This window comes from Anguilla anguilla, chromosome 7, assembly GCF_013347855.1.
Source record: "Anguilla anguilla isolate fAngAng1 chromosome 7, fAngAng1.pri, whole genome shotgun sequence".
Lineage (NCBI taxonomy): Eukaryota > Metazoa > Chordata > Actinopteri > Anguilliformes > Anguillidae > Anguilla > Anguilla anguilla.
The window spans coordinates 42,248,620-42,391,332 of NC_049207.1; the positions used below are offsets into that span (position 1 = coordinate 42,248,620).

At 44.2% G+C, this 142,713-nt stretch overlaps 8 protein-coding genes across 12 annotated transcripts; 5 read left to right on the top strand and 3 right to left on the bottom strand.

Moving 5' to 3' along the window:
* Positions 1-5,038: 5,038 nt before the first annotated feature.
* On the top strand, positions 5,039-29,160 carry adamtsl7 (ADAMTS-like 7). The gene is made up of 13 exons (XM_035427527.1): positions 5,039-5,172; positions 5,521-5,610; positions 14,903-15,092; positions 15,782-15,957; positions 16,814-16,916; positions 18,589-18,813; positions 21,163-21,289; positions 21,901-22,108; positions 23,198-23,371; positions 23,981-24,154; positions 24,714-24,893; positions 25,588-25,732; positions 26,381-29,160. Exons 1-13 carry the CDS (start codon positions 5,152-5,154, stop codon positions 26,518-26,520), a joined length of 1,953 nt encoding a protein of 650 aa, XP_035283418.1. The 5' UTR covers positions 5,039-5,151; the 3' UTR covers positions 26,521-29,160.
* A 1,865-nt stretch (positions 29,161-31,025) lies between these two features.
* ptpn9b (protein tyrosine phosphatase non-receptor type 9b) lies at positions 31,026-48,262 on the bottom strand. Its single transcript, XM_035424591.1, has 14 exons — positions 48,155-48,262; positions 43,660-43,800; positions 42,498-42,587; positions 42,092-42,216; positions 41,490-41,595; positions 40,882-40,992; positions 38,039-38,248; positions 37,299-37,450; positions 36,290-36,392; positions 35,549-35,624; positions 35,162-35,240; positions 34,243-34,393; positions 32,076-32,283; positions 31,026-31,387 (listed from the first exon to the last, which is right to left on the bottom strand). Exons 1-14 carry the CDS (start codon positions 48,185-48,187, stop codon positions 31,164-31,166), a joined length of 1,809 nt encoding a protein of 602 aa, XP_035280482.1. The 5' UTR covers positions 48,188-48,262; the 3' UTR covers positions 31,026-31,163.
* Positions 48,263-49,748: 1,486 nt separating this feature from the next.
* Positions 49,749-54,266, top strand: LOC118232198 (signal-transducing adaptor protein 1-like). 2 transcript variants are annotated; one of them, XM_035426947.1, is made up of 10 exons: positions 49,749-49,926; positions 50,539-50,610; positions 50,819-50,929; positions 51,285-51,341; positions 51,773-51,972; positions 52,350-52,481; positions 52,696-52,765; positions 53,084-53,186; positions 53,317-53,357; positions 53,526-53,626. In XM_035426947.1, exons 1-10 carry the CDS (start codon positions 49,816-49,818, stop codon positions 53,556-53,558), a joined length of 930 nt encoding a protein of 309 aa, XP_035282838.1. In that variant the 5' UTR covers positions 49,749-49,815; the 3' UTR covers positions 53,559-53,626. The 2 variants fall into 2 exon arrangements, with proteins under 2 accessions (XP_035282838.1, XP_035282837.1); XM_035426946.1 differs by lacking the exon at positions 53,317-53,357 and adding an exon at positions 53,861-54,266 and having other exon boundaries at positions 49,753-49,926; positions 53,526-53,690.
* Positions 54,267-54,954: 688 nt separating this feature from the next.
* LOC118231364 (glyoxylate reductase/hydroxypyruvate reductase-like) lies at positions 54,955-58,811 on the top strand. Of its 2 annotated transcripts, none has more exons than XM_035425091.1 (9): positions 54,955-55,175; positions 55,760-55,890; positions 56,078-56,150; positions 56,241-56,357; positions 56,585-56,673; positions 57,056-57,214; positions 57,506-57,641; positions 57,735-57,865; positions 58,434-58,811. In XM_035425091.1, the coding sequence occupies exons 1-9, from the start codon at positions 55,090-55,092 to the stop codon at positions 58,553-58,555; spliced, it is 1,044 nt and encodes a 347-aa protein (XP_035280982.1). In that variant the 5' UTR covers positions 54,955-55,089; the 3' UTR covers positions 58,556-58,811. The 2 variants fall into 2 exon arrangements, with proteins under 2 accessions (XP_035280982.1, XP_035280983.1); XM_035425092.1 differs by having other exon boundaries at positions 54,956-55,175; positions 57,056-57,157.
* Positions 58,812-63,621: 4,810 nt separating this feature from the next.
* Positions 63,622-68,757, bottom strand: LOC118232330 (zinc finger and BTB domain-containing protein 5-like). Of its 2 annotated transcripts, none has more exons than XM_035427237.1 (2): positions 67,942-68,757; positions 63,622-65,765 (listed from the first exon to the last, which is right to left on the bottom strand). In XM_035427237.1, the coding sequence occupies exon 2, from the start codon at positions 65,761-65,763 to the stop codon at positions 63,652-63,654; it is 2,112 nt and encodes a 703-aa protein (XP_035283128.1). In that variant the 5' UTR covers positions 65,764-65,765; positions 67,942-68,757; the 3' UTR covers positions 63,622-63,651. The 2 variants fall into 2 exon arrangements, with proteins under 2 accessions (XP_035283128.1, XP_035283127.1); XM_035427236.1 differs by lacking the exon at positions 67,942-68,757 and adding an exon at positions 66,076-67,862 and having other exon boundaries at positions 63,622-65,766.
* An 85-nt stretch (positions 68,758-68,842) lies between these two features.
* On the bottom strand, positions 68,843-82,170 carry LOC118230986 (F-box only protein 10-like). 2 transcript variants are annotated; one of them, XM_035424347.1, is made up of 11 exons: positions 81,370-82,170; positions 79,746-80,354; positions 78,285-79,157; positions 77,142-77,291; positions 75,873-76,009; positions 75,522-75,592; positions 74,597-74,749; positions 72,629-72,943; positions 71,648-71,955; positions 71,172-71,362; positions 68,843-70,727 (listed from the first exon to the last, which is right to left on the bottom strand). In XM_035424347.1, the coding sequence occupies exons 2-11, from the start codon at positions 80,328-80,330 to the stop codon at positions 70,541-70,543; spliced, it is 2,970 nt and encodes a 989-aa protein (XP_035280238.1). In that variant the 5' UTR covers positions 80,331-80,354; positions 81,370-82,170; the 3' UTR covers positions 68,843-70,540. The 2 variants fall into 2 exon arrangements, with proteins under 2 accessions (XP_035280238.1, XP_035280237.1); XM_035424346.1 differs by having other exon boundaries at positions 71,648-71,958; positions 81,370-82,168.
* A 1,901-nt stretch (positions 82,171-84,071) lies between these two features.
* LOC118232449 (FERM and PDZ domain-containing protein 1-like) lies at positions 84,072-120,240 on the top strand. The gene is made up of 18 exons (XM_035427440.1): positions 84,072-84,694; positions 85,451-85,649; positions 92,698-92,840; positions 98,181-98,282; positions 99,432-99,595; positions 101,751-101,853; positions 103,484-103,529; positions 104,198-104,302; positions 104,605-104,700; positions 105,089-105,214; positions 105,601-105,720; positions 106,414-106,550; positions 107,150-107,276; positions 108,219-108,311; positions 108,938-109,120; positions 110,254-110,398; positions 110,618-111,466; positions 114,480-120,240. Exons 4-18 carry the CDS (start codon positions 98,185-98,187, stop codon positions 116,957-116,959), a joined length of 4,872 nt encoding a protein of 1,623 aa, XP_035283331.1. The 5' UTR covers positions 84,072-84,694; positions 85,451-85,649; positions 92,698-92,840; positions 98,181-98,184; the 3' UTR covers positions 116,960-120,240.
* A 6,514-nt stretch (positions 120,241-126,754) lies between these two features.
* On the top strand, positions 126,755-127,821 carry LOC118231303 (thymosin beta-12-like). Its single transcript, XM_035424996.1, has 3 exons — positions 126,755-126,915; positions 127,282-127,397; positions 127,591-127,821. The coding sequence occupies exons 2-3, from the start codon at positions 127,295-127,297 to the stop codon at positions 127,614-127,616; spliced, it is 129 nt and encodes a 42-aa protein (XP_035280887.1). The 5' UTR covers positions 126,755-126,915; positions 127,282-127,294; the 3' UTR covers positions 127,617-127,821.
* Positions 127,822-142,713: the final 14,892 nt, after the last annotated feature.

Here is a 142,713-nt window from a genome sequence, read left to right on the forward strand (position 1 = left end):
ATTTTTTTTTTATTTCCGCGCGTTCCTTTTTTGCGAGGAAATGCTCCAAGCCTTGTCCTAAGACCCAATCACTGTCTTGATCCTTCAGCTTGACAGTGAGAGTGGAGAGGCAGCCTCAGCTTCGTGCATTCACCTTGTTCCGGATATCGACGTCCGAAGTGCAGTCAGTTGTACCCGTGTAGCATACACCACTGCGAATAGACAGAGCTGATTTGTTTGTTTGTTTGCAGGTTAACAGAAAGGATTAAGATGGGGACATCAGTTGGTTTGCCTCTCTAAACCACTGGTCCACAGAACAATTACAAGCCCAATATTCAGGTATAACCCAATAGGAGGAGAGGTAGAGTGTTGTCAAAAAATATTTGAAGTAAACTCCAGCCAGTGTGAACCAAGGTGCTCTTGAAGGCAGGGTGCTTACAGAGTTACAGGAGTAGCATCCGAAAAAAGATATAAAAATTAGACTTTCTTGAAACTTCAGGCACACTTACACAAAGGAAAATATATTAAAAAGCCTTTATTGTAATGGCATATCTGCTGACATTGAGTTTTTTAAAAATTGCCTGGTTTCGACCACACAGGGTCTTCATCAGGTTGTAAACGAAGAATGGCTCAAGAGGAAGTATGTGTGGATTCTGGGTAGGGCTGAGCAATCCAGATCTGACCGCAGTTGTCTCCCGTGGTCCGTCAAGCTCCTGCCAAAACACTCACACTCACAGGCCACACTTATTTCCCTCACCACAACAATGACTCCCAAGGCACCAAAGCTGCAAATAAGTAGATTTTAAAATTTGCATTCTATACATTAACACTAAATGTCATGTTGGTGGATAGGCTGTCAGGCTCTGAAGAAAAATATGTTTGTGGCTCACTAGGTAGTATGCAGTAAGATTTCCAATTATGGGTCATATCACTGCTTTAATGCTTCATTTGAAAGATGACAAAAAGAGCACAATGCCCTCTTTGAACAGAAGCATCGGTCTTCTGTTTGGTTTGGGAAGAAGACTGCCCCCTACTGGCTCGACCACACTCCGTCCAACAGCAATCTGGTTTTCTTGGGAGGTCTTTTAATACTATCCCAGCTCGGACCCAATTAGGTCCAACCTTTGGCCAGCAGAGCAACAGGGTGCTATGGCATCTGCCAGTATGAGTAACAACAAGATTGATGTTAGCTTGGTGGTGTCCCATTAAATACCTTTTTTTTTCAGGCAGAATGGGTCTGGGCAAGATACAGTATGGTGTGACTTACGGGAGCCAAATTGCTCTCATTGTGCACTGGTAGTGAGGAACCAAGGGAGCGTTTGTCCCAAGCCTTTGGCATCGAGCTACTGGACCTGGCGCATGCATGCCTTGGCACGACAAATCCAGTCTCCCGCAAAGGAAATACAGCTACTGGCCGGTGAATCCAGGTTTTTTGGACTCATGCAGTGCTGGCAAGTCAGAGTGTCTGGTTATAGTCCCAGGCAATTAATCTAGACCACCATTCCCTCATAACTGCGTCTATATCTTTAGTACAATTTATAACAAATGTGTAAAAGCATAAAGGAGCAGTAAATTATAAAATAAATTAACATTTGGATAGATTTACAAATGTACAAAACATATTTTAAAAAGTATGTTTTCATGTTGCAGACATAAAATGCAGAAGACAATAGAGGGATGGATGATATTGAGTTTGATGAGGAACTGCTGTGGTTTTTGCCAATAACCTCAGATGTTGGCAATGTAAATGAATAGAGGAGTTACATCTTAGCAGATGAAAAGATAATATATTAGCAGTGCGTTTCTGGCATGTTTCATAATTCCATATGGACATGGGTTTGATTTTCTCAAGAAACAGAAAGTAATTTTTCAAGTGAGGCAACTCCTTCATTTTCTCTCCCTCTAAATACATTTTTCAAGTGAGGAATCTCCTCTGTTCTCTCCTTGTCTATTATAATGTGTCACTCTCCCTGCCATTAGCTTTCATCCGGCAGCGAGAAATCATTTCTGAAAATGGTTATATCGCAAAAAGTGTTACAATACGTATGTGCATAGCTGAAATGGTAAGCTATCCCAAAATGTGAATATTTAGCAAGTTAAAAATATATATACACTGTATGTGTGTACATGCTTCCATGCAGTTGCTATTTTTTAATGTTTCCAAAATAGAAGCATGGGTTTTGAATGACACCAATTAAATGAGGTTATTTAAATTGTTAATCATATGTATTTAAATACCAGTTCAGGACATGTGAGTGTCCATGACTTGGCTAACACACTCAGTAGCCATACTGCTTTTATTAATTTACTGCATTAATGATTTATTTTAAAAGCAAAAAATGTCAAGTTTTCTTTTTTTTTTTTTACATTCTCTCAATTTCTTTATTTACTTATTTTATTTGTATTTTTTTTATTCGTCCTTTGCGTTTGACCAGGCTTCAGATTTTCAGGAACATCACAAATAATCCCCACCACCCCCGGCAACCGCCAGGCAATCCTGATAGTGATGCTATCACCATTTCCATGCTATAGATGATGGCGGCTTGCTCATGGCAAACACATACATTTTCCATCACCTTAAGGGAAAATACTCACCACTAACATTCAGAAACAGGATAGGAAAAAAAAAAACAGTCAGGCCCTCAAACCATCATGTATTTGTGTGTTATAAAATATTGTGCCTTTTGCACAAGCATGTCATTTCTGCATTTCTCAAGACTGTTTTGTGGTTAACACGCCTTCAGGAGATTTCCATTTTGTATGTGAACATAAAACTCAAAGTCTGCTTACTTTGCTGACCATTACTGTCTAATTTCCCTCCAGTGGAATTTGTTACATTATGCGGAGGTTATATTGTTGGGCGGTGATGTAGGCCTGAGGCATGATTAAGCAAGTGCAACAGTACTGTTGTGTTTTTTGTGAGGGATTCCTAAGAATTCTCATGGCTTCCATCCACAGGCTGCAAAATTGATTTAATATGGTAGAGCCAGAAATTCTGTAACAGGGATTTAAGAAAAAGTTCAATTAAACTCATATTTTAAACACTCTGGAATTATGACAGCTAATACATTATTATAAAAACCAAGGAGGATCATTAAACCCCCTGAAAAAACAAGGGAAATAGCCACACAGGTTTGACATTGAGTTTTTTTTTAAAGTTTCCGAAACTTCACGGTGGCCCGAGTGGTTCAATTGCTTGGACTAGGTCCAGGCAACCACTCTGGAGTCATGAGCTCGGAGAACGAGCCGTCTAACAAGCACCATTCCTCGCACATAATGGACACTTCTCCTTTGGCTCGCTTTATCATGACGAATACACCAATTAAAAATTCTGTTCAGTGGCTTTTTTTTCACGCGTGAGATATAATGAACTCCCTGTTTTCAGATTGGCTCAATGCGCTCATGTCAGCCTTGTATTGACTCTAGAGACTGACCGACTATGAAAAGCCTTAAAAAACTGAATCTTGGATAGCCGTTCTGGATAGGAACCACAATCCTTTGCGGTTCTGTGAAGGACTATTATTGTGCAACATTTTTTTCTGTTTGTTAGGCCACAGTGTTGTTAAACATCAGTTACATATCTTGCAGGAAAATGTTGCTATAATAACAAAGGCAATTTTAGGGAAAAATAGAGTAAATAAAAAAATGAATATACTTTTGAAATATTGCAAAAGTAATGCTTAAAATAATGCTTTTTGAAAATAGTTATTAGCAAGGATATTAACTGTATCGTATAGACATATGATACAATTAATAACTAGCAAATAGCTAGTATATAAGAGTGTCTTAAGACTGCAGTCAGTAACTGTCCAACTCTCATGATAGTAATCAGTTCATCAAAAAATAAAAAAAATATGAAGAACAAATATGATTGATCAAGTGATCATTGGTCAGTACCAGCGGTAGAAAACTAGGGTTCAGAACGTGAAAAGTTCTCCCTACTATTTTTTTTTTTTTTGCCAGGATTTGCTAATTTGCAGCCAGGAGGAAAAACTGTTTAGTGAAATCAGCTGGAAATCAGAGTGGAAGAAATATGGCTGGACCTTTACTTTTTGACCACTGGACTTTCCACCGCTGGTCAGAACAAGATTATATCAGTAGTAGAGGGAAAAAGTTTGGGGGGAAAATGATGGATTGAAAATGGTGTTGAGCATAACGGTTTACAGTGACGAGCAGTAAAGGAGCTGACACGGGAAACGCCGTCTTTTGCCATGCTAGCGGAGAACGCTGCGCTGATACCCGGGAGTCTGCCCTGAGGAACACGTCCGCTTGGTTAGTATGCACGCGGTGATCAGGCACGCAGGTGTTTGCAGTCATTTCCTGACCGGGGGGGACTACAGATGAACGCGCGAATAGCCAGAAACCGCAAATTGCCCCGCAATTACGGTGCGCCGCGTGTGACTCACACTCTCCCCGTCTCTCTCTTTCTGACTTTCCCTCTGCGGCCGGATTCCCATAGCTGGCTCGCTGGCCACTTTCACAGCGCTGGACTCCGAGGTTGTAGCCTGCTCGGTGGGTGAAATGGTCGGCTTCACTTTGGCAACATAATCACTTGTGGAAAATTCATAAGAGGAAAAACAAACGTAAAGGGTCTTGCCGATGGGGGGAGAGCGATAGGATGAAGGGTGAAAGGGGAGATGGGGAGAAGGCTGAGATGAATGCGTTTTAAGGAGCTCCCACTACGCTTCAGCTTTTCCTTGGCCGTTGTTGGGTCCCGGTTCCCAGCAGGACTTGCAAAGAGCTGCGATTATCTTTGGCACCGGGGTTCGGGGGCTGCGGGGGGGCGCGCATCAATGCTAATCCAGCGCGGGCTAAAATTAAAAAAACTCTCGGCCTTTCTGAGGACAGACAGCATAGCAGAAGGAAAACAGTGGGAACCTGGTAAAGAGGAGGCACATGTTTTTAACTTACCCCCACGGTTTCTTTTTTTCTGAAAAATATCTGGCAAGTTAAAAATATCTGGCTCTACACCTTGACGGAAAAGGGGGAGAAGGGCTTGGGAAAAAAGGAGGAGAGAGATGTAGAGGTATTGTGCGTGTGGATCTGATTGAGCGGAGGGGAAACTGAGAGGGATAAAGAGAGAGAGGGAGAGACTGAAGGAGAATGAGTGAGGACAGAGAAGGAGGTGTGTCAATGAGACTGAAATCCTTGTGAAGAATAGGAGGGGTGGGAATGGGCCAGTTAATCAGAAGTGTGAGTGTATTAGGACTGCAGCCACACTTCCAACATTTTGGGACCTACCCCTTCCCCAGGAGAGAAGCTCTCTCTCTCACACACAGACACTCTCTCTCTCCATCTCTCTCTCTCTTTCCCTCTCTTGGTCTCTTTCACTCTCTCTCTCTCCCTCCCTCCCTTTCTGTCTTTCTCTCTCCCTCTGTCTCTGTCTCACTCACATTCACACACACACACACACACACACATCCACACACGTGCCGTCACACTCATATACACACCGTTTCGCACTGTCACAGCCTCCTCTCTCTCTCTCTCTCTTTCTCACTCTCTTTCTCTTTCTGTCTCTCCATGGATTCCCCCTGGAAGAGGACAGTACGTGTTGCCCTCCTCCTCGCGCTCTTCTGCCTGCACGCTGCCGCACTCCCCAGGGACCTGGTCAGCAGCTCACCTGGACAGGTAGGAGACCAAACCCCCCCCACCTACTCATAGCTGGGGGGGTCTCCTGGGGGCTTTGTATAGCTTTCATGCTTATAGTCATAAAAATGTGCAAGGCTGTAGCTGAAGACCTACAAGACAAGTAAAACTCCTGTAAAAAGACTAATAAGTAGAGATTGTTTTATTGGTTATGATAAGATGGAGTTCTATGAAGACACGCTGAGCTCAGCTTTTTGTGGTACCTAAGTCTAATGCACAAACTGGCTTGTTCGTGAAAAATGCATGCATGGAAAATGGACACACTACAGTATATACCCAGCCACAATTTTAATGTTTTCCACAATTTGGCATGAGAACGGATTTAAGCTGAATCTCAGTAGTCAAGTTTAGGCATCTACCTGGTCCCTACAAAGACTGGCACCAAATAATGGATGGCATTGTGTCTAATTCCGCTAGCACATCTAAGCTCCATTATATTTTAGCACCCTCGGTTTAGAGTAAAGCAGTTGTATTCACTATAGTTTTATTTGGCAGTTTTCATCAGTCTGTATTACTGCTAAGTTTTTACAACTCCAGACTTGAGAGGAATGTTTTCTATCTACTTCCATATTGGAATATAATGTTAATTGGATTATAGATAAAAGAAGTGCTGTTAGGCCAGAGATGATTTATATTATTTTATGTCTCTATTTGAAGAAGAATATGACATATGCTTCTATGGTTTCCTGTTAACACTTTATAGTAAAGCCCAATAAATGAGTGGGTAAGTAGTACTTAGTAATTAATTAGTAATTAGATCCGTAATATCATTGGAATTCAGTCCTAAGAAATTGTTTTTTGGACAGGCTCTGGAAAAAAAGACTCCGTGGTTATGCTGGTGGTTTGTGGTAAACTGTGTTTTCTTTAGAACCCGGACTGCAAAGCAATTCATTAATGTTCATAACATTTCTGTGAATGGTATTTATTCATTATACACCGTCAGAAAAAAGATATGAAAAACTGCCTGTAAAGATATAGACAATTGGCACTGGGGTGATACCCTACAGATACATAAAATTGTACCCCATGCCAGAAATATATGATTCATTTGTAACTCTTGTAAAAGGTACTTATTAGTACCCAAGTGGAACAATATTGTACTTTGAGAGTACATTTGGGAAATTTGTTCCCTAAAGAATAAAAATGTACCTCCACTGTACCTTTATTTCTGAGAGTGTGAGTTAACATGAACTTAATATGAAGTGCTAGCGTTTTCTTTCTCACGACATACTAATGAATACAACTGGGAATGTGGATATGACTATGATTGGAATCATGGGTAAATTTGTAATGTGTGTCAGGTGGTCAGGATATTCAGAAGAGAGGGTTTGCAACGTGGGTGTCTGGAGAACCTCCAGTTAAGGACAAATTATATTTCATTCAGAAACAACAATTCTATTTTTTTTTTTTTTACAATCCTGTATCCATCTTTATTCAATTAATTTGTTTATTTTTTGTCAAGCTTTATCATTTTAAGACTGGAGGGAGATCACATCTGCTGCTTATAAGGTTAAAATATACACAATCAGCATGCTTCAGTTGAGTAATCCTGTGGTTTTTTTTTCAAATGACAAATAAATGTTGTTTGATATATGATATATACAGGCAAAAAGTCTTAACAATGTACACACCTCAGTAATATTAGTTGTTTTTTAGAAGCATGTGGGATATGTAATGAGGTTTCTGGAGAAATGTCTTTATGCGGTTTTGTTGTTTACAACATACTGACAGTGTGTAGGTGTGGGGCACTTCTAAAAAAGTATTGTACATGACTCAGCACTCAGCCAGAACAAATTAGCTGCCTATCATGACATTGTATTCACTGCGTCGCGATTCGCTGTGGTTGTCTTTCCCGTCATGACGAGTTACTGTTTTTAACCACAAGCCCATGACATAAGTGGCTGGGCTATGCTGTAGATCCCCATCCAAATCTCCTCGTCCACATTGACATGGAACAGTGAAGGATTCAAATCAACAGGGGATGAAACTTTATTATTAATGCTACACGGAGAAAATACCTAGCTAATTACTGCTGGAATCTGTTTGGTGGAAATCATGTCCTTGAGTTCAGTTCCATGCATACTTTGAGACAAATTGTATTGGTAATCGCTCTCTACAGAAATTCATGTTATTCCTAAAGTTTTGTTGATTGATTGATTGATTGATTGATATCAGTTTGAGTTTGTGTTGAGAGTTTTGCTGTTCTTGTGGGTAGAGGTCTGATGCATATTTAAACAGAAATTGATGAACAGGAGAGGAAAGAGTTGGTGACTTTGGGTAAGTGCAGTTTCCTGCTCTGAGTAACATCCTAGACCCAAACTGGCACAAGTTCCTCGTACCAAAAGAGTTTAATCAGCTGGGAGATGACAGATCAGGAATCTCCTGACTGGAGAACAAAAAAAGACCACTGCACACTCTCTGATACAGCTCTCACCATGTTCTCCTCCTGCATTCCTCTGCATTTTACTTTTGATGCTCATTTTAATTGGCTCTCATTGGATTTTTCAGATGTAAGAGATTCCAGTTGTCCAGAAGGATGTAGAACAGGACTGTTCATGGAGATGTACCATCCTGTAGGCTGGCACTCCAACTCTAACAAAGCACACCTAATTCAACGGCTAGAGATCTCATTGAGCTGCTAATTAGTAGAATCAGGTGTGCGGAATTAGGGTTGAAATGAAAACCTACAGGATGGTAGATCTTCAGGAACAGAGTTGGGCAGCCCTGATGTACAATATGAGGTAATTTATTCATATCAAACCTATTCTAAAAGGTACAGAAAGCTATGCTCATGCTGTCGGTAGGAATTAAGAATTAATTTAATAGAGGTAAGAATTACTTCCATAAAGCACTGGAGGAAAAATATTTTTTGGCTCTTTTTGGCTTTTGGCTCTTTGAGACCACAGGAATCAAGTAACAGAATGACCAAGCACAGACACAATGTCTAAGTCTTTTCCTCTGGTCTTACAAAAACGTATATTTTTAAGTCTACAAGGGATTGGTGGAAAGCAAAGGGGGAAAAAAATGGTGTAGACCACAGACATAAAATCATAACTGTACAGATTTGCATCAGTGAAAAGAAGAATTGCAAACAGCATAAGTGGAGTAATTATGACCCTTTTATAAAATCTGCAGTATAATACACCAGTATCACCACGGCACTGCAATCTTGGGTGCAAAGGGGTCATTCCCCTTCGTGACTCTCTTCCTTTAAAATAACTTATGTCATCAGTCCCAGAGCCAAGTCCTCAACATGGAACATTTGGTCAGGCCACCTCCCTTCCATTTCATATTTTGCCGCTGTAGAAATTGAGCGGACTTTCTGTGGTCACCAGGAGAGACAAGCAGCGTCCACAAGCGCAACTGAAGGCACATACAAATCATATCACCGGTCATGCCCAAGACGCTGATTCATGCCCCAAGAGCAAATGTGGTGTCTTTGGAGGTTTTGTAATTTCTTTCCAATATGAATTTAACTACCTCTGTGGCAACATAAGCACACAAAGCAACTTCCTGCAACTTACATAAAAATATGTCATAATACGTTGTATCATTCTACATAGTCAATGTTTTTCCTATGAACTATGATTAGAGAAATTAATCAATTATACCATTATTCTTTTCACGGTTTGCTGCTGGAGTAAAACAGTTTTGGCATAGCAGGCATGCACAGCACACTTACTGTAACACTCCAATTTTTAAGGTGCACGTCTTGGAGTTGAAGTATTTTGTACAATATCGGTAATCTTGATAAATTTATCCTTTAATGACAAATTTTATTATTTTTGTCATTTTGATTCATCATCCATTCCTACATGGTGAAATTACTTTCATACTTCAAGTTCAAGGCACCTTAAGATTCATAAGAGAAGTCCTGGCATTGCAGTCCCTCCACAAATATCCTCTGTTAATTTTCTTGTATTTCCTTTGTCTGACCTCGGAGTTACAGATCTTCAAATAAATTCAAGCGCTGCAAGTAAACGTACCACAAGCGAACTGGAAGGACCTGGGCTTAACTTGTCGGATACCAAGGGTCAGCACAGTATCTTTAGCCAGCATTCTTTCATAATTATTTCGTCCATTGTGAGACTGTCCAATTCTGGGTGTCAATTTTCCTTTTGTTTTCTTTTGTCTGCTCTTCATTTCTGAGTCGTTTCTGATCCCTGGGTGGCACTTGCATAGCTTTTGACTCCAGGGATATAGAGTCTTTCCTCAGGAAGGGCCTTTTGAACTACTCACCTGATGACTCCACGATTGCTAATGTGTTTTGAAGCCTGGGGATGTGAGCTACATTGAATGAATGCGTACACTGAACCGAACAAAGCATGACTCAGCTAGCTTAAGTAAGCAGTGTCGAACTGAGGTTTTTCCACAATGCAAAGAACGTGACCCAGTCACCCTTACTTTGATGCACTGTAAATGAGGGGGGTGATGTTTTTCTTGCACCTGCTTTTTTTTATTTCTCTTAACAGACTGCTTTAGTGAGGATTTTTTTACATTAAAAACAAATGACAGTGGAGGCATTTAAAAAAGAATTATTTTTATTACCAAAATAAATTATTAAAATGTTATTAAATAAGTCTGTGAGTATGAAGACAACTTGCTAACTGGAGTGTTTAATAATAAATAGTTATTAATACTAAACTACATTTCCCAAGAGGGATCTTCTCAGTCAGCAGTTGCCATTCTGAAGGTCCCAATCAATTTCTCAGCCAGTTGATTTTGACCTATTGCAGAGTCACATTGACCCTGTGTCAACTACCAATATCACCACACTGTTAATGGCATTCAATATGATCAAACGTAACTGTCAGTCAGCAGACAATATTCCATATTCTATTTCCAGAGAGAAAGCATGTCTCAAGTAATTCTTGGGCTGTCCTACACCGTTCCTGGAGATTTGTCCGTCCTGTAGGTTTTCACTGCAGTCCTAAGAAAGCACACCTCATTCGATAGCTAGAGTTCTCACTGAGCTGCTAATTAGTTGAGTCAGGTGTGCCAAATTACAGCTGAAAACAGAACCTCCAGGATGGTAAATGTTCAAGAACAAGGTTGGGTAGTTTTTTGTTTTTTAGGAGCCATTACTGGAGATAAATGCTGGAGCATTCATCTTGGAAGTTTAGATAGGTGATGAGTGAACCAAACATCTGTACATGGATAAAACTGACAAGAAATGAACATCGAGCCAACTGGTTGACATTTACTGGGTAACAGTGAATGGAAAATGTGGGTTGTTTCGTGCCAGTTTCACTGAAAGAAAGATAAGAGAAACTGCGGATGCAGGAGAATGCAATGAAGAAATGCAGTATAGCCATTACTTAACGGAAAAAATGCATTCATTACCTAATTTAGTCACAACTCATTCGTCACAAACGCACTGGCTATTTTTAAGACTCAGACATACTTACATCGTTCTTGAAAACATCAACATACCGTGGACTCAACTGTCTGTTTGGAGAGTTATTTGTGATACGTTTGGTTTGGCATCGTGATTGTTGCCAGTTTACGGCTCAAGAATGTAAACCTGTGGGGCACTCATGCTGTCAAAATGGCTGTTGTTTGTTTTCTGTAAATGTGTCAAACAAATGGACAATTAAACAAAAAGTTTTTTTTATTTTTTATTTCTTATTTATGAACTTATCAGTCATCTGGGTTTTTCTCAGTTTTGGGAAAACCAGAATTCTGCCCGGTGAAAAATAACATAATGAAATACAAATAAAGCAGGCCTTTAATTGAGAAAATGTCATTTCTTTGGCACGCACCAAACCAACTGAATTATTGTTGTATTTTGTGCTTTTGTTTGTTTTTGGAAGATTATGTCCTCGTTCCTTCAAGTTTTCCCACTTAAACTCATGAATAAATGCCAGTGTTTCCAATAACTGGATGAACTGCCTGGAATTATGGCCCACAGTGGTGACAAAAGTGAAACATTAAGTTAACTACCATCGTCCAGTGTTTGTTTTATAGGTATTTATTTTGTTTTGTTTTATTTTGTTTGCTAGTCCCACACAGAACCATCACATTATGCCACACTAAGTTTAAAAAGAATGTAGTTTATGGTTGTAATATGCAGAATTACATTGCACATTATTATTTAGTTATACTGCAGTTATTTATTGCAAAGCTTCTGAGACAGATTCACTGATTTATTGTGAATAAATTGCCACTGAGACAGGGAAAGTAGAGGTTCCTCCATGCCAAAGCTATCACTCTCGTAATGAAGAATCCGTTTACTTCCATACTTTTCCTGTGGTTAAGGGGCATAACATCAAGCTGGCTACTTACCCAGAAGTACAGTGATCCTCTAACATTCCAGATAGTATTATGGGAGAACTGTAGGAGCACTGATAGTAGCATAGCTCTCATTGACAACGGTGGCAGCTTCTGGGCACTTTGTGCATTGTTTGGATGAGCCAATGCTGTGGTATTGAGGAAATCTGGCCAAAATAAACCATTCAGGCCAATGTACCCTTGGGAGGATAAATCCATTGCTTCGGCAGCTGCAGACTAACAGTCATAGTTGGCTTAATGATGTAGCACCAAGCTCAAACAAGCGATGTCTAGACAGCAGGACCAATACTGCATTCGCGGAACATACTGCACGTGGTCTTTAAATGAGCAGTCAACTTTTAAACAAAAATTCAGGTTTAAACACAAATGTCTAGAAACATGTATACTTTTTTTTTTAATCAAAATATTTTTCTAAATATTCATTTTGATTATCACAACAGTCGTTTTGCAATGGCAAAAAAATAGTTTTTTCTAGAGCAGGTTATTATTTGTCTAAAGCTTTCTTTGGCATAGTTGAGTTTGCCATGAATGAAAAACCTTTCCTGGTTTCACTATGCTGTCCTTAGTGCCCTTTAGAAATCAACCAAAAGTTTTCCTTGAAGGCATTACCTTAGACCCTGTATATGACATGTAATGTAGCTTCAGCTCAGTTTTAGGTTGCAAGTCATTGGTTATGATTCAAGACTGGCATAAATAGAACGCACTTTTTTCAGATGTGATTGACAAAATGGTAGTCCTTAAATATATGGTAACAGTTAAGTTTATGAATGTGACTCACGTGAGGAATGTGAATTAAAAGCTATTTTGGCTGTGAATGTTATAGTTTTTTGTTGTTGTTTTTTTTTGTGTTCCACACATGAAAGAGAGGATTTATAATTGATTTCTTAGATTTTGTTTTTCATGACTATCCATTCTATGTCATCTGAATATCTCTATTGAGCTCTAGCAGAGTTTAAAAATTTAGTTTCACTTAAATTCATGTTCCATATATGCATGCATTGTTTGGGAAAGAACCCTGGCTGGTTTTCAGAAGAGACTTAAATTATACAGCAGTTCTCTCTGTGGGTCGGAACATTACACTTATATGAGTGGAATAATATGATCATATTACGACTATGCGCTGTTAATCTCCAGCATATTTCATTGCACACAGTTTTTTTTTTTACTATGTTCTGTTCATTGTGTGTGATATTTTGAGCCAGAGCCTGTTAGTAAACTCGTTATACTAGGCTGACCTCAAAAGAGAACCTTAAGACACATTCACTTCATCGACTTTCAAACCACACCTGCCTACAGTGGTCAAGCATTTCAACATTTATTTCAGTGTGATGATGAAACAAAAATGAGATGGAGGAAAACAGAAGTCCAACAACTTCCTGGAGGACCTTGATTTGATCTCTGGTACTTTCCAGATTTGTGATCTTGCGATCTTTGGTACTTTCCAGAAGCTTCCATTCCACTATGGAGTCAGAAAGAGTTTGAGGAGGGGGTGAGAGGTGGAGGGTGGCAGGGCCTCAAACACTTTTTAGAAACACATTAGTCAGTGCTATTCATGATTGTGGAATGGGATGTGGGAAGTTGAGTTCTGCCTTTCTGAAGATCAGTCATGTAACCAATCCCATTTACTTATATTGGATAATGCCCTTATCTACACAATTTTAATTTCCACCCCTCGCCCTGTCTGTGACTCGGATATGACACCATTTCTCTAATGAAGGGAATATGCTGAAAAGCTTGAGTCATATGCTTCTGTCATCGTATATTCCTAGTCACTGTTAAGCTTAAACTTTACCATTTCTCAATGTAGCACATGCCCTTATTGTCAATGCCTGTTATACTAGCTTCTTGTCACGCTAAGTATATCCATTAGGTATTGAACCACCACATCATAACATGCTCTCAGTTCTTCAACTGTACATGACCCCCGTGCTCCAGAGAGCACGCTGAGCTTCAGTCAGGTCTTATCCTGCAGCTAAAGACATTAAACAAAATGGAGGTTCAGCGGTAATCAGTGTGGCTCGACACATTAATCTCACACAGTTTATGTCGGACCTCTCAACACCAAGACGGCCCGAGAGCGCCTTGCTTTTTGTGTGTTTACATGCAGCTCACAATTTAAAAATCCTCATGTGGAATCAATAGTTTCGAGGACAGCAGTTCAAATGAAACAGGAAGTCTATAATCTTAAAAGGTCTTATCCGACTGTCTCCCTGCACATATTTTAATCTTAGGATGCTGCCTTATAATATCTTCAATATGTGCTTTGGTTTTGTTTATTTATATGGATGTGGGCAACAGCTTCTGCTCAGGATTCTTACATAATTAAAGTAGATCTGCAATTCTAATGCTCAGAAAATACATATTTGTTCTTAGTTACCCAGCAGTGACATATTTTCATATTCAGATCTCATTTTCTTTTGCTTTTATTAAAAGAACACTTCCTTTCCCTGCTAGAACAGCAGCGCTGGAGGATTGTGGGGTTTTCTGGCTCATAGCACAGGAATATTTTGGGGGACCACCAGAGGAAAACTTCCATTTGACAAGGAATAAACTTCCCCCTCAATAATATGTACCAATTTCTGGAGACTAATAGCAAAAATAGTACTTTTTCAGTGGAAAAAAAGATGCAGACATAGCAAATGCTTTTTTTTTTCTGAACTAAGCCAGAAAATTGAGGAGAGAATTGGAAGCGTCTACTCCTGGCTTTGTGTTCCAAAAGCATTGCACAAGTTTTGCACATGTGTGTTCTTCTCTCTGTAAAATCCCTCAGCAGAAGAATCATTGTAAAGGACAAGGGCACAGACCAATCATCACATGTATTCAATTTAGTAATGAGTAAATACGTCCAAATGAGGAGAAAAATGTAATTAAGAACAGTTGCCTTGTCAATGTAAATGGTAACATCCAGTATTCGTGAAATGTATCGTCGGTTCTTGTGCTGCTACCTGTTTTACACGTGCGTGTGTGTGTGCGTGTTCCTCAGGTCTCAGAATGTGAAGGGCATGAGGCGGACGCCTGTGGGGTGTGTGGGGGCGATGGCTCCTCCTGTGAGGTCATCAGCGGGACATTCTCGCGCTCCATCCTGTCGGTGGGGTACCACAAAATCCTGGAGATTCCCCCGGGGGCCCAGGACATCGAGATACAGGAGACCACCAAGAGCAGGAACTACCTGGGTAGGAGGAGCTTAGGAGATCTTATGTTTTTTGTCCTTCTTCTTCTCATTCTTCTTCTTTTACCAATAATGCTCCAGTGAATGCATTTTTATGTTAACACTCAAAGGCCCTCCTTATGCTTACAGTCAAAATTATGCTTGAGCATCAAACTGATATTGATAAAATTCACCTAGGTTTATTCATTGGATTCATTCATTGAAAAAAAAAGTTTAATTGGATTAACCAAAACTTTTGACTTTAATTTGTTACACCTATATTTCTTTTAGGTTTTCTCAGTTGAAAATTTTTAGGTTCATTTGAAGGAAACTTTTTTTTTCAGTGTATAGAACAAAAAATCTAGGGAAAGCATTTGATTGGGTGTACAACATACATTTATTTTTATAGTCAACCTTTATTTCACTAATTAAGTTTAACCGAGAACTTATTCTGTTCAATGTAGCCTTTACTAAACGACAGTGGAACCATCAATAACATAGCATAACATAACATAATGACGAGAACAGGCATTCAGCCCAGCAATGCTCGCCATAGATTGTATCTAACACCGTATCAAGCCAAGTCTTGAAAATCCCCAGAGTTTCTTCCTCTGCTACGTGACCTGGATTGACCTAGCAATAGAAGTGTTAAGAAGTATGTGCAGTCCCGCTCAATGACCCCGTGTGTATTCTGACGTGAAATGCATTTTTCAGCTCTCTTTACCGGAGATGGCACGCCCCTCATCAACGGGAACTGGGCCATCGACAGGCCCGGCGCCCTCAGCAGCGCCGGGACGCTGCTGACGTACCGCAGGCCCAACGAGATCCGCAGCAGGACAGGGGAGTCCATTACCGCCCCTGGACCCACCACCCAAGAGCTCCACGTCTATGTGAGTCTCACAGACAGCCTAAGGACTTCTCCTTATGTCCACTTGGCTATTAACCCTTTAAGGTGTAAGATCACAAATATGTGATCAGAATGTTCTTAACTGAACACTGTAATGCTGATGTAACAATCACTACTGGTAATTGAAAGCAATGGAGTTCCATAACACTGACTTACAGTAGAACTCTTCAAAGGGTTAATTGCACGAATTGTTGTACTACTCTCTGACTGTGACAGAGTCTTTACTTCCACCTGTGGGAAAGGTAAGAGGTGTGTGTTTAGTTCTTCTTTCCGGAGGGAAGCCTGAGTATGCTTTTCAACAAGCTCTGATGCGCAACCTCAGATCACAAGTATGCATTTCAGTTTTTAAAGCTTTAGTGTGGTGCATCATTTTTATATGTGCATTACTCAACACAGATTGTCACAGAAGATGTCATTCTCACACATGTGGTTTGGTCCACAGAGTCTCAGATCACTTTGATTGTGTCATCCTACGACAAATAAAACAATTGCATTTCTCTCTTTGCTAATACTCGTTCTCTCTGTGCGCAACGTATTTACAACTGTTGCTAGGGTTTGGTTGCTAGTATCAGATAAAAAAAAATGAAAAGATTCATATGCTTTTATTGAAAACAGCTGTAGCCCAAAAGCCCAAAGTAAATAGCCATCGTCAACATTTCAGCAATTTTGTCATTCACACTACTTTTGTTAAATGCAAATAATATAAATTACTTATATTTATAAAGCCATCACTTTCAATAAATGAATGTATTTTATTACTGAAACTTCGCGATCGTGTGCTTTCGTATACTGAATTTCTTCCCATACAAATGGATGTACTTCCTGTTCTCCCACACTAGGTGATCTACCAGCAACCTGACCCCAGCGTGCACTACCGCTACATCCTGCCCAGAGAAAACATCCCTAGCCCTCAGCCTGCCCCGCCCACCCATGATCACCTAGGTGAGCATGGCATCTGTCAATCAATCAGCATGTTTGAAAGGCCAGGAATAGACCATTTTGACTAATTCAAGTGTTCTGTTGGGAGCTAACAGACTGCAATGTCACTGTTTGCATTGGAGACACTGGGTGTCTGTTATGAACAAGAAGGGTGACTGCTCTTCATGCTGAACTAAGCAGATATATGTTTTTTTCCTGCTGTGGAACAACTTCCCAGAAACTGGTTTGAAGGTATCCTGTTACTGTTACCCATGCTGTGGCAGAATACACTACATGCAGAAAAGAACACGAGAACACATAATGACAAGAACAGACAGCACATTAACTCTCGCCTCATTTACCAAAGAAATAGAGAGTATCTGGTGATCACCATTTGCAGACAAAATAGAGAGTATCTAACACTACATCAGGTCTAGACATGAACACCCCTAGCATCTCTGCCTCTGCTATGTGACCTGGCAAGCTATTCCACATATTGAAAAGTCTGTATGCAAAGAAAGGTATACTGATATTTTTGCTAAATTGGCTTTTTGCTCATTTCCATATATGGTCTCATGTTCTACTAACAGACCTCAACCTGAAAAACCCAGTGTAGTTAATTTGTTAATCCCTTATTTGTTTTTTGTTTTTTTCTAAGAATGAAAATATTAGGACCTAGATTTAATCTATATTTGTCCTTATCTTTAACAACAAGACTTATTATTTTTCATAAACACAATTTGGCGAGTTTAATGATCACTAAAACTAACTCACCATCAACTTTGTGAAGAAACAGTGTAATGCGTGTGTTTATTCATAAATTAAAATGAAGGACACATGTTGATGGGATACAGATCTAAGTATCTTAAGTCTCTCATCATAACTTTTAAATTTCATATCAGGAACCAATTTTGTTGCTGTTCTTTGAACTTTTTCCATAGCTTTTTTTTTTTTTTTCTTGTAGTGCGATACCCAGAACTGCGTACAATACTTTAAATCAATACCTTTGTCAGACCGTACCTGTCTGTGTATATTTGCATGTGTGTATCGGTGTGTATGTGTCTGTGTGTGCGTGTGAGAGAGACATGTTCCACACATCTAATGCTTGAAACCTCTGGACAAAAGCATGCAACAAACTAAGATGAGAATTACAGACAAGGAGTTTAAAACTCTGATTTCTCACTGGAAATAATTATACTGTACTCTGTACTAGATCAACCGCATGCATGCTTATTTGCCAGAAAAGGCTTGAGAAGGACTGTGTTTCTCAGCACTGAGCTTTTTTGAGGTATTTTCCACCTCACATCTGCATAAGATTGAGGACTTCATTACGACAACTTTTCCTTTGCAGTGACCTAACCGTGACCTGACCAGAATCTGACCGTTACCCCACGGTCCTCACAGGACAACTGACCCGTTTGTCCAGATATCTGTTTTTCCTCTACAGCGGTGCAAAGTGACAGAGCTGGAGTCCCCCAGATGACCGTAATGAAAGAGCGAGGAAATGAAAGCAAAACATTTCTGAGACGAAGGATTAGCAGAGCGTTAGGGTTCATTTTTGAATGAGCGCCGCTTGGATTTCATAGAGAAAGGAAACCTGTTGCCTATGGTTGCCTGACTTCTCGTGAGTCCCCTCATGCACACCTCTCTTCCTCTCTCTGGTATTTCAGTACTGCGTCTTTGTGTTTCCGTTCAGGAGTGACCATGGGGCTCCACACGGTGGAAGGTAACGGCTTCACTCTGGACTCCAACGGGAATGGGAACTCTGTCGGCGGGGTCCACCCAAATCAGGTCCCGTCTGACCCCCTCCCCTCGCCTACAGCGGCAGACGCCGCAGGCACCCAGCTCCACCCAGAACTGCTCTCCCCCTATGGCTGGAGGCGAACCGGGAGCACGCTCTGCAGTGCCACCTGTGGGTCAGGTGAGGAACATGTTTTCTCCTTTCTAGCAGGAATCATGTTTACACTTATAAAGGAGCTCGAACACATGGCTTGAGGGCACAGTTATGCATTATAATGTATAATGTGTATATTAGCATTACTCAACGCACATTAAAAGAAGTATTCACAAAAAAATATGCCATTCCCCCTATTACTAACTTCTAATATATTTGGGTGGGTGAAAAACAAATGTTGAACGTCACAAGTGATTGGCATAGCACAGGTTACTGTTTCATGCCCATTGTCAACATTAAATTTGATAGATGGAGAACTTTTGGCTCAAAATGAGTCAGGATAATGAAGTTCAGGCATTGAGAATAATTTGAGGGCTTTAAATTGTTTTTGCTATTTCTTTAATCGTGAGACAACAGTGTAATGCAAACCTGCTGTCTGCCTTTGGATGTGGCTGTGCTGTGTGGATCACTGACAAACAGAGAGTGTGTGTGTGTGTGTGTGTGTGTGTGTGTGTGTGTGTGTGTGCGTGTGTGTGCGTGTGTGTGTGTGTGTGTGTGTGTGTGCGTGTGTGTGTTTAGCAGGTCGAGGGGGGGGGGGGGGGGGGAGAATTTGTAGATGAAAACTTTTATCTTGGTCCCATGTCAATACACCCCCCTGTAGTTGTCCTGTCTGAGAGAGCGTAATGGAAGCTTTCCAGACCTGTAAACCTGACACAGTACTCTCAAAGGCGCAGGCTTCTTTTTTTTTTACAGGAATATTATGAAAGATCCTGAGTTACAGTCTTAGGGACAGGAAGTCGAGAGTCTGGCAGAGTGCAATGCTTCTCTTGATTATGCTGTACTCAGACTGTTACAGGAAGCAGGGCTGTAGCCAGGCTGTAACCGTCGCTAGTGGGGTGAAAGGGGGTGATGATTCTAGGGGCCCTGTATTCCTGGCTATGCCCCTGGCTGTAACATTTACAAAAAGCACAAGTCTGTGGCTAATCTTTTATCCATTGTTTTGCTACTGTAACCATCTGTTCAATTCTAAAACATTCTATATCTGATCAAGTCCTTAGATATAGCGCACTATGGCTGAACGTTTTATTCTTGAGAAAAAATAACCAAAAACTATAACTGACAGCAGAACTAGAAAAACTAAGCCACGGGCTTCGGATTTGATGAATCTGATAGTTGATGGAAACAGATAAAGTTTGGACGGGATCGTTGCGTGCCCTCTCACATTTCTGAAAGGAATCCCTTCATTAAGTTTGAATTATAATCACAGCATAATCATAGAACACTTGTGGCTAGTTGATGATAAGCGAACCAACCCAGAACACATTATCAGTTCTGGAAGGGGGTTGCAGTTGCAACAACAAAAAAAAAGGAAAACGCAAAATCACAAAATCTATAACAAAAAATGTTTGTTGCATGGGGGAGAAGGTGATATGAATCTGATTCACTTATGATTCGCAGCAGGCGAAGTGATCCAGACTGCTATTGGTTGTCCAGAGTCATTTTTTTCTGGTGTATTTCTGCCTCCCATCCACCTCCTCCCCCTCCTCACCGACAAACTCAGCAAGGAACAAAGCTCTGGCTGAATTCCCAAATCCAAAAGTCCAAGACTGTCAATGACCTTGTTTCCCAGCACTGACAGGAAGTGGGATGGAGACAGCAAGCGCACTGTATTAAAATGCACCGAAAGTCTTTCCTCTGGAAGAATGAGCATGGGTTCACCCTGTCAACATTAATTTCGAGAAACATTTCAAAGGGAGATCTTGCACATTATCATTCGCACATGCAACACACTGTGCTGTGCTACTATCTGTACTGTTTGTCAATAAGCAATGGCTCTGCCAGCGACACAACTGTAGAATGTTACCCTGATCCCTGGGCAGTAGGATGGGGCTGGCATTCCAAACATACACGCAGTAAGCAATCTGTCTTAACCATTTAAGGTTCAAGACCACAAATATGGTCTTAACTAAACATTCTAATGGTGATGTAACAGTCACTACTGACAATTGAAAACAGTGGAGTTCTAGAAGAATGAAGTGAGTTCTGAATTTTAAAAAAAACATTCCAAAAAGTCTAATCTTCAAAGGGTTAAAGGAACAATATAAAAAAATTGGCTTTTACTTCAATTTAGTCACCTTACTGAATTAATTTTCATTTTATCCATAAGTGGTTTATAAGTCAAGGATGTCTTTGTGCATTGTAAGAAGTTACAATCGCTGCATTGTTGTGTGTGTTCAAATAAAATGCTCACAGCAATCTTGTGCGGCTGGTTTTCAATCAAAGGTTTCTGTCCTCTAAAAGACATCTCTGTCCATGCTTCACAGTTCAGCTAAAATATTTTCTTCGTCTCTCCTCTTCGTGTTCTGGGTGGCGTAGGCAGGCGTTGGGGGGTGTTCAGCTGCGTGGAGCAGGAGACCGCAGTTCTGGTCCCGGACGACCTGTGCGAGCACAGCCAGCCTCCCGTACAGGAAGAGAACTGCAATACCCAGCCCTGCCCTGGCTTGTAGGTGACCACACCCTCACACCCTCTCTCAGCAAACCACAGCTCAGTGCCAAGCGCACGCATGCTGCTGCCACGGCAACTAACATCTGGACTCCCTGTTTTTAGCACTAAGTAGGACAGCGGCAGGCCTATCTGCAAAGTGAATTGTTCCAAACCACATAAGAAGCATGTACTGTACACCAGCTGCTCGGTAAAGCCAGCTTTTTCCCAATTGGGATCAACTTTATGAAGCTGCAAACAATTATCAGCTTCCTACATAAAGATGTGAACACACACACACACACACACTCTCTCTCACACACACTCACACACGCTCTCTCTCACACACACTCACACACATACACACACACAGGCACACACATTCTCTCTCACACACACACACACGCACTCTCATATACACAGGCACATACTCTCTCTCACACACACACTCACACACACATGCACACACACACACAGACATTGCATCTATTTACAATGCATTCTACAACAAGTTTATAACACGTTATAGCATATTTCAAAAGAACAAAATATACATCCCCTTAGCTTATGGACTTGACCATATTTCATGGGGGTCATGTGACTGGAGCTCAGGGCGTCCCTCTCCCCCGCAGCTGGGACGTGGGCGAGTGGTCCGAGTGCAGCAAGTCGTGCGGCCCCGGGGCCCAGCACCGGCAGGTCCTGTGTCGCCGGCCCCTGGGTAACGGCAGCGTCGGCACGGCGAGCGCCTGGCACTGCCGCCACCTGGAGCAGCCCGAGACCGCGGCGTCCTGCCAGCTGAAGATCTGCAGCGAGTGGCAGATCCGCTCCGACTGGACCTCGGTTCGTGTTTCGCCGGTTCCTCCGAAACCAACCCCGGCACATATAAAATGGCGATATGCAGAAAACCGTGATCGTGAAAACCAAATACTTTTTTTATAAAGCCCACTTTGAGGTGGATGTGATCTTATCTCAACGTAAAGTTTGAACTAGACGTAAGTTCCAAGTTCTCGGGTTGTGTGGAGGTATTGAACGTTTGACGGCACGCAAATCTTACAAGCGGGCTACGTTCGTGACATAACAACATTTAATTAATGATGAATTTTAAGTATGAAAAATTCTAATACATTTTTAATGTAACACTATTTAGAGGAAAATGACTGGCCACATTCACAAGACCAGGCAATTATAAAGCATGTTCTCGCGAGTTCAAATTGAAGTTCATTTGAGATATATATATCACAGTTGTGTAAGATGTAGATACAGCGCTTTAAACCAAAATAAGCTTATTTTTGGTTTGCTATTTTAATCGAGGACAGTGCCATCAGACACCAAACGTTCAGAGACTGTCAAACACTGCTACATCCTGTGTACAGTATAACTTCTGATGTTATGACACATCATAACACTACAATACCTACATCACACTGTATCAAGGATACAGTGGTCTGTTGGGAGAAGTAAACATGTGGCATTGTGTGATAAGATTGATTGTATGGTTTGAGAGTTTACTACTTCCATCATCAGTTTGGTGATGGACACAGTAAACTATGTCAGGCACTGTTCCAGAATCCCATAAACACTCGATCCGGTTCAGGTCCGGTGAATGAGGAGGCCATGTGTGCAGCATCTGTATCACGCTCCTCAAACCACTGGCTGACTTCTCATGGACTCATACGGGTGTTACCATCTTGAAAGACAACCCCCTTTTGCAGTGAATAAACGCTTTAACACGGGATGAAGGTGATCACGCCCTAACCATTAAGCAATAACCTGCATCGGTTTAAAAGGTTATGAAATGCATCCATACTGTGCTAGGAAAATGTGTCCTATGACCAAAGCCAGCAGAAACCTTCTCTGTTGTTTTTTTTTGCTCGTACAAATCTTTATGCCTCTCTGAGCGTATGCGCGTCTGCTATACCCCTGCCCCAGTGCTCCGTGCCGTGTGGGCTGGGCCGGCGCACCCGGGACGTCAAATGCGTGGACAACCTGGGCGACGTGGTGGCGGACGAGGAGTGCAACATGAGGCTGCGCCCGGAGGACGCGCGCAACTGCGACATGGGGCCCTGCGCCCGCAGCTGGTTCCTCACCCGCTGGAGCGACAGGGTGAGGCGCTCGCCCCCGGCCCGGCGCAAAGCGTTCCTCGCGATGTACGGGAAACGCGATAACGCTGACCAAACGTTCCGCTGACGTTGTGAGAACATTTCGTGTTGGCCGGGTACACTCTGGAAGAGCGCCGCCCTCCTAATTTCTGATGATGCTGTTGTTGGTTTGGTGATTATTATCACTGTTGTGTTGTAAGATTGTTAGTGGCTGAGTACAGGTAATGTTGCAATTATAGTATGGAATGGATGTTGTAAATGTTAAATGGACTGCATTTATATAGCGCTTTTATCCGAAGCGCTTTACAATCACCCATTCACACACGCACTCGCATGCCAACGGTGAAAGGCTGCCATGTAAGGTACCAATCAGCTCGTTGGGAGCAATTAGGGGTTAGGTGTTTTGCTCAGGGATACTTCGACACACCCTGGCCGGGGGATCGACCCGGCAACCCTCCGACTGCCAGACAACCACTCTTACCTCCTGAGCTATGTTGCCCCTGTTGCCAGACCTTGGTGGAGTACGGGGACTGTGTGTGTAAATATTGTGTATTGTTCAGGGGTCGGTGGTTTGTGGGGACCGTGATTAAGGGTGTGCTTGCGCTGCCGGCAGTGCTCAGCCGAGTGCGGAGGGGGCAGTCGCAGCAGGGAGGTGGTGTGCCTGATGAACCACATCAGCAGCCTTCCTCTGGACAGCTGTGGGGACGAGAGGCCGGAGGACCTGACGCCCTGCGACCTCGGCCCGTGTCAGGACAAGCCCGACTGGTACACGGGGACCTGGGGGCAGGTCAGAGCAGGGCACCGGGCCTGTTAACTCAGCACCCTCCCCCTCACACACCATACATGTGTTTGTGACATTACACACTTTTTCTTTTCACTTCATTATAATTGCCTCCATGTACCCAGTCTTCACCCTACAGAACCTCATACTAGATGTCTAAATCCTAACCTGAGCCCAATGGGTGCCCAAAGATATGCAATCTTGTTGTGTATCTGTCCTTTTTTTCAGCTCTGTGCTGCTGGGTCAGATCGGGTACAGGCCTATTATCTGAGCCATGCGCTTATTACTACATTATGTTGTAGTTTACTCATACGATTTCTCATAAAGGCTATATGGAATCACAAAGCCACCCCCCCCCCCCAATCCCCCCGAACCCCAACGTCAACCCCACCACTGTACATTAGAAGATAAAATGCAAAGACACTGATTCAGATTTATAGAATGGCACAACAACTACAGATGAATGATAATAAACTGCTTCATGTTGTTCAATTTTAATGACGGTAAGCCAGATACTGAGGGGAAGTTCACCATTCCTGAGGTTAAGCTAATGCTTCTCTTTCAGTGTTCATCAGAGTGTGGGATTGGCACACAGAGTCGCAGTGTGGTCTGCCTGCTGCACACCAATGGCAGCTTCGAGGTGACCGAGCCCTCCGACTGCGCCCACCTCCCTCGCCCCCCCGAGACCCAGCCCTGCCAAATCAAGAGGTGTGGCGCCAAGTGGTACGTCACGGAGTGGAGCACGGTGAGTTCCCAACGCACGGACAAGGGTCACACAACTATTATGCACGTTTTAGCATAAGGTACCGAGTTCGAATCCCAACCAAAAGCCTTTCTGTGCAGAGTTTGCATGTTCTCCCTGCGTCCATGTGGGTTCCTGCCAGGTACTGCGGTTTCCTGCCACAGTCCAATGACATGCATTAGGCTCATTGGTGCCTCTAAATTGCCTGTAGCCTGTAGTTATGTGAGTGTATGAGTGAATTATGTGCAGGTCCTGCGACGGATTGGTGATATGTCCAGGGTGTATTCCTGCCTCTCGCCAACTGCATGCTGGGATAGGCTACAGCCCCCAACGCATCCCTGAGCAGGAATAAACGATTTAAGAAAATGGATGGATGGATGGGTTGGTGTTTAGCACACCCCACTACACCAATTGCACTGGCAACATGGATAGCTGATAGCCTTTCGGTTGGGATTCAGATTTGATTGAAGCACTGCCACATCCAATCGTATTTGTTGGTTGTAACTTTGAATGTTGGTATCTCCTTTATCTTCACGTCTTTTCCTTAGCCCCAGCGCCTGGGCAATATTTTTTTGGATGTGCTTGTGCTTCCTTTTCCTTTCCTACTTTTCATTAATGCACATTACGTGCACAGTTTAGCCTCTTTAAAGAAGATAAGACGGTCGAACAGAAAGAGCGCGTGGCCCTTTTGTTGCAGTGCTCGCGTTCCTGTGAAGGGGGGTACCAGGTGCGAGAGGTGCACTGCCTTGCCGACGACCTGACCAAGAGCAACGCCTGCGACCCCTTCCTCATGCCGGATGATCGCAACGAATGCAACACGCAGCCGTGTCTTCCAGAAACTGGTATTGCTACAACGTTTTGGAGCTAATCGTTAGCTTTGGCAAAATGATTAACGCTCATTCTTTTGTGTCGTTAAGCATTAACATTGTCCAAGCGTAACATTAAGGGCCTGATAGCCAAAGTGTTTATGGAGCGTTTGGCCGGAAATTTCCGAATTTACCGCCATGAAGTTGCGCTGGAACGGCCGACGAAGTCGTAAATACCAGTGGTAAATTCGGGCTAGTTCCATGATATCCGAGTTGACCAGCTGTGACGTGTCACTGACCTTACCCTGTTAACAGTAGCTGGACAATAACAATGTACCAGGTTAATGGTAAATCTAGTCAAGACACGGCAGAGTTCATGCCTGGGTTCCATTATTTACGTCTTCCAGTCAGCAATCTCATTGGTCCAGCTTCTTGACAACTCAGAAGGCATTTGTAGTGTTCACGCGTTAAACTTAAAAGTGGCTGATGACCACCCAAAAGCCATCACTTGTGTATATGACTTTCCAAGCTTACACATTAGCACGCAGTTTGTATATAGTTAGTTAACAAGTTACAAATGGTCAAAATCAATTGTAAATGAATAGTTCCATCTGAAATGGCCAGGTTTGTCTTGTTTTGCTTTAATTTATGCGTAACCCAGCCCTCTCTCCCCATCTTTCTCAGATGAGAATTGCAAGGACATGTACTTCAACTGCAACATGGTGGTTCAGGCAAGCCTTTGCGTGTACTCGTACTACAAAACCGCCTGCTGCGCTTCCTGTTTGCGGGTCAGTTGGAGAGAGGCGGGACTTTCCATCAGGTGACTCCGCCTCCCACACTCCAGGGAGAAAAAACACCTGCTTTTTTTTATAAAGACATTCTACCACAGCAAGTGAAGAAACCACAAGAAGCTTTGTTCTGTAATTATTTGCATTTACCTTTTTGTACATGCCTTTTGTAACACAAGCCTGTTTTAACTGAACAATCACACAACCTCATACCCTTCCTCCTGTGATTTTGTGAACGTTTTTGCAACTGCCCTCCAGGGAATGTCCATTCCAATCGCTTTGAAGTACAACCTGCTCTTTGTAAATGCTCCCCTTGACAACATTCTTCAGTATGTGGTTTCTTGGCCCTCATTCCTAAACCAGTGTCACCCTAAACTTTTTCTAAAAATCTATCTAGAGGATTCTCAAACTTAATCCTGGCGGATTCCTGTGTATGCTTGTTTTCCTTCCAGCCGAACGTTCAACCCTGAATTGAACCAGTTTTTAATTGTACTGAATGAGACACTTTCAATGTCAGCTTGGGATCATTAACCATGTTGAGCCACATTGTCATAAATGGCTATTTAAGCCACAAAAAATACATTTACCACATTCCCCTCCCAGACTATAATGCTTTATATTTCTGCCATATGTGGGAAATGATTCCTTTAGAAATTGGCTAGTTGATTAGTTAAAACACAGATGAAATGTTGGGTCCTAACTGCTGAAAGTGTGAACGCCTGGTCATTGAAACTAAACCTTTTTGTGGAAAATTAAGTTCAAAGACATGGGAATGAGCAAAATATCTTGAATCTATATATCTTGAATAAGACAGAAGGCAAATTTTATGAACATAATCATGTTTTCAATAGGCTTAATTGAGATTTAAAAGAGATTGGCAATCACAAAAAACAAGCATGCACCAGAGTTGGAGAACCTGACTGATATCAATTATGTTGAAAATATTACACGTACAATTGTCCGTGCACGTGTAAAAAACATACTAAATTTATCCTTGATAATGGACGTTACAATTTCAAGGATATTTATATTCAGTGAATGCACGTGTCTTCAAGCATCAAGTGTGATTGCTCTCGAAAGCATCTCGAAGCTTATGGGTAAACAGCATTGCGTTCACTGGTTACACAAGCCAAGTCAACGTGGACTGACGAGCACTGAGAAACAAGCTTTAACACATCTCTGTAACCGTTCATCACCAGCAAGCTGCTAAGGATGCAATGGCGGCAATCATCGAGGCCAAAACACGTTGGATAATTATGAGCAGAGATGGAAAGGTTTTCAGCTGTGTAGGCTAATTAGCATTTAATTTGACACATCTGCGCACATATAAATAACATGTCAAACAGAAGCACAGGAGTAAGGGGAATATATAGGCAGCTTAGATGGAACAGCTTATATGTGTTCCAGTTCTGGTCTGCTATTGATATCGGGGTGAATCTGTCAAAATATTGTTTCCCAGCTGTGTAGTGTGTGCCTAAAGAGCAAAATGGGTGTAACATCTTATATCTGCAAGACAATATCACCTTTACTTGTGAAAACAATGGGACAGAATCAGAGGTGGAAAATCCCGGTTCGGAAAGTTAGTCCTCCACAGTATTTTGTTCCAATCACCTGGATTTGCAAGTCGCCACTATTCTTCAACCAGGAGGTAGAACTAACTAGTGAAATCAGCTGGCTGAGTTCATGGGTGGCTGAAACGCATGGCAGGGCTTTTACCTTCTGACCTCTGGACTTTCCGCCTGTGGTCTAAATGCAAATTGTTGTAATTCACAAAAAAGCTGAATTGTGTGATGTTCTAAAGCACTCTAAATCTCATAATGTTGTGCTGTGCCAGCCCTCAACTATTGCAAAAATGCATTTCTGGTAAATTCACAAACATTTTCCAAAATAACACTGTGTTCTTGGCTTTAATCAGCTAGATCAGTGACCTTCATTCCCGGTCCTGGCTAGCCGCAGGGCCTGCTGGTTTTCATTTTTGCCTTAATAACAGCATCCAATTCAGACCCAAAAAAACTGGGCAAGGTACAGTAACTAATCGACTGCTTTAATTGATCAATTAAGTGCTGAGCAACTACAAAAACCAGCAGACCCTGCGGCCCGCCAGGACCAGGAATGAAGATAACAGAGCAAGACAATGTCAGAAATAGCTTCAGTTAATTAGACTGTATATATAATGGACAGGTAGCTAAGCTGTGTGCTGTCATAAAGCTTTTTTTGTCGTTGCTGAATTGGCAATTCACTCTGGGAGGTGGGCTATACAAGTCAAAAGTACAAAATCGTTTTACTTCTAGGTATTCACACAAGACAAAATCACACACACAAATAAATAATGAGGCCAAACATAAACGCTTCCACACATTTCTTCTGAATAATATTTCTTTTTACTGGCGTTGAAAGCAGACCAGTTGAGAAGGCCATTTTCAATCAACTCGAGCACGAAAATGGCCGACCGACAAAGACCATGGCTCAAGACCTACGCATTCCCAAGATGCAAATTACAAATGATTGGTTTCGGACTGCCTTTTTCATTTTTCTTAAATCAAGTAACACTGGGACTTTGTTTAAAACCCAACATCCCAACATGGTCTCGGCTGTGGTTTCCATAACATTCATTTCTCAGTGTGCTCTCTGAAACACTAAGCCGTCACATCACCAATAAATGAATACAAGCTGCTGCCTTTTTGTGTTTGTTATTCTTTTCTTACAGATATATATGTTATACGACAGCATTTTCGAGACAGGTTTGGAAGTCCATGAACCCACCACAAATATATGTTGCACAAGACACAAAGTTTGCAACAGGATTTAAAAAAACAAAACAAAATAAAATAAAAAATAATGTTCACTTTTCCATTGTCTGGAAACATTCAGTCTTCAGCTCCCAAAATGCAAGCATGTAATCTGAGAAAGAACTCCAAAATATCATCTTTTTGGGTTTTATAACTCTGTTTTTATCAAATTAAAATAAAATCTCTTCGTTTTACTTATCAAGTGTCGTACCGACAATCATTAATTATGAATACTGTCATAGTTTTACAAAGCCACATAAATAAAATAGGATACAATACAGTATATAAAATACAAAAAAAAACTATATACTTTTTTTAAAAATGATAATTGCCAGAGGTGAATCAAGAAAATGTTTTTTTTTTTTTTGTTTGTTTGTTTTTTTTGACACTAGCAACAATGAGGTTTACCCCTGAGATTACAAAAATTCAAATCCTGTACGCTAGGTTAGGACAACTGCTACAATGCCGTGCACGTACTGTACACTGCTGCCCAAAGCTTAAAGGCACATAGAATAGGAGGCAGTGCAACTGTGTAGGCCTCACGCCGCACCGTTGTAGTGTCAGAAAAAAAAAAAGTACGGATAAACAACTCAAAGGAAAATGAGAGAACGTCACACCGGTAGGGGACGGGGAGGAAATGAAAAAAAATAATCTTTCATATACAGCGAGGCAGTGAAACACGTCGACGTGAGTTGAGTTTAAGGCCGATTTTTGGACGTTTCGTCAAGAAAAAGAATAACGATTAAAGACGCTGGAGAAAAAAAATTCACGAGACCAGACCTGGCATGTGAGTCTGGCATGAATCTCTATCGTTTATATTCAGTTCCCCCCCCCCCCCCACCCCCCCCCGCCCCCAACAGAATACGCTGATTTGCTCATAGATGTATATATATATACATATGTAGTATATACACTGTTAAGTCTATTAAATTAAAACAAGCCTTTCTTAAAAGTTATACATAATATATAAATGTATGTTACAACAATATACACTGACTTTTCTGTCACACATGTTCAAGAGAAAATCCAAGCATTCAAGGCAAAACCTTTGGCTTTACGGTTAGTTTACATATGAACAAAAGAAAATGAAACAGTCATACAAAATATATAATACAAAAAAAAAACAAACAGCTAAAAATGACAGAAAAATGGAGCAACACTGGACCAACAGTCAAAATTACATTTTCTCTTTATAAAGCATGTTCAAGTTTTCTTTTCTATCGTTTTAACGCACATCTCCATAAAAAGGCGGGGTTTTAATGATGGGCGGGAGAGGAGATGCAGTGTTAAAAGAGGGTCGATTTTCAAGTTCGCCATTCCATGTGTGCAAGTCAACACAAAACACCGACACTCAAAAGATGCGTTTGCTTCCACCTAAAAACAAGTCGGAGAAGCTGGGGGACTAATCCACTTCTCCAGTCACCATTATCTGGGGAATGCAAATCAACTCCCCTTTTTCAATCCGACTTCCAGCAAATGAGATCCTAAAAGCCAAAGAGAATCCTTTCTATGGCTCCGCCCCCGCCCAGCCCCCAAGTCCTTCCTCTTTCAATGCTCCGCCCCCCGCCCCACCCCCAAGTTCTTCCTCATTTGATGCTCCGCCCCCCCTACAGCCGCCCCTCATTCGCCTTCCAGCAATCGGGATCCTGAAAGTCAAAGAGCCTTTTTTTAGTGCTCCGCCCCCGCCCCTGCCCCACCCCCGAGTCCTTCCTCTTTCAATGCTCCCCCCCTCCCCCCCCCCCCCCTCTGGCCGCCCGTCATTCGCCTTCCAGCAACCGGGATCCTGAAAGTCAAAGAGAACCTTTTCTAATGCTCCGCCCCCACCCAACTCCCCGAGTCCTTCCTCTTTCGATGCTCCGCCTCACCCCCCCCTCCCCCTCCGGCCGCTCGTCATTCGCTGTCCGTCTCCGGGTCGGTGTCGGACCACTCGACGGGCGCCAGGAGCCCGCGGCGCTGGGCGTACTCGATGACGGCCGTGTAGCAGAAGTAGTACTGGTCCCACGTCTGTATGCTGAAGGCGCGCTGCGTCCTCATGCGCCGCACCGTCTGCTTCACGTCCACCGTCCCGATGTCCTCCAGCCGCGACAGGCAGATGTCCAGAGTGCAAAAGGTGCCTGTCCAGGGAGAGGTAGCATTACATTCGTGTGTATTACATTACAGGCATTTAGTGGACGCTCACAGCGACACACACAACATTTTACACAGCATTTACATTGCATATATTTATACAGCTGGATATATACTGAAGCAATGCAGGTTAAGTACCTTGCTCAAGTGTACAACGGCAGTGTCCTACATGGGAATCGAACCTGTGACCTTTAGGTTATAAGACCAGTTCCTCAAAACAGAGCAAGACCAGTTCCTCAAAACTGTTTCTTTACACAAAGAAACTGTTGCTAATGAAGCTAGCTGAACGTAGGTTTAAACTCATTTGCACATTCACCATCCAATGAGCAAACGATTTCCAATAAAGTGAATCTCTCAGTACTTCACAGTGCAGATTTACCCAGTGGGATTATTCAAATCTCACTTGAGCAGGATTACTGAGTTAGCTGGATAACTGCACTGAGTAAAACCTGGAACCCTCCCAAACCTGGAACACGGACTGACGTAAGAAGAGCCATTCCGGGTTTTATTCAGCATAGTTATCCAGCTAACTCAGTAATCCCGTTTTGCGAAATACCCCTCTGGACTGCAGGGAAGCTCAAACACGAAGCTCGTTCTTATAAAACCACAATTTAAAAAAAAATATTTGGAACATAACAAAATTAAATTTCAATGGAGAAGGCGGTGGTCGAGTACCTGTCCTCCCGATGCCCGCGCTGCAGTGAACCACCACCGGGGGGCCCCCGGAGGGCCCGGCCCATTCGGCGCGGACGGCCCGGAAGGCCGCCTCCTGGTGCTGCTTCACCTGGGCCCTGAAGTCCAGCATGGCGGTGGCCGACTTGGGCACGCCGAAGTCGGGCCAGCTCATGTACAGGTAGTGCGCCACCTCCCGCCGCTCGCCCGTCTGCTCGCCGGGGGGGGGGGAAAACGGGTCATGAGTCGTGAGCCGGAAAAGGGGGGGCGCCGCCGGCCGGGCTGAGCCGGCGGATGGGTTTCAAACTGCGTACTCGTGTTCTAAATAGAGCGCACAGAAGGTGCTCCCTGGCAGAAGAGATATTGTATCTCAATGGGATCTTCCTGGTTAAATAAAGGATAATAATAAATAAAATAAATAAGGTACTGAAGTAAAAGGGTCATGTGATCAAAGTGCGTGCCTAACTCAAGAAGGCAAAAAAAGTATATGTATGCGGCCAGGTACACTTTTACATCCTTTCCCTTCCCAGTAGCCATTGCGTTTTCTGCTCTGTATTTAAGAGCAAATCATTTTTTTACACAGCCAAAAAAAAAATGGACGATAGAAAGCAGGAGTATTTTGTGTACAAGTGTAAGTATAATGATGATGTCCAAGTACATTTAAAATTGAATGGATTTTAAGCATTCTTACGCTTGGATAGAGCATTCTCGAAAGTGAACGTGGAAGTGTGTTCTTGCGAGAACACAAGTACACAGTTTGAAACACAGCCAGTGCTACGCCGGCGGTGATTAATAATGACTAGAGATTAAAGGACGGGGCGCCATCTTAAACGGTCTTGAACGACCGCCGATTTTAAAAAGCTAAAGAAACAAAACACAATAAACTATAAGCTGTTTCTCCAAAATTCTAACACAAATAATCCTTTATTACAATAATGACACAACAGTGCATTGCTTTCACAGTTAAAAAATATATTTTCCACTCAGTACCTCATAATAATGAGATCACTTTCTTGTATCTCTTGAGCAACGTGCATCTTGTTATAACAACAAAAGTATCTTGCTATAATAACATACCAACATCTTGTTATCATGACAAAAGGACCTTGTTATAATGACAAAAGGACCTTGTTATAATGACAAAATGATGTTGTTATAACAACATACCAGCATAGCTCATTACAGTACACCAACAAAAGGATTGTGTTCATACCAACATATCTCCTTATAATGACAAAATCTCACTGTAATTAGAAAAGTTCCTCGTTGTAGTGAGTAAAAATTCTGCTTACAATAAGACACAGAGTGGAAAAATATTTTCCCACTGAGGCAACGATGCGTATAATAAACGCAAGACAAGGCAAAACAGAAACGTATTTGCTTTATTTGAGCAGCGCGTTCCTGTTACGTGCATCATTTTCACTCTGGAGAAAAGGCTATTTCAGTCTGAGGAAACATTTAAACTAAAACCGACCCAGATAATAATGAATTGCCCGCGTCGCGCGGTCCAAACCCGGGACGTTAAAAAAGCCCGTTTCCCACGGCTGGAGAAACAAACACCGCGCGATTTTAATGTGGAAACCCTCCCGCGAAGCCAAAGAAGGGAGGGAGGGAGGGAGGGAGTTCTGAGGTGATTCCCTGGAAGTCTTTTCATAGGCTCCACGTGGGTCCCCGATTTCAGCAGAAAAACGTAACCTGCGCTGACATCCATGATGCGGATGGGCCCCGGAGGGCCAGGGTTCGCGATAATTTTCCGTCATCAAATCTCTGCCAGCGACTCGCTTCTACTGGGCTTCCCTGCACGGCTATACTGCTCTACAGCCCCATCTAGTGGTGAGGTGATGAGCCGCACCGCTAATTGGTTTTACTGCGCGTTTTCAAGTTCTGAGCTCAAGCAGCTAGAGATGAGACGCTACCTTAAAATCATACTTCAGAAGGCGCTGGAAAAGGCGCAATGCTAGCTCTTAGGAAATACTTTGAAAATCTTTTTATTACTTTTTTAAATTAACTTTTGGCTGCTATGGCCTTCCTCAGAGCTTCAGAATTGTACGCTTTCTGACATCACCATGTGCCCCGCCCACTCACTGTGAGAGACCTACGGGCAGTCAGCCTGGGTGTGGCTACCTTCCCTCGTTGCTAACGGCATGCGTCTCCTTGCACAGTCGCTCACCTCGCCGTTGCAGATCTCCAGGTGAGAGATCTTGAAGTCCTGGAACATCTCGATGCGGACGTTCCGGACCAGGAAGGGGGCGTGGTCCTCGGAGCGCCCCGCCTCCAGCGGCCAGTACTGACCGCACTTGACCCGGCCGCGCTCCACCACCCTGAAACCGAAAAGTTCGTCGCTCGTTTTTTTCCACTCGAGCCCCTCCTACGGATGCTGACCGCGTTGCCACGGCAACCGCGTGCTCCCCGCTAGTTTCCGGGGCGTACAGCGGGGCTGCCCGATCCTGTTCCCGGAACACCTACCGCTTTTTCATTCCAACCCAAAAAAAAGCACGCCTCGTTCAACGGCTAGACGTCTCACTGAGGTGCTAATCGGACTCGGGTGTGCCAAGTTTGGGTGGGAAAGAAAACCTACAGGACGGCAGATCTCCAGGAACAGGACTGGGCAGCCAGGGCAGATGGAATTTGTGCAGCTAATTCATCTTGGCTCATCTACCATCTCATTTACTGCACCTCATCCTTCCTCTGAATTTGGAAAGAGGGTTGCAGTTAATATCCTACAAAAAAAGCTGAGGTCCAGTACCCTTAATTTTTTATAGACTGTACAAGCTAAAATATGTTCTTATTGTGACAGATAAGGTGATGTTCATGTGGTTTCAGTTTTATGGATGTTTAAATATTAATTTATTATGTACTGTTCTGTGCTGTATTTTATGTAGTGGCCTGGAACCCCTTGAATTTTTTTTCCCTTGAAAAGGAGATTTGTTTACTTCACCGGTACTCCACTGGGTAATATTAAGGATGAATAAATATTGAAGTGCCCTTCTACATCTGCAGACCAGAGATTTGATTTGTCCTTGGGTCATTTAATTACACATTCACAAGCATTAATGCCATTCCAGGTCAGGGAGGGAGGGAGACTTTACCTTGTCGTCATGACGATGATCAAAACCCTTTGTTCCCACACCATGCGCCAGAAATCGGCAAACGTTTTCGGCAGAGGCCCTGAAACAGAAACCGCCACCGCCGACATGTTTCATGAAATGACAACATAGAGTGGATGGGATCTTCTAGCACATTCCTTGCCTCCTCTACAATATGCACCACTAACAGGGTTAATGGCAATGGAGTTGCCATTAACCAACACTGCCAAGATTAATGGCTATCTATAGCACATATACTGACAAGAATATTCACAGGAACAAATGATAAAACAGCACTGAAAATTTTATTTAACGCCAATGGGATTTAAGCCAACAACATTCTGGTGCAAGTCCGGGTACCCAACCACCGGTTGATGCAACGCTACTCACCCTGAGTGGCAATGTAGGCATTGCTTCTCCTGTACCCATCCATGAAGCTTGCATTGATGTAATCCGAGCTGGACGTCTGCAGTGATGCAACAACAACAGACCCATCAGTCAATCTGATATCAAAGGGGCAGACACGCACACCATGTGGCATTAGGAGGGAACGCTGAGGCTTTCATTCTTAAGAGACTGACTGCCCTCTAGTGACTCACTGCATAATTACACCCTTTAACGTCACCATTCTTAACACGACAAACGCGTCATCTCCCGTTTCTTTTGAAAACCATATGCTTCTGACAATAAGTAAAAAGGCAGCTGCTCTTAGTCCCGTGGGTCCACAATAACACATAGTCCGGTTCAGACTCCAGCCAGCTTAAAACATGTGATGTGCTACGCAATGGACCCGTTTCTGTTTTAAACAGAGCAAGCTGCGAGGGCTAAAGTGGACCTCTTTCCCCGCTAACGACACGGACCTCCGGCTGCTTTTTAAAAGCTCCGCTGCACGTTTCGAATGAAGCCCTGCGCGTAAAACATGTACATTTACATAATCCAGTCGCGTTGCAGTGCTTTACGTGTGGGCATATACTCTCTCTATACGCATTTCTGTCGGCTACGAAAATTTTCTTCACGCGAGGACGATAAATGAATTCCAAGAACAAACAACGCCCAGCCCCAGTTTATGTGCGATAAAAACTGACTGACATAACGTTGCGGGAAAAAAAAAAACCGCGTCCTTCGCCGTACCTCGTCGTCGTCGTCGTCGTCCTGCAGCGCGCTCAGCTTCACCCGGGACTGGTCCAGGCAGAGGACGTCGCTGTACCTGTTCTTAATCTGATTGTGAGGCTTCCTGGAAAAGATATGGGAGACGCCAGACGTCAGACCAGCAGGGGAAAAAAAAATACACGCGCTGGGCAGAGTGTGCATGATGAACTGTGACGGACAGGAAGTGGAGGCCATTAAGCTTTCAGACCGTAACCGGTCACCCAAACCCGGACCTGCTGAGGGTTTGGGGTGAGCTGCCCTCTCTGCTCCACTCGTGAGACCCAAACCTCAGAAACAGGCTAGTCCAGGCTAGAACCTCAAAAGCTAGGCCACGCAGTAGTGCAAGCAAAGGAAATGACAAAAAACATTATTATTATTGTTATTATTATTATTATTATTATTATTATTATTATTATATTTATTAACTACAGGTAGGTTTTCCCCTTTCCCTCAGGCAAGGGCCTGCAACCCATTCTGTAGAACTGAAAAGGGCAGTAGTGGATGCAAGTTTTTGTTTCAACCCAGCACTAAAGACACCTGATTCTACTTCACATGGTCTTGATTGACGACCATGATTAGTTAATCAGTAGAATCAGGTGTGGTAGTGTTGAGCTAAGACAAAGAATTCTGAAGAGCCACAGGGTCAGCTGGTTCTTAACTGAACATTCTAATGGTGATGTAACAAATCACTGCTGGTAATTGAAAGCAGTGGAGTTCTAGAATACGGACTTAGAATGCTGAAAAACATTCTAAAAAGCCTACACGTCAAAGGCTTAATAGATCAAATAAAGCAGCTGATTTTAAAGTTAGCTGCCTTCACCTAGTTTCCTGGTGATTTATTTTAAAGCATAAATGTAAAACCAGGACCAGGGTAGCAGAAGTATGCAGAGGCCCAGTAGCCATGTTGTGAATGCCCTAGTCCCAGGTCCATGAACACAGAACCTCAGGACCCCCCCCTGGTCCCCTCCCACCCGGGGTGAGGAGCTCTTACTTGGAGTGGTGGAAGGTGCCGCAGGGAGGCTCCTTGCGGATCTCCTCATACTCCTGGTAGATGCCCTTCTTCCTCCTCCTCTTCACGTGCTGCACCAGCTCCTTCACAGTCATGCCGCCGGGCTCGGGCATGTGCACCGACGGCTCCTCCCCCTCGCCGGGCGAGTCGGAGAGGGCGGAGCCTTGGGCGGCGCCCGGGCGCGCCGACTTCTGCGGCAACGGCGGCACCCCGCCCACCACGTCCTCCTCCTCCTCCTCCTCTTCCTCTTCCTCCTCCTCCGCAGCCTCCGCCTCCATCGCCTCCTCCTCCTCGGCCCCGCCCCCCCCGCCGCCCCGCCCCCCCGTGTCCGCGGCCCCTCCCACCTCCTCCCCCTCCTCCGCCCCCACTACCCCCACCCCCACCCCCACCCCCACGCCGCAGGGCTTGCGGTGCGGGGGCGTGTCCGGGGGCGTGTCCGACTGAGGCGGGGGCCGGCGGGCTGCCGGCCGGTTGCCGTTGGCGCCGGGGCTCCCGCCCGCCGTCCCGGCCCCCGCGGTCCGGGCCCCCCGGGCGGGCCCCGACCCGTTCCAGCTGCGGTGGAACCACCCGACCGCGTTGGGCTCGCCGCTAGTCCTGCCCGGGCGGACGGGGCGGCCGTGCCGCAGGTTGCCGTTGTCGGCGGGGCTGCAGTTGGAGGAGTTCGGCCCGTCTCCGGGCGTGGCGGTGGCGGTGACGGTGCCGGTGTTGGTGGTGTTGGTGGCGGGGGGCGGGTTCTGCTCCAGGGAGTAGGAGCGGAGCAGGTTGCCCATGCAGTCGCCCCCCTCCCCGTCCCTCTGCGGGACGGCCGGGCTGGAGTTGACGCAGGACTGGATCCAGGCCACGTGGCTGTACGGCGAGGAGCCGCCCAGGTGCTCCGGCAGGGACTCTGTGGGGATGTGGCAGGCCAGCTCAGGGGCTTTCACTGTGCACACCTGAGAGAGAACACACTCATAAATATACACACACACACACACACACACACACACACAGCTCAGGGGCTTTCACTGTGCACACCTGAGAGAGAACACACGTGTAAATACACACACACACACACACACACACACACACACACACACACAACTACACACACACACACACACACACACACAGCTCAGGGGCTTTCACCGTGCACACCTGAGAGAGAACACAGGCGTAAATACACACACACACACACACACACACACACACACACACACACACACACACACACACACACACACACACACAGCTCAGGGGCTTTCACCGTGCACACCTGAGAGAGAACACAGGCATAAATACACACACACACACAGCTCAGGGGCTTTCACTGTGCACACCTGAGAGAGAACACACTCATAAATACATACACACACACAGCTCAGGGGCTTTCACTGTGCACACCTGAGAGAGAACACACTCATAAATACACACACACACACAGCTCAGGGGCTTTCACTGTGCACACCTGAGAGAGAACACAGGCGTAAATACACACACACACACACACAGCTCAGGGGCTTTCACTGTGCACACCTGAGAGAGAACACAGGCGTAAATACACACACACACACACACAGCTCAGGGGCTTTCACTGTGCACACCTGAGAGAGAACACAGGCGTAAATACACACACACACACACACAGCTCAGGGGCTTTCACTGTGCACACCTGAGAGAGAACACAGGCGTAAATACACACACACACACACACACACACACACAGCTCAGGGGCTTTCACTGTGCACACCTGAGAGAGAACACACGCGTAAATACACACACACACACACACACACACACAGCTCAGGGGCTTTCACTGTGCACACCTGAGAGAGAACACACACGTAAATACACACACACACGCATAAATACACACACACACACACAGAGCTCAGGGGCTTTCACCGTGCACACCTGAGAGAGAACACAGGCGTAAATACACACACACACACACACACACACACATAAATACATACACACACACACACACACACACAGCTCAGGGGCTTTCACCGTGCACACCTGAGAGAGAACACACGCGTAAATACATACACATACACACACACACACACACACAGCTCAGGGGCTTTCACCGTGCACACCTGAGAGAGAACACACGCGTAAATACACACACACACACGCATAAATACACACACACACACACACACACAGCTCATGGGCTTTCACCGTGCACACCTGAGAGAGAACACACGCGTAAATACATACACACACACACACACACACACACACACACATAAATACATACACACACAGCTCAGGGGCTTTCACTGTGCACACCTGAGAGAGAACACAGGCATAAATACACACACACACACAGCTCAGGGGCTTTCACTGTGCACACCTGAGAGAGAACACACGCATAAATACACACACACACACAGCTCAGGGGCTTTCACCGTGCACACCTGAGAGAGAACACACGCGTAAATACACACACACACACAGCTCAGGGGCTTTCACCGTGCACACCTGAGAGAGAACACACACGTAAATACACACACACACACGCATAAATACACACACACACACACACACAGCTCAGGGGCTTTCACCGTGCACACCTGAGAGAACACACACACAGACACACAGACACACAGACACAGACACAGACACAGACACAGACACACACACACACAGCTCAGGGGCTTTCACCGTGCACACCTGAGAGAGAACACACACGTAAATACATACACATACACACACACACATAAATACACACGCACACACACAGATAAATAAATGCGCACGTACGTACGCACGCACACACAGATAGATAAGCGCTGGGCCGATCAGACCGGTTCCTCAGCTTTCACACCAGCGACAGAACGGGAACTTAATCAGGAGAAAAGGGGAACACGTGGGAAACGGCAGCTGAAGTAGCCGCGCCGCAGCGCAATGCCACCTGCTCTTAGCATGACACGCTAACTGCCTGCAGGGAAAAGGTCGGAGACAGCCAAGCTGCCCTACGGTCTACAGCTGACAGATTGGGCTGGGAAACGCTATGTCACCACGTACTGCTAAACCAGGGGACACAAAAACAAAAAAAAAACACTAAGGCTACCATCACCTGACTCTCACCGATTCTTGGTGCTAATGGCAGAGAGAGTGGGGGAGGGGATGGCATGGAGAGAAGAAAAACAGCTCTTTTAAATACTATAAATATACAGAACCTGCCCCCCCCACCCACTTACAAGAAAGGCAAATCAAAGTATGGGCCAGCAGAAGAATGAGTAATAATTGCAAAAATTATATAACTGAAACACTGTTGAGAGTTCAATCATTAAAACGATGACAAATCATAGACTTCAAGACTGTAATGAGACAGAAAGAGAGAGGGAGGGGGAGGGGGAGGGAGAGGGAGAGAGAGACAGGGTGCGGGAGAAGGAGAGAGAGAGGGTGAGAGAGGGAGGTAAAGAGAGAGAGAAGGAGGAGGGAGAGAGAGGGAGGTGCAGAGGGAGAGAGAGAGGCGAAAGTGGAGAGGGAGGGGGAGAGACAGCGAGATAAAGAGAAAGAGACAGGGAGTGGGAGCTACAGGGAAACCGGAGGTCGAGATTCACCGCTGGCGTACCCTTTCTCTCAGCTTCTCCCGAACGAAGAGGCGCAGGACGGCAAAGGGGGCGCGGAACCACAGCGGGGACGACACGATGAACACGCACTTGAGCCGCGCGGGAAACGCGCCCTTCGCCATGAGGAAGAGGAACACGCGGTCAGAACACAATCGCACACTTCCCAATGCTGAAAATAGTCACTTCACTTTAACAAAGCATTTCACAAAGGGACATGTCTGCTACCATGAGTGACCTTTTGTGACATCACAAAAAAAAAATTGTTATACAACTAAATATCTTTATACACCCAATGATCTTCGTACTAGTACTTGAAAGCTGTTATTTTGAACCTTTGGATTTGCGAATTTTGTGTTTGATGCTTCGTTCTGAATGTCCAATTGGGGTTCTGAATCCCTCTCCAACAGACCAATGACAACCAATTATGCGCTGCCCTGCTGGGTTGCGATCCACAGTTGGTGCTGGCACAGATTTAACACCGGATGGTGGAGGCCTTCCACACACTGAAACAGCCTGAACAGGCAACCCAGCAGGCCCCCACGTTGGAGCTTTCTCTACGAGCGGAGGACGCGGGCGGATCTGTTTCGAGAGACGGGCGCGAGCGCCGCACCTTGAGCAGGTTGAGGATCTTCACGCACAGCTCGTAGTCGAAGTTCCCGTACGAGGAGTTGGTCATGTCGTAGATGAAGACGAGGCCGTCCCGTTGCGTCTGAATGCTGGAAGAGAGAAGAGAAGCACGCGGGCGTCAATAAAGGGAGACCTGGGAACTTTGTTCAAACAGACAAACAACTTCAACTACAACTTCAACTGACCACACAAATGATGTTCAACCACCAAAACAACCCTCTTTAAGGTCTATGCCACAAATACAAAATGCCCAGTTCTCCAATCTAGGACACTTTCAACAGTGATTCCCAACTCTATTCCTGGACATCTATTACCCTGTAGGCTTTTGCTCCAACCCCAACAAAGTGCACTCATTTATCGGCACAAATTCTTGTTGAGCTGCAAATTAATAGAATTATGAGTGCCAAATTAGGGTTTAAATGAAAACCTACAGGATGGTAGGTTTCCAAGAACAGGATTTGGCAACCTCTAAATGCTTAAAGAAAATGAATGTAGACAGAAATAAATATGTTCTACCTTGCTTATGCTTTGTATTGTGTTTCACTGATACGACTGTTCTGAATCAGGCTCAGTCTCGAGGGTTACCTCTCGATGGCCTTGTCCAATTGGTAGATGATGGCCTGCAGCACGGACTTATGGGTAGTGAGTTCGGGCCTGTGGAGGCGGGCGGTGAACAGAGCCAGGGCGGCCCCCTTGGCGTCTCGGCGGGGCTGTAAGAGAGCGAAGCAGCCGTTTTAAAAAGACACACAGGAGCGAGGGACGCCACGACGGACAGATGGAACACCTTCAAGGTCTGCCAATAATAAAAAAAGCCCTACAGACCATTTCAAAGTGCTTTTAACGAACACGGGGGACCTCACTGTTCCTAGAAAGCTTCCGGCAGTTTGAGCGTTTTGTTTTGTGACACCTCATGGAGAATTTTACAGAGGCAGTGTTATGTATAAAAATGCCTTAATTGGGGACGTGCTGTTCAGTAGTAGAGGGCACCTACCAGGACCGTGAACTTCCCGCTCAATAACTCGGACCGCAGCGGTTCCTCGTCTGGGTTGATGTTGTAGATCCCCTCTTTTATCCTGGTGTTCTGACCGGGGAAGGACACAGAAAGATGTGACATCCTTAACATTTAAAAATTGCAGACAAATACGTGTTTTAATCAGCAGTCTACTTTAAATATATTACGACAGACTGATATCAGTAGAATGCTTATAATTGTGCAAGTACGCTCCTCAGTACAATTTAATCATTTAATCGCGCACATTGCTATCAATTCAAATGCACCTCAGCTTGACATCAGTGAAAATGAAGATATCAGTTACCGAGCCTGTGGTCAATGAGACATTCTAGTACTGTAACGATCTGACAGGACAAACGATAAGCTGTTGTTCCCCAGTGAAATACAGAATCCTACAGGCCTCTGGGTCTAGATGACCCCCAGACCACAGGACAGCGCAACATTACAGCCACACAGCTGATGCTGATTCCAGTCTGGTAGGCTATTTTTCCCTCTACATCACTGAGAATATTAAGGGCCACTCTGGAAACAGATCCTGCTGGGCCTGCAGGTTTTCAAATGAGGGCAGAATAATTGCCAAGATACTTATCCCGAGAGCGCTGGCGTAGCGTAAACTCTCGATCCACTTAATCTTCCCCGCAGGAAAAAATTCCGTTTGATCATAAATCAAAAGGCGAAAAAGCGACGCGTGAAACGCGCACCGATAAATTAACTGACTGCAGATTGGACGAAACGAGGAGGTCTACAGAAGCAGACTATGTACCCGCGGAGACGTGTTGAACCAGACTTGCTAAGGCACCACACTACAAGACCTCCGAGTGTGTGTGTGTGTGTGTGTGTGTGTGTGTGAGAGAGAAAGAGAGAGAGAGATAGGAGACTTGCACTTGCGGTATGCTAGATAAGAACTATACCAATAACTGAAAAGAACTAAGTGAATATGTACTGAGATTAGCCTTAAAACTATCGAGTCAGTGTGAGCAGCAGAGATAACTCGGATGCATTTCAATGGCTCGCCGCATGGTTTTTAATTAGAAACTGGAAAGCGTGCTATATCAACTGTACGTCTGTTTATTTTCCAGAACAGGTGTGAGATTTGAAAAGCTGTGTAAGAGAGGAAGGAAAAGAGGCAGGCCTGCTTTACCTTGTAAGCCTGGAAGAGGTCGATGGCTCTGGAGACGTCGAACTTGCGGGCCATGAGGAACTTGACCGCGGTGCTCTGGGTCACGAGCACCACGCCGCGCTGCTCCCTGTTCCTCAGTTCGACCAGGAACTCCTCCACAGCCTACCGCAACACAGAGACGCACGCGTTTAACAATGACGGCAATAACATTTCACCATTCATTCTGAGGAGAAAACAATACAAGGCATTAGTGTGTGCCAACCGCAACCTCTGCCTTCCCTGCGTTTTTCATAGCACGCCAATTTTTGAGGTAAAAAAAAAAGCTCTATCGTCAGCACTTCTGCTCAACACCTTGTGCTTTTGAATGCGATTCCATCAGAGATAACTCCTCCCAAGCCTGCACGGTTGCCACTGGAACAGGGACACCCTGAGTGACTTGGGAAGGGCGGAGCATCAGGCATGGTCAACAAAGGGAGATGGGAATTGTAGTCAAAGCGCGGAGCTTTGTCAGCTTTCCTTAGCACATGAAAAAGGGGAGGATGAAAACACAGCTGGATGCAGCAAGTGGGACTGGGCCTCACGTCGACATAAACCGAAAATGAAACCCTCATCACTTCATCACAGGAATCTGTGAAGCAGCAGCTTCACAAGCAGTCTGTCTGACTGTCACCCACATAATTATCGCCAAGTCCTTCCAACCAGAACGTATGACACTGAAGGGACGTTTCCACGGTAATAACCTGATATGCAGTTCCTTCAGTTTAAAATAGCAGGACGGCCTATACGTTACATGAGTGCTAAGGACACTTTGAGGGGGGGTAGGCGTGGCAGTCCGGCGTTGATGGAATAAACTGGAGACGTGAAAGAATTCAGCCCGGCTATTTAAAGACGGGGAACGCAATATTAAAAGATGCATTTCAATTTTTATTAAGCGCCACTCTTAAGTACGCCAAAAATTCAGTCGAGCTGACGTTAAGTTAAGGACGACGATTGTCTGCCGCCTATCGTTTCCACTCGATTAAGAAAGAAAAACTGAGAGGAATGCGCAGTACGCCCGGAGAATACCGAAGAGCTTCCCGAATTCGCGTCCGGGGGTCGCGGCAAGTCGGCGCACGCTGCTCTCACGCGAGTGAAAGGAGAGCCTTCAAGGCGATAAGCCGTCGCTTGTGGAGACAGGGCGACGACTCCGTGCTTTCCGCCCTCCGACAAGGAAACCTCACAGAGCGAGAGAGATTAGGCAGCTCAGAAGATGCCAAACCCCAATTTTTTTTAAATAAACAAATAGCCAGATAAAGCCATATTACATTAAGTAAACATTTGGCCCTTGCTAAAGTATAACCATTATCATCTGATGGGGCGGCAGTGTATTATAATGGGTAAGGAACTTAAAGGTCATAGGTTCGATTCTCAGGTAGGTTCACCGCCATTGTACCCTTGAGTACTTAACCTGCATTACTTCAGTATTCATCCAGTTGTATAAATGGACTCTTTGTAGGCTAAATGCTACATAAATTGTTGTGTAAGTCGCTCTGGATAAGAGTGTCTGCTAAATGCCTGTAATGATCTATACCAGCCCTGTTCCTGGAAGTTTTTATTCCAACCCTAATTTGGCACACCTGACTCTGCTAATTAGCAGCTCAACAAGATCTCACTGTTGAATGGTGCGCTTTGTTAGGGTTGGAATGAAAACCTACAGGACGGTAGACCTCGAGGAACAGGGCTGGTTACCACTGATCTACGCATCAAGTACAAGCCATACATCCTAATGGCTTAAATACACCCTATGCAAAGCAGTGTACCAGAATTTAACTGATAGCAGTGAAGTTAATATTCAGACCATAAATGCAATTGGCGAATATCATTTCAGACAATTTTCAGAATTCTCAAACACAAAGCAGGCTCTGATGACTCCTGTGCTCTTCAACAGCCACTCCGGTCGACTAAATCCAAACCGCTCACACCAAGACCCAATAGGCTCTGTGCTTTCTGTTACCATGACGTCTCTCACTGGTTGCCCAGGGCCCTGTACAATTAACTGCAGTGACCCTGTATCACAAAGGATTACAGAGTTAGCTGGATAACTGCACCGAGCAAAACCCGGAACCCTCCCAATTCTGGAACATGGACTGAAGTAAAAAAGCTGTTCCGGGTTTTACTCAGCGCAGTTATCCAGCTAGCTCAGTAATCCTGCTTCGTGACACAGGCCCCAGCACCCCTAATGTGACTGCCGCCCACCCAGCACAAAGGCTGTGACTCAGACATCTTTTCTAACTGCCACTTATTACATGCATTATTCTTCTTTAATCACCATTTGACTTTTAATGAACGTTCAGCATTTTATTCCCATCACATCTTGGTAAATTAATGCTATGATTTTAGTCTTCACCAATATGCATCCAATTCAGTTTAATGGCATTTTCCCCTAATTTTAGTGTAGTATAGTTCATGTTCTTTTTTTATTATCATCAACAACTCAATTCCAATTAGAGAACAGAATTCATAGACCATATTTCATATATTTCTACACACATATCTACATATGCACACATAATTAATGTATTGACTTAGTGGTACAAACCCTGTCATTGCAAAACAGTGAACAAGGAATCAACTCCAGGACAATTCTAGTCTTGCCAAGCTCCACAGGTACAGCCATGAATTAAAATCTTAAATTTCCAACAACCAGAAAGTATATTAATAAAGTATTTATGGGAAAGAAAATCTGAAAGATTTGTTTCAGAAGTTCAACCCTATTTTGTCTTGTCCTTGTCACACGTCGGCCACTTCAGTGCAATTAGAGTTAGGCTATTAGACAAATGTTTAACCTCTGACATTAAAATGTGCACATGCGCAGACACAAGGAAGTTTTATTTGCAAAGTCAGTCATATCACAAACCACGCACACAACAAATTACCTAACCAAACACCCTGTTTTCAAAGAGCAGCAACTTCTCTTTCCTCGCTTACAGATTTGATTTATGATCAGACCTCGAAGAAATTAACCTAGGAATAGCCATTTGATTGGAACCATCTCTGTAAAGGCAGTAGGATAAAATTAGTCTGCACAAGCTATATTAAGCCAGCCAGACATGTGTATGCATCTCATGGTTTCAAATGGAAGGTGTAAATGTTTTCGTCTGCCACTGTGGATGGGTGACAACAGCCACACGAAGTGAAGAGATGCCCATTTCTGATTTTGAAAAAAGTGACATCTCAAACTTAGAGGATTTTCCACAAATGCTTGAGTGAAAACTTAGATACTCACTCCTATATATATACATTAACAACATAACCAATATTACCAATAGTACCAGCTATAAGAAAATAGTTCATGAATAAATAAAAAATGGTGAACAGAAATGGTAGTTAAGGTTACCGGTCACTCTCTGGCTAGCCAGGAAGCAAAGGGTGGGAGCAACTAGCTGCCTAGCTATGCGTGGGAGCGATCTGGTTTTATTTATCCCATAACAGACTTCATTTAACGAGTCCAATTTTATCCTCATCTGTTATCTTCAGGCGGGCTGGGTAATTATGCACTCAATTTAGCTGGCTGGCCAGACAGCAAGCCACTGAGTGCTTTAACGTTGGAAAGCTACGGCACGTTCAACAATACAACCTGCGAACTAGCTTTCTTACTGCAACTCAGCTCCAGTTTAAAATATGATATTCACTTTACAGCTGTAAACTGTACAGTTAACCCCTAGCTATTACTATTAACACCGATCCAGGGAAGTAAGTAGTTGTCTATAAGACTAACGCTGACGCTATTAAAAAGCGTTTAACGTTAGCTATACCTGAGACATACCTAGCTATAACCAATCTCATACTCATAGGCAATAATTTAGGCAAGTCGCTAATCGATATTCTGAATAAAACGCATTAACTACCCAAACGCCTCTCTGTTGCTCATAATAAACCCCGTCGCCGCATTAACACGAAGTACACTGAGAAAGCATGTTCACTTGCAAAACAAAAATGATTAACCATAACGTAGGTGGGATCCGATTTCTAGTTGTGACAAAATAGTCTAACTTGCTAGCTAGCTAAGGTTAGCCGACATTCCACCGTATTGCGCATTGTCAAGTTACCCATTCTAGCTAGTTAACGTTAGCTATCAAGTTCAAATGTAACTAAATCAATAAGAACATATCAGCAGCTGTTTAAATAATGGAACTAAACAAATATTTAGTTAAGTCTTCAAACTACCCCTTTCCGTTCAATTGGCCATTGTAACGTATGGGAAAGCGTTAAGCATACTAGCTAGCTTGCTATCTACAACCCCGAAGCATTTCATTGCGCTCTGTGACACCGACGACAGAGATTCAGGCAATCAGAGGCAAGAGCACGGGCCTTGACACCATCCTTGTCCCTCCCTGACAAGATCTTGCTGTACAGAACAGCATAATCACACCTACCTACTGCCTGCAATATGAGAAAATGTGTACATTTAAACGTCCACAAAGCGCAAACGATTTGGTGAAGAAGATTATCAGTAATTCCATTACTCAGATCTTACCAGCTCCTCCTGAGTTGTCAGGGCTTCCGCCATCTTGAAGCCTCAGCAACGGTCGCTCCGGATGGAGCTGCCCACTAGCCTCGTTATCGACTACAGCGTCAGCGGATCTCCCTAGGAGCCCGTGCCCCATGTCCGGATACTGTATGCCCAAACCAACTGATCTGAGATCATTCAGATCAACCAGAATCTGGACCCAAACAAAACATGGTGTACACTGAGTTAGCGTAGGAGGACTGGCTAAAAGCATGACTATTTGAGAAGTGCATGTCTATTTATTGTATTTGGATGGAGTAACACATTTTGTGTCAAAAGAAGTGATAAGGGCAATTTGTTTTGATTAAAATCCAAGAAAAAAAGTGCTTCAAGGAGAACCCTATACCCACCCATACTGTTTTTTTTATTTACATCAATACACCAATAATGAGGTTAAAAAAATAAATAAATAAAAATTGCGCTTTTAATAAGCTGTCTTTTTCCAATGCTTCAAGAGCATCATTCAAGGATTCAGAGCCATCGCTCCCCCAAGTTGTCATCCTTCAGTAAGTCCACATTAATAAATGTGTGACAAATATTAGCGGTTCTTATAGGTATTTTTTCAGATTTCTGCTAATCTGACCACAGTACTGGGAGGATTATAGCAAACACAAAACAGCAATAGTTAATCTGGAACACAAAATTCTTTGTCCAACTTTTCCTGCTCCCTTTATGACATACACCTACACATGTGCACAAGCACACACACACACACACACACACACACACACAGTGCAAGAGTGCTTTGATTTAGCCTCATCCTCAAGAGTGCTGAGGACATTTCGTTTAGCCTCATCCTATCCTGCAGTCTGCATTCTGGAGCACAACCTAACATACATCTATAGTTGACCTATGAGTTAAGTTTAACACCATAACATTCTGAAACCTAATAGCATGTACCTTTTTAAATATTTTTTTGAGCTGCACTTTTCAAGATCATCTGGTCACATAAATCTGCAGGGGTTTAATGTGACAAAAAAATTCATTGAACTTACCTCATTTTTTTAAGTGGATTGATGTCATAGGTTTTTCATAGAAGTGCTAGGGTTTTGCCATATTGTGTACTGAAAGAGAATAACACCCAGATGGCCTATTACCCCAGGGGGCACTTGGTTTGGCATCATCCTACCCTGCAGTCTGTGTTCTGGAGCACAACCTAACATACATCCACAGTATTGGACCTCTGAGTTAAGTTTTACCCTCAGCTAGAAACACCACAGCATTTTGAAACTTAATATCATGTACCTTTTTAAATATTTTTTTGAACGGCACTCTTCAAGATCATATTGTGATTGTCCAATTATAGAACTCTAAATATCCTTGGGTTTACAAGTATGGCAGGACCTTTGTATTTTGTTTCCAAACACTCCTTTTGGAAACTTTATCAGATAGAATGCAATTAGTAAAGTCCAGGGGCAGTCCCAGTCACAAAAGGTACTTTCCCTCTTCATGATTATGAATTATTTCCTTATTTCCTTGAAGCTAAACTGCCCCATCAAATCACCGGCATCTACGGTCACACCCATAAATTATACAGGAACTCCAGAATGAGAACCTCTTGTTTTGGTCATAACACAGGTGATTTTGTTTAGGTAGGGCATTGCAGACAGGACCAGTAAAGAAGAACCATGGAAGCTATTAGCCCTGTTTCCAGATTTGTCATCAAGAGGAGAGAGAAAATCACTGCTTTGCCCCTTTACTATTCTGGATATTTACTGAAGAAGTACATTGGAGAGAAGGTAACTGAGGCTTGATGATGCATTTCATCCATTTATACAGTAGGATATATACAGAAGTAATGCAAGTTAAGTACCTTGCTCAAGGGAGGAACGGCACTGTCCTACCTAGGAATCAAACCTATGACCTTTAGGAGTGCTGCCACAGAATATTTTAAGTTGCTAAACTCCAGGTAGCACAAACCATTGTTTTACACCCTGATGAAGACCCTGTGAGGTCAAACCCGGTCAGACATGCCGAACAATAAAGGCTTTTAAAATATTTTATTTCGCGCAAGTGTGCCTGAGGTTTCTAGTAAGTTGGATTCTTTATATCTTTTCGGCTATTCCTCCAATGAACTTACAGTATTCCCAAGTATAAATTATGAAAAAGCATTTATATTTCAGTTCTCTTTGAAGAAGTGTCCATATTGAGTGACAAGTAATGATAAGTAGCAATAAGTGATAAGTAAATGGCTAAAGGATGTCTAATTCTGTTATTTGAGTTATAATTCAAATGTATTTGCATAATGTACTTCATACTTTATTTTGATATTGATTTACTAATGTGTTCTCTCTTTTGATGTTAGTACTTCATGTTATTGACGATGTTGTGTTCATTTTGGTCTTTTGTAGGATTTCAAAAGGTTCTTTGGAGAGATACGAGGATCCACAATTTTCCTTTACGCAGATGACACCCTTGACACAGTAAGGGCTGAGTGTCATTTGTCATAATGGATCAAGACCTCAAAAGTTCAGTTTTAAGCATTCATGCTCAATAATAGTCCATAACACTTTTCCAGAGATGACAAATAGCTTTGAATTTCCTGATGTATATATCAACTGTCCTTTAATACATCTGTGTCTATATCCTTCTTGATGCGTTCTGTATGGTTTCAATATTTTGTTACTTCAGTATTCTGAGAGGGTGGAACTGCAAAATCTGCTGGCAATGGACACAACGAAAACCAAGACTAACCTTACGATATTTACCCTAACACTGCTTCATGAAGAAATCCAACTGAAGGTCAGAAGCCATCTTAGTTCCTAAAAAACCCATCAATGTCTGCTGCTTATTGGGGAACCAGCTGTCGCAATGCGTAGTTTAAATCTTTTATTCTTTTGTGCACTTGCTTTTCTAAATAAGCATGCTTATCAATTACAAAGTCTTATAATTGATACAACTGATGTGCACTTTATTGAGGTTAAGTATTGGTCTGTGTTTTGTGGCTAAGACAATAGGAATATGTCAAGTATTTTTGATGTAATCACACAATTCCAAAAAGCACACACAAATAAGCAATGATAGCTGACTCACAGCTTATAGTAAAGGCTGTGATTTATTAACCCTTCCCTCTTGAACCACTTTTTCTTGTTCGTAGATTGATAACCCAGATACAGCAGAAGAGTGGCGAGGCTTCATAATGACTGTGGCAAAAGTATGTATGAAAAATTTTAACGTACACTGCTGTCTTAAAAAAGCATCCCTGTGTTGTGAATAGAACGTTCTAGAATATTTGCCACCTGCCAACCATTCCTGTATAACAACTACCATGGTTACTTTATAGAAGTGCTATCTTCTTATCAATCAACCCTAGTCACTGATTTTGATGCTTATCATGATAAGAAGACTAAAAACTCACCTAGTCTTTGAATTTGTGACCCAAAAACAGTTGAGTGTCAAGTTAATGGATAGCTCTGTGCCAGTTCCTGGTTATATATTTACTTGCACGATTACTTATAATCAGAACAGGAAATTCTGTTGGCTATGGTGCCATAAAACATGTACAGTTTGATTGTGAGAAAGAGGAAGAGGAGAAGATGGAGGGAAAGGAGGGAAAAAAAACTCTGACTAACTGTGGCCTTTCAGCTGGAGATCCCCCGCAGTTTGCAGCTGCTCCCGGGCCAGATGCTGAGACTGGAGGAGGTCCTGGAGAAAGAGCGCCAGAGGACCGCCCCGCCCCTCCAGCCAATCACAAGTGACCCGAGCTGCCTCCAGCACTGCCTGCGTCCCCACTCACCCTCCGGTTCCACTGAGACTTACGACGACGTCTTCACCGCTTTCCCCCCGTGAGTAGCGCAGAAACAGTTTTTTTCTATGCATGCACTTTTTATGTGAAGTTGCTCATCACGTGACCAGTGCACGCTGTGGGGGGGGGGTGGGGGGGGTGGGGGGAGTCGGAGGGGTGGCGGCTTCTCCTGCTGGCATTTCTGTCGTACTAAGGAGTTGTAACCCGTAACATCAGATACTAAAGGCTTGGTACTGTGTTGCTTGTGAAGCCATATAGAAAGAAGATTTTGAGCAATGTATTTTTAGTAATTACTTATTTGTGCCATAGTAATTGCCAATTGTGCTTGTTTTGCTGGCTGTTGAAAACTTGGTAAAAGTTACAAAAACGACAAAAAAGATTCTCTCTAACCCCCCCCCCCCCCCCCCCCCACCCCAGCTGTTTCTTCTCTGTGTCCCGTCATGAGGCAGAGGAGATGCTGGCACAGAATCCAAAGAATGGGAATATCATCCTACGTCCATCCAATGACAATGTAAACTACGCCATCACACTGATGCAGGCCTTCAACAGGTCAGAGTGCACCACACACACACACACACACGTGCACACACACGACTGACGCTGTGTTCTGGCTCCCTGCCAATTTTTAATGTCATTTGTTGTTGTAGACATATGCTGGTTTGTGATTTTTTTTGTTAAATGAAGTATTGATATTTCTCTTAATATGTATATTTTGCATACCAATTTGCCTTAATTAATGTTTTGTGCTCTTACTGTATTTTAGTGGCCCAGTTATGAAACACTACAAGGTGCGGTCAGAAAAGTCTGAATATGTAATCGAGTTGGATGAGCCGGTGTGTGCATCCTTCCATTCTACTCCTGACATATTTTTTCCACACTCATTCCAAAGACAGCTAGACATTTTGTACTAAATTATTCTGTTTGAAATACTGTGTAGAGCAGCTACTCAGAAATACATGCAATGAAACACAATTTTCAATTACCTATGGATTTGCTCCTAAAAACTCCAAGTCAATTTCAAATATATATTAAGCTCATGTTATTTAAATCACGGCTTAAAGGTAACCTGCCGCTATTGCTTTTAGAGAAAAACCCAACAGGAGTCTTCAGCTCACACAATAAGAGACTTATTATGTTGTCTGTCTGATCAGGTGACGGTGCCCAGTCTCAACGATGTTATTGACCACTTTGTGAAAATAGCTTCACTCTACCTCCGACCTTACAGCCAAGCTGAGGACTACGACACATGCATAGGTGAGAAAAGGTCCCACCTTTGATAAAAACCAATCCTCATATCATACGGAACCACTTCAGTAGTTCGCTAAACAAATTAAGCAAATTACTATGTTGAATGCTCGGAAAAGGTTTCATTTTTTTTCTTTAGATGGTGGCTCAGTTCCCACGTGCAGATTGATTCGCTCTGAGGCAAGGGTGTAACTTTTGTTTAAATTTTGGGGGGGGTTGAAATGCATAGATTCTGAGAACCGCAACATTTGACCTGTTTTATTACATTGGGGGTTGTAACCCTTCTTCCCCCCATAAATTACTCCCTTGGGATCAAACCACATGTGATGTCACGTGTGTATCTGACAGAGGTGCCATTTAACTCACCTGTTTCGCAACTGAGACCACCAATGGCCAGAGTGGCACCCAGGATCTGCACCGAACTGGCCCTACCCGCCACAACAAGCCGGCCCCTACCCAAAAAGCCCCTGGAGGAGGAGAATGAATACCTTGATCCAGACATCCTTGAGAAAGGTGAACAAGCTATAATATGCATAGGATGCAATGTACTTTATTTAGCAGTTGTCATTTCTGTTCAGCAAAAAACATGCAGATACAGAAAGCTGAAAATCTATACCACAGAATTGGGAAGCAACAGCAGGATGTTTTCTTACTGTCCCATTATCACCTGTTTCTGTCCCTAGACTCGGGCGTCTTGGATGAGAAACTCCCCCAGACCGGACAAAGGAACCATCGACAGGCAGCTGGATGGGAAGGGAAAGAGTTCATCAAAACAACCCATTTCTAACACAGCATACTCTTTGCACTGACCACAGGTCTCATGTTTATGACCTGGAATTGACAAGGGGAACGTTTCTACATACCTTGGTCTGAAACAAATACTACACTGCTACACATTTTGGGAAGCTGTAGGTAAATACCAACCTAACAAATGAAGGACAGAATGCAAACTGACAGACCACAGATCAGTATAATCTATGTGTATCACATCTTATGTGAAAGAAGGCCAGAAATCTTTGTTCTTATATGTACAGGGTCAACGATGCAGAACTGTACTGTTTGGGGTCAATAAAAGTGGACTGCAAAATCTTCCTGGTCAAATTATTTCACTATGACATTTAGCTGCTGATTTACATAAGAATCGCCATTTTGCTATGGAAACAGTGATATTGGAATGGTAGGTATGCCATCTGCCAAGGTACACATTCGTGAGGTATGGCCCATACCTATTAAGCACTGAGAGTTTGGCGCTTTTCAGGATTTCTTACAGAGATAACCACAATGACCACAGACTCTCAGCCCTTCAGAACTTTCACTTCTGTAGCTTCTGACCTAATGTAAACACAAAATTCACAAACAACTTTACACATCCACACAAAAAAGCCCCTGCTGGAAACCCCAGTTGCGACTAAGTTTTAACTTTCTAGCTGATGTCTTGATGTTGCTTCAGACTTTCTAGATAATTCTCCTTCCTCATGATGCCATCTATTTTGTGAAGTGCACCAGTCCCTTTTCCAGCAAAACACCGCCACAACATGATGCTGCCACCCCCATGCTTCACAGTTGGGATGGTGTTCTTCTGATTAAAAGCCTCACCCATTTCCTCCATACATAGTGCTGATTATTATGGCCAAACAGCTCCATTTTTTGTTTGATCAGAGAACACTCATCCAAAAGTCTAGGTCTGAAGCGTTCTGCTTTACTTACTATGAGAAGACTGTATAACACAAGGTGGCGCTCTGAAACCACCACGAAGAGGGCTCAACGGTCACCTGATTGCTTATTTCACTGCACACTGCCTTTTCGGGGGATATGTCAGTGTCTGTTGAGGTGAGATTCCTTTGGATCAAAGCTTGTTCCCTTTGTTTTATGGAACATTTTATATTGTATTTTGGATTTATTTAAAAACAAAATGCAGGGCGCCCCGCGACCTATGAAGGTATTTGTGACCAGAAGAATTCCACAGGAAGGCATACGAGTTCTGTCAAATGCTGGCGCGTAAGTACATTTGATCTTGATCTGGTCATTTGCGAAAATTGTATATGTTCATGTTCGTAGTGTTGCTGTTTTTGTCAGAGACAGTAATTCTGCCTTTGTTAGTTCTAGAGATTGACCTACCATGCCCACTTCTAAGAGGGAACGCTGTATATTTTTTCAGCAGAAACGAACTGGATGTTTCACGTGTAATCTACAGTATCGTAGAAGAAACTGCTAAAAAGTTTATTGCTGCGTACAGTGTTACGAGCAGAGACTGAGTAGGCTACTGTTACAGTTGACCTTCGCACTCTGCGGACGCGCATGAATGTTTCCCAGTGTAGGTTACTAAAAGTCAAAGTTGAGAGTTCAGAATCCCCATGGACATCTCCAAGTCACGTCTTTAAACTCAAGCAGAGTCAAAATCCCTGGAAAGGCAGCGGATCGTGCCTGCACAGACTACTCCGATTTTAAAATATGCTCATATTGCATTTGCCGTTGTAGCCTACCTTATTAAAGTGCAGCTCGCGTATAGTCGCTGAAAGTTATTGCTACACTTAAAAATAAAAATATAATTCAAGGGTTATCCTATTATCTCTGGTGACCAGGTTTGAGGTGTCAGTGTGGGAGTCTGACGAACCAGTGCCGCGCGCAGAGCTCCTGAAGGGCGTCGCTGGAGTCGATGGCATGTTGTGTTTGCTTACGGACCGTATTGACACCGAGGTGCTGAATGCTGCAGGTTGGTTGCTTTCTTGTAATGGTTTTAAATAGAGTTGCAACAGGCGCTTAAATTAGATCAAATATCAACTTTCCTACATTTTTAAATGTAAATTATTAGGTTTTTACTCACCTTATTGTGTTGCAGTTTGCAAAGCATTTTCTAGAAATGTTTAAAATGAAATGCTTAATGACTTTTTTTTGTCCAGGCACCGAACTGAAGGTGATCAGCACAATGTCTGTAGGATTTGACCACCTAGCCATAGAAGAAATCAAGAAGCGGTGAGAATTTCTCTTTCTCTTTCAGTTATAGAGACCTTCCATAGCCCTTTGCAATGTGTGTGTATACTCAAAACATTTTTCTCTGTCCAGTGGAATACGAGTGGGGTACACTCCAGACGTGCTGACCGATGCCACAGCTGAGCTCACCGTAGCGCTGCTGCTAGCCACTGCTCGACGACTGCTCGAGGGTGTGCAAGAGGTCAAGAGGTCAGGTCCTGAAACAGGTGTTCTCACAAGTATCCTACCCCCTCTTCCAACTCTGGGGCTGTAAGGCCATCAATGCCTTATTGTCTGCATCCCAGAGGAGTAGCCTGGAATTGTGGCCCCTGAAAGGATAATGCAGTGGGCCCCTAGAATTACTACCACCTTTCTCTGCACGTACGATGGCGCTGACGCCTCCTCGCTCAATATGCCTCCATCTCTGTTTCTCCCAGTGGTGGGTGGAGCAGTTGGAAACCACTATGGATGTGTGGCTATGGTCTGAATGGTAGCACCGTTGGCATTATTGGACTTGGACGCATAGGTAAAGTGCTGTCTCATCATGAGTAATTGACTACATTCAAAATTGCTCATAGCATTTCTCTAGAGAATGCACTGCACTAATGTTAATTAATTGGTGTGACGTATTCAGGATTTGTATATTGATTCCTCGTTTGCATTGTTAATGCGCATTAATCTCTTAATGGTGAGGGATATGTACTTTTGATTTTGGGAATGTTCTTAAATGGGTCTGTCATTATTGCTTATGAAGTTCAGATTAATATACTTATGTTCTACATTATACGTATCTCTGGGGAGTGCTAAATTAATGCAGTGCAAATATTCCTGGCAGTTTAGTTTGAAAAGTCACATGCATTTTATGCACTGATGTATTGATTACTGAAATGTGTGATGGCTCTCCTTAGGCATGGCCATTGCCCATAGATTGAAGCCATTTGGAGTTAATAAATTTCTCTACACTGGACGAGCTCCCAAGCCCCAGGCTGTGGAGGTGGATGGCGAGTATGGTGAGGAAGTGTGGAGGAGTGAAGTAGCGGACATGGGGGAGTTACTCTGTGACAGGAGAATTTCCAGTCTTGGAGGGAGCTAATTGGCTGTATACACTAACACTGCTTTGAAGAGATTACATCACAGTAAAATGTTTCATATAGGGACACAAGAACAGACTTTGACATCATTCGCTTATCAAGAAATATAGCTAAAATTCCAGGTGATGTAAATGTTAGGGCTATTTCAGTAATTAAGGACAGAGGCTGGCATCAAAACCAGAAACAGATAATGGCCCTCATTGCCCAGCCCTGCTCTGTGGTGAGTGGCATTTCGGCTGACTTGTGGTACTTTGTCCCGATGAGCAGTGATCCTGGACAAGCTGCTATCAGAGAGCGACTTTGTTGTGGTGGCCTGCTCCCTCACCCCCGAGACTCAGGGCTTGTGTGACAAGGCTTTCTTCGCCAAAATGAAGAGGACCGCCGTCTTTGTCAACACCAGCAGGTTTCCGATGAAGCTTTTTTCACTTCACATTGTGCCTAGTCCCTACGATAACTTCCCACCCAGTGCATTGATGCTGACATCTCCCAAATCCAGGGGGGCGTTGGTAAACCAGGAGGACCTGTACGAAGCTCTGTCCAGCGGTCAGATTGCAGCTGCTGGACTGGACGTCACCACACCCGAACCTCTGCCCACTGACCACCCACTGCTGACTCTCAAAAATTGCGGTAAGTTGTACTGGATGAAATAATGGTTAATATATTTTCTTCTTGTAATATCATTTTGCATTTTCAGTTCTTTAAAGGTCATGCAGGGATGTTTTGAGAAAACATATTTATAATTTACCTAATATTTATCAGGTCTATATAAAGTGAAAAACGTCCATATGTATTTGTGAACCAGGAGAAAAGTGCTTATTGGACATACTTTACATTGGGTCCTCTTCAGGCAGATGCATAAGAAGTGCATTTAACAAAGCATTTTTCTTGGATCCTCCCATTGTAGAAGCCCAGGGTGACTTTTTAAGTTAGCTTTCTAAGTGGCGACATAGCTCAGGAGGTAAGACCGATTGTCTGGCAGTCGGAGGGTTGCCGGTTCAAACCCCGCCCTGGGCGTGTCGAAGTGTCCTTGAGCAAGACACCTAATCCCTAACTGCTCTGGCGAATGAGAGGCATCAATTGTAAAGCACTTTGGATAAAAGTGCTATATAAATGCAGTCCACTTACCATTTAAGTGTCCCTGCCCGTCTGTGATGATGGCTGGTGCTGATTGGGTCTCTCCTGCCTTGTCTCCCAGTTGTCCTGCCCCACATTGGGAGCGCCACCTACTCCACACGCGGCACCATGGCAGAGCTGGCGGCCACCAACCTGCTAGCAGGGCTGACGGGCAAAGCCATGCCGAGTGAGCTCGCCCTCTAGTGTCCACCTCCAGCAACAGTACGGGAAAACACACCAGGGGTTACCCGATTGTACCTGCTCCACTCTAGTATTTTTTTCAAAATCGTAAGTTTGATATAAAAAATATCATACGGGAAGATGCTTGGTTGTGTCAAGTATACAGTGAGCTCCATAATGTTTGGGACAAAAAACATATTTTTTCTTGATTTGGCTCTGTACTCCACAATTTTATATTTGCAACCAAAAATAAAGTGTATTTTAATACATTTCGGTTTCACCAAGTAGAACTGCATTTTTTATACCTAGTCCCCCCCCCCCCCCCCCCCCCATAATGGATTTGTAGGTATTTCTGATTAGTCAAGTGTGTTCAATTGCTTCTTTAGTGCAAGTGTAAGAGAGCTTTCACTATCTAGTCTTGATTCTAGGCTTTTGATTGCCTTTGGAATCTGTTATTGGAGCTTGTCAGCATAAGGACCGGAGTTGTGCCAATGAAAGTCAGTGGAAGCAATTATGAGACTGAGAAAGCAGTCTCATAGACATAGGCAAAACCTTTGCTTTCCAAAATCAACCATTTGCAATGTCTTTAAGAAGAGGTCACCGTTGAGCTCAGTAATTCCAAAGGGCTTGATAGGCTAAGGAAGAACTCTACAGTTTATAACTGAATAATTCCCACCATAATAAAGAAACACTCTTCACGGATTAGGCGTGGATGTGTCAGTGACAACTATAGAGGTTACACTGCAAGATGCAAGCCACTGCCTTTAATAAAAGCTGAGAATCTGCACTTTAACCACAAATGAATTGTTTAATTACTAATCTAAAAGTATGGATTACACATATTTTCTAGTCACCTAATATAAAATCCATTTAAATGTATTTTAGATATGGTAATTGGAATCAAACAGGTCTATATTCTTCAGAGAACATCCCTCGGCTTCCTTTAAGATTTCAAAGTTAAAATAGGTCAAAAAGACTTTATTCCAGTGTGTGCTAAATATTTTATTGGTAATTTGTCTTTACTAAAGGGAGATGGCCTAAATTGCATGGACCATAAGGGAAGTCCATCACTGCACATCAGGACATCAGTATTCATCTGGTAGCACTGGAAGCCATGTCCTTTGAGGACAAAGGGGAAAAAAACAGCATCCTGGAAAGTCTTTGATATTTAATCATTACTGTGCAGCACTCCACATCCCTGTCTCATTCACATTATCCCAGACCACGCTGAATAACCCAGCAGACTGAGGCAGGTACAATGTCTGATACTGGGTCAGTCTGCAAGTTGTTCTTCCCTGAATGAACTCCTCTACTTCTTGATTCCTCACCTTCTACTAGATTTTCAACCAATCAGACTACTTTAACACAGGACACCTCCCACTCGCAGTCAATCACAGCAGGATGTGGAGGGTGCACTTTACATTTGTTCAATCTTCTTCGATGTTAGCAATAACAATCATGCAGCAGTTATAGCAGAAAAACCTGTGGTAAATGCCTTTTTTTTCTCCAGCTGAGCGATTACTCACCAATTACTTTATGTTCAGGAGTTTGCACTTGTAAGATCACATCTTTATAAATCAAATTGAACCTGCTGTCTTTGTTTTACCTGTCAAACCGCTCTGATATAGCCTAATTCCCACGGGGTGACACAGTGGTGGATTGGATAGAACCTCACAGCAAGAAGGTTGCAGGTTTGAATCCAGGCCAGGGCCTTTCTGTGTGGAGTTCTCTCTGTGTCCGCAGGGGCATTCTTCCGGTTTCCTCCCAGTCCAAAGACATGCAGGTTAGGCTAATTTAAGTTGCCCATAGGTGTGTGTGTGTGAGTGATTGGTGAGTGTGCCCTACGATGGGATTGGGGACCTGTCTGGGGTGTATTCTCGCCTCTCACCCGGCACATGCTGGAACAGGCTCCAGCCCCCCTGTGACCCTGACCAAGAATAAGCAGGTTAGATAATAGATGGATGGACGTGGGGTGGCTGGAGACTACAATCACTCGCTGAAAGAGAACTGTGCAATTTTGAAACTTTATTCCAATTTAGACAACAAATGAAATACATAGTTTGCATTATTTAGTTCCTTTTCTACAAAGAAGTAAACATGTAAATACTCTAAGAGTTAAACAACACTTACTGTATGCAGGAGACCGCATTCTGTTCTTCACTTTTGGCATTTCACACCTCTAAGCTTTAGAAGCCCAGAGATTTGTAAGGCAATAACTTTCCGTAAGCAGTGTCAAATCCATGTACCAACCTAATTTTCTTCCGTAAAACTTGAAGCCATATTTATAAGTGCTCGTATAAATACATCAGATAGTGCACTCCCATTCACAGAAGCTCGTATAGCAAAAAGAATAAAATAAAATCATAAAAAAATTACTGCCATTAACTGTTAAACACCGACTAATTTTTGTACTACGTGAGGGTTTTAAAACGGGAAAGTACGTTTCGGAAAGCTCCAGTATAGTTCCAATTCTCAAGCATAGACGTTCTTGAGAAATACATAGATTCCAATTATAAGAAGAATTAGCCTTTAAAGATGTAGCCCTAAAAGGTGGTGATCTGTAGGTAAACTCTTCTTTAATAGGAACTGCCAAGCGTATTTATTATGGGAGTAACACAACAATGCAACTTGGGAGAGGAAATCGGACAGCCAACGTTTTGGTTGGGTCACAGCAAAGACGGGAAAACCGAAAAATAAAAGCAACACGGTTTGCGATAAGTGAAGTTCTGGAACGAATTGAAACACTACCGGGCACGACAACAGTCACAGATCACAGTCCAGATTCATAAGCTGTGTGTTCCGTGTCGTTATTTCGCTTGCCTCAAACACGATTTGGTTTAGTGGCGGGTAAGACACAGACCTTCAATTGACAAACAGCAGTTAATAACGTAGCTTATCTCAGACACAATAATTATAGTAGTTCAAATACATTCTTTTTCTCAGATTTCCGCAAAGAACCTCCTCAGAACAACCCAATGTAAATGTACAGCAGCCACATTCGCCAGTGCCACAACACACAGTAATGAAGGCTTGAACTGACTGATGGTAAGGATATAAGGGATAAAATGAAGGAGATGGAAATTAAGCTTAATGATAATATCATTGTTTTGTAGGTACCGGCGAATAGCTTAAAATATACAAAAAATATGATTATGGCCGATATGCAAACGCAACATGCGATGCCTTCAAGGCGCGCCTTACGGTGTAAAATAAGTAACAAGCACGGAACCGTCCAGACCCGCGGCGCAACTCACTTCCGCAGACACATTTTAGCTGGCACCACCTGCGCATGCGTCCTACTAAACGACGCACCACCTGCGCGTGCGTCCGACTAAACGTCCGTGAGTGAGTGAGTGAGTGAGTGACCACAATTTGCCACGCATAGCCCACGGAGGCAGTCCTGCCTGTGCGTCGTGGGACAAATATCACGCTCGAAAAGTAGCCCGATCACAGTCATCAAAACCTCATTATTATTTGGGATTTATTTTTAATTGGCCAACGTATTGGTCGATGTCTGCAAAGATATACTTCGTTCATAAGTAAGAAACTTGGTTGCAGTTTGTATTTGCGTTACAATGTAAAACAGGGACATCGGCCAGATTGATATCGGTTATTGATATCGGCCAGAGAATGTCCAAGTCTTGCATTCCTTAAAATTAAATAAAAATAAACATTCTCTGGGCTGCCTGTCCTTGTTTTTTATTCAGACAACTATACAATGAGACGACTGGTCTTACTTCACCAGTCTCCACACCTTCACTCCAGTCCTGTGTTAACTAACTGAATCTTTCACATCCTCTTTTTGCTTCAGACTGAACCCGTTATAGCCGTAATTCAGTGACTTATGAATAATGGTTCCTTGTTCTCTGAAAGAGAATTATGTACAATTGTCAGTCAAGTAATGAATGAAACTAAAATGAGTTTAGAGGAAAATGCACAAGAACACAGAACAGTCCAACGCACTGAAAATGGAGAATTTTGGAAACGGCTGGGTGATATTTCCATATGTTCTGAACAGTCCTTATACGATCCTTACAAAATGATTAAAACTAGCATTAAATCACTGCTTAGAAAGTTATCCAGTACTGTGTTTTTTTGGTGTTAGGTTTAACAAAACGTTAAGCTCACGGTCTATTGACTACGACACTACAAAAATGTTCACAAATACAACGAAACAACTTTTTTTTTTTTTTTTCCAGGAACAAAACAGAGCATCCAGAAGACTTGTGCAGTACTTACACATCTAGATTTACAGGGGAAGTAGGTTGCACACTTGAGGCAAGATCGTTCACACTTACCCTTGCCATTACAGGCAAAATTTAATTCTCCTGTCAACAGTGACCTCATTGAGAAGGAAGAACAAGGTGATTAGAAACCCAAGGTTTGTAGTCTCTATCATGACTTAGGCGACCTCACAAAGTTCAAATTTACGTATCTCTCGCTTTCCAAAGTTATTTTGGATCACGTAACCGAAGACAAGTTTGTGGGTTTCAAAAAGGCATACAAATTCCTCCACGTGAAAGGCTGACTGTGCAAATGAGAACACTGCTACGTTCTTTTCTTTTCTCCTACCGTCCTGTTGCTCCGTCATATTTGGACAAATGGGCTTTAAAAAAATCAGAAACTGCTTTTTAAATTAATGAACAAGAGCCACAGACTGAAGCATATCCAGGGAGGATATATTTCAGGAAATGGGGGCCTCTGTCAGTTTTCTTTTTTGCCCACAATTTTAAAAAGTCCCCCGTTTATCTTGTAGGCCGTGATTCCGTGTGTACAAAAAATACATTTAGAATTCACAATTATGACTCAGCAACATCATTACAAAAACCATAAAGGCAAAGTGCCAATAGCTTGCAGTGTCGCCCTGTCTCCAGCAAAGACGTTTAAAAGGTGCTTCACATTGGACCTGCTACCATCTAACGGACCGTGTTTTTTTTTTTTTCCGCCATCTTGGATGGACGCCTCTTTTAAAGAACTCGGCGAATCGCGTAGGACTTCCGAGCCGTTTCTGACACGTTTACTCGCTGCTCGTCGTGCGAATGGACCCTGTGATCCAAAGGGGGGGAGACGTGCCCGTTTTTTTTTGGCGAGGGGAGGGGTTAGGGTGCGGTTGGGGCGGATCAGAGGATGGAGCTCTGCAGGTTGCTGTTCTGCCAGCGCAGGCAGGTGGTCTTCGAGTGCTTGTACAGGTGGCTGGACTGGCTGAAGCGCTTGCCGCACTTGAGGCAGGCGTAGGGCTTCTCGCCCGTGTGCACGCGGATGTGCTTCTTGCAGTCCGTCAGCGTCAGGAAGGTCTTGCAGCAGATCTTGCAGGCGTACTTGCGGGCGCCCTCCACCACCAGGACGTTGTGCTCCGACAGCGCCTTCTTGCACTTGGAGAGGACGTCGGCCGACGCCCTGGTCAGCTGAGGGGGCGCGGCCTGCGCCCCCCCCGCGCCCTCGTACCCGACCCCGTTCATGAGCATGGCGCCCCCCGCTGCTCCGGAGGAAGAAGAGGCGTCCGGGAGCTGGCCGCCGTCCGCGTGCAGGGGACCCCCTCCCCCGTTGGGGGGCATTTTGGGGGCGATTCGACGGTAGCCGGGGAACCCCAGGCTCGCCGCGCCCCCGCCCCCGCCCCCCCTGGAGGAACGGGCGAGCGAGTGCAAGCCCAGGCTGGAGCGCTGAAAGTCTAGGGCGAACTGGTCGGCCCCGCCCACCCGCCGGTAGCCGAGCCCGTCCTCGACGGGCCGCAGGAAGAGGGCGTCCGGGTGGACGTCGCCGAAAGGGTGCGGCTCGCCGGACAGGAAGTGCTGGTGGGCGTGGAGCGCGCCGGGGTGCGCCGCGGAGGACGACGGGCCGTTGAGCGACCCCGGGCTCCGGAGGAACCCGCGCGCCTCCCCGTCCAGGCGGCACTCCGCCGTGGTGGTGTTGGGCAGGCTGTCGTCCCCGGCCGACCCGGGGCCCGGCTCCCCGAAGCCCTGGGCGCACAGGAAGCCGGAGACGCTGAAGCCCTGCTTCCTGTCCGCGCCGCCGTCGCCTCCCGTCGCCGCCCCGCCCCCGGGGCCCCTGCGCCCGCCGTCCTCGCCGGGGCCCTCCCTGCCCGGGCCCCCGTCCCCGGCGCGGGGGTCCGTGCTGGACTGGGGGCCGGAGGAGCTGCGGCCGCTGCTCTCGGGGCTCAGCTCGATCTTGTCGGCGCCGGGCTCGGCGTGGTCGCTGCCCTCCGCCTGGGAGGCGGCGTCGCTGGCCTCGTCCGGCGGCTCCGGGGAGCTCAGGGGCTCGGCCTTCACCACCACCCGCACGTGCTGCGGCTCCTCCTCGTCCTCCGCGCCCTCCTTCACCTTGACGACGACCCCCTCGCCCGGCTCCTCCTTCCCCGGCCCGCCTTCCCGCCCGCCGTCCGATTGGCTGGGCATCTGCGCGTCCTCCTGAGCTCCGCCCCCGCCGTACTTCTCCTCCTCGCCGCCCGTCTCCGGCTTGGGCTCGTCGCCCGCCCTGAGGGAGTCCGGGGAGAGGAGCCCTCCGCCCCCCTCCCCCGCCCTCGCTAGGAGGGGGTCCTCCGGGTCCAGGAGGGGGCGGAGCCTCTGCCTCTGCCTGTCCTCGGGGGTCATCAGCGAGGAGGAGGAGGCCTTGCGCTTGTGGAACCTGCGGATGGGGAAGGAGGCGCGCTGCTCCACCGCCCCCCCGCCTCCGCCTCCCCCTCCCCCTCCCCCTCGCCCCGCCTCGTCCATCCCCCCCAGGGCGGAGCTGACTAGGCTGAGGCCCAGCTGCTGCAGCAGGAAGGAGCGCTGGAGCCGGGAGGCGGAGCCGGCCGGGGGGCCCTGCTGCTGGTCCGGTTGGTGGTGGTGGTGGGCGGTCCTGTCCCCAGTGGGCGGGGACATGGGCAGGGTGCGGGTGGTCAGGTAGTGCTTGCAGGCCTTGACCACGGCGTTGAGGTGCAGGTGGGAGGCGGCCAGCAGCACGTCCATCACGTTGCTCTCGCCCAGCATGAGCGTGGACGTGTACATCATGTCCACCAGGGCGGCGAAGGCCTCGGCCGTCACCACCTCGCTGTCCAGCTGGATCATGTTCATGCTGCCGTCGCCCTCGGCGACCGTGAAGAGCGCCCGGAAGTGCGTGCTGCAGGCGGCCAGCACCGAGCGGTGGGCCTTGAAGTGCCGGCTGCCCACCACGATCACGCAGTCGCACAGCTGGCCGTGCAGCCGCTGGGAGTTCAGCTGCTGGAAGATCTGGTCAAAGTGCCCGGGGAAATCCATGCCCTAAAAACGGCAGCAGACAGGAATAAAGCGATAAAAAATACAATAATTTAGCATGAATAAATGCATAAACACATCATATTATAACATAGGAAATATAGGAAATGAATACTGAAAATAAGCCGAGTAAATACAACCATGACAATATTCACAAATATACATGTTGCATCAAGCTTTGCTGCACATATATCTTACCAATAAATGGTATTCACAAATATATTAATTTTAGAGGTGGCATGAAAGTATTTATATTTATTATCTTGTTGCAGATTGGTAAAATTATTCAAATTGGTGTTTTTTTATCATACATACAGGTTTCCACACTGAGGATTTTGGAATTCAGCTGTAGGTGTACCAACTCGTCAAGGAAAGATGTAACCTCTCAAGGAATAATTTGCCAGAGCTCATAAGAGAAAACGAAGCAATAGTTGTAAGAGAACTCATCTGACTGATTAAAAGTCTTCAAATGAATAAGAAGTATTCATCCTTTTAAAAATGAATATCTGTACCGAACACAATGCGGCATTAAGACAGTAAATCATCCCTCATTAGACAAGTGTCCAATTAACAGCTCTAACACCTCAGTAATTAGTTAATGTTAGAATTAAACAACATATAAGGGGGTAGGCTAGACTACTCCATGAGGACCAGGAAGTACCAGGTTAGAAATTACACAGAAAAGAAAATGCGTCTCTTTGATATGATAAATTGCAGTAACGTTAGCTAACTATTTTTGCAAGCCTCATTATCAAACCAGGAGCAGTTATGAACGTGTCCTATACAAAACAAACAAATCACTGAAACAGGATCAATCAGCGTAGACGTGCAAGCAAATATCCCTTAATTTAATCGCATTCGCCGCCGTGACGTATTCTATCCATTCATTTCAGGCAATCACTCGCTCAAAACCACGCCTCATTTGGAAACCGTTACTCCAAATAAAATGCAGAATGAGATTGCTGTTGTTCGTACGTCCTACCGATAGCAAAGGTAGATAAAGTGGTCGCCCGAATTAATGCAAGCTAACCCAACAAAGGCGGTATAGACCGGGTAGTCTGTGTGTCTGCAGCCAGAATCGGTTCATTCAAGGTAACGTGTCTGAGTCTGGGCGCCGCCACCTCGCCCTCCAGACAACTCTCTGTGTAATGTTATGTTACGCTAGCTGCAAGTATCGAAGTCAATGGTACATCATGGCTGACGCTAACGTTACACAGCAAGAGAAAATGAGACAATATATGGAATGTGGACAGTAATCGTTTACAAAACGACATAGGGAAATAATGGTAAAATGCTGCGGATAGCACGCAATGCGGGATAGTCCAGCTGATTGTGTCTGTTGTTGACCATCCATTCTTTGTAGCCAGCTTGGACAGTTCAGATATATGATATAGACTGGTAACTTATAATAACCGCAACTAGATACGCTACGTTTAGGCTACATTTTGAATAAACAAGTCAAATTTATAATTTGTTCAACGCTTGGTAAATACAACTGTAGATGGCTGGCAAACGCCATGCGACATCCACCACAGGCATTGTCACACGTCAGTATTAGTAACTAGCTGGCTAGCTACCTAGCTAAAGTTAGCCAGCCAGTTCCAGCGGTTCCCATACCGCCAGCGACATTTTGTTTATGTATCAACCTAGCAAGAACAATTATGTTCTTGTTGGAAAGAAATAAAACGCATTTTTGTAAACCATCTTATAACTAAAATGCATAGACTATAGCTAACATAACATAAAATGCATGAACTGGCTAACTAGCTAGCCAACCCAAACGTTAGTTGGCTACCTTGAGCTAGCTAACGTCAAACCCACACAAAAGTCTCAACAAGGCCGAAAGAAATAAAGCTATATCCGACTGATAGTGGTTTGTATCCAGATTATGGTGGAATTGCATTAGAATAGCTTCCTAGCCAACGTCAGCTAACTGAACTGTGAAAACTGGCTACAAAACACTGAACTAGCTCCCTTGCCCTTTCTATTTGCTTACACTGTAGCTAGCTAGCAGCGAAGTTAGCTAACTAGCTGCCTGAATGCGATCTATTCATTCTGTCGTTGCATTGGAAAGCTTGTCTCTACGCAGGCGTGTTGTAGGTTACAGACAGTTGTTGGAGAGAAAAACACACAGACAGTGGGTCTGTAATTTGTAAGTCTCTCCTAGAATAACCCATTCACCTGTAACGTTCGTTTCCGCCGATTGACAGATTCTCGTCTTTCTCGTTTTCGGCGCTCAGAAGGCCGCGTGGTGGTCAGACTCGGCGCATTGTCCAGATATTCTCAGTAGGCTAAACGGAGGATCACCCAGTTTCCATAACCTCCGGATGAACAGGGTTGCGAGTCAAAACAGAATATCCAACGAAGGAAGCCCCCTCCCCTTTCCTGCAAAACCTGGACAAACGGAACGGGAAACAGACTGCCTAAGCAGCCCCACTCTAACTACGGACGGGAAAACAAATCCCTTTTGAGTCACTGGATTCATTCAACTTCCTAATGTAGAACCGTTACATTTTCTGGGGAGCACTAGCTGCTTCAGTGGGTATAAAGAAAGTTTTTGCTAATAGCTGAACATTGTTAACTTGCCAGTAATTAATTTAATTTGGTTTTGGACTATATAGAAATTAATGGAATAGAATAGAAATAAAAATGTAGGCCAATTTTAAGAATTTTGATGGCAAGATATGTTTGCAAGATGTTTTACAGAATAGTATATGCTCTGATGAAACATACCTGGACCAGTCTGAAACACTTAGTAAACCAGTAAATTGCAGAAATTATTACAGGACTTGAATTTAGTGGAATTGTGTCACTGGACTGAACCTGTTTCAATGAGGCTTTCTGAGGGCATGGGGTCACAAGCAAGTTTTCCTGCTTCTGTCTTGAATGCCTTTCCAGTTGACATACACAGCAGAGTCTACTCTAAAAGGCTGAACAAAAGAAAAACCAATAGGTGATAGAGATGTTGATTGTTTGGATGCACACGCAAAGGTTTGTGCGATTCTCATCAGATGGTAAGAGGAAAAAACACAGGGCCAAGTTACATGAAATAATTTAGGAAACATTGTGCAGCATTTAGCACTTAGGAATAGAGCTTGTTTATTTTGAGCTAGGACAGCCAATGTTGTTTGTTGTAACTTGGCCTCATTTTAATATTAATACTTTTAATGGAAGGCCTTTGCAAGTTTTGAATGGCCTATAGACAGTTCTTTGTATGCATGAGTAACTTGGCATTTTACATTAAAAACTTGTTTTTGTTGAGATTATATACCAAATGAAAGAGCAAGCTACTGCATCAGGGTTCATCTCCATGTAGCCTAATACCATAATATGTTGTAATGCCAAGTATTTACATATCAATCCTGGCTTACTTGATGCCTTACAATTAAGTTGTCAGGCCACTAGAAATTTAGATATTGAAGATTTAAGTCCAGTTTTCAATTGTACATGCAAATATGTGAGGGTTTCATAAAGTGATAATTATTAAAATCTTTATCATTCATAGCTGGGAGATGGTGGTGAATGAATAAGTTTAGTTAAGAAATGGGCAAACACAAGCAATATCAGTGACCACGTACACTGATAATATCGCAAATCTCAGAATCAGCATGGCAGCCCAGCTCTGGTTATCACACGGAATATTTTTTTGAAAAAATATCAAACGTGGGAACATGAAAGCTAGCTTCGTCTAACAAACCAATGCATTTTCAAATCTCTATATCAAACATCAAAGTGCTTTAATGAGTTCATGTACTAAAGTAAATAAATTGTGTAAATTATTTCATTATGTAACACACTGCATCAGATCTGTATTTAGCTGAAAAACTACAGCAGACAAACTACAGGAGACAATTAAAACAAAGGATTGCCCTTTGTATTGGCATATGCCCTTCAGTCTCAAATGTCTTGTGAAATAAAGTGTATAATGGTGATAACAAAGTCAACAGAAATATAGCATTGGGATCTGCTAATACTGATAAAGGATATTGAAGAGGAAATGTAAAATTAAATGGTCTCAAAGCTTTATAAGGGCTCATGATAAGGGGTAATAACCGAAACTGAAATTCTAAAAAAGGAACATAAAGTTGATGTTGGTTAAGATCACAGACAAGGAATAGCAATGCTAAATACATATAAGTACAGTTATTGCAGAGCATTAAAGCAGTTTTTTTTTCCTTCTTTTTTTAACCCCTTAAGTACAATAAGGCCAACTATTACCAGATCAATATGAAACAAAGTCTCACCTCTTGGTTATAAAATGCGTACCAGCTTTTATGAGTCAACTGGATCTTCAAAGCATAGCCCACAGTGGCAAACCTCTGATGGCTGTATCAGTGGTTTATGATATCTACTTAGGTCTGACAGTGTATAATTAACTTTACTTATAACTTGGGCAGGCTCAGAGAGTTGCGTCATGGGTACTGAGAAGAGTGAGGCGAGAAGGACATGTGACATAACTGCACCGGAACTGTGTGAAGCAGTCATAGACAGGCACTTCTGGCACCCTAGGCACCACCCCCTCATCAGTACAGGGACTCTTACTGGGCACAGGGGGGCTTTCCTGGTCAGATTTGGCAGTGACCCAGACAGTCGGGCCTCACGCAAACACCCAAGGTCTGGATGGCCCAGATTTGTTCTGGAATTTTCAGAGGACTGGTGAGTTCAAAGGTGTTTGTGAGGTCACAGAAGCCTACTGTAGCTCCACATCAGTGCACAAGGACTGCAGCGGGGCTCTATTCCTCCTTGGGAGTGCGACCGTACTGGGAAGGGACAGCAGAACTCAAAGGATGGTGCAGAAGATGCTGCCGTTGTTATGGCAGCCGCTCTCCACCCTGGCTGTGATCCTGGTCGCGATGGCGATGCTACGTTGGGCGGGGGGGCCAGAGGGGGCACTGGTGGGCTGGCCTTCTGGTTGGGGGCGTGGAGGAGGGTTCTCCAAGGCCCAAGGGGGGTCTGTCTGCCTGTTACTGAAAGAGACGAGGGAAAGAGGAGGATAAAAGGAGAAAGATGGTTGCAGACTCTTCTACGGTCCCAAGTAGTTTAGTACAAAAAGATTTCGACACAGTGTCTTCTTCACGCTGAGGAGTGTGCGAATATCATTCCTCTTTTATGTAAAACCTTACACCCTAAAGAAGATATTGTGTCAAACTTGGGGGGTTTTTTTGTAATAAATTACTAGCTGGGAGCACAGTAGAGTGTGCAACTATCTTTCTCCTTTTATGATTGCTTTGTTAGTCAGTACCCAGCCATATTTTTGTGTGTACGTTCTCCCTGTGAGTTGAAATGTCATGGATACTAATAATTTAATGACTTTGTTAGTGGTCTCAGGGAAAGTCAGACAATACAAATACATTAACTACACTACAACGGTAAAGCATCCACTGCGATATGGCAGTAGTGTGTATGCTTGCCTTTTTCTGCCACGCGCTAGCAAGGTGTTGTTGAGCAGCACACAGGTGTTGTTGCCAGGATCTCGATGGAGCAGAGGTTTGGTGCAGTCGGCCCAACCTTGGAACACCAGGTTCTCCTGCACCACCCCTTTCACCTGCTCCAACACCACGATGCCACACCCGCGCGCGGACTGAACGCGGTTCCTCAACACCTGGGGGAAGGACGGAGAGCAACGGACTCAGGTTTCACCACTGCGCCCGAGAGGTGAAAAGTCCAGCTGTTCAGAAAGTAAAAGTCCTTCCACGTGTTTCTTCCACCCGTGAACTCAGCCAGCTGATTTCACTAAGTGGTTCCACCTGCTGGCTGAACAATTGTGCTAATTAGCCCTAGCGATTGGAACAAATTTCTGGGATGGACTTTTACTTTCTGAACCTGGATTTTACACCTTTGCCGTGCCCAAAAAAACGACCGAATAGAACTCGCGTCGCCCGCCCACCTTGATGTCGGCGGACTCCCTCAGCCGTAGCCCGCAGCCCCGGTTCCCCACCACGTCGTTCTCCACGATTTGCCCGTCGCCGCGGGAGCTGACGCCGGGGCCCCGGTTGTCGTAGATGCCGTTGCCGCGCAGCTCGGCGCGGCAGCCGGCCGCCACGGTGACGCCCGCGCGCCCGTTGCCGCAGATGCAGTTGGCGACGAGCCGGGAGAGCTGGGCGCTCTGGAGCAAGGCCACGCCCGCGCCTCCGTTGCCGCGCAACACGTTGCCCACGGCGTTCAGGGCTTCGCTGCTCTTCACGTACAGCCCCACTGCTGAGGGTGGGGGGAGATTGGCACAGGCAGAAACATAATGACACTACACTCCTAGCCCAACACCCTCTCCCAACACCTCACCTGCCAATATTTTCTTCCTTTCATTCCATTTGTCCATTTTATAAACTGCTTATTCCTAGTCAGGGTCGCGGGGGTAGCTAAAGCCTATCCCAGCATGCAGTGGGTGAGGGGCAGGAATACACCTTGGACAGGCTGTAAATCCATCACAGGGCCCACACACCATTCACTCACACACTCATACCTATGGGCAATTTAGAGCCTCCAGTTAGCCCACCGTATGTCTTTGGACTGTGGAAACCAGAGTACCAGGTGGAAAGAGAACATATAAACACACAGGGAGAACATACAAACTCCACACAGAAAGGGATTTGAACTTGGTACCTTCTTGCAGTAAGGCAACAGTGCTATTCACTGCACCACTGTCACCCCCTCCTTTTATTTTCCTAACATAATAATAATAATACAAATAATAATAATGCATATTTAATCCTGTCACCATACAGTGAAACTATTTGCCTCAGGGTAGCTCTGTCCTAAATCGTTTGTGCATTTCCTAATCTGAGGAATGGAAATATTCTAGTTTTCAGTCTGTCTGTCTGCAGATCTTCCAAATTCCTCTTTTCAAAATGGCCGCTCCCCAAGCTCTCACCTCCGTTGTTGCTGATGCTGTTGCCCTCCACGAGCGCCACGGTGACGGGTCGCCGCGACGAGAAGCGCTCGTCCTCGCTGTCCAGGTCGCTCTCCCAGGCCAGCAGCTCCCCTTCCTCGTTGAAGTTCTCGTTCGCCCCTCCTCCCGCCCCTCCCCCGGCCCCCTGCCCGGACGGGTACCCGTCGCCACGCCCGCCACCCTGGCTGTCCTTGCGGCAGAAGACGGCCACGCCGTAGATGCGGTTGTGCGAGATGCTGTTCCTGGAGAGCTGGGGGAGGCTGGATGACATCACCCACACGCCGCAGCCCCTGTTACCTGTGGCGACAGAGAGGGCGGCCTGTCACTCAACTCCTCTCCTCCCCTTCCCGTCCAGGATTTTACAGAGGCACACAAACAAATACAAAGTTCAAAAAAGAGACAGCGGCATTACAGTACAGCGTTTCCTTTAGTAAATTTGTTAGGTAAAGTGGTGGTGCGGAGCTGAGCAGTGGCTGGGTACTGCAATTACTTCACTTTCACTGCGCTGTTACCTTGAAAGCAATATTCAATGAATGTGCGATTTGATTGTTTAAAAAGGTTTATGGCATGAGATAACTTTACATGGCTGAAAAAATCGCTACGTTGGGAGGGCTGCAGTCAAATAAGTAGGGCCACCAGTTTTATCTCCCCTTGTTCAAAAACTTTATTGACAGTGGCCACAAGTTTTTTTCAACTTCAGGGAAATTAATTGACAAGCACTACTCACTAGTGCCATAATGTGAGCATTGCAAGTTAAATGCAGTGAATATGGCAACAAACTTTTCAAGATGTCTTTATATGCTTTTAATATATTACTTGATTTATGTCAGTTACAATTAGGTACACTGTCAACAAGGAAAACTTTCAGAACGATTGTGAGAGATTTCTCTTGAACAAATAATATATGTAAAACAGAATTCTCTGTTCCATCTGTTGGTTCGTCCGTGACCACAGATATGCTATCAGTTGTTTCAATCACTTCTTGAATTTTTATTTTATGCAAAGTAGCGGTCTGCTGTACATATTTCTGTTGAAGCTGTCGAGCTGACAGAATTTGTCATTACGAATGCATCTGTTAAATCTTGAATGACATTATCACCGCTCAAGTCTTTTCCAATGCTGACAGATGTAGTCTGACTCTGTGTTGAGCTTAGGCCTTAATTCATGTTTCTTCTTTTTCAAATGGTGGTCTATTGTTGGCTCCTTGGGATTTATTGATAAATTTCAAGTCGTGCAAAACAAATTCAGTTCATCGTTATGCAGTGTACCGGGTGGATACAGCTTCACTTGTTCGCTCAGACATGATTCTCGTATCATTTAAACGTCCATCCATGTTTGCTTTTGCTTTCCATTGATAAAAACAATTAGTTGATCCCATACATAAACAAATTGTTTTTATAAATGGCTCAATTAAAAACGAAATTGTACGATCAGTCACTTGACTGTGTGGTTGAAGTGCCTGTGGGGACCCCTAGAGGATAACCATTGAAATACAAGTTTAAATCCCTGAAGATCAGGTGGTGGAGATAAACTGTTGGCTCTACAAATAACTTGATGGATTTTTTCAGATTTCCCACCTATTCAGTTAAAGTGAAACCATTGTTTTTTTTTTTTTTAAGGTGGCCCACCTTAAATATAAAGCACCAAAGGACACACTGCAGTGATGAATATCCCCATTACACTAGACAGACAGACATTAAAGCACTCACAGATGCAGGAGCTTATTGTGAGCTCCTATGGGACAGACAGATGGACAGACAGGTGGTGCACTCACAGTAGCTGCCCTTGATGAACACATCTCTCCCTAGGCAGACAAGCAGACAGGTGGACAGACAAACAGACAGAAAGACAGGGCACATACATGAGCACAACCAAGCAGGCTGGTTGAAAGACAGACAGATAGACAGACAGAAAGACAAGTGGGCAGGCACAGTCAGGTGGCAGACTCACAGTAGATGTGGTTGCCCTCAATGACGCCCCGCCCCCTCTCTCCCACCACCACTCCGTCAGAGTAGCCGTGGCAAATGAAGTTGTTCTTCAGAATCGGGTCGCCGCCCCTCCTGATGTCAACACCTCCCCATTGGTTTTCCCGGATCACGTTTTCTGACAGAGGATCAAAAATGCAGTAAAGTACATGAATCCATGTAATATGGCCATTAACCCTTTTGTTCTGTTTAATTATTAGCACTGGTGAAACTGCTAGCCTGGGTCAAATATACCCAGGTTATCACTGGGAATTGAGAAGCCTGTATAAAACTGTGCTGTATAATGTTGAGTTGTCCATGCGGTCATGGTAATAATGTAAACCAAGCTCTTTGACCACACTTTGTACTAAATTTTCACTTTGAAAATGTATAAAGTAAAACAACGCTCAGGTCTGGTTTTGGAGAGCCAAAGCACGGAAAACTTGACTCAGTTTACAATCTGCATCCTTTCCCAGCTCTGAAGGTATTAGCAGTTAAAAGAGCTGTAAATTGGGATGAACTGCAGGCCTCCGGGGACAAGGTATTACAGCTCAGCATTACAATGGGAGTTTCTGAATAATTGCCAAGAGTGCTGAGACTATGAGGTGGACTGTTGAGGAAAATAGATACCTAAACAATGCGGTAAATGCCCTCAAACGCTTTTAAAGGCACAGCCAACCTGCAACAATCTGCATCAAGATAAGCTATAAAACCGTTTGGGAGCATTTTATATGGCGTGTGGGTTTTCATGTTTCCATCAATGAAATTAAACAACTTTGGAAAAGGAATGAGATTAATGGTGATGCAGCATTCATTATTCAGCATTCATTCAGTTTCATCATGTTTATTAGAGGAGAGGGTTGAGGCACAGGGACCGGTATCTAGTACTGCCATTAAAGAATAATGCGTACCGATGATCAGGCCCCTCCCATTCTCGTTCACGGCAATACCAGCTGCTTGGCCCTGGAAGATGTGATTCCCACTGAAAAGCACAAAAAAAGAAATATAAATATTAAAATAAATATTTTGGGCTGCTCGTGATATTATGCAACATGCCCAGGCCAAACCAAATTAAGTCTGTATCAGAATTTCATTTTAACTCATATTAAGGTTAGAACCCAATTCAATTTCGATATCAAACGTAACAGTCCATTTCTTTACGACACGACAGAAAAGTTTCCCTTTTCCAGGTTGACAGCCCTATAATTAGGCATTTGCACAGAAATACACGCACGCACTCATGCGCAGACACACACACACACCTCACCACCGGATTCCCATTGTACAAGATGTAGATGCCCGCTTCCTTGTTTCCATAGATCTGGTTGCTGCGGATGGAACCTTTCCCGTTTCCCAGGACGACGATTCCGGAACGCAAGCCACTGTGTATTCTGTTACACTGTGGGAACAGAGAGAGGCAGCACTGAGGTGGAGCGTTTTCAAAGATTTCTAAAGCAAATAAAAATAAAATTGAAGGCCAAAAGCACACTGTTCCTTACAAATACAGAACTGAACTGAAGTAATTTATTAAAGAAACAAAGCAGTTCAAAATGGACATTAGCCAATCCCGAGTGGAGCGTTACTTTGGCACTAATTATTCCGTTCTGTTATTACAGTGCTCTTGCTTGACTGATTTCCTATTCACTCTCACCGGCTGCTTGGAGGACTTTTGAGTTTGAGGTCAAGTTTGTCTTTGTTGTTTCTTGTGTGTAATTCAAATGAGTTAGGGCACTGAACTCTGAGACATTTTAAGTTCAGACTAATTTGCTCTGTGAAAACTCTGCGGCCAAAAGCAGACAGAGAAAACTTTTACTTTTTGCTGAGGTTAAATAAAAAAGAAAGGGCAGCTGAAAGGAACATGGAAGTGCAAATCGCCCAAAATTCAAAAAGTTATCCTAAGTGCGTTTCAAATTATTTAAGTAGTAAAAGAACAAATAAAGAAAGAGGCTAAGTGCATAAAAAATACTGAGCTTTGCTTTATAATAATGGTATAGGATCTTGCTGATACCCTAATCAGTTATGCTGTAGGGCGCTCTACCAAAAAAGAAGTTGCAAATATGCCTACAAGCATTTTCATAAAACTGTGTGTACATTTACACGTAATTGGAAACAAATGAACAAATTCCGCCAGATTTATCAAACACAAGTTGACACAGCTTTTTTTTTGTATCCATGCGCGTATGCTGACAAATGCCATCCATCATCTATAATATTATTACTCCTGGTCGTGCTGGAGCCTATCCCAGCCTGCACTGGGGGGGGGAGGCAGGAATACACCGTGGACAGGTCGCCAATCTATCACAGGGCGCACACACACCATTCATTCACACGCTCATACCTATGGACAATTTAGAGTCTCCAATTAGCCGACATGTACGTATTTGGACTTAAGCACAATAATACAATACATCCATGTGAGCCCTTTTCAGATAGGATTGGACACCCTTGCCCCAGAACTTCCCCACCTCACACTTGAAAATATACTAGCATCCGCTGTTCGACAGCGAAGCCTAGCCTCGGGGATACGCTACCAGGATGATTGGGTTGGCCCCCTTGCGGACATCCAGCCCGGCCTCTGCGTTGGAGTGGATGTTGTTCTCGGCAATGAGGCCCTGGGCGGAGAGGCGGAGAAACACGCCGGACCCCTTGCACCCAGACACCTCGTTCCGCAGCATGACAATCTGACAGGAAGGAAGACAGCGCGGCGATCAGGCAAGAGCAGACAAGAAAATAAAAGTCCCCAAAAAGCATAAATTACAGTAGGGTAAAAAAAAAATCCATTGTAAGATCCAAGACACATTCTTGTCTCTGTGGTACAGAAGCTCCCACCCACAGCGCAAACTGCCCAAAATTATTCAGGTATTATTTTATATAAGATGCTGGGTGGGTGGGTATACTGCAACATCAACTAACAAGATACATTCTGGTTCTTACTGTCCGGTTTTCATTTGATCGATGTGCAAATGATTTAATGAGTCATATTTTCATTCTATACGTGAGGTGAACACTTATCAGGCATTCAAAGGACTCATAGCTTTCTTTGAATAAAGAATCTTAGCAAATTCACCTTAAAATGTTCATTGAACAAGCAAACCATATTTAAACCAGGTTCATGAACCTGCAAACAAGTATGTACGAGTACAAAGCAAGCCAGTAGGCAAAACGAGGCAGATCAATATATTCTCAAAGCACTGATTCAAACACTTTCCCTAGGTGTATTTTTCCACAGTACCATACGTTTCAAGTTGGACTGTGAGGTTTTGTACAAGGTCATTTTTAAAAATAATATATCTACCTACCTATCTACCTGCCTATCTATCTATCTATCTATTGATCTATCTATCTATCTGTGTGTCTATGTATTTATTTATTGTCAGACAAGAAAATGGAATAATATGGATGTCAGTGAGCGATGTCTGTCCTTGTAGCCAGACGCTGCTCTCTGGCAGACAGTAACATGATTAAAGACATCTCAGACAGCTCAGACGGAAGAGGTGCCTGGATGTAGGTCATTATTATTGCCTTTTGATGTCAAGATCATTACAGCGCACTTTATCTCTGCCAAGCCCATTACAAGAAAGGCGCAAGAGTGTCCTTTCATCTGCTCCGCGCGACAGGCACTATCATCCCATTACGTCTCCATTATCACAGGGACGTACGGACGGAGGGGGCACCTTGGCGTTCTGGATGCAGCGCACGGCGTAGGTCAGGCCGCGGAAGACGTTGCCCTCCAGCCAGGCCTGGCCGTGGTTGCAGACCAGCACGCCCCCCTTCCCGTCCCGAAACAGGCAGCGTCGCAGCAGGCAGCCCTGGACCGAGCCGGCCAGCGCCTGGGCCTCCCGGTCCCTCTGGAGCTCCTGCTGGAGGGAGCACGGCTCGGGGGGCGCGGAGGAGGAGTCGCGGGACGGCCCCAGGAGGTGGGACAGGCCGTGGCGGCTGTAGGAGAGCTTGTACGCCTCCGGTCCGGAGGCTTCCCGGCCCTCCTCTTGGTCAACATCCTCCTCCTCCCCCTCTCCTTCGTCTTCCTCTTCGCTGGGCTCGCTCTCGCTGCAGCCGTCCTCGATCACGGTCCCCTCCCCGCAGTCCTCCGCCGCCCCCCCTCCGTCCCTGCACCAGCGCCCCCCCTTCCTCCACGGGTCCTCCGGAGTCGAGGCCACGCCCAGGGGCAGGGCGCCGGGGAGCCCGTCCGCCCTCTCGGGGCGGGCGGCGTCCGAGTCGGCCGCGGCGGGCCCCGCCCCCAAAGCAGCAGGCCCCGCCCCCGAGGCGGCGGCCGTGGCAAACGGAGCGGCGGACGACTTGGCCAAGGCGGCCAGGTGCCGGCAGGCCCAGTTGCGGTCGGAGACGGGCGGGCCCTCCACGGTGACGGAGGCCGTCTCGCTCCCGGAGAAGTCGCAGCTCTCCAGCAGGCTGAGGGCCACGCCCTGGAAGTGGGCCCCGCTGGCCTGGCCGAAGGAGCAGTACCGGGCCTGGCAGGTCCCAGGGCCCCGGACCTGAAGCTGGCCCCCTTCCAGGTTGCAGTTGTCCAATTGAACGTGACCCGATGATGTCTGAGAGGAGGCAGAGAGACATAAAATAAAAAAGTTTTAAGTCACTTTCTTCACTCAAGAGACTTAAAACTATGACATAAGCTTAGAGACTTGACAATTTTGGGCATATAAATCCATTCCGCAGAGCACCAGGGACAACAACAGATAAGCATTCATTACATTACATTACAGGCATTTAGCAGACGCTCTTATCCAGAGCGACTTACACAACTTTTACATAGCATTTTACATTGTATCCATTTATACAGCTGGATATATACTGAAGCAATTTCGGTTAAGTACCTTGCTCAAGGGTACAACGGCAGTGTCCTACCCGGGAATCGAACCTGCGACCTTTCGGTTACAAGCCCAGTTCCTTACCCACTGTGCTACACGCCGTCCATTCAACATTAAAAAACTTTACTCATCTATATGGGGGGGTATACAGAAAACCCAAGGTTAAAGCTTAAGTTAGCTCGCTAACCCTGTAATCATTCTCTGAACTCACATAAGATGACATGGCAGCATTCTCATTGAACACACTGACAGAAACACACACACACGTACACACACACACACACACACGACCCTCCCAGTACCAACTCTGACCTTGTACACCACAGGGGAGAACCAGGCCGGCATGAACACCAGGTTGCAGAGCCGGGCGGTGGGGCACTGCTGATCGATGCTAACCAGCAGCGCCACCTCGCCCAGCTTCCCCTTGCCCACGATCTCCACGGGCACCTTCAGCGCCACCTCCGTCTGCTCCTCGTACACGCCGGGGTGGAGGACCACCCGGTCGTAGGCCCCCGCCGCCGAGAGGGCCCCGCGCAGGGTCTCGTGCTCCAGCCCGGGCCCCACGCGCCACGTCCGCCGGTCCTTCTTGCGGCGGAACAGGTAGAGGCAGGCGGCCGAGTCCGGCTCGGGCCCGTTCCGGGTCCAGGTGCGGCTGGCCAGGGCCTGCTGCCGCAGGGCCTCCCTCCAGGACGGGGGCTCCAGGTGCGGGCGGTTGGGCCAGTTTGGGTGGCGGCACTCGGGGCAGCCCAGGCAGAGCTGGCGCCAGCGCGTCTTGTCCAGGCTGAGGATGAGCTCCCGCCACGCCCGGCACACCAGGCTGCAGCGGCCCAGGTCCGGCAGGGGCAGGTAGGCCAGAATCACCCGCCACAGCTCCACCGGCAGACCGGCCACCTCCATATCACGCCCGTCCTGCCCCAGACACTGAAAACGGGGATTTGGGTTTAGGAGTCAGATTTAGGAATGCAGTTGCAATATCTCACGAGAATGAGAATTACTGAGTTGACGAAACACACCATTTTGTGGTAAAATACAAGTACTGAGTCACAACACGCACACATACATGCACACACATACAAACGTACACACACACAATGTATATTGTTATGCAACTGTTGCACTGTGTTTCTGTGCCTGGTACCTTTGTCTGTGGAAATGTGTTGTAGTCAATCACGCTAATGAAAGTAGACTGTGCACTGACAAATTATTTTAGAATTATAATCACCAGCACCGCAATCAGTAAGATACTTTTATTTTATTTTTTATTGCACACAAGGGTGTGTGTGTGTAAACACACAATCATGAAAGACGTTTTAACAACAAATGCTTTGAGTTCCTCAGAAGGCAGTGCATTAAAATAAGCAAGAGATAAATAAATCATTAGGCTACTTCATTCAGTGGCACTTCAGGCTATATATATATTTGGTTCGATACAAAAATGTCACTGTATTTCCCTTTTGACGCAGGTCAACAATTATACTTACAGCGTGTACGGGAAGAGCAACATTCAACTATATTTGTAAATTCGGCAAAGAAATGATGGTCCACATCACATTTATTTACAAATTCACTTGATATTTGGTTCGTGGTTTTGCTACACATAAACAAACCTGGTCATGGGACTTATTCGATGCGCAGTATCTCTATGACACGTGCTGATGAGAGAAACTTTGTTCCAGAAACAATTCTGAAGTAATTGCTTGTGAATTTATAGTCAGCTACACCAAAAATACAAAAATGACATTGTAGGCCGGTCGTCATCAATACACTACTTCGGCTTCGATGCTTGCTGAGCCAAAGCATTTGCGCTTCGCATGCCTTCGTAACCTTGGAATTGATGGCACCGATGTCGTTCTCAAATATTTGCAGATGTGCCAAGTTTCCAACCAGCCTCGAAAGACTAAAAGACTAGTGAATATGAACAGAAAATATATCTTACCTTTTAATAGTGACAAATGCATTCTCATATTTTCCTGATTCCTTTCTATTCTCGGAACCCAAACACAATACTCCCCGAACATAAAAACGTCAGGATAAAGAAGTCAAGACCATGTCCTCTGCTCCAGCGCCATCCCCTTTCCTTTACCACAAAAGCGTGGAAATACGTGTTCGGTTGGGTTATGCAGGGTGGGGGATGCCCTATAGAAGGAGGCAGCCTGTGGTTTCGGTATCTTATTCTGTTCTGTAAAGCTAACTGGATATCAGCAGCCATCTAATTTGTTTTCCAAACGGGCAAACTCTTCACATCGCTGCTACGTATCTTCCCGTGGTGTTGTTGACAGTTATATTGTTGATTTTGGTGTCGGCAGATGTCGTCGTTGGTCCTTTGTTGTAGTCCAGCATAACGTTTCACAAAGAACCGCCGTCCTATTTTCATGCCGCTGTTTGACATATAAATGCACGGCGGCTGCAGCTTTGTATCCTAGTTTTAAAGAAGCCGACAATGAAGGTTTTCTTTTTTTTTTTCTTTTTTTTGTAAAGCATAAACCGCTGCGTCAACGTCAGATGAAACCTTTTTATAGTCTCTGGATGAAACCCAACAGGTTTTCTTTTCCACTTCGGTGTCTTTCCGGTTCAGGCTCCTGGCAACAGTATAGATGATTTTAGATAAAAAATACCCATTTACTAAAAAATACGCGGTACTGTATGTTGCTGCACGCATAAGTCGGTCCTACCAACACTAAGCATGGATGACTGTGTTTGAGTGTAGAATGACGGAGGGAGGAGTTTATGGATTGATTAGCCAATATATTTATGCAGTTTTATTCAACCTCTTCCCCACCCCCCAATACCCCCAAATACAGGCATTGCACAAAATAGCCTACATTTGGGACCTATAGGGTGCCAATGTAATTTAATATACTGGACCACAGTTAATCATGCTCATTAATATTATACATTATCAATAGGCTACGGGTAGGCCTACAAAGGTTTTTTTTTTTTTTTTTTTTTCAAACGTGGAAAATACTGGACTTAATAAATATATTAATAATAAAGTGGAATCAAGTTTAAAAAGACTTTTCTCAAAATTATGCATTAATGGGGGTGGCATCTGATGATAGTTTGGGAGACTCCATGTCCCAAAGATGGAATCAGGTTTTGTACATTTCCAACTGTTGCCTTGGAATAAATTCCTTTTTGTGACAGTCAACAACCGTTTATGTTGTTTCTTCTGAAAGTCCTTTGCATTGCTCCATGCTAACGGACGGCAGAATATGCACAATGGAACACAGCCATGAATAGGCTATCATTTTGCATCCCAGTGAAACATATTAATGCACATTGTCTTTGCTGGGATTTATTTTGAATAATCATTTAGGGCTGTGAATATGTGTGACATAAATCCTTTTGGCAAAGTATTTTGTCTCAATGCAACTGTTTTACTATAAAATAATACATTTTCCCATTGTATGTGCATACAATATAACTAATTGCCTTTACAAAGTAAAAAAGGAAAAAAGCTCAAGAAAATGTGTTCCTAAACTATTCCACAAATACTGAAAAAAGTATATATATTACCAATAGAAACTGTTCAAAAATAGAAATCAAATAAAACATAACACTGTCAAGATTAATAAACCACATCCATACAAAAGTACGTTCAATTGTTTGGTTTATTTGAAATAAATAAAAGCCAAAATGATGCACCATTTAATAAATGTCATCCATAACTATCCCTAACTGTAGGCTAGCTATACTTCAGCCTATGAATACTCTCGTGTGCATAGGTTTGTCTGCGGCATCGGTATGCTGCGCCGACGAGGACGCATATTTTTGCGTCATCGAAAATGGATGACATCCAGCTCTGTACAGAACGTCAAGAGGCACAAACTGCACGGACTGAGACCAGGCGAGATGACTGTAATTGGATACTACTCAAGCCACGGCCAGTCTAGTGGAGGATAAAAGCACGCGTGTGAATTATGGACCACTCATATATTTATTTGTGATATCATATGCAGAATTACATTGACTACTTCCATTTTACTGGTGGTAAAGACATCAGTGTAGGTATATTATTTTGCATATTTTCTACTAAAACGTCCCGTTATTTTGTAACACCAGACGTAAAAACAAGCGCGATATAAAAATAACTGCAACTTTGTAAATGTTGCTATTATTCTGTTCCAGGTTAAAACACTCTAACTTTAAACAAATTCATTTTACTGTATCACTCAAAAATAAACTCAACTAAAATAGAGGCAATGTTGCAAGCAAAGGCGTCATCCAAATAAAAAAAAAAGTATCCCATTGTTCACGTGGCTAGAATACAGGCTCATATTTTATCTGGTTTTGTCGCTTATTCTGTATATGCCACATGTGTTAAACTGACCCAGATTTCAGTGGTAAATCAATTTGATATGAGTTGACGTCTAAAAAGGCTATCTAAATTTACATACTACGTTGCGTCAGCAGATGGCGATACTTTCTCATCATTTGCCTATTTGCCTAAATTTCGTGTAGGGCGTTTAAACAATTTGTTGTTGCTGTCGTTATTGCTGTTGTTGATGTTTTAGCCTATAATTCTTCTCGTTTGTCTTCCTCCTCCTCGTAATAATAATAATAATAATAATAATAATAATAATAATACAATATTATTAAAACAAAGCCTTGATCGACGTGCAATAGTCTACGACATGCACATTTCTGCAATGTCTGAGCTGCCAGTTACTGTTACAATATATGAATTGCCTGCATTTTGAGAATATCGGCATTGGCACATTTTGTAAATAAATGTCATGTAATGCAGAGTGGTTCATAACTAGGCTTAGAATCGTAACACTGGATTTTTAAAACATTTTAATTTGCATACTGGTTACACTTAGAACAACTCACAATGAATCAATTTTAAGCAGAGCAGGCTTGCCTATTAAACTGAGCTGTATCTTTAAATTTCTTAAAACGGGGCATTTACGATATGCTGACCAATCGGATTTATGCTGACCTCACTACTTTCTTCAAGATTACCGAAATATTATATACATTTTGATTTTTAATGAACGTGAATGAGAAAATAACAATACCCGTTTCGAACACACGTGCTGTTGATCGTTTGCATCCGTAGTAGCCTGCGTACGGCATTGTTAGTCTCGTTCTGGCATGGATCTGAAGCTTGAATAAGTTGTCTGCACTCATTGCCATCAACCCTCCCCGTCCCGGTTTGTGCTTCTACAGATTTGGCAATGTAGGATCTATCCTTCCCCTCTTTTGCCTCTACTACACTGGCTGGCTGTTATAGGATCCGATTCCTTCAGCAACACGAGGTGAGTTCGTTTTAAGATTATATGTTTGTTTTATTTTAAACGGAGTTTAACGTCATTTACCAAATGAGCGAAGGCTGGTGCAGCCCTTCCTAATCGAATTAGGGAACCGGTTATCTAGATAGACTGATTTATAATATTAACCTACCTCAGATACTTTTTGTATTGCGGATCTCTCGGACGGAACAGACTCGTCTGTCCATTTTGTCCATGTCGAAGAGGGTTTTGATTATTTATTTATTTATTTTTAAATAACGGAATAAGATAATCGGTGATAGACAAAGGATGACCATTTCCTTTGTCTGTGTCAAGACTAATTTGGTATAAATTGTCCTGTATATCGCGGACGAACATCCACGAGTAGTGAAAAACTGAAGAAAGTGTAAGGTTTCTTTTTTATTATTATTACTATTATTGTTATGATTTCAGCTTGTTTTAAAATAAAATATGTGTGTTGGTAAATCGATGCCTGTTCAAAATAAATTGTCAGAATGTCTCAAACTGATGTAGATATTGATATTAAAAATGTGTTCTTATAGGCAGATACACTACAGATGCAATGTGGATGTATGCGCAATTAATGATTTAAGTACGTCTTGTTTATCGCTTACACTATGTCTGGAACTGGGACAGCACGCGATCTGTCAGCAGCTCTACTTTTAATAATAGCCTACTTGCTACTTGCAATCTTAGTGAAAATAGCATAGGCTACGGTAGCCTACATAAAAAAAAATGTTTGACATATTTTGTCCATCACAGAACGGTAACTGTTCAGGATACAGTCATCTTTTCCCATATTCAAGAAAACAACAAAGGACCCCGTGCTTTGACATGACATCGAATTAGAAGTTGGGATCTTCAGACCATGTGACACATGTCTCCGGGGTGGCTCAGTGTGACGTGCCATGATTTAACGAAGTGGATGACGAATTGACTCTATCTGTACCGATACAGTCAGGTAGGATACTGTATTACATTGTTCTGAGTACAGAAATTGTGACTAATATAAATAATTCCGGGTTTTTTTTATTTTCTTCTTCATCTGGCCCGCTACAGTAAATATTCAGTGCAACAACATAGCAATATGAGGGGCTATTCCCTTGTGTTAACAACCATGTCAAGTTCATGTGCTGTGTTTTTTTATTAGAATTATTTTGTTAGACCTAGCATATACCATTTTATAGGCTATGTTCAGAGATACACAACGTAAAACATACATGCACCAATTAAGTGAGTTTGGGACCATGCACATATGCACACCCCCAGAAACATGCACAGGCGCACACACTTGGTGCCCTGAGGGTTTGATTAGCTCGGTCACAGGGAAAAGCTGCAGGCGGGAGCCTGCTTGGTGAGCGACATATGGGCCTTTGTGGCGACAGCCCTGTTTGCTCCACGGGGTCAGAGGAGAACTACAACAGGCAGTACTGGCACTTCAAGAAAGACGTGCCCACCCCCCACAACCCCCAACCCTCTCCTCCCCCCTTCGCTGTATTACCACCTCTCACAGTGAAGCTGCGTGTGATCACCCATGTCTGAATGGCTGGGAACCCTGGGACTGAATTACTTTAGTAGCTTGGATTCAACCGCAACCTTTCCCTCTCTATTCCAGTAGGAAAAATCTTTACTCACAGTGGTGTGGAATCTATAGAGCATCTTGCTGGACTGCTCAGTCTCATGCAGCCCAGACCCAGATGGCGTTTCTCTGGGAAATTCCCTCGAGTCACTGGATAAAACCCTTTGCAGGTATTTAATCTCCAAATGGTGGCCGTGTGTAATGCTGCAGTGAGAACACATCCCCCGGAGTTGTTCGCCGAGACGAAAAGAACGGCGCCGTCATTACGCTGATTGCTTCGGCAGACGAACTGGCAGTAGCGGAGAAGATTTAATTACGTTTAGGGGAAATGCGGCAGCGGGGTAGCTGAGCGGTTTTGACAGCCGTTGATGGAGAGCCGGCCCGCGCTGAACTCAACTGTCCGGTTTTCCCCGGAGGGCCTTTGGTGGGAGGAGGAATTTCTGGATCATCGGAGAACAAGAATGGATTCGTGAATGGCGTTAAATGGATGGATGTGATTACGGGGGCAAAACGAGTGGCGTGTGAGCGTTGAGAGTTCAGCGAAAGTTTGTGGAGTTGCGGTGGATGGGCTTGGACCCCAAAGGTTAAGGATTTACAGGTGGAGCATTGGTGCTGTCACCTCGGTCAGTGCTGTCAATTCCCAGCTGTCTGGATGTATAATATATTTGCAGTAAGATTATGCGCTGTCAAAATCACCATTTATAAAAGCTGTGTTATGTAACAACAACAAAATAAAACAAATACCATTAGCTTATGTTATTAGGCAGACATTTAGCATGAGTTATTTTGTCCTGAAAGCACAAAGTTGCTATACTGGCCACTACAGGAAGATTTGGTATGGTCATTTTGAGTAAGTATTGTACAACATACTTGGCTTTTTACATTTTTAAACACAAGGGGGAAAGTGGAGGCACGTTTGCGACTATGTCAGTTGCATACGTGGTAAATGGGTGAAAAGGGAAGTTTCTTTTCTTTTTAAAAAAAAATCATAATGATGTCCTGTTGGCTGATTTATATAATTAGTGATTCTCCTTGTCCAGTCCTCCACATTGTTGTCAGGCATCAAACCATCATTGCTCCTTTCTTAATAATGATGGTGTGATGAATAGATTGGACTGGATCAGTTACTCCTGCCAACGAGAACTGTTCTGCAACTGCGTGAAATTAATGTGCCCATTAATGTGCAGCGATGGGCCTTAGGAACAGAAACGTTGCTACCCCTGGCCAAGTGTGGGTGGTGCCAGGAGGCCATTCTGCTGAGCCCATAGGTTGGCATCGCTGGCTCCCGAAATGGAGTGCGAGGTGACGGACGGTTTAAAGGATTAACTCATCGTGACTGTGGTTTTAATCTAGGTCTGATGACATGCACCACAGGAGTCTGCATAGGCAGGTTTTTTTCATTCAGAACGATTTTGATCGGAGAGAAACAGGATTGTGCCGATGTGCTACAGAGGTATTCCGTTAACATCTGAAGCCGGGTGTTGCCGTGTTGTTTATTCATAGCTTATGCTTGTCGCTTGTGATGGGATGCTACAAAAATGATGCTGATATTAATAACCAATCATTAGGTTCATTAGCCCAGAATGTCTACATTTTAAGTCCTGTTATTCTTTTCATTTCTGATTCGGAACCTTATGGATGTACTGCTGTAATAAATCATTGCTGCCCTGGTAGAACATATTTTTTTATGAGGGCACGCACAGCAGTCAGCCACAAAGACCATTCCATGCAGATTGTTTCAGAATATAAGAGGATAAATACCAAAAAACAGTTTTCAGTTAATCCTCATTAAGTAATTGTGCATTCTGTTAATGAAGCCTTCTCTCACAGTTGACTCCACATTTTGGCTTCAAGGCTTCATAGTATACACTTTCCATTGAACACTACATGTTGAAGCAAAATTTAATGGTGAAATTACTTAATGAAATTACTTCATTTGGTTGGACATTTTTAGAAACAATCTTATTTAGTTTGTTGGTTAATGTGGCCACTGTTTCATTTCTAATCTATTACTGCTACGATATTTCTGCTACAATTGCATCTAACTATTCAGTACTTCTTGCATTTTTTTTCCATCCAGTAGAATCACTGCTCTGTATGCTGTCATGCAGTTATGACTGACTAAAGGTTTTGCTATTGAGTTCACGGTCCAGTCTTTTCTGCACTCTTAAGAGACGTGAGCCAAATCTGAGCAGGGAGAAATCCTACTGACGGTGTACTGCAGGGCAGCGATCAGACAGTACACGGATTTGCCTCGTTTTGACTGACAAATCCCCCACAGCTTCGGCAAAGCCGCCCGTCTAACATCCTCCTCTCTGTGCCGATTACCGCCCCTGACCGTCTCCTGACTGACCAGTGCTGGGGCCGAACAGAGGAGCATGTTGGGTAATACCCAATGTCTACGTTCAGTCGTCAGTTCTGATCTGACGCTATGCCGTTGTACCGGTTCCACCCCCGGCCACTTCCTGCTTGGCATGGCCATCTTTTTGCCTGGTGCTTTGAATGTGACCACTAGTGACTTGTTGAATTTATTTTGCCATAGAAGGAAAGCATTAGTCATAGAAAATGCCACAAGGTAAAAAATCACATCAACAAATACTGTGTTTTATGTACCTAATTATCAGTGAGCAGTGCGCCTGATGGATGGGGGTTACTTTGGAGTGTAGTGTCCTGCCATGTCCAGAACTGTGCCTGTCAGGTTCCTAAGTTTCAGTGCACATTCTTTTTGCTGATAGGAAAGCTATGTGTAGAAACAGGACATGGCAGTATTGATTAGATCTGTGGGACAAAGGACTCCAGACATGGATGCAGTGGACACAAGATTTTTTTTTTTTTTTTTTTTTTTTTTTTGCTTCTGGGCATAGTGTAGGCTATATTACACCAGAAATCTGACAGGTCTGTTGATTATGAGTTTCCAACGTATGGGAAGAGCTTGCGCGTAGCAGAACATGTGATGTGGTGGCTACAGATGTGAGGGCCTTTGGTTTGAACCTCTTGTGGGACATCCTTAATAGTGCTGTTGTGCCCTTTAGCACAGTGCCTAACCCCAGTTACATTTACGGTCGAGTAGCAAATCTTGTCTGTTCTGTCAGTCAAATTCAGCTCTAAAAGTGCTAGCGAATGTAGAATGAATGAAAGGGACATTTGTAAGTCATTCTGAATAAGGTTTTAAGCAGTGTCAAGTATTTCAAATAGGGTTTAAAAATGCATAATTATGTAACGCTGACCCCTATGATCCAGATAATCATGTGTACTTTGAAAATGACTCACTGCACTTTCTTAGAATTTTTAATTAACACAAGGGCCTGCTTCCTCTCCTGCAATTTTGAAAAAGAACACCGTAATGCTTCATGAAAAAATAGAAGAATATGCAGCATCTATTATGCAATACTTAAAAGGGAAAATGTATTAATCACTGCCACTGTCACACACTTTATTATGTTTTATTCATCCCGTTTACTTTGGATTTTACATTTGAAAATATAATGTATGACTTTTTTTGGCTTAAGGGTGGCTTCACTGTTAGCTGCTGTTTACCTGAGGAGGTAAAATGCTTTCCATATCAGCACAGCCTTTGAGGCCCTTCTGGTTTCTTCCTATGCCCTTCTACTGGCTACTGTGCTAAACATTTTTATTCATCTGTTCATTTCTACCTTGTTCACTCTTCCTGCTTGTACCCGCACATTCTCTAATTCACTTACGAGGCAGCTGTGTGGATATGGCAAGGTTGCGGAGGCACAGAGCTTTGTCTCTTCTTTTGAATTCACAACGAGGCGTAAATTAATCAGCTTCTGGTTTGCCACCCCCCCCCCCCCCCAATGTCCTTCTTTCCTTCCTCCATCTGCTTTCTTCTTTCTTTACTCCTTTCTCCCTTCCCTGAATAAGGCCTTTCTCTTTCTCTGTCCTTTCTCTCTCTCTCTCTCTCTCTCTCTGGGTGCACACTGTTCTTCCTCCGACTTCCCCACCCCCCCTTTGTTGGCCCGGGATATTGGGAAACTGTGGGAGGTGTAGCTGCATCAGCTGCATGCATTATTGATGCACCCTGCCTTCTGCGGGTCAGCCCCGCCTGCTCGGCTGCTGGCTTTGCAGGGACCTATGGGAGCACGGATTGGGCCTGATAAATGAGGCTCACTTCACCCCAACATCTGCCGGGATTGGTCACATTTGGCCCTCTGGAGTTCTGTCCCTCAGGGCCCTCTCGCCTCTAGCCTCTAGCCTCTAGCCTCCCTCTTAGATCTCTATATTTTGTTTTCATATTTGTGTATGTGTGTGTGTGTGTGTGTGTGGGTGTGTGTGTATATATATATATATATATATATATATATATATATGCATCTTCTAGAAAAAGGCTGTGACAATTACATTGAACCTAAAGGATGTTATTTTGCTTACTTACACAAAGTGACTGGCTTTGCAAGTGGTGCTTGGGTGCCGATTTATAGAGCCTGCCAGCAGGCAAGATCCCAGTTTAGAATCATTAGGCCTGCTAAAAGCAATGTATCTATGTGTGTGTGTGTGTGTGTGTGTGTATGTATATATGTATGTACGTATAGTATGTATATATATGTATGTATATATGTATATATATATATATAAAAGACGAAGCTATGCTTAAGCAGTTTTTTTGGAATATGTTGTCAATAGAGATTGGCATTCAGTAATTAATTTCGCAGGCTTTCCATATATGCCTGATACGGCTTGCAGTAGGACAGCAAGGACAGAGAAATCTGAAATCATTGAAACAGCATTTATGGCTGCTTCAGTGGAGCAAATAATTTCATTCAGCAATAGAATTATTCTAACAGCATTGTAATTTATAATCATCTGCTGGTGCTGGTAGCACTCGAGACATGGAGCAAAATATTTGAAAATATCAGTAACATTTTAAGGAAGTACTTTAAAATTCTTTAAAATACAAGTGTTTGTTTTGTGAGGTATATGGAATGTACATGTGGCCATGTATTTGTATATACTGTATGCATTGCATTTAAAAATACAGATATTTAAGTAATGTATTTGGGTTTGCTGATAACTGGGTGTGACTAGCCACTTGCTGGTTTGTTAAATGTTTGAAAACCTCTTTTAATCACTTTAAAATCTCATCTTTAAAATGTGTCCTTGGAGTTCTGTTTAGAACAACCATGGACAATTGCAGATCTGAATGGCCTGGGTCCTTTTAGATTGGCCTGTATATGCTGACCTTACAATTGGTTAAGACCTTTAAAGAGCTAGCTTCCTCTCCAGATGATCATTTTAAAATAAACTAAAAAGACATTAAGCAAAATGATAAGGAGCTGGCTGTGGTAGTGTGTGTAGAGGGCGGTCACTCTAGAACATAGATCAGTGATTTTAGCCTGGGGTTTTCTTAGAGTACTGCAGGGCTTATAGAAGGCTATAGTGACACATGTCAATATAAGACACAAACCGGTGACAGGCACGCAAGTGAAGCGCCATTAGTGAGACCTGGGGGGTGTTTCACGAAGCAGGATTACCTAGTTAGGTGGGTAATTGTGATTAGTTAAACCCGGAGAAGGTCTTTTTACTGTTAGTCAGCGCAGTTATCCAGCTAACTTCATAGTCCTGCTTCATGAAACTGGGTCTTGAGCTCAAGTGTTGTTCTTTCTGTTAATAATAAAGCATTTGCCTGTAGCCCCACAATAGTGTTGTTCATGGCTGTGGGTATAAATAGATAATTTTATGAATGTGCTTTAATAAGCCAAGTTTATTTCTTTGGCACTAACCGGAAAACCCAGAACAGTCTCGAGCACAAGAAGCCGGATCGTCCTGTGAAAAAAATCTGCTTCGGTTTCGAAGGTTCTCTTTGAGGAAGCAAACGGTGAAGACAGGGGGGGAAAAAAAGGGTCTCGCTTCTCTCCACCAGCTCGTAATGTTTTTAAGAGACGGCATCAAGTATTCATGGCGGTAGAGCCGGAGAGCCGGAGGGTATTGCTCTGCGGAGCGCGACGAGCGGTTTTGAGTGCTCTTGCACGCTCTCGCACCGCTCTCTCATCATTCGCTCCTTCCTCCAATCAAGGACCAGACCCACGGTAGGATGTGGACGCGGCAGAGGAGGAAGTCTCATTTGCTCTTCCGTGTTGAATGACAATCGTATTAAGTCGGAGCTTTTGTTGTACAGGGGTAAAGACTCTCTTGGGGAAACTTTGAGCGTTAGTCTCAGATTAATGTGAATGATATCTGAGCGATCGTCACTTGTCTTGGGTTTAGTGCTGACATACCACGTGTTAAACTCCTTCGAATGGCAGGGTATTCCCTCGTGCTGACCAAGTCACCTTTATATCCATTTATATCTATTTAGTCCAAAAGCCAGTTATTTTCATAATCATATTGTTTTATGTTGATTTCCATCTGATGTCGTCTGGACCTGGGGTTGGACACTGCTGTTGTTGACTGTGGGATTTTTCTTCTGCAGGGGCCGTCCTGATTGGTCTGAATGAGCGCGAGGGCCAACCCCCAACACTCCCTGGCCAATCCTCATGGGTGCACACAGCTGACATATGACGCAGCAAGGCGGTGCTTATGTTGGGGCGACCTGCACTGGCAGGCTGTGCTGAGGTGAGCAAATGCCGTCAACAGCATTTCTTGGTCTGTAGTACTGGGCTTCAAGCAGTCGGTGCTCACAAGGCCCCAGATAAAGGTCTAGAGTGTATTCTTCTACAACTGACTCGCAAGCCAAACAGCTCATTTCTTATATTTTCCAAAGCTTCAGAGCTGCATCCATTGCTGACTGATTGATTTAAAGTGAGCTGTGATAAAATAGCTCCGTTTACCAATTACTTTTCGGATTAGTTTTTATAGAATCTGCACCTGCGCATGCTAAACTCCTTGTCACCTTGATTTAGCACCGACCTTCACTGTTTCCAGAGAGGGCGGAGCCAGAGGAAAAGGGACAGTTCCAATGAAGAAAATAAATGCATTCTGACAAAAAAACAAATTGAAGAATGAGTAATATCCAGTTAAGGATCTGCTGCAGAATATATTTAATACAAAAATGTAACACTAAGCCACTTCAACTTATGAGCCAGTTATTAATACGCAAGATAGTGTAAAAAAAAGCAAGATAATTTAAGAGGCTCCATCTTCATGGATATCATTGTGACCATATAGCTTCTATTTGACTAGGTATCTCACATGAAGACACTGTTTTTCATTGCTTTTGGTATTTTGAAGGGAATTTAAATGAGAACCTTAACTGGATCTTCCTTTCCCATGGACTTCCATTCATTTAAAAATTACATCTTGTGAAGTCTTTTGCAGACAAATCTGCAGGAAGACAATGTGGAGGCCTGTCACTAATGGGTCCAAAGAAATCTATGTGGAAAAAAAAGGAATCAGTAGCATTCATTTTGTAGTGTGCTGTCCCTTTAACTTGCATAAAACCTGGTGATGTCTGGATCTCATGATGTGACAACATTGGTCAGTACATAGCCCTGTTCTTTTGTAGGGACTATGAGCTACACCATTTAGACCTTCACACCGTTTAAGAGTTAAAATCTACAGACAAAGGCAAGAGCCGCCTCTCCAGAAGGTTCTTTTTGGTGAAAGGAGCACATTCAGTCTGTTGCAAAAAAAAAAAAAAAAGAATCTTTATTAATCCTGTCTCTCCATTTAGGAAATTAAAAATGGATTAATTGCCACCACATTTCATCTCTCTCCTGAATTTTGGTCGACACAAAAGGAAAAAGCTTTTGACAGTAAAAGCAAATGTTTTATTTGTGACAGGTCCATGTTATTTAGTGCACATACACAGATTTTATAATAGCATATTTTCCTTTTCCCCCTCAATTTTGAATTGGCAATGGTACATCTGGATCTCCACCAGCACTTACAGAACTGTGACTGAAGTGAGTGCAATCCCCTCATGCACTCAGATATGAGCCAGTGACAATTTTTCACATAAGGCCACACTGTTCTACAAGAGAGATGTAGTGTTGCCTGGAGGAGATGAGTACTGTATCACCGACTAGTGATGTCACATCTTTGGGACTTAGCTGACTTAAAGCCATCCTGGCTCTGATAGGTAAAACTAAGTTGTGTCCCTCCTCAATACAACTGTGAATACAGCGTACATACATCGTAAACACTGTGCATACACCGCTTAATTATATCGCACAGTGCATGTTGGGTAGCGAGTGTGTGAAAATACGTTTTGTGTCTGAATCAGATGGGAGTAGAAGTCAGATCCAGCAGGATTGAAACTTGAGCTCGTTGCGGTCCTCAGTTCTTAATAACACACGCAGATAGCCGAGTCTCTCGAAGCAGCGTGCAGAGTTCATAAATTAGCAGAGATGATGGAGCAGTCTTCTTGTTGTCGTAAGAGTGCGGTCAGGCTCTCAGTCCTTCGCCGAGCCTCTTCGCTCGTTCGCGCGCCACGCCGCGATTAATAGAGCTCTCTTTTTTTTCTGGAGAGCTGAAAAACGCGCTAATGCTTTCCGGCGGCTCGATCGTCGAGCGGCGCTTCCTGAGCGCGCGCGCGCGCGCCTCGCGTGCTAAATCACATAGCCGTCGGGGCCCCCCCCCCCGAGCTCAGCAGAAACGCGTGCTCCGCTTCGGGCCCCGCCCCGCTTCGGGCCCCGCGCGCGGCTCATGCATTAATGCATAGGCGATCGGCGGCCGCGGCGTCTAAGTGTCACTCCGCCCGGTTTTTTAATGAGTCGGCAGGGGCGGCGGGTGCCAAACCGGCGAGCAGCCGGCCCTCCTGACTCAGCATTGCGGCACGGCCCGCGTCTCCGAACCCCCCCCGCCCCCCCATAACCGTGGCGAAACCGCACTAGTTCGCCGCGTCCCGCGGGATCTCGTGTGTTACCGGGCGTTCGCACCGATTCCGTCGCTCGGCGCTTTATATTCGATTTCTACAGAGAGGCCGCGCTCTGCGAGGCTGATGCAGTCTGCCGAGCGGTGTGGTACTTTCGCTGGTTCTGAATTTGCGTAGAACATGCTCTGCCCTTATTCTATGCAAATGAATGCGTCCAATGCAGCTCACTCTGCCTCCTGCAGCTTGGATCAAACTAGGCTTTGCACATTAAATATGAATCAAGTAACTGCATTGTCTGTTGCTCGCCTCGCATATTTTCAGGTGTTTTAGTGGACTCTTTAGTTGAAATAAGATCAAGTTTATCACTTTTAAAAAGCACTTTAAAGCATCTATCCAATCAGGTGCCGGCAATGTTCCATAGTATTCTATGTCACCTGTTCGTATGGATCCCGTAGAGGCATTTATCCTATGGATTTATTTACATAGGACCGCCCATAATACGGACAGTTTGGGGGTCCCGCCCGTCCCCATGCGTCCTCCCAGAAATTGGTGAGAACGCAGCTTTAGGCCCGAAACATACCCTACGTAAGTGCGCAAGCGCAAATGACAAAGCCAGGCCGATGCACTGAAAAGCATGTCCTGGTTGTACATGACGTGTGTTCTTATTCCTCTGTGGAGCTACTGTAATAAAACCGACACCTCAAGAAGGCGATTCAGGACAGTTGTGAAAGTCTGACCAGGACAAAAGCACATATTAAGACAGCTTCATCCTGTTGTTCCCTGCTATAGTGCCCCTCGCTGCAATGCTTGACATTGCAGTTCATGCTTGCCTTGTTAAGAATTTCAGGTGACCCAATGACGCGTGAAACCAACTTTACGTAGCTGGAAACGTCTTTGTTTGTGTACTTACATAGTGTATGTTTCGGGCCTTACACCACTGCCTTCGTCTAATCCGGTCACAACTCAAAGTGACGACGATGGGGCATGGCATGCATTTTATTTTAGACCAATCAGAACTGGACTTATTCGAAGCAGGACACTGAACAGGCATTTAATGTGAGGGCTTACGAGAAAATGAAATTTTACGAAAGTGTTGGATGTACCCATCTTTCACTGACAAACAGGCACCTTTCCCTGGGGTTTATTTGGAAATTCCTAACATTTCCCAGAAAACCCAGGATAAATTTCATGCTCTAATTCTGTTTTAAGTGGAATGCTGACATTTATTTATATATTTTGAGAATGGTGCTTGAAATAACTAAAACCATGAAAAATGCTCAAGCACACCGAAATCGTTGTAAACCGTATGAATCATAACCGAAAAACAAAGATAATCCCAAAATAGAAATAGCCGTCCTGTAATCTGCTCCCATTTCATGGCTCTTGAGGTGCTTTGCGCTAAGTCACAGAAAGGCACAGATTATTATTCGCCGTGCGGCGCTTCAGTTAGAATATTTTTGGATTAAACCGCTCTTGGTTTTAAATCCACTGGAGTGGATGCCCCTCCGGTGCGATGCAAAGCAAATCAGGGAGAGCTTCAGCCACAAGGGGAGAATATCTTCATAATGAGAATTTTCAAGATAAAGAGACTCTGAGGCATTTATGCCCTGAACTGCATAGCTGTAACTAGATAAGACAAAGCTCCGGTAACGTTGAGCATCCCTCAGATTAGTCGCAGTAAGTAATGGCTTTACCTCGCGAGGTTGGTTCTCATCAGCGGTGTGTCACTCGAGGCCAAAAGGGGCGGGCGGCGAGGTTGGAAAGGGCGGGGCCGTGGCACGGGTGCTCGGACTTCCTCCTCGTTCGAGGGCTGCGCCGAGGTGAGCCGCCCTGATCCGGATCAGCTGGGGGTGACGCAGTAAAGCCCTTCGAGAGGCGACCGCATGTCCAGCTTTATCCCATTTAGCCCACAGAGCTTGATTAGTGTGGCTGAGTGCATTCGCGAGCATTTTGTTTGTGTTTTGTGTGTGTCTGTGTGTGTGTGTGTGTGTGTGAGTGCGCGTGTGCGCGTGTGTTTGTGTGTGTGTCTGTGTGAGAGAGTGAGAGAATTTGTCTGTGTACATCCATGAATATATCTCTGAGAGTGCATTTCCATGTGCAGGTTTGCATGTTTGCGTGCATTTGCATGTCTCCAAAGTGCATGCAAGCAAATCGTTATATTAAAGCTAGAAGGGGTCTTCAGAAATATCTCTGTATCTTCATTCATGCCGCAAGAATAAGATTAATGAGCGCTTGCTGAAAATCCTGCTGGTCTGCGTGACTCTTAGCCTCTCCCTGTTTCATTAAAGTTGATTCCTGTCCTCAAGCGGAGACAGGAGGTGAATTGCATTGTGGGAAATTGGTTTAAAAACCTCCTCGTTTTCAGTAATCCAATACTTTCAACCAAAACAAAAATGACAATACATATTTCTTCTGTACCGTCACTCCAGGGTTTATGCAGGTATTTGATGATGTCTAATGCTGGTCCAGACAGACTGTGGGACACAGGGGAAGCACTGCCTTACAATTAATCAATTTTTATTAATAACAAAGTTCAGTCCCAGTGAAAACAAATGTGGTAGTTTGCTGCACATCTCTCTTTTCTTACTTTTAGTTTGTAGTTTCACATGGCAGTATTGGGAATTATTAATATTGAAATGCAGTTCTTTATTTTTTACAACAGTATCAGGTCAAAACACGCATTGGTAGGTGTTGAACCAAGTCAGCCTTAATTGAATAGCACAAAGCCAGGCAAGCCCAAGTTTGGGAAAGAGATCTTCTGTGGGTTGGTCAACAGGAAGACCCAAAACACACTATGAGAAAAGCCACCGACAAAACAGCAGGGATAGCGCTTAATAAATGATACAAGTCCCCCATTATGTATGACTTGTTGGAGCAGAGGATAATGTGCCTGTTAATTTTATGAGGGTTGCTTTCAAGGACTGCTGACCACCCCGTCTGAGATCTAATTAAACCTAACGACCTTTCCGTGTCCTGTCTCGTCCGGGCGGTGTTAAAAAAACACACGTGTGGCGAATGCCTGGAGAAATGAGAACTGACAGGAAGGACTTTGCTTTGTCATCCTTCCTTGCCTCTCCTGTGCCCCACCCCCAATCCCTTCTCCTCCCCCCCTCCCCGACCTCCGGTCCCTGGCTGTGCAGTTAAATGGAGGAGCAGGAGAGGAGCCGGTCCCCATCCCGAGCCAAGCGGGTGGAGCAGGTGGTGGGCCGGTGGCTTCGCCGCTCTCGGGACTCCATCAGCAGGTGAGGTCCCGCTCCGCCCGCCCGTCACAGGCACGTGGGCGTGGTTAAATCCCGAGCCTCGGTGTGGGCGTCGGCCTGTGCCGTTCAGGTCTGTGAGCACAATTAATTGCTAGCGCAATTAGAGCTCTCCTGCCTGGTTCTGCTGAAAAGAAAGCTATTTTCAGGCATAGGGGATGCTTTCCTCGCTGCACACTGTCTTGACACCCCATGTGACGTGTCTGGACCAATCATATGCGAGTGCCTACTGCATGTTAAAAAGGCAATGTGCTAACATCAGACCTGTGGCACAGGAACGTGTGATTGGAAGGTTCACACATCTCTGTATGAATAGGCATCCATGTTCCTTCAGTGTAAAATCTACAAGCTGCTTACAAAATCACATCTTGTTAACGTTACAGACTCTCTAAAGCACGTAGTTTAGTATGTAACCTTTTTTATTGTTTAAAATGACTGACAAATCAACATATTGTACCCTGACATTTTTTCAATAAGACATTTATTACATGTTTCCATGTAAAAGTATCCCTATTCATATCAGTACCAAGATGCTATCCATACAGAATCCATTTTCACAACAATGGGGATATATAAATACTTGCATAGTCACCATGATTTAACTTTAAAATAAATCATTTATTTATTTATTTATTTAAATCTAATTTTAGATTGTGATATTTGATCACATCTGGCACGTATTTCAGGCAGTTCAGGAAAACGGTGTCAGTTAATCGATGTAATGGCTATGATAGCGATCAGCTCCTCGCCCTTGGCGCGTGTTTCGTGTTGGTTGGGCTCCTTCCACCAAATGAAAGGCAGAGGGCAGTGGCAAATTTATCAGTTTTTGGGCTCCAGTCGAATCAAGGCTCCATTTTAGGGCACAGAAAACTCCTCCCGACATTATGCCCACGAAGCTGTTTGCTTTAAAAGCAACGGTACACAAAGCAAAAATTTTGCCATGTTGCCCAAAGGCATAATTTGTAGAACTGATATATTTACCGATATTTAAGGTTAATATATTAGCTGCCGCTTGTGGCCAGCAGGGGGCGCCCCCCAAGTCTCTGGGGCCCCAAGCAATCGCGTGGTTTGTATGTGGCGGAGGGCACACGTGACCGCGAAGTGACCTCCTCCGTCGTCGCCACCGACCCGCAGGGAGAGGAAGTCGGCGGACGGGAAGTCGGGCGGGGCCGGCTGCTGCGGGCAGCAGAGCGTCGCCGTGCGGGTGACGGTGCAGATCCTGCGCGACCCGCTTCTGGAGTCTCACGGGTTCAGCGTCTCCGACCGGCCCCCCCTGCAAGTGAGGGACGTGACTTCAGGTACTCACCCCCCCCCCCCCCTCCCCCATTCTCCACTGAACATTACATTACATTACAGTCACTTATCCAGAGCGACTTACACAACATTTTAAATAGCATTTTTACATTGCAACCATTTATACATGGATATGTGCATGTATGGTTGCAAGACCAGCTCCTTACCAATTATACTACACTGCCACCCTATATGAACAAGTACGCGCTCCCACCCTTGTTTTCTCAGAAGTGGTTCACCTTGTGTGAAACATACTTGTCTTTCTGCATTTTATGTGTAATTTGCTCTCTTACATACCTGTGCTGACTTGGGGATGCGCTGAGGTTCTCTTTATTAAAATGCTTTTGTGTGCCAGCGCTGGCCTGTAAGCATACTGTGCGTCACAAGCTGCTGGGTGAAAAATGACCTTTTGGGCGAGTTAAAGGAGACGCATCAGAAACCGGACCACTTCCGACTGGAAGTCACAAAACACATGATTTAGTCGTTTTGAGTGCCTGGGCCAGCAGTCAGAATCGTGAAACCCTTCTTGCTCAGAAGACAATACTATTTTCAAGCATTAAGAGATCAGAAAACCCAAGGATCACACCGATATTGATTGCTTCCCCTCCTGGTTCTCAGGCTGTTACTGTCGCACGGAGCATGGGAAACCTGCTGAATTGTAGTCATCTGTGCCCTTGGGTTACAGACCCTGATTTAAGGAGATCTGGACTGTTAGGTTAAGGATTAAGTAGGTTAAGGATCAGCCGTACCTCGAAAAAGCCTTCCGTTCGAGCGTTTTGAAAACCTAATTGATTCTGAGAACTGTAATCCGGCCGTGTCTTTTGTTTATTAAGTCAGGCAGTTAAAATCAATTAGATAGTGTCCGTGATCACCACCAGCAATGAATAACCAAAGGCACTAACGCGCTTTAGCAAAAATCAATATTTTGTACAAATGGCTCGCCATTAGCTACTGTATCTGACGAGCAACGGTCAAGGGGGGGGCTGCTGTTGAAAGCGTCGTTCGCTCGCTTAATGGTAATATGGGGAGGAGATGAACCACTGGGACGAGATGAACCATGGGGCTGTCTTAAAACAGAGGGCGGGGCTCTTGTTATTAGGGTGGTTAGAATACGAAGCAGTTGTCGCGAGAAAAGCAGGTGTTATTGAGTATGTGAAATGGAGTCGTTTAAAAAAAATTGCACCAGTAATTCCAAAGTATATTGACGTTGCGCATTAAAACCCTGTTGTGCAAATGTTTTGGTTTGAATTTCTGGACCACTGGCCACTCTCTGTGTGTGCAATTGTGTGCACGGGCATAGCTTCGTGGCTTGTGAACTGTGGGGGCTGTAAATCCATTGTGTTCCATTGAGTACACTGCTGGCAAGAGTCGGGGGGTCGTCCCCGGGGGGACAGAGCCCAAACAGAGAGGATATTCTCCCTGCGACAGGGGCGCTAATTGGGGAGAGGCTGCGGCGGCCTCTCCCATCTGCTCCCCCATAAATCCGCCATCGAGCAGGTTGTAAGGGCGCGGCGAACGAGCGCCCTTTTTGGCACCCTCTGCCTCCGGTGTGTCGAAAGGAGGGGGAGGGGGGGGGAGGAATGACCAAACGAAACAAACAAAAATGTCCTTTTGTCATCGCTTTTTTTCTCGCGGGTGCTCTTGGTCCCGCGTCGTCTCGAGAGTTCGGCTTGCGCCGTCTTAGCCCCGTCGCTCTCTCCCAGCGAATCGGCACGCGGGCGCCCTGTTGGGAGCTCTTGGCGCTCCGCTGTCTGATAATTAAGATTCTCCCTGCCGGTGAGGCGCATCGGGGAGGCCTTGGCAAGGCAGGGCCTCGTGGTGTCTGCGTCTTGGCCCGTAGACAAGCGGTTATAAATAGGCAATGCGCGCGGACGCCTGAAACGGCTCCAAGCGAGAGCCCTCTCCGCACAGCTCGACACTTTTATCTCTTATTCTATATTGTGTTTCCGGAAACTGGACGAGGACATGATTTAAGGGCCGCGGTGAATTGTCGCAATCCCGCAAAACCGCGATAAATCTCAAAAGTGTATGAGGAGGCGGTTGGCTTAATGCAGTGCATATTGCTGTTCTGTCAGTAGTCTTGCATCAGAGGCCGCGTAGCATGTCTGCGCATGGGTGAATGTGCAGGCCAATCGTTTGTGTGCTCTGTGTGTGCGTTAGGCGGCCCGGCAGATGGGATACTGGTCCCTGGCGATCAGCTGCTGAAGATTAACAATATCGCAACAGACGACCTGTCCCCTGAGCAAGCGGCAGTGATTATCAGGTGAGCCACTCCCACTTCCCGCTCCCCTTTGTTTGATCATCAGGTGAGCCACTCCCACTTACTGCACTTCTTTGTGTGATCATGAGGTGAGCCACTCCCATCTTCCCCACACCCCTCTGTGAGATCATCAGGTAAGCCACTCCCATTTTCCCATGCTCCTCTGTGTGATCATCAGGTGAGCCACACCCCTCTGTGAGCTTGTCAGGTTAGCCAGCCTTGCAAATTGTGAGGTCATTCAGTAGACTCCTCTGTTGTCCATACTCCTGCTTTGCATTGGTGTCATTTCTCAAGTCAATGGGGGACTGACGGATTCTACAATGTAATGAGTTCTTGCTGCCTGAATTCAGAATATATTCATGACTTAAAGATGAATTCTTTGGATTTTCATTTCCTGAGAAGCACTAAAATTTGTTTTGTGCTATTAGTGCAGTGTGGTACATTTAGGGGTGGATTTTTCCTGTAATTATGGCCATTCATTTAAATAATAAACAGATTTTACATAATTGAACTGTTTTGTCAGCTAGCAACCTTCTCTAAATTCGGAAGGAAGTACAATATGGTAAGACAACCAGAGAAACATTAGGATTATTTTTGGGGGTATCATTCAGTTCAGTTGACATATTTTTAATCAAGCAAAATAAACTAAAATTCTTGTCATTACACGCCCCACATCGACGGTGCTCTCACGGCACGAGCAGTTTTGTTGCTGAAGTGGCGTGGGATGGGTTACCATCGCCGCATTACAATTTATAATAAAAGTGGAGAGAACTGCAGAATGTGTCTTTCAGTGAAGGTAGATCCCTCCAGCTTTCAGTGCCTGCCTTCCTCTCTTATAATAATCACGACAGTGCCTTGTAATACTGGACCTAAAGCGACTGAAGACAGGCATGTCAGCCATAGGGTTAATTGAGTCCTCTTCGCTTCTTGAAAATAAACAAATTGACTGTCGGAAAATACCGGTCATAATTTCCTTGGTGGGCAGTTGGCTGTGGGACCTGTCCATTTTAAAAATGAGTTCCAGGAATTCAAGGAAGCTGGCTTGGCAGACCTTGCTTCATTACTGCTTCATCTCATTTGTTCATATACTATAGTCATGTCCTCGCAGGGTTGACAGGTTGACTTAGGACATTTCCAACCTGATTGGATTTTTTGTCACTCTTGCTCTAAGTTAACAAAATGTATGAGGAAACGTAGACTTTTCGAGCACTGATAAATGCTCTGTTATAGTAATGAGTTTCTGTGTGCATATGCTTTGCTGCCTTAAACAGTTCACCACGACCCAGGAATTTTTCCTGCCATATTTTCCAGCTATATCTCCCTGCATCCTCGAGACTGCATTCTGAATCCCTGCTGACTCTGTAAAAAACAGTTGATTCATTTAGTAGTTTGCTGCAGCGACGCTGCTGGGACGGTCTGCTGGGACACTGCTGTTTCATGCTTATGTGGCCTTTCTGGAACAATGAAAAAATGAAGAGAAACTTTCTCATATGCGGCTACTCGCCCGTGTTCCTGTGGAGTTATGTGCAGCCCCCCAGTCCAATAACAGTGTTCCTGCAGCTCAGGAGACTGATGGCGCCATCCTTAGTGGAAATTGTCCAATTACATCTCTCCCTTTTGTGTGTCTTTCCAGTGAGGTGCCGGACTCGGTGACCATGACCATCCTCAGACAATCTTCGGTAAGTGTCGGTGCTCTGACCGAGGCAGACGGAGGGGTCTGCTTTGGTATTTTATTTGGTGCACAGTTGCTTTTGGGGTCTCTGAGAGATGGTGCTGATGTTCACATGTACATTTCAAAGTTACCTGTAGTTACACATCTGCTCTGAGGTATATGTCATTGCCTGCAAATATAACAACATAAATGGCTGTTCACAGTAAAAACAAAACAAACTAAGCAGTTTAAAATGAAACTGATTGTTAACTATGTCTGAAGTTTTTACATGCACATATGAGCCACCATTTGTGATTTTACAAGTATTTTTGCTTAAAAGTATGGATTCAGGCTTTTATACCACAAAGAGTGTGGTATATTTGTCCCTCTTTGGCCTTTGGGGTATATTATTGCCCCTGCTTTCTGGCAATGTAATACACAGTGAAGTCCACAACTCTTCTGAACTCATAGCTGTTGAAGCTTTTGGAAAACCTCAAAGAAAAGTGGTGTGGGCGTGTGTGTGTTTACATGTGTGAGCATGTGTGCATGTATGTATGTGCATGTGTATACAGTATGTGCTTGTGTGTATTTCCGTGCATGCGTGTGCATGCGTGTCTGGGATTACATATGTTGACGATATATACAGTCAGTCTGGGATTATATGCAGTTGACGGTGTGTGCTGTGTTGTCCCGTAGGGCCCGAAGTCTTCCTTCATGACCGCGGAAAAGAGGGCACGTTTGAGGTCCAATCCGGTGAAGGTGCGCTTTGCAGAGGAAGTGGTGGTCAACGGTCACGCTCAGGTATGACTGTAAAACAGCACTTTTCCATCTCTCATCTCTCACATTTTTTCCCCTTCATCACACACGCACCAGCACATGCAGTTCACACCAATGCATATGTGCACCTTCACACACGTACATGAGAGTCCACATTTAAAATAAATACATGCGCAATTAAATGTAAAATTATGCTGTGGAAACGAACACTACATTTCCCAGTGTGTGTACCCATGTGTCTATAAATATCTGTCACTCAACTGCTGTATATATTTTAAATAGCTCCTGAAAAACCCATCATTGTGATTGCATCTTGTCTCTTCTAGGGAAACTCTCTTCTCTTCCTCCCTAATGTATTGAAGGTGTACCTGGAAAATGGCCAAACAAAGGCCTTCAAGTTTGGGGCCACGACCACAGTGAAGGTATTAATCCATTAAGCATTCTGTCCTTCCCTCTACGTCTTTGGCGAACATGTTAAGACATAGCCATGTCAGCACCTGGGGCCTCTGATTGTATTGGAATGATGTCATATTGTGGTATTGACTGGACAGCTGGCTCTGCACCAGAAAGGATTTGCCCACTTGACAGTGTATAGAATCTTCCACCTGGGGTGTATTGAATAAGCAGGAGAATCACAAATCATTTAATTGATACAATACTCTAATTAGTGGTAAAATCCAGACTTTTAATTTGAAGTGCGGGACCCGGGGACCCTGCTACGGGTGTTTGAATTGAAATAAGTGAGGTTGTGTGTATAATTCCCTTGAGCTGCTACCTTGTTGTGACTGTGACTGTCGTTCCATGTCTCAGGACATCCTCGACACGCTGAAGGAGAAGCTGTCCATTCGCTGCATTGGGTACTTTGCCCTGGTCCTGGAGCAGCAGTACACTACTACCAGGCTACTGCTGCTGCACGAGGAGGAGATAATCCAGAAGGTTCTATCACACACACGCAAAGTACTTTTGACATCCTCATACAGAAATTCATGCATGCACTCACAAATAAACATACGATATGAGATAATCCCGAAGGCTCTGTCGCACACAGTATTGTTGGAATATTCATACACAAATGCACACATGCACTTGCAAATAAACATCCGGTATGCGATAATCCAGAAGTTTTGTCATATGCACAAAGTATTGTCTACACACACACACTCGCACACAAAAATACAGTATCTGCACACAAATAGATACACATGCACGCTTTGACTAATGCACACAAAACAGGTTTAGAGACTTGCATCTGGTACAATCTGATATGAGGCCAAGAAAGCAGGAATTAAGCCACTGACTGCCCTCCTTCCCCCCCCACCCAGGTTGTGCAGAAGAAGGATTCCCATGACTACCGCTGTCTGTTTCGAGTGAGCTTCCTGCCCCGCGATCCGCTGGAACTGCTTCAGTGCGACCCTGTAGCCTTCGAGTACCTATATCTGCAGGTGAGAGTGTGGTTGGTATTAACCGGCAAAGACAAGTATGGCTGAGTACATTACCCTGCAAAGACGGCATGGTTGAATATATTAGCGCATTAACAAGGGCACAGTCAGGCACCTCTGTCTGCAGTTGAGAGCATAGTTGAGTACCTCTAGCAGCATTTGTGAGTATATTGTAGTACCTCTACCTCCAGGAGAGAGTAGAGTGATGTACCTCTGCCTGCAGGTGAAAGTATGGTGGACTGTGTCTACCTGCACATGTGAGTATAGCAGAGAACCTCTGTCTGCAAGTGAGAGTATAGTAGAGTACCTCTGTCTGCAGGTGTGAGTATAGTGGAGTACCTCTGTTTGCAAGGGAGAGTATAGTAGAGTGCTCCTGTCTGCAAGTGAGAGTATAGTGGAGTACCTCTACCTGCAGGTGAGTGTATTGCAGAGTACCTCTGTCTGCAGGTGAGTGTATTGCGGAGTTCCTCTGTCTGCAGGTGAGAGTATGGTGGAGTGTATCGGAGAATATCTGCAGCTGAGAGTATGACCAGCTAGCCAGAGGAATACGGTTAGTATGGATCACAGAGAATTCTACTGGTATAGCCAAACCCTACAGACGGTTTCAGCCTAGGAGATGGTGTCCAATCGGAGACAGGAATAACAGGAAGTGGGGCGCGACCGAGGCTGACGCGCGCGCTCTCTTTGCGTCCGCAGAGCGTCAGCGACGTGCTGCGGGAGCGCTTCGCCGTGGAGATGAAGTGCAACACGGCCCTGTGCCTGGCGGCGCTGCACATGCAGGAGAGGGTGCACAGCTGCGGCCACACGCACAAGACGTCCGTCAAGAGCATCACGTGAGCGCCCCCCCCCCCCCCGTCTGCGTGTGCACCGACGCGCGTGACACGCGGTCAGGAAAGGATTCAGGCAGTTTTGTTCTGCTTCCAGAAAGGCTGTGTCTCACTGAAAGCGTTCAGTTCATCTCTGACCATATTTATTGTCGACATGTATTCTCAGAGACATAATAAAAACATTGGGTCAATTGCCGCGTGCTCAGCTGGAGTTTAATCTCCTAGACCACAGAACTGTATTACAACCGGAACAGCTAATTCGTATTTCACAGATTTGAATAGCTGTTCCAGTTTTAATGCAGTTTTGTGGTCTCGGGATTTAAACCTGAGGTTTAAACTCCAGCTGAAGCACACTGAAAACGATTCTTTATGTTTTTTATTTACAAATGCAACGTAATGGTTCAATTACGTGTTTTGATCCAATTGAATTAGCTGTTGAATTGTGAGCTTGATAGGAACTGTTTAAAAAGGCAAGAAGTGGGCATCTTAGATTTCTACACGAAACTGTAATACGCAACCACAGCTGTTCACTACAACAATTAAGATCTCAGTGTACTGTTTGTCCGTAGTTTACTAAGTATGATTGGAATCCTGTCCTCTGGTAGGAAAGAATGGGGCATTGAGAACTTCATCTCTCCAACCCTGCTGAGGAACATGAAGGAGAAGGACCTCAGGAAAGCCATCAGCTATCACATGAAGAAGACTCAGAGTCTTATGGAGCCGAGGCAGAAGGTAACAGACACAGAAGAGAGCTTGCGTTTTCCCTGCATTACCACCGTCCTCCCCAGAGCCCTGCCCTCCCCTTTCACCCTAATGAATAGAATGGAATGTTTAATAGAAGATAAAGTGGAAGAACAAGCCGTTTTGGCAGAGAATCCTGATCCCAAGCCATACATTGTGCTCCTCTCTGGTCTGGCTAGAGTGCTTTCTTCTGCTTAGAGAGTTTTGCCTACAGTGGTTACATGAGTAATATCGGAGAAGGAGGGCCTGGACCATTTAATTGCGCCCGCAACACCTTCTCTTTGTTACACGATAGTGATCGGTTAAAATTTGTAACCCCTCCCCCACGTATCTGTCCCACCACTTTCCCCTTTAGCATCCTCAATGTTACTCAATCCTTTTAACTGATCCAGATCAAGTAAGACACCCGAAGATTTTCTAGTTGGGTTCATATATGCTGCAATACATATACCGTAAGAATAATGTCAAATCATTGATTTTGTTAGGGGGAAGGAAAGTCCGTTTTATGTCAAAAACTGAATTTTATGTCTTTTCCTGAGGTGTTTTGACACACATTCTAACCTCAGTTCTTCTAACCCTGACCGTAGAGTTGTTAGCGTGGTTTTTAGTGTGAACTCTCAGTTGTCACAGAGATTCTGTGCATATCCATGGTGATTCAAATCAGAAAGTACGGCTCTAAAGAATAAATATTCATAAGAATCCGCCTTCACCAGATCTATTTTAAGCAAATGAATGCAGATGCAGTATTCTGTGTGAGGCACAGGAAGTCTGACAACTTGTAGTTTAAAATATTAAAAAGTTGCACTAATGTGGTGCCTACCTAGTACATACTTTCTACTTAACCTGAAAACATGCTGTTGAGGGCCATGCCTTGTCGCAGCCACTGTAACATAGGTTCTCACCTGGAGCTTTTCCCTGCTTTGTTCCGCACAGGTGCTGTCCGTAGTCCAGGCCCGACTGAACTACCTGAAGCAGCTGGGGGATCTCATGTCATATGGGGGGAAGTTCTTCACAGCCACCATGATGGTAGGGGAGTGGCTTAGGCAGATTCACTGAGGACAGTTCTCTTGACTAGCAGGCCAAGTCTGTGACTGCAGAAGGATGTCTGACATTAAAATGAGATGTGGCCTGTTCAGGCACTTTTAGAGTAGCCTTTCATTTAGCTACCGTTTTCTGCACATTGTGGCTCCAGTAGAGCTATTAAGAGTGGATTGAACAGAATTAAATGTATATTTATGCAGCTTTCCTACACCTAAGCTGCTTATCCCTGTCAGAAGTCACTGTTAAAATGCATTAGTGGTAATATTCAACAATTTCCGTGAAATTGTAAAAGAATATAGCAATACGTTTGCATTTATCCAATTTATTAATCTCGCATTATCTCAATTGCGAGCAAGAAAATGGCTGCCAGTTTTCATTTTCTTCAAGCCACCATTTTAATATGACCGGCCTTGCTCTTCCTCCATGTGCCTGACAAAACTATTATCCAATTTTGAATTAAAAGCAGTCTCCGGCCCAAAGTGCTCGGTAATTCTCAATGGAGTGACTAAGTGAAATAGCAGGATTGTAGTGGTGTATTTCACTAATGTTATACCCTTTTCTGTGAACATACCCCCCCCCCCCCTCCCCTCACCCTGCCCGCACACCATCAGTACCAGGAGAGAGAGACTCTGGTGAACCTGCTGGTGGGGGCCAGGTACGGAATCAGTCAGGTGGTCAACCACAAGCTGAACCTCCTGTCCCCCCTGATGGAGTTCTGTAGCATCAGCCGCGTGGAGCTGATGCCTGAGTCCGAGAAGGTCAGCCTGGTCAGGATCTATATACCGGACCTCAAGGTAAAGTGGAGTCACAGTACCGTTCATCTGCAATCATAGTACCATTCACCACTAATCACAATACAGTTTACCTGCAATCAGTATATGGTTCACCTGCTATCACAGTACCATTCACCTGCACTATTCACCACTAATCACAATACGGTTTACTTGCAACCGCGATACGGTTTACCTTCAATCACAATATAGCTCACCTGCTATCACAGTACCATTCACCTGCAGTTACAATACCATTCTCCTGTAATCACAATATTTTTCACCTGCTATCACAATGTGGTCTACCTGCAATCACAGTACCACACACCTGTAATCTCAATGTGCCGTATCTGCAATCACAGTACCCCACACCTGCAATCACAATGTGGTTCACCCGCAATCACAGTACCCGCAATCACAATAGAGCTACCCTGGAATCACATTACCATTCACTTGCAGCCGTGATACTGATCACCACAATGAAGGTACTGTTCACCTGTAATCATAATGCATTTCACCTGCAAGTACTATTCATGTGCAATCAAGGTACCGTTCACTTCGAACCAATGTACTGTTCATCTGGAATCACTGTGTTGTCCACCTGCAATCATGGTACTACTCTTGTTGTCATGGTACTTACTTTCAGCACGTAGCTGTTCTAAAAGCAATCCATATTTTCAAAAGAACCGCAGGGAAAGCATTTAGCTGAACAAGCCAGCAATTAATCAATTGTTCTTTGAAGGATAATGAATCATTTTTTTCATGCGCCCAGTCTCCCTGACCTTTATTTTTCTCACACAGATATTGTAGGCGTCGACTAAAGATATGCAGTTATAAAAATAAGCTGCAGATTATACAGTGGAGAATTGAAAGTGTGGGCTGCAGAGAAAATGGACACAGATCATGGGTGAAATTCAGAAACTGTACAGTTAAGAATTACAATAATATATTGTGAAGAGGCAGTTGAAGATTCTGTATGTGGCAGCTGGAACAAATATGAACCTCCCCCCAGTCAAATATATAAGCACCAAGAGCATTGGAACTGGTCACCATTCTTCACCCATTTTCACATGATGGTCAATGTGAAGGTTAAGCCACGCCCCCATGACAGTAAAGCCACATCCCCTGCCTCCCGTAACACTGCTTTCTGTCTCCAGCCCGTCACTCTGCTGATGGAGCCTGTAGCTGCCAAAGACCTGTCGTGCCTGGTGAGTGGCTACTGCAAGCTGGAGGCGGAGCGAGCCCAGGCCGTCTTCTTATTGGCCAACCAACCCAGGGAGCATCGCATCTCAGCTGAGGAGGGTACGGAGCGAAACAAAGAAAGAGTCTGTGAACCAGACTTTCCTAAGAACTGAAATATTTATTGCCTGACGACTCCAATTTATCGTAGATAGGTTTGTTATGGTTGAAAAGCTACTGTGTGGCAAGACCGTATGTTCTATAGAGTAAAACCTAATAGGATGTTTATGCGGTCGCTCAGTTAGCGCTAATAGCGTTTCGTCCGCTGTGCTGTGCTTGCAGGTTACGGGTCTCGAGGCTGCAGCGATTCGGACGAGTCCTCTGAGGAGGACGCCGCCGCTGACGCTTCGGAGGACTTCCTCGAAAGCGAGCCCGGGGCCGCGCCCGAGAGCGAGGCAGAGAAGCTCGAGGAAGCAGGAGGAGGAGCGGACGAGGGAGAGGAGGAGGAGGCGCAGGAGGAGGAGACCTCCACGGCGGCATCGGCCGGGGACAGCGTGGAGGCGAAAGGAGGGGGAGGGGCCAACGAGCGGAGGAGCGAAGGGCACCTGGGCGAGGACTTGTTCCTGGAGCTGTCGGACTGGTGCCACACCGACTCTCGAGTGGACGCCAGCTTCTCCAGCGACTCCATGGACGCCCTGACGGAGGACCCCGTCGCGCCCCGCCCCCCCGGCGGGCCGCCGGGCCGCCAGCCCGACCTCGCGGACGGGCCCGCCAGGCCGGAGCCGAAGGCGGAACCCGTCGCCCCCCGACCCGCCGACATCGACCCGTCCCTGTGCTTCGCCGAGCTCTCCCGCATGGTCGACTTCCTGCCCAGCCCGCCGGAAGCCAGCGAGGAAGAGGAGGAGCAGGCGCGCTCTGGCAGCCTGCTCCTGCTGCAGGGGGACCGGGCGCTCGCCTACGACAGGCACAAACCGCGGTGCCGCTACGACGTCCGCCCCAAAGCCGGCGGCCCGTCCGAACCGCCACCCGTCCGCTCGCAGAGGGCTGAAGAGTGGGACCTGCCCCAGGACCCGGGCCCGGCCCCCGTGGTCCAGCCCTCGTTTGTTTTCGGGGACAGCAGCTCGGAAGACGAGTTTTTTGACGCGCCCGACCGATTCGCTCCGTCGGTGTCGGCGGCGGATAGCACCTCAGGTATTTTTTGCCTCGGTTTATCCGACGCTTCTTTCTGGGTCGCGACGGCAACCGTTTAAAAAAAAAAAAAAAAGAAGTGCGCTCTTAAAATCACATTAAACTTTTGTGTTTGAAAACCAATTTGAGTAGCCATCTTGTCTCTGGGGAAAATTGGATGAACAAACTCAAAATCGGTCACGAAAGAGCCTGACGGTGGGTATGGTGGGACACAAAATTGAAGAATACAAAATTGAGAGAACAATTGCTTTTTTTTTTAAAGTCCACACAAAGAACCAAGAAAGGACCAAGAAATAGGCTAGATCTTCCTGTGGCGTACTTCATTCTCCACCTCACCATCTCTGCTAGTCATAGCAGAAACTGTGGGGAAAACAATTTAGTTTTACAGGAAAGTGCCCCCAAAATGTTCCCGTTTTCCAACACTTTGCAATAAATTGCGTGTTAAATAGGTAAATGATTCAGACAGCGTGCTGCTGTTGCCTCATAAAATATAACTTTTATTACACAGTTGTCTTTTTTATCGACAGCTCCTTCCTGTTGAGCTCCTGTGGCTTGGTCACTTGATAATAGTACTATTATTTGATGCTGCAGTTCAGGAAGGTTTTAATTCTCATAGTTGTAGCTAAAGTCAATATTGGCAGAGAAAACAACAGAACAAATATAAGTGGGCTAACAGCAGGCATCCTGATCAAAAACGATTTGCCTGACAGGCAGTGGTATTAAATTCATATTGATCCCGGTTTCAGTGATATTTAATATTTTAATTGTATTAAGTTGAATATTAAATTCATATTCAAATATTAAACCAAAAATGAGAACATTATCTGTAAGATTTAAAATATTGAATATATTGATTATGGATAGACCGATAATCCCCTGCACCATGTCCCAGTCAGTTGTATTTTAGCTGCACACTGCTACTCCAGTTAGCCACCGCTAAAGCTCTCATTCAGAAGCCAGCCATGCGCGTTATCACTTGTCCTTGACAACCATTACTGTTAGTACAGGACACTGAAACATTACCATGGACCGGTCCATTAGCTGATGATCTAAAGCGTTATTAGAAATAAAAGTTGAGCAGAGCTTTGGGACATCCATTGATTTAGGACAGCGAGTCATACGGTCATTAATCTTGCTAAAAGCTAGCTACGGCAAGTGAAAAGCAGTGAGTTCGGTTCAGGTTGCGGAGGTACGACCGATTTGAAGGCTCGTCTCTCGATTCATTGTCAAAGCCGGCACACGGCCCTGTCTGCACTCCTGCAATGTCCTGAGCACGTGTGTGATTTTACTGACCCATTCGCAAATGACAAGCATCGTCCATGAAAAAAAAGTCTTGACCACTCTCTGCAAATTTGCCATTTTTCTTCTGCAAGTTAATCAAAAACACAACATATTGTGTTTTAATTGCGACTTTCATGGGTAAAAAGTTGATACGTTCTTTCGGAAATGACAGTTGCAGTTTGAATTATTTTAAAAAGAAAAACCAATGGGATGGGGCTGCTGGCTGGATGTCTCGCCCTGTTAAGGCACTGTTCCAGTGCATGGATGAGCCATGTGGTCTGGCATCAAATCCGGGCTGTGGCCGGCATCCTGGCGAGATGACACATAATTGCCGCTGACATCACGCAAGGAGGAAAGTAGGCAGTGTTTCAGCCAGCTGGGATGATGATGTGTCGTCGCACACCACTGCCCCCCACTGGCCAACCCGGTGCTCACAGTCTGTGTGAGCCCAGTTAATCTTTAAAACATTCCTCTTAATAAAAGTGGTAAATTACGATTTGGTAATCAGACATTTAAAATGTCAGTAATTGGACATTTAAAATATTTTCAGTCCAGCAACATGGGTTGAATGTCCTGTTGTCCTGCTGTCATCTAACATCCTCATGTTCTTCTTTCAAATTTAACTAATAAACAACAACCTAAACAACGATTTATTTAGTGTACACATTTACACCTCCCATAGCTGACAGTCTAAAACCACATTTGTATCACTTGGTAAAACAAGAGGCCATTTCTTTGTGGCCAGAATCTCTGAAAAATACAACGTCACCTCTTGTTCATGCTCATCCCATTCATGGAAGGAATTGCCCTGACAGGACTATCCTGCTGGCTGGTCAGCAGCAATGCTGGTGGGATCTATTGTAAATGTAAGTTTAAACCTGTATGTTTATGGAATATCTTTTAACATTCTCTCACATTGGCATTCACAATAGCCTGTTTGGGTCTCTTATATTTATGGTGATTGATAGAAGTTGTTTGTGAGGCTGCACGTTCACTGAAGCAATTCTTATTAGGGGCCTTGCTTATGGGTACAGCAGAAATGCACAACATGGGCATTTAACCTGAGGGCTCTGGATTGCAAGACCAGCATCTTAACCACTGCACTGCCCTCCTAGCAATTAAATTGCAGAAGAGGGCGATTCTCTTATGTATAGTGTATACACAGCAGAAGCAATGGCACGCTTTGAGGTTTGAACTAAAATATGTGGGTGTGGCACTTTCTTTTGAAATAGCAAAATGTTAATTACTATTTCGATGTGGAACATTTGAGAAACAGGAAGAGAATTGTTTTGACCTTGCTGGCATACCTCAGAATACAATGGATACAAGATACTTTTATTGCCACGCAACGAGGGTTGGTGGTATTTGCATTTTGGTAGCTCTGAGAACAAGACTAACTGTTCACCCGCGAAGACAGACAATGAAACCAGCACATAATGTATTTAAATGCCTATATACCATACAAAGACAGACAGAACAAACCCAACCGTACAGTACAAGAATGCCACAAAACTATACATTAGTGAAACATGACAAGTGCAGGAGAAAGTGCAAGAGCCACTTCAGTTCATTAGCCTGTAACAGTCTTATTTTGAGGAGAGGAACACGAATCACAGACAAGTTAGCAAAACATGATGAGCAGACCAACCAATAAAAATCAGGGACTGAACAAACTCTTAGAGTGGATTGGGGGGGGGGGCTTATTGCAGTAATCTGTGTGAACCTCTCTCCACAGAAATGCTCCCAGAATGCAGGGTGAGGACGGAGGGTCTGAGCGGCGGAGCGAGGGAAGAGGAGAGGACCAGCAAGAGAAGAGGAGGGCAGCAGGAGTCGGAACTGGAACCTTCCGTGAAAAAGTGCCACAAACGCCAGCCGTCCTTCCCGAGGTCGGATCGGCCGACGGTCGGGGAGGAGGGCGCGTGCCGCTACGGCGGCAAACCCTCGGGCTCGCCGTCTCGTCCTCGCTTCACTTCCTCGAGCGGTTCGGCGATGGAGCTCGCGGCACCGGCGCCCGCGCCGAGCCCCTGCTCTCGCTTGGCGGGTTGTCGCGGCGACGGGACGCCCGGCAAAGCACGACAGATCCCCGCAGAAACGGCGGGCGAAGAGCGGGCCGGCGCGGCGGCGGGGTCGGCGACGGAGCGGCCCCCCGCGGCCTCCCCCTCCCTCTCGACCCCGGCCGCGGCTCCCTCCGCGGAGACGGAGAGCGGCGAGACGCGTGCCGCCGACGGGCAGGAGAGCGAGGAGAACCGCCGCGGCGCTCCCGCTGCGGTGCGACCCGCCTCCAATCGCGTGCTTCGCGGGACCGCGGACGGTCTGCCGACCGACCGACGGCAGAGAGAGGGGGCCGTCGCGGACTCGGGGGCAGGCGCCGCCAGAGCCCCCCTCCCCGAAAAACAGGAAGCGGGCCACCTCGAAGGAAACCCGGGGCGGCGATCTCCCTCGCGTCCCCGTCGGCCGGAGGGACCCGTGGGCGGCCTCTCTTCGACGCTACCTGCCTCGCCCCGACCTCCCCTTCTGTCGTTGCGTCCCCGTTTGTCCACGCCCAACGCCCCCAGCCCCGAGAACGACGGGAAGAGCGACAAGGAGGTCGACCAGCAGGCCGCCGCCCCTCCTCCCCCGTTCCGGTTGGACCACAGGAAGCGAAACAGCTGCTTTGCCCTGCTCCTGAGGAACGGCGTTTCGCCGAGCTACGAGAACCTCCTGCGCTCCGAAATGGAGGCCCTCGGTGTTAAAGACGGCGGTGCCGCCGGGGGGCCTGGCGCTTCGGCCAAAGAGCCGAAGAGGGGCTTGGACCTGCAGGGCTGCTCCTCGACGCTGGGGAGCCGCCTCTCCTCCTCCATGCTCCGGGGTAAGATCCAGAAGCTCCCCTTTTACCTGTCCCGGTCTCAGGAGCTCCACAGCGCCCACAGGGGCAACAGTAACCCTAACGACAGCCGCAGTTCGTCAGGGTCGTCCGAGCCGAGCCTGTGCACCTCGGAGGTCACGGCGGTCGTGGACGGGGATGCCAGATTTGCAGCGAAGGCCGGTGAGATTGGCAACCACTCGGAGGACCGTGCCCACCTCGGACCAGACGCTCGTTTGTCAGAGTCTAGTCTCTGCGTCAAAAACGATGACTTGGCCGCGGTTTCCTCCTCTGCGGATTTGAAACCGGAGACTCGGGCGCAACCGGATCCAAGTTTCGGGTGCCAAGGGCCAGCGTCACAGTTTGAGCCGGGGGAGGGGTCAAATACGGGGGTCAGCAACTCTTTCGCGAGGACTGCGGAAAACGGCGACCCGAAGCAAGCGTGCGGCGCCGTCCGACAGTGCGAGTCTGAGCAGCCCCTCCCCCTCCCTCAGCCCTGGCCCCACCCCTGTCCCGGCAGAAGTGCCGGTCCCGGGTGCGCCTCAGCGTCAGGCGGGGCGGAGAAGCCGGCCCACCGGGAGGCCTGCGGGTGCCGGACGGTCTACGCCAACTGCTTCAGCGGGGAGGCGGACGGGAGCGGGTTCGACGAGGAGCTGACGGTGCACGAGTTCTCCCGCAGGACGCAGGGGGCGGAGGGCGCCCCCCTGACGTCCCCGCTTCCCTCCTCTTTCTCCTCCCCCTCCTTCCCCTCTTTTCCCGCCGGCTCCCCTCTCTCGTTCCAAAGCGCGGGCGCCCTCTCTCCCTCCGCCAGCACCGAGTCGAGCCCCCTGCTGGCCTCGCCGGCCACGCCCACGGCCCCGGAGGAGGCGCTCACCCAGCTGCGGACCCGCCGCTACCGGCTGCCCGGCGGGTTCGCCTCCCTGCAGCGCGACGTGGAGGAGCTCCTGGCCCTCCTGCAGGGGCCGCCCTGGGACCGGTGGGAGTGGGACTGCCGCGACGGCCTCTTCTCCGACAGCGGGCGGCTCCTCCACGCCGAGGCGCGCCGGCTGATGTCGGGCTGCCAGCAGGTGACCCGGGTGGGCCAGACGCCCGAGGAGACGCTGCAGTGCCTGGCCGACGGCTTCCGCGCCCTGGTGCGCCTGGCCGGCTCCTGCCTGCGCTCGCCCGGCGGGGCGGGGGGCCGCGCCCAGGCCCTGGGCGCCTTGAGAGACATCGCCGCGGCGTACGGGGAGTTCGCCCGGGCGGCGGAGAGGGCGAGCGGGAGGGAGAGCTGCCAGGACCTCAGCGTCAAGCTCCTGGCCAGGCAGTGCACCGCCCTCACCACCTCCATCTTCTGTCTCACGCAGCTCTACTGCACCATCACCTCTCTATGATTCTGGCTTTCGCCTCTGACCTTTGACCTTTGAACCCCGGTAGCCAATCTGTGAAACAGAGAAAGGCCATTATACCTCACTCAGACCACTATGTGTTAGTTCCTCCATTGGGGTAGGGAACTTTTGAATCTGTTTTGTGGAGGGGCTCATGCCCCCTCAAGCTGTAACTCAGCTGAAACACTCAATCCACTTCCAATTTGTTTCCAGGATCGAGGCCTTCTATTGACCCAATTAGTTTGTGTGGGTATTATCTGGCAGGTGGGGGGCTGTGTGATTTGTAGTTTGCAATAATCTGTGTTCGTGCGCATGTGCACCCGAACCGAGGTCTGTTTTTTTCTGAAACAGCACTTTGTCGCATCAATAAAATTGTGCCACTGAGTGCTAAAGGCCTTTCTTGTCTATGGAAGCAAGTTTGGAGCCTAACTTAGACTTTTTTTTTTCTGCTTAGTGATGTAAGCTGTCAAAGAAGTGTGCTCCCTTTAAGTTTTCCTGTTACAATGGGGGAGGCTACACGTGCCATGTCCAGGTTTATTTGTAATTGGCAAAGAAGAGAGCAGCCATTCATAGCCAGAAATGATGTGCGCCAAAACACATGCATGCACTGTGCCATACCAATACCAAAAACCTGCACATACATGCACTATCAGACAAGAACTCATTTAAGAACAGACTGATATGCCAAGGGACTTGTGCACAGCAAAGCAGATGTTGCTGTCCACAAAGGCAATTGCATGTTCTCCCCCACACTTGAAACCAGAATATTTATTTATGAGTGTATTAAAATTGAAAGTATATTTATTTACTTATTTATTTTTGCTTTCGTACACTTATCGCTCTGTGGTTTCCGTTGCTGGGGAAACCAGCAGCTGAAGCCGATGGTGGTCGGAGAGACTGTCCTTCGGGGCCGACGCGTCTGCCAAGCATGGCTCTCTACCTCCCGCCTCAGACTGAACGTTGTTTGTTCTTTCGAGCGCCGGTTCGTCTCCGGAAAAATCGCACTGCGGTGGAAAAAATTTTCTTTTTTCTATATCACAGTATTACTAATCATAGATGAAGGATATGTAGCTAATCTCGTTTGTATATACGTGAATTTCTAAATACAACAGGATATTTATCGAAGAAAAGGGTTATGCTGTCCTGAGTGTTTTTGAAGGGCTTTTTACACATTCTATTAATTTAGTTCATTGTCAAAGTGTTTATGTTTTTTGTGTTATATTTCACTCACACCAGTAATAAAGTTTTTTGTAGTGTAAGTAAGATGGTCGGACATAACGTAAAGCCATGCTTAATTTCCCTCAGCTTAAAGGGCAATATTTCTGCGATGGCAGATCTAGTTTCATAAAGAGTAACATTCTATGGCACTGAAAGTGTTTTTTCCCCTGGTGCACTCTAAAGCCATTGAAGTTAATTATGCAAAGTCACTATGATGCCCAGCTCCAGAACAATGAGGTACTCTATGGTTTTAGTGAAGAACCATGAATTAACAACACTAAATATACGGCAGGAAACACTACCTCAGTCGGTTCTTATGTCATCTTACTGCTGACTGTTAACATGTCTACTGTAACTGTTGGGAGTTTAACTGTTTTCACCAAATGACCTGTCTATCCATAGGATTTACCTGAATTATTATAGAGCTTACCATTTTAGCAAGGGAATTCAATGTGAGAACGTATTGATATACAATGTGTGCTACATTCATTTGGTTTCAGTTGCCTGAATTTCACTATGAAAAGTTTTTACACTGCAAAATATCTTTTGCAAGTATAGCTGTCAGCTGTTTCAAAAGTGCACATTGTTCATTAAAACCCAATTACCTGGCAGTGTGCACCTCTTCTCAAATATCTTAGATGGGAATATACTTGCAGTTTGAACTTTATTTCAGACTTTAGTGCTAATATGCTTTTCAAATAGCAAAAAGGCTAAAGTACATATGATAGTTGAAGATGGCATGGTTAGGATCAAACACTATGCTGTCCAAAGGGACCTTTGAGCTAGCACTGTGTATCACAAGGCGGTAATGCACCTTATAGTGTAATTCAATTCCTGATCTAGGTAGTCCTGGCCGTGGCTAGAAGTCGAGCATAGCTGAGCATTACTTGCCGCAGCATCACCCAATGAGGGTGGGTTTCTATATTTAGAGTCTCTTTCACCTTATCACTGATTGGCAGCTCCTCCAGTCAATCGGAAGTCAATCCAGCCTGCTTCAGTTACACAGCACGCCAGTGCAGTTGATGGCACAGCAGTTGGGTTGCCGAGTGAAAAGTATCTGCAGCTCGCTGTTCATGCTAGAGTATGTCCATCTAGATCCATAGGACCTTGCCAAGATTGGTTGAGGCTACCATCACATTTAGGTTGCTGTAAAATGTGTGCAGATGATGACTGAGAAATTGATAAACCAAGAGTGAAGTGGGCTTCCATATTATTAGATATTTTAGCGCAATGTCAGCCCTGAAAGATGTTAAATCACTCACTTTCTGAGTGTGCTAAACATTTTCTCATTTTCATAGGCATCTCTTAATTCCATGGGATCTATCGGACTTATGCCAAAATTGTAGCTTTGTGTATGGTGTTTCACTGGTGTCCTGTAAAAAAATATTCTGTGACCGTGGCATCATAGTGATTCTTTAATGGTGTGGCATTGAAATCCGGCCATCCTTTACTCAAGTGTCTCATTCCATGTGTTATTTCCATGCTTTAAAAGTATGCACTTATAGCGACCAGATCCAGCAAAAAAAATGTTTTACCTATCCAAGTCTCAGCAAATGTGCTATGAAAAAAATAGGGAAACCCTATGAAGTTCTTGATCAGGCCCTAGAAGTATTGTATTCTGTCCTGTATATCCAAATATGTTCTGGAGTACCATTATGACCTTTTTGTACTAATAGTGGAGGTATACGTGTCTTGGGTTCAATATGCTAACACGTGTTGCTGATGGTGCCTTCTGTGTAAGGTGTTGTAGAATTTTCTCTCTAGCTATCAGAGTTTTGAGCTTTTGGAAGTATGTTTTTTATCTGTTTCAGGCATGGCCACTGTTTTGAAGGGTAACAAGTCTTAAAATCCTGGGATATATGTCCAAGAAATGTGAGAACACAGATTTATTGGCTCAGTTAAGCACAATCCCAGTGAGTGGTACTATGAAAGGGACCAGAGGAAGCACAATGACCGCCTTGAAGCTGTCTCACGCTCACTGACCCTTTGCGGGTGGATGGACCAGGGTAGTCTCAGGCCACAAAGGTCATTTCAAGGATACTTAATGGTCAGGGTGATACATACTGTCTCTCTGGATTGAAAAATTAATGCGTTGTAACTGCTGCCATTTTGAAAATGGCAGTTGTAATGTTTTTTTTTTTGTTTGTTTGTTTGTATTTTATCTGGGTCAACCTCTTGCTGGGTACAACAGTTCAAAAGTAAGGCCTTACCCTTGGCTTGTTGATTTCTTTATTTGTCCCAAAGACAAGCTTGTGCACAACTCACACCCCATAAATTTAATTCAGGTGACCTTTTCCCTCAAAGCTGTGTGGAATCACACTTGTGCTTGGCTTTGACTGTTTCTCCTTAATTTCCTTTTCTTTTTTTTTCATGCAAGCGAGCAGGAAAAAGTGGCTGAATCAGAGGGTGCAGGATTTTGACTGTGTGCTTATACTAAATATAACTTGGTATATCTCTGCCATGTGTCTGGTGTTTGGAATGATGGAAAATGCTGCATGCTTGAGGTCATTTGAGCTTTGAGCTGTTTACATTCTACTAAATGTATGTTAACAGACGATTCTTTTCTAAACCTTTCCTTATACTGCACTGATTGGGAGAGGTGATCTGAGCATGTGCAGAGAATTGAATATTACTTTCCACTGAAGGGTGTGACCATTTATAACACTAAATGCCTGCTGAAAGCCATACCCGGTTAAGAAAAAATTTCATCGAATTGATTTTATTTTATTTATTTATTTTTTAAAGACAATCACCATGCCTTTTTTGCTGTATTCCTACAATGAAAAGCAAATTTTAATGAAAAAAATTATTGTGGTTGTCATTTTTGGCGTATTTTTTTGAGCACATGATTAAATAGCAGACCTGGGTCAAATACGTATTTGTTTTGGATTTAAATACTTTTCTGTGCTCCATTGATCTTGCCTGGTGTAATTGAGCCTGCCAATATGACCAGAAGGTGGGGTTTGCTCCTTTTGAGAGTATTTCATTGGTTCTAATACACTAGACAAGATCAGTAAAGCATAGAAAAGTATTTGAATCCAAAACAAATATGTATTTGACCCAGGTCTGTTGAATAGGCATGCTGGTTACAGGTTCACTGTTCACTGTACATTTGGTAAGATCAAGGACAGGAATCCTCATCACAAAGTGCAGGACACACACACACACACACACACACAGAGTTAATTGTATTGCAGTGAGAAGTCTACGGAAGTGTATTCAACCCTCCCAGCTACATGCAGTACGTTACTGTAAGGCAAGGCAAGGCATGGTTATTTATAAAGCACATTCCATATCCAGTGACAATTCAATGAGTTTTAATAAGAACATAAAAAACAAATAACGTTTTATTTAAAAAGGAAAAATATAAGATACAATGATAATAAAAATAAGATATCTAGTATTTGCTATATTTTTGAGTTGATAGAAGGCTGATTTTGTATCGGAATTCATGTGACTGCTGCAGTTTAGGTTTAAATCTATAATTACACCCAGGTTCCTGGCTTGTTTTGTAGTCTTCATACAGAGTGATGTATTGCTAATTCTTCTCTAAATTTATGTCTTTCTCAGTGTTTCACATGTTAGATGACTTTAAAAGAACACACGGATTTGATGACCGCAACAGGCCATTTCTTACAATCCATTTTTACAAAGTCAAGTAACTTTACATCCAGCCTAATGAACTAATGCACCTACCCCTAATAACCCTTGTTTTGATCACCCCAAAGGTCTAAGCTTCTAATAAGTGTCATAAAAAGTTATTACGTTCTTCCTAGTCTGAATGCATATTTCCTCGCTTTCTCCTCGCTTCCTAGTTTTCTTTCTTTTTTTTTTTGTCGACAAAAACAAACCGAATGGGTAGTGTATCAATCTTTTCATTAATTTAAGTATGAACCGGCACTACTGTTTTGATGAAATTCAGTTGAGGTTTCAATCAGTAAATAAGCATCCTCTTTTTTTACGCCAGCTTTTTTCTCTGGTGGTGCCTTTGCCAACAGTGTCTTCCTTGCTGGGATTTGAACCCATGGCCATCTGGCCTATTACACCAGGGTACCCAACCTGGGTTCTGCGAAGGACTTGCAGCAGGTCCTCAGCAAAACAGAAATATATAAATGTATTTGTATTTCTCCCTTTAATAATTCCTTATCTTTTTCATATTCCCCATGCAAGACACCCACTCTTACTGGATAAAACATTTTTTAATGAAACTTCCCCAGTAAATACCTTTGTGTTTTTAAAATGATGAATAGCTCACCATCTGGAATATTTTGTTTTGCTGTTTTATGCCAAGAGTTCTACGTCACTATCTGTCACAGGTTTTTTTTTTTTTTTGGAAACGCTAAAGACCACACCCCCTAAATCTCTTTTATTTGTGTGTGTTTCATGTCAGCTGTCCTCAAAGGAAAGGGCACCCCTGTGTGGTGTCTTTGTGAACTGATGAAATAGAAAAGAGTCTAGCAGAGACTGTATCTAGTTTAGAGCAGATCAAAGCTTGGACCTTGTCATTACTACTACTTTTTTAATACTACTACTTTTCATATGAGGGTCCTGGATATGAATCACTTGGATCTCTATGTGTTGAATATACATTTCAATTTAATTTACTTTTAAAACTTAAATCTCAGTGAGCAAAAGCTGATGAAAAGTCTGATGAATATTACAGATCGTGAATGGCACACTAGCATATTGAACAAACTGCTGCTGCTGGTATAATGAGGTGGGGAATGTTTTATTGTCACACATTAGGCCAATTAATACCAACTGAGCATCACGTGAAATCCGCAGCATACCTAAGCATTGTTGCTGACCATGTGCATCCTTTCATAGACACAGGCTAATCTTTATCGAACGGATACTTCCTGCACAATAATGAGCCATGTCAGAAATCACACATCATGTCAAGTCGGTGACTTCAGTTCTCTCCAATGACCTGCAAAGTCCCATGATCTCAGTCCAATGAAGTACCTTTGTAATGAGGTGGAATGGGAGGTTTGCTGCATGAACGTGTGGCAATGTGTGTGTGCCAAACCTGCAGGAAATGTGTGAGGCTGTCAAGTCAGTGTCAGTGACAAGTGGTAGATGGGAAGATGTGGATCCATAGGTTGATCATTTATACATCACATGTTCCAAAATATATATATATATATATATATGCACTCGTGCTTCTTTGTTCAAGCATCCTTCAGGAACCTCCTAGATCCTCACTCATAACCCCTTCAAGGAGCATTTAACGAGTTGGAATGTCCTTGAAGATGTTGGACCTTGATAGATTTCCAGGTCAGTCGAGGACTGGGGATACAAGGCCAGATAAACTAAGCAACTGAAATGAGCCCTAAGCGATTCCTTTCTTTCCTGGGCACTTTCCAGGAATTGGCTAAGACCGCCCATGTGACTGGTCCAGGCTGCCTTGTGATTGGTCCAGTCCTATCAGATGGTTGAAAGTGTCTGGCTTGAAAACTCTCATTCGCAGGGCTCAAGTGTTCCCCCACCCACAAGGGAGGGTCACAACCACAAATCAACTAAAGTGATCTTTCCTCTGTAGCAAAACTAATTATTTCATGCTTTAGCTCTGAGAAGCTGTCTTACAGGAAACACTGGCAGCGCCAGACACAAACCAGCTGAATAGCATATACGAGGCAAAGCAACTATTTCAAACTGTCATGTCTTCAAGTTCAATCACTGTTTTATTGAATAATTAAATGTATCTTCACTTCAGAGTTTCTTGAGAAAAAACCTCTGGACCTCATTTTTATTAAATATATGTAAATACACCAAACATGTTATAACCTCATAATTCACTTTGTGAGGCGGTGTCTTATTCCACCCTGGATAGTAGCCCTGAGCCAGCAACAGGGTGAGTAAAACGTTATAGGTAGAGCCACAATCATGAACTGAATCTTAATGAATCCCCAGACTGTGATTTTATTGGATTGTATTTTACTGTCAGTTTGTGAATGACAGTATATGGTAGGTCCACCCATAAATGGGTTCAGAAAACATCATTCTCCCTTATGTACCCTTAGCATTTTTAGTTCATCATTAAGAAGAAAGAGAGCACTGGTGAGCTCAATAATTGTAAAGGGCCTGATCGGCTAAGGAAGGCCTCTACAGTTGAAGCCCAAATAATTCTCACCATAATGACGAAAAACCCCCAAACACCTATCCAACAGATCTGAAACACGCTTCAGGGTTAGGCGTGGATGTGTCTTCACAAACAGAACAACAGAGGATACACTACCGTAGGCAAACCACTAGATAGCCGCAAAAACAGGACGGCCAGGTTACAGTTTGCTAAGAAGTACCTAAAAGAGCCTGCAGAGTTCTGAAACAAGGTCATGTGTACAGATGAGACCAAGATTCACTTGTATCACAGTGATGGCAAGAGCAAAGTGTGGAGTCCAAAAGGAACTGCCCATGATCCAAAGCACCCCCTGTCATCTGTGAAACAAGGTGGTGGGGATGTTATGATTTGGGAATGTATGGGTGTGTGGGGTGGTTTACAGAAGTGTGCCCCTTAGAAAGCCAATGTCATGGGGAACAAATTGGTGTCTTTGGTGGTGGGGTGCTGACTAAAGATCTTGATACCTATGGGTCAGTGCCCAGCCACATACAAAGGTTAACCCGGTGTGGTATGCTTTCAGAGATAGTGCAAGCAGGTTTGTTGATGTACTGTTTTGTGATGATTGTGTTTATTTGATGTTTGGTGTATGAGAGGGGTTTCTTACTGCTGATCCAGGTACTGGCTCACTTGTCTTCACTGATGTTGTAAGTATTGATGGCAGTATCAGAATGAATTCAGATGTCTACAGAAGCATCTGATCTGCTCAAGTTCAAGCAAATGGCTCCAAACCCATCGGATAGCGCTTCATCCTACAGCAAGCAGTGATCCGAAATAATTCTGCTAAAGCAACAAAAGACTTTTTCAAAGCCAAAACCTGGGAAATCCTTGACTGTCTATGTCATTCACCCGATCTTAATCTAATTGGACATGTGTGTCATATGCTGCATAGAATACTAGGCAACTAAGTGCCAAAACAAGCAGGCACTGATGATGGCTGTGGTATAGGCCTGGTAGGGCATCACCAGAGAAAATACTCAGCACCTGGTCATGTCTATGGGCCACAGACTTCAAGCAGTCATTGCATACAAAGGACATGCGACAAAGTACTATACATGACTACTTTCCTTTACATAATGTCAATATGTCCAACACATTATGGTGCCTTGAAATGCGCCGGGCTGTGTATCAAAAGGGCTATAAAAGTGCATGTTGAAACCAAAGCATATAAAAATATACCCTTAATTAGGGGCTGAGAAGGCACATTTTAATCATGTTTGATTACAAATCTAAAATTGTGGAGTACAGGGCCAGTTCAAGAAAAAATGTGTCTTTGTCCAAAATGCTACCAAGTAAAGTTTTTTTTTTTTTTTTTACTGCCACTTCGGAGGTTACATTTTATGACAGACCAGAAGAACAGGTTTGAAAATCCTTCAAGAAAAGCCTGGAACTTTGTCATGGAGTAAAAACATTCAACTCATTTGAACTCTAACCTGAAAACCAGTTATTCAAATCTTAAATCCACTATGTTCATTGGCCACATTGTACAGAATAGGGCTTGTATATTGTTAGAACACTGTTAAAGTATGAATTACCATTAATCGACACCGCTGCCTGTTAAATACGGCACATTAAAAGTGCAATCAAGGTTTCCCTTTTGCTTTGTCCCTCGAGACATTTTTTGTCATGCTGGTGTTCCTAGGTTCAGATCTCTAGCCTAGCCTCCGGAAGCATGACATCACCGTACTAACTACTGTGGAGTTAGCTGAAACTCAAATCATGCAGCCCTTTGATGTCAGTGTGCTTGGTCCACCAATGAGGCTTTTTAACCAACTGGCCATTCACATGGGGCTTTTGAAAGTAGCTATACGGGGAGAAAAGGCTTCTCTTCTATTCTGAAATGTACATCAAAAATGACAGAATGAAACATTCACTGAACATTCACAGGTATTGTTCAATGAGCTGCTTTATGCTGAATACAACATATATCCATCATAGGAGCCCTATCATTGTGAGTCAATATTCACCTAGCTGAAAGATTATTCTTGGTTTCATAGTTAAAAGCAAATGTATTGGGATAGTGACACAATGTTTGCTGTTTTGGCTCTGTACCCCAGCACATTGGATTTCGAATAAAAAAATGAATATGAGGTCAAACTGCACTGTATATTAAGTTGCAAGCTTGTAAAGTAAAAGATAATTCCTTCATCAGTGTGGTTCCCTTTAGAAAGAGTATAAGAAATAAATTCATTCATTAATAAATAATAACAACAACAACAACAACAATTAAGTGCAACCGTGCCTCCTAAAATAAGATTAAATACACACATTGTATTGATTCATACATTGTTCAAAATGCCTCAAAAAGACCTTTCTTGCATATCCATAAAACTGTTTTCTACTAAACGGGCTAACAGACAAAACTGACAAACGAATTTTTGTCGTCGGAGAGACATGCAGTCGTTCCTGTCCCTCAAGTGCAAAATCCCTGACAAGCGCCGACAAGACAACCAATTAAACTGAAAATGCGAAAGTTGGCTTGTACCCGCGCCTAATTTGCAGAGGAATTACGTCACGACGCAATCTCCCCCTGTATAAAACGCCTCTTCAGCAAGACGGTTGTCTATTGTTCTAGCAACACCAGCGTGGACCTGCATTTTGGAGCTGAACTCAACCCTGCAACATTGTAATTGCTTTATTTATCCTTTGTTAATTATTGTCTTGTATTTGTTAAGGTTTCCGATAGTACCGTCTTACGTTTTATTCGCAAATGCAGTAAGCAATATTTGCTCTTTGGCTATATTGTATGATATGACCGTGCGATTGTAGGCAACTGACATGAATGCATAGAATGAACTGCAGCTCTTTCTAAATGCGTGATTGTCCTAATGAGTGAGCGCTTGTCGTCTTTTTCTCCATCTTTAAGAACGTAGTTGGAACAGTGTCCCAATTTTTACCCCTTTCCACCGAGTCCGAAATGGGAGTTTTGACCATCGGTTTATTTGATATACGAAATGATTACAATTCACGAGGGTCCGTTTCCTCTACATAGGAACACTACAACCATGTCGGATCAAAAACCCGACATCAGTGAAGTCACCTCGTTTGACAAGACCAAGTTGAAGAAGACCGAAACCTCAGAAAAGAATACATTGCCGACCAAAGAGAGTGAGTTCATAATTCCGTGGCGTTAAAGGTTGTGATGTTGGCTAGCTAGTCGAACTGTTGTCTGTAACCATGTTTAAAAAAGCAAAAGGGAATTTTGGGTCTGTTTTTGCTAGTATTTGAGAATCTGCGTTAATGACATTAATCACCAACTCTAACTTCAACGTTCGTTTCTCTTTACTCATTGTCTTTGTAGCTATAGAGCAGGAGAAGGCCTCTTAAAGCCGATGCATAGAGTGCATCTCGGAAGATCTTTTGTTCCGTGGAGCGTGTACCATCCGAACACACCCATGGATACAAGGGCAATCGCCACGCCGAGCCAGTTCACAAGAAGTTCGCTACATCGCTTCACGGTCTTCGTGGTCTCTAAAGGCTTCCGAGTTGTACAAATGCTTGAGTGCACAAACTAATAAAGCTATGAATGCAATTCCTGTTAAAGTGCTCATTTCCAGTGGCTAAAAGGGGGCGTTGGCCGAGGCGTGCAAGGACCATGCGCTATGCAGTAATTGTTACAGTATCTTTTCGTATTATCGAAAGCAATGTCTATAAACGTTGTGAAATGAATGTCACGGGGTTGAAGGATATTTTTAAAGGCAATATCGCAAATGCTAAAACGAACCACCTGCCAAATTGATTCATTTTAATGGTTGAGATTTGCCTATAATTTATTGACACAGGCTCGAGCTAGAACCGATTTCTGTAGACTTGCTGGGGCTAGGAAATGATGGCAAGCTTGAGATCCTCAATGAAAATCTGGTCTTAATCGACCGACTACACAATTCTCTTCAGACACGTTTGCTACAGGTAGGGGGTGGCTGTAGTGTTGAGGGCTACAGCTGTGCTCTAGTCTATCGTTTGCTGATTTGTTCTGCACTTCTCATTGATCGTCTTCAAGAGCCATGCTACAATGAGTCTAAAGTTTATGCTTTGACTAAGCTCAGTCAAATTCAGTAGAGCTAGCATGCTCTGTAATAGTGACCCATTTTCAAGAGTTCAAGATATGGTCATAAAGCATAAAACCAGAAATCTTGAGCATAAACCCTGGATAAGTTTAACATTCTAGTTGCTATTGACTCAATACCCATTGAATATTAGGAAGAGCACTGTGAGGAGGTGGGGGATGTCTCATGACCATGTGTTCCATGGTAGTCATTAGTACTGCTTGTTGGTCTGCCTCATTTTGGCAAGTGTGGGTATGGTGACAGGAATAAAATGGTGATTATGGAATTCAGCATGGGAGGGTGGATAAGTTTGGATTTTGTCCTTTTACAGAATTGTAGCACCTGTAATGTGGACTAGATCAAAGATTCTAAATGGGGCTGACGAAAGGTTTTTTTTACATTGCATGGTAAGTCATGTGTGCTTTCTACATCTGCAATGATTGCTATATTAAAGCTACTGGACTCCAAGGCACCAGGAGCCAAAAAATAATGCTAGCAGGTATTGTTCCAAGGTGTTCATTGCTCAACTCTTCAAATGAAATCTACTGCTGCCCTGCTCATGACAAAAGCAAAACTGGTGGCAATGTGGTGTCTCATTCTTGGTTCCATGGCTTTCTATGTTACATTTGCACATTTGTTACTTTTTTCCACTCAATTCCAGTGAAACAAAAATCGAAATTCTTAATTTAAGAACTCTAATCTCGCAATGATTTGCAGAGCAAATACTTGGATGGTGTCTCAATGTTGAATGTCAGGGAATATGTCCAGATGTCCTGATGGCAAGCGCTGATCTTTGATGTAAAGCCAATATTATGGGTGTATTAAAACAAAGTCCCTATGGCAGGGCTGCCCCATCCTGTTCCTGGTGGTCCACTTCATTGTGTGTTTTCTTTTCTACACTAATTTGACGCCCCTGATTCTACTAATTAGCAGGTGAACAAAGCCTCTAGCTGTAGAATGAGATGTGCTTTTTTAAGGCTTAGATTGAAAACCAACAGGGCTAGGTTTCCCGGAACAGGATTCGGAAACCCTATGGTAATGCTACATCTTCCTTTGCCTAAAGCAGGGCTGCCCAACCCTGTTACTGAGGATCTACCATCCTGTAAGTTGTCACTCCAACCCCAATGCAGCTCACCTCATTTAACGGCTAGAGATTCTTGTTGAGCTGCTAACTGGAATCAGCTTTGTTGAATTAGGATTGAAATGAAAACCTAAAGGACAGTAGATCTCCGGGAACGTGGTTTGGGAGCCCTGACCTGAGGGACATTGTTTAAAGGTAATACATTGTAAACATTAACAAAGCTTTGGGGGTTTGCACAGCATGTCACGTGTGTTGCCAGGTGGTAAAACTATTGGATTCATCCTCAATGATCAGTTTACATGTTTGGCATGCTAATAGGCCTAGCACTGTAAAATAAACATTAACAAACACCCTAAAAGCTGGTTTGTCATAGACGCTCACTACATGCATGTCATGTAGGAGATGCAGTTCAATGGCCACTAGATGGAGCAAGATGGTTAAGGCACTGGTGCACATGTACACATTTTTCACAAGCACATGCTCATATGCGGATTACAGTGGTGCATTCTAAGATACACTATATGACTAAGTATCTGGACACCCCTTGGTCTGGGACTTCATGGTTTGGGCTAGGCCCTTTTGTTCCAGTGAAGGCAAATCTTAGTGCTACAGCATAAAATCACATTCTATGTGATTCTGTGCTTCCCCAACAGTTTGTGGAAGGCCCCTGGGCACACAGTACTGTCCATATAGAAATGTTTTGGACTCAACCCCATTCAACACCTTTGGGATCAATTGGAAAGTCAGTCTGAAAGCCAGTCTCTCCCAATCAGTGCCCAATCTCGCTAATGCTCTTCTGGCTGAATGGAAGCAAATCCCATGCTCTGACATCTAGTATAAAGCCTTTCCAGAAGAGTGGAGGTTGTTATAACAGCAAAGGATGGACTGACTCCATATTAAAGGCCATAATTTTGAATGAGATGTTGGATGTCTGGCATGTCAGGCTACGCCAGCTGACGCCATTTGAAAATGTAAAAAAAAATTTTTTTTAAATTCAAATGATTTTGTTTCCATTTCACAGCACGATCAAGAATATAGGCCAACAATTACATAGGGTGGAGAATGTTTAATAGTCCTAGCTTTCACCAAGATCACAAGTATGAAAATACCTTTAATGTACTGTACTGCACTCATGTTAAAGTTGGCACTTTGCCAGACTGTCAGAGTCTGGATCAAGAAAATTACGTTAATATTTAAATGAGGCCCTCGGTTATGTGGGAGGTAGTCTATAGACCTTTATGATGCATGAATGAGCTCATTAAATAATGAATGTTACCTCTAAAATTCGCCTCTTAAAATGACCACTGTCTGTTACTAATAAAGTAGAAGAGTAATAAAATGGTTATGGTTCGCAGAAGGCTTGAAACGGTTAGATTCTGCATGTGAAGGGGGGGAGCGTGTTTGCCTGCACGTGTGTGCACATATGTGTATGCGTGATCTCTGGGTGTGGTCGACAAGGGTTGGTCCCGCTTTGCCACAAAAAAACTCCTGGAGATTGTAAGTCCTCCGGCATTTCCCATGGGACCTCTGGCACAGCTCCCCTCTCCCGCCAAAATACAGAATGTGTACGTGGGTACGGTAGCAATAAGAGCTAGTGTCATTTTTTTTTTAAAAGGATGGGCTAATTTCTGTAGAGGGAGTGGCATCTTCCCAGGCAGATTGGATGGTAAGGTGTGACTGGAATGCCTCTTGCAGGTGCAGGCAGGGGAGAGGGTGAGGGGCGGGGGCAGGGTGTGTTATAACATTTCAGCAACGAGCTGGTATTGTTCAGTGGCAGCGGCGTTATGTAAAACGCGTGGTATTAGCTCCAGGGGTGTGCTTTGTTCCTTTTATACAGTTCAGATTATATATTACGCACGGCCACCACCCCAGATTTTCCCTCTAGTTAAAAATGAAAGCATAAAGGCATGTATAAGAAAGCCGTAGGCATACATGCAACAGAGTTACAGACCGGCTGGTTTGTCAAAAAATGGTATAAACCTGAACGTACCATTTGCAATTATGCTTTTAAGGCACCTTATTATTAAACACATAGATTACCATTCCTATCATCACTGATACAAAAAGCATGGAAGTGAGCATTTCATAAAAAAAACTTGTCAACTTTTCTAGTTCTAGAAATTGTGAAATATGATAATAAGAATAATAATAAAAAGGAAAATACATCCTCATTCCAACACTAAATCAGCTTGTTTTCTACTTTCCAAAGGAGTGGCACAATAAAACAAAACAGCAGCTGCTCATTTACAATAACGCATGCATTTTACTGCGTCGTTTCACACGTTGACGGTTGTACTTACTCATTAACAGTGCAGGAAGCTGTTCGATTTGAACTGCATTTGCAGACGATGGCTGTTCTCTTCTATGCCATATGGTTTACTTATCTCTGAATTTCTCAGTGCAACAAAGGCCTTTAAACTATGCTTATGTTGCGGATCACTTAGGAGTGGCTGGGCACATTTCTCTTAAAATATGATAAACATCTATGTTGACCATATTTATAATTAAGTGAACATGAAAGAGTGTTAACAGTTACTTGAAGCAAACACTTCCACTGAAAAGACAGTGAAACGCCGTCTAGGCGTTCAGGTGAAACCCGGTTACATTTGATTGAAAATATACATAGCCAGGTGATAGCTGGGTAAAACCTAGCCTATACTGGGGTTAACCTAGTCTGTTTATGCCAAATGCTTATGTTTGTGTTTATGCTTTTGCTCACTGGGTTATTGGTCAAGCCTGCTGGCAGAGATGAATTGTTCCAATACAATTATTTTTATTTTTATGATATCATAGGTGAAGATGCTGTTGTAAACCCTCTATCCCTGTACTGATAGTAGTATCTATTTAATTAAAGAAGACAAATAGGTCTGCTTAAAAAAGAAACATACTGAGTATGTGGAGTCACAGGTGACATTTTAAATAAAGCATATACTAAATGTATGAAATAAATCATTTCGCTAAATGTTCAAAACATTTATCTAAATGCATGAAACATTTATCTAAATATTTAACTAAATGTTTCATACATTAAGTAAATGTTTGTTCAGATGTCCTGCATCATGACCCCTCATGAAGTGAAAATGGAAAGTTGATTCATTAATTAACTTATTTATTTATTCTTGCAGTCTTAATATGGAAAGCTCTGGTTAGTTTTGCTTGATGTCATTGTTCTAGAACTAACTGCAGCATATTTTAAAAGGTGTCGAAATTGTATGTGCACTGTGGGGCAAGCCATCGTGTATTCAATCATAGATTTTGGGACTTCAAAGAATACACCTGTTTGAGCAAGCTGTTGCTCCTCGTCTTCCTTCACAGCTACATGTATACTCACCTCTGACAAATTGCTGGTTACATCTAGCTGGCAAGAGTCCCAAAAAAGCCTAATGTTTGTTCAAACAGAAACGGCACTTTTGTAAAAAGTAGGTCAAGCACTCTACCATTATCATAGCAATCCCTGCCTGGACCAGACCTTAGTTGTGACTCACCTGTCTTCGGTGAGAGGGTGCAATTCTCACTATTTTGACTTCTGAATTGTTGGTCGTTTAATGTAAGTGCACCTGTGACTAAAGAACAGATGTTTTGATTGGGTTGCTGGAATGAGGCCAGCTGCCTGGCTCCTTGAACCCTGTGGATTGGTTTGGAGACACCTCCATCTTTCTGCAGAACCACTGCTCCTCTTAGCTAGTGGACAAACAGGTTACTTTCTCAGTGAATGACATTAAAATTTTAGGACATATAATTTTTTGACAAGTCTAATAGAAATCATACACTGCCCTGCAGTCTGAATTCATTGTTAGCTTACTTAACTAAATTTGGTTTAAGGTATAAGACAGAGCACCCCTGACTGTTGCTCTCTATAAATATGTAAACATGCAGCCATTTTACGTAGAGTTCCACCAAATCAATGAGTGTGACTACATATAGGTTGTGGATTAGTGTTGAAATGGTGGACTTGTTTGTATAAGACCCGGAAGAAGAGTCTGGTGATTTTTAAGGCTGTGAGTAAGGCTGTTTGAAAGAGACTGTTTGGGAATGCCTACTCCACCCTTATGTGTGTTCATACCTGTGACCTACACAACACTTACCTCATTTTGGGTAAGAGAGGGAAAAAAGTGGGTCAAGAATATCATACAGGTCATCTAAGGATGGGCTTAGGAGGAATACCGGTTCGCTAAGTGCAATGGTTAGCAGGTTAGTTTAGTATTTTTCTCAAAAATAGCTTTTTTGGAGTCTCTTGCCTTTTCAGATTTTTGACCTGAAAATGAGAGATTTTTGAATTGGGGGAAAGTATACAATTGAATCTGAGTCAGTATTTAGGTTTCTCTTCAATGCCTAAAAAAAATAATGTTTTTGCTTTGTAAGAGGAAGGCCTTCTTTCCTGGCTTATCGTGGACATTATGTTGAATCATTGCACAGATTTTTCACTTTAGGTGACTTCTTAATAGAATCATGTTAAAAACAGTGCTGTATAAATGTACTGTTCATGGGACAAATATTCTTATGTTCTCATAATAATAGTTACATCAGTATCATCTCATTATGAATACATTATTCCAACGAAAAAGAATAAAAGACAAAATCAAACATTTAACTCACATTAAAGAACATTGGGGGGGGGGGGGGGGTGTCTGAAAAAGCTCAATATTGAAGATCACACTTATCAGCTAGAAATAAATCAAGTCAAGCATATTTAAAGCCCAATATCTCAAAGCAAGCCTCAAAGAGGTTCACAAAGATTAAAACAAGAATCAATTAAAAAAAAAAACTGCAATAGTCTGTTTAAATAAAACGGAGTAGAAATAAAATACAATAAAACGCACAGACAATGAGAAAATAAAATCCAGTACAAAGAGTACAATGAAATACATAAAAAGGGATGAAAAAGAATAAAAGTGCAAGTACAACTTGAAATGAATAGATTTCTTCACATGAAAGCATTTGAAAGTGAAATGAGCATTGTGATTTATTCTAGAAAAACACAAAAGCTCAACTCATTCTTTTTTTTTTAACAAAATAAAATGTATTTTAGGAATACACAACAAAAACTCAACAATATCTGATGGTGTGTATATTCAAAATGACAATGTATGACGGATTCTATACAAAATTTCATTATACCTGAATTTTGCTCTGTTCACTGGATAACTTGCCCTCAGTGTGACAGTAATGGCCACAGGTGAATGTGGACAGGGATGGGTCGATCAAGCAGCTGATCAGGTTTTAGGCCTAGGGAGTGGCAGTTCATTGGGTCATGTTGACAGAAGGGCGGGAACATGACTCCTTGTGGACCCGATTTGAGTCAATTTTGTTTGTTTGCACAAGGAGTGGTACGGATCTCGGAGCCTAGAGGTTTTGCGTCACTGTCTCGTTTGGCGTGAGGCCAGTTGTTTTGGGTGGATGAGAGAAGAAGTTCCTTGTAATGCCTTATGATGTCAACAGAGACATTTGGACATGTCTTCTATTCAAGATCATATCTCCAAACTGCTTGCAACTGACAGATCAATCCGTCTTCCATTTCACCTAAAAAAAAAAATACCCCCACTTTTTTTGGATTTCTAAAATACCAGTGCTGGTGGACAAGGCTTTAGTTGTTCTGTAAATATTTACTTTGTTTTAAATGTCTATTTAAATGACCATCAATGGTTTTTTTGGCACAGTCTAGTCAGAACATTTTTTTAAGATGGCATTTGAAATACTTTCTTCTTCCTGTTCTTACAGGCTTGTGTCCGCATCTATGAAAACACAAGAGGAAAAAATAGAAAAAAGAAACATGCTTACTGTAAATAGTGTGTGTGTGTGTGTGTGCGTGTGTAGACAATTACAAATGGAACAGATTCTTCAACAAGTGTGTCATCATGCCATGGGTAACCACATAAAAAAATTAATGTTGGGTTGTACTCAGCGTTCGTATTTGCCATTCATGAACAAGGATGGTCCGTGATAAAATGTTAAGTGTTCTGTCCTTTGTCTCATTCTGTAGAAGGAAGTGATCATTTCTCTGGAAGAGGTTTGCCACACTCTATTACCTTAATCTGGCAATAGCCGTTTCCAACGAAACACCATTTAAAAGAATTCCTTTGAACTGCAGAGCGATTTCATTTTCTTTTCGGACAGCCACAGGAATTCACATACGCAATGAAGCTGAACTGTCATTGCTAAAATAACACATTTTTGTTTGTACAGAATGGAACAGAGTTTGGGTGGAGTACTCGTATTGCGTAGTAGCTGACCTATTTTTGCACATAGGCCTTTTAGCATTTTTGACCCATTTTTGTCTCCAATTTAGCTGTGACTGTGAAGGAAGATGACTCGAGTATTGCCAAACGCATATTGCTGTGTGGGCACCAGCGGACAGTTATATAACATGATGTCACACCTGACCTTGTTGTCATCTTTGCTTTGTTTTGCTCTTTCACGCACACACACGGACTGCCGTGGCTTCATGTGAAGAGGACACAGGCAGAAGAAAATGTCGGTCAACAATTACATGGGCATGACTCAGTCAGCAGTCCCCTATTCTCTGATTAAACTTAAAGTAACTACACGCTGTAGTTAACTTCTGCACAAAATAACCTATAGACACAGACTTGTGCGTAGGGTTTAAATCCTTAAAGGCCAATGGCCTTGACATTAGATGCCGGCATCTACATTTACATTGTCTGAAATTATTTATTTTACCTATTACTGATTCAAAGTGCAGTGCTATGACCCATATACCATTGTAAAGCACAAGGTCTTTGCACTTTGATGCAAAAAACTTAATCTTGATCAGTAAAACCACTGTAGGAAAAAAAAAAAATGACAATGCAGTCCCCTTTCCCCAAAGGCGGGCTGAAATTTACACCCCAGGTTGATGATTATGCTATTTAATAACCAAATGATGGTCCGCATCAAGCCAAAAAAACCACTAATACATTTGTATTGACATCTTAAAAAATAACTCTCTGAGGTAGAAGCAGCCTGTCCACTCTTAGGCTAGGAAAGGTCAATGCATTTTTCCACTGAGCTGAGTTTTTAGGAGCACTTGAAAATGAGTAAGCCTATGTACATAATTAGAATTTCAAACATGAAAAGTGCTGTTCTTCTAAAAAAAAAGCTACTTTTTACCTAACAAACAGTTAAAAAAATAATCTCAGTTATACATCCCTGTGCTTTAAAATGAAGCTACTACCTGAAAAAATTGACCATCTCTGTGATCTGCATGCCCATCATAACTTTCTTCAAGCTTATTTGCATAGCTTTCAAACATAGTTTACAGAAATTCAACCTTAGCTATTCTGCTATGTAGCAAGTTGTTTTCACTTTCTGTTTTCACACAGTACACAAGCAGAAGCTTAGCATATTCATTATCGATTGTCAGAGCTTTGTTTATTGGCAAATGCTTGCATAAATGGTACCATGGTACAGATAAAGGGCACTATATTACTGTTAATCATTCACAAATTGATTTTATATTTCCTCCTTTTGGGCTCTCACCCTGTTGTGTTCAGGAGGATTGTGTACCTGTTGGACGCTATAAACTATGAGGCACACCAGAGGGAGGAAACTTCTTGCAGGTTTTTAACCACACTGTGAGAGGCCAGCACAGTCAAATAAACTGTTATTGTAGAAAGCACTGTCTGCTCACGTACTTGTGTGTGTGTGCTTGTGTGTCTGTTGTGTGTGAGGCTGCTGGTGAAAGACATCAGTTCCATCACTTCACACTTCTCTGTGAAAGTCTTTTGTAAGCTCTAGGAGGCTCTGCCTAATTTCATACAGACACTGTTTGCATATGCATATTAGCCTGACAGCTAAGTGTTGGTCAGAGTGAACAGCAAGGTAAAACCAGGTGGTTTGATTGAATTTCCAAGTGAATTTAGTTTGGGTGATATGTAACCATTATGAACACAGTTTGTACACAGAATCTCTCCAGAAGGAGACCTTTTGTCTGAAATACAGGGCTTAGCCAAAATGAGAGTACAGGTAAATAAAGAATATTTGTTTTGTGGGGTTCCAGAGAGTAGAATAGAATTATCTTCTGGAAGCGGAATATGGCTGGGAAGAAATACGCACACTATTCCAATTTGGAGAGTTTTGCTGCCGTTTGGAGAGGTTTTAGAGACACTTGGGCCCATCTTTGGGAAAACACATATCAGATTTTACAGCTTTAGTCAATCAGCTCCAAACCTTTATCCAGCTGTGGGATACATTTTGGAAATCAATCAGAATTTTCAGTCAGCAATATTGCAGAAATTGTTGACTTATCCCACATTGGATTCTGCTGTTTTAATTCATTTTGCTGCAATGTGTTTTTCAGAATAAGAAAACCTTCAATCCCCGTTCCCTGCTAAATAATTTTGTTTTGTTTTGTGCTGACATTGTATTTAATATGATTGAGACTGGACATAATATAAATTATACCAATCGTGAAACAGTTGTTGTTCCAGTAAATGTGTTCAACTGGGTAGTGCTGTAATATGGACACACTTACAGTAAGTCAATCTGCTGTTTGTAAATGGATGATAAATTCATTTTAAAATTGTTTTGTGTTAGTTGGCTGTCAGTGACACTCCAAAGGTATTGTTCATGCGCAAAGGGGAAAACAAGTAATTGAATCCTACAGAAAGGATAATGTAAACTGTTGTGGAAGGAGTTAGTTACAGTAGTTAATAAAATGCCTTCAGAAGGCTCAGAAAAGGAATGTGTTCAATTAATATCTTGGGAAAGCAGCTGGTTCATAAGCAGTGATTTTGAATATTTGATTTTGCGTTGGGAATTGTAATTGAGTCTAATAACTCCCCATTGCGCAAAAGCTGGAATATAGACACCTAGAGGGGTGGAAATCTAGGTTGCGAGACGTTTCGACATAAACGGACCATGTTAACCCCAATATAGCTCAGGATTTACCCAGATATGGCCTGACTACACTCTAGTCAGCCAGAAACCTTTTGCATTTCAACCAAATGTAACCAGGTTTTCTCCTGAAAGCATAGATGGTGTTTCACTGACGTTTCACCAGGAAAATGTTCACTGGGTCACGGTAAGTGCTGTTCAGTTTTGTTCCCTTATTTTGCCCCATCTTCCTCTCTCTGTTTTCCACACTGATAGCATTTAATGGAAAAGGGAAGCATTAGCAAAGTGTTCTATCTTCTCTTTTCCCCCTCCCCCTTGACCCCATGAGGAACCCGGTGGTAGGTAGAGAGCGCTGGAGGCCGGACTGAGACAAACAGACGAGCCGACGTTCGGAGGAAGGGCGGGACGGCGCAGCGTAAAGGGAAAGACGCGAGAAGCTGTGAGAAGGGTAGTTTCCGTTAATGGGCACACCCTTAGAGATGAACAGATGAGCGTGAGTGAGGGTGGGGAACGACGCGTGGAGTATTGCATGCAAGCGGTGCAAAGCCACTTGAAAACAAAGGCAGGGCAGGGCAGGGCAGGCGCTGAGGTGACAGAGCCGGGACTACTGAGGCGCGTGGGTCACAAACACGCCACGTTCCTTTGTCCAATTATCAGACGTCCTTTCATCTTCCCGGGCGCCTACTCGCCCTCGTACTATTATCACCTTTAAGGTGTTGGATCACAAACTATGTTATTAAAATGTTCTTAACAGAACATTCTAATGCTGATGTAATAACCACAATGCTGCTAATTGTGAAAGCAATGGAGTTGTAGAACACTGACTTAGAATTTTGAAGAAGAAGAAAAAAAAAAAGACTCCAAAAAAACAGTTCTTCAAAAGCTTAAAACTCCATCGTTATCATCATTGCCAAAATTCCTAAGAGGGATTAAATCTATTTTTTTATCTTTAATGGGATGACCATAAAACATGAATGTATTTTTTTTTCTTTTTTCCCTACATATTTTTGCTGGGGTTTTCTTAAAGCTAAAATGTTTCGATGTTTGTCCTCCCTTAGCTTAAGATCTAATTTCTGTCTGTTCAGGCGGCTCAGAAAACCTGTCTCGGCACAATAGAAGCATTCCTGGCACACCGCTCTCACAAACAAGTTCCTGGTCTCACGTACTGTGCAGCAGAATAGGGTGCCAGGGAAACGGGACTTGTCGTCAGATCAGATTGTGCAACCGATATTTGCAATCAGTTATCTTTTGTGCATCTAAACCACAGTGGAGTCTGAATGGTGGATCTACCCTTGTAGGTGAGGCCCCACTGTTTCCTTTTTGGTACTCTGTAGTCAAGGTCGATGCCATTAGGCCTATTACGTAGGCTTAATGAACCGTTCTGAACTAAATGCCTCAGTTCTGGTTTACAGCACATGCACAATAAATGTATATCCCTTAGAGTGCCAAGGCGTGTACAGGCGTATATTATTGTTTAAAAAAAATGATCCAACCTCCAACTGGACCTCCCTCCTCTCTTCCTCACACACAGCTGTACGCCGACTATCTTGGTCATATTTAGCTGCTCTCTCCAACCGCTCGGGTCCTGTGGTCGAGCACGCGACTGTGCGTGCGTGAGCGACCACGTAGGTGCGAACGTGTTCACACAGTTTTATTCTGCAACATCCGTTTGTTTAACTTCACTTTTTTTCACTTGCCGCTCCCTTTTTGAATCTTTTTTATTCCTTCAGCTAATTTGTGAATGACACTAGATGGTAGTAAATATGTAACATTGCGCTCCTTGTGCTTCCGAAACCCTGATGAAGGCTGTGAGAGACCGCAACACGTAGTTCCAGCACGTTTTAAATCTACCTCGCCGTGTTCAAATAAAGACTTTTAATTTTACCATTAAGAGTGCCTTGAGACTCCCACTTGTTTGTCATTTTTACTTTTCACAACTTTGACTGGGGAACTAAACCCTTTTGGATACATTGATATTTGCTCCTCTTTCCAAAGAGGACCTTTTTGGCTATTTTTTTGTCCTTGCAGCAGTCCTTCTCCAACGTATGTGATTGTATTTGTTTGAGAGACATTAGGTCCTCTCCCCAACAATGCAGCCTTTAAAAGTTTGGTAGAAGTATGACTTGGAAAACATGTGTAAGTTTGTCTTTAATTACTGCCTCAAGTGTAGTACACAAATGTGTATACATTTCACACACTTCATTAGTGAAATCATGGTAACAATTTTGTTTTGTGGTTGCTAATTGCATATTGTTTCTTTTCTTTATCAGACCCAGTTGTAAAGTTGCTTGTGGTTAAACATTCAGAACATCTGCCAACCAAGGCACTTGAACAACAAGTGCTGATTTGTCAATCAATGATTAATTATCAGATATAATTTTCTGTCACAGGAGAGAGAGAGAGAGAAGACTTAACAAGATACAAGACACAGTCGAAGGCTTCACAAATCATTTTTTACATTTGTGTGGAATCAATCCAACTGTGGCAACAAAACAGCCCAAAGCAGAAGGGGGGGGGGGGGGAAGACAGACAGAGAGAGACAGAGAGAGAATCCACAATCTATCACATATAAATATGTGTAGTACATTCATACGTGATACTGTATACCGCTATATACGGTAGAAATTATGCCAAAATATTTTCATGTTTTTTTTTTCTTCTATTGATATTGATGTATAATTATTTCCTTGAGAAAGAGATAATGAGAAAAATCTGATTTGTGTTCTATGCAGATAACACAGTTTTTCTGTCACCCAGCGAATATCTGTCATAGCAGAACCGTGATCATCTGGAGTAGTACTGCAATAACTGGGCCTTGGCAATAAAACTGAAAATGTCAGACGTCAGGAAAATAGAAGCCAGTAAATTTAAGGAGCTTTTCAGTATTTTCAGCAATGCCTTAAAACATAGTTTTGAAGCATTTTAAGTGCTCTGGCAGTTTAAAAAAAATGCTACATATGCAAATCCAGACATTTGTAGACATTTTCTCCACCTCCACCTTCATACTAAGCATTTCCTAAATGTACTGTGTGCAGTTCTGCCGTGGGTTTGTAAGCCATTCAACCTTTCCCCGAAACGCCAATAATTTGAGTTAAAAATAAGGTAACATTCCAGGAATTACACTTATTTTGCTCTGTCAAAAAGGGAGAGAGAGGAGGCGGTGGGGTGGATACTGAAGCATTTAACAGACTGTAGTCTTGTTACAGTGTACCGCACACTCCCTCTGTCTACCGGTATACATTGTCTCAACCTCACTGTCTCATATTCTTGCCAACGAAATACCTCCTCTGGGTGACCTACGCATTAAGGGGCATCTAGTCTGGAAACTCTTTGACAGTTTACCTAAGGACAGGCATTCATTCAAAATGACTCTTCATCCATTCACTGAAACAAAAGCCGAGATGAAAGATTTCTGGGAGGAAATAAATATGGATTTGATGAGTAGCCCAAGGGAGACTGCTGGGTTGGATGTGCTGGAGCACACGAGGTCAACAGCCTCGATTCGGCTGTTTCGCAGATGCTAGCTGCGTCTGACCCAGCACTTCCCGTTGAGTTCGTTTTCCACGTCCCTCTCAGCTTTCAACATTTTTTTTTTCACCGCAAGGCACAGCTTGATTTCTAATATCCCCGATTAATGAATTCTGTGGTGGTTTCTGGACCACTCTGATGGAACACATGCGCGTGTTATGTAACTGGGCTCATATTGTTTGCAGCCAAATACCATATTCGCATGAGTATTCACATTGGCTGTGGAAGAGGATTTGTCACCCTCGGCGGTTCCAGAACAAATCATTTTGTCCAAATTTCTCAAAATATTGTGTTTGAGAATATACTGAAGATCACAGTCATGCATGTTTAGCAACCCTGTCCAATAATACTGCATTACTGAGGAAACCCCAAAGTTAGGGACTGTGAACAGTAGAAATGATAAAGCACAAGTCGCCAACTTGCTAAATACACAGCAATCCTTAATACCCCACAACCAAAAGTTCTGAAAAAAGTGAGAAGAAGAGAGAGACCATAGTCACAAACAGTCATGCTGACAAGCTATACCAGACACACCCAAAATGTGGCGCCTGACCCCGCCCTCTCACCACCTCACCACAAACTGCCAATGTGTAGCTGCACCTTAGGTCACAGCTAGTTAACGTCTCCCACGCGCATGTGCCACGAAGGGCAAAAGACAGACGAGGTTTCTGAAAAATCTGACGACAAGGTTCTGTCGGCATTAATCTGAGGATCGAAGGAGATTCTGAGTGACTGTAACCATACCCCAGGGCGCGGGTGTCAGAATTTGACCAATATTCATTGAAGTTGTTTATTGACTAAAGAATCCACAAACCTTGACCTCTGTGCCTTAATTGGACACTGATTGAGAGAAAATCGCAAAAACCTGCTGACGCTGCGGCCCTGCAGGACTTAAGTTTGACGCTCCTGTCCTAGAGTTCCAGTTAATACAGGTAGC

Coding starts and splice junctions, on each gene's coding strand:
- adamtsl7 (XM_035427527.1), top strand. CDS start 5,152: ATGGGCCAGTTAATCAGAAGT. Junction 18,814..21,162: donor CAGTGCCACCTGTGGGTCAG/GTGAGGAACATG, acceptor TGGGTGGCGTAG/GCAGGCGTTGGGGGGTGTTC. Junction 24,894..25,587: donor ACGTCACGGAGTGGAGCACG/GTGAGTTCCCAA, acceptor CTTTTGTTGCAG/TGCTCGCGTTCCTGTGAAGG.
- ptpn9b (XM_035424591.1), bottom strand. CDS start 48,187: ATGGCGGAAGCCCTGACAACTCAGGAGGAGCTG. Junction 37,451..38,038: donor TGGAGCAGAACCCGCCCCCC/GCCACCAACACC, acceptor TCGCCCGGCGAG/GGGGAGGAGCCGTCGGTGCA. Junction 35,625..36,289: donor ACGACGACGACGACGACGAG/GTACGGCGAAGG, acceptor GCATCACTGCAG/ACGTCCAGCTCGGATTACAT.
- LOC118232198 (XM_035426946.1), top strand. CDS start 49,816: ATGGAAGCTATTAGCCCTGTTTCCAGATTTGTCATCAAGAGGAGAGAG. Junction 51,342..51,772: donor TCATAATGACTGTGGCAAAA/GTATGTATGAAA, acceptor GTGGCCTTTCAG/CTGGAGATCCCCCGCAGTTT. Junction 52,766..53,083: donor TAATCGAGTTGGATGAGCCG/GTGTGTGCATCC, acceptor CTGTCTGATCAG/GTGACGGTGCCCAGTCTCAA.
- LOC118231364 (XM_035425091.1), top strand. CDS start 55,090: ATGCAGGGCGCCCCGCGACCTATGAAGGTATTTGTGACCAGAAGAATT. Junction 56,151..56,240: donor ATAGAAGAAATCAAGAAGCG/GTGAGAATTTCT, acceptor TTCTCTGTCCAG/TGGAATACGAGTGGGGTACA. Junction 56,674..57,055: donor TATTGGACTTGGACGCATAG/GTAAAGTGCTGT, acceptor GGCTCTCCTTAG/GCATGGCCATTGCCCATAGA.
- LOC118232330 (XM_035427237.1), bottom strand. CDS start 65,763: ATGGATTTCCCCGGGCACTTTGACCAGATCTTCCAGCAGCTGAACTCC.
- LOC118230986 (XM_035424346.1), bottom strand. CDS start 80,330: ATGGAGGTGGCCGGTCTGCCGGTGGAGCTGTGGCGGGTGATTCTGGCC. Junction 79,158..79,745: donor TCTCCCCTGTGGTGTACAAG/GTCAGAGTTGGT, acceptor GCCTCCTCTCAG/ACATCATCGGGTCACGTTCA. Junction 70,728..71,171: donor CTAGCGCGTGGCAGAAAAAG/GCAAGCATACAC, acceptor CGTCTCTTTCAG/TAACAGGCAGACAGACCCCC.
- LOC118232449 (XM_035427440.1), top strand. CDS start 98,185: ATGGAGGAGCAGGAGAGGAGCCGGTCCCCATCCCGAGCCAAGCGGGTG. Junction 109,121..110,253: donor TCTATATACCGGACCTCAAG/GTAAAGTGGAGT, acceptor TTCTGTCTCCAG/CCCGTCACTCTGCTGATGGA. Junction 110,399..110,617: donor TCGCATCTCAGCTGAGGAGG/GTACGGAGCGAA, acceptor CTGTGCTTGCAG/GTTACGGGTCTCGAGGCTGC.
- LOC118231303 (XM_035424996.1), top strand. CDS start 127,295: ATGTCGGATCAAAAACCCGACATCAGTGAAGTCACCTCGTTTGACAAG. Junction 127,398..127,590: donor TACATTGCCGACCAAAGAGA/GTGAGTTCATAA, acceptor TTGTCTTTGTAG/CTATAGAGCAGGAGAAGGCC.